The sequence below is a fragment of the Hyperoodon ampullatus genome (genome assembly GCF_949752795.1).
Source record: "Hyperoodon ampullatus genome assembly, chromosome: 14".
In the NCBI taxonomy this organism is placed as follows: Eukaryota; Metazoa; Chordata; class Mammalia; order Artiodactyla; family Ziphiidae; genus Hyperoodon; species Hyperoodon ampullatus.
Window position 1 is genome coordinate 51,400,469 of NC_136927.1, and position 142,417 is coordinate 51,542,885.

Consider the following 142,417-nt stretch of genomic DNA (forward strand, 5'->3'; position numbering starts at 1 on the left):
TTCTTCACATATAAAAATATTTATTACCTAGATTTTTTTTTTTTTACTTAAAACAGCAGGATTTTTTTTACTATTTAAATTTAAAACACAGAACTAAGATGAAACTAGCCATGCTGTTCTGAGTCTTGCTTTTTATTACTTAACATGATGTCTTTCTATAGCACTATGTAAAGATCTACCTCATTCCTTTTTTAAAACCTCATTCTTTTTAAAAATGACAATATCCCAGTATCCAATATTATTGAAAAAAAATTATGTTGTTTGCAGCCTTTTACTGTTATGAATTCTGCTACAGTGATTAGCCTTGTTCTTTATCTTTCAGCGATTGGACAAATATTTTTGCATAATGAATTCTTAGAAGTGGAAGAACTGGAACGTTTATGAGCTTTTTTTTTTTTTTTTTTTTTTTTTTTTTTTTTTTTTTTTGCGGTATGTGGGCCTCTCACTGTTGTGGCCTCTCCCGTTGCAAAGCACAGGCTCCGGACGCGCAGGCCCAGCAGCCATGGCCCACGGGCCCAGCCGCTCCGCGGCATGTGGGATCCTCCCAAACCGGGGCACGAACCCGTGTCCCCTGCATCGGCAGGCGGACTCTCAACCACTGCGCCACCAGGGAAGCCCCGTTTATGAGCTTTTAAATGCATTCATTTAACAGATGTTGATTACCTCTGATATATCAGGCACTATTTGAGATGTCGGGCCTATAGCAGTGAACAAAACACACAAGTCCTCCATGGCTCTGACACATGGTTTGTCAAGTGATGATATAATTTCAGATTTAACTTTTTACTATATGTCAGATTCATTTGAAAATTGAAATGGAGAAATGACTGTTTTTTATAAAAATGTATTTTTTCTATTTACAAAATTATTAAGTGCTCATTATAAAAAGTCTGTTACAGAAATGTGCAATATAGACAGCGAATGTCCTTCATAGCCTTACACTGAGACAGTTTCCAGATGGAGAAAAATAGTACAGAGGAGTATGTGTGTTTGTAAAAATGGTGTGACTTTAAATGTCAATAGATATTGCCAGACTTCCCTCCAAAAATCATAATCTTGTTATGTTCCCACCAGCAGAGACTCATCATTTTTTAAAAATTTTATTTATTTATTTATTTATTTATTATTATTTTTTTTTTTTGCGGTACGTGGGCCTCTCACTGTTGTGGCATGTGGGACCTTCCCGGACCGGGGCACGAACCCATGTCCCCTGCATCGGCAGGCGGACTCTCAACCACTGCGCCACCAGGGAAGCCCCAAATTTTATTTATTTTATTTTATTTTTGGCTGCGTTGGGTCTTCGTTGCTGCACGCAGGCTTTCTCTAGTTGCGGCGAGCGGGGACTCCTCTTCGTTGCGGTGCGCGGGCTTCTCATCGCGGTGGCCTCTCTTGTTGCAGAGCACTGGCTCTAGAGCGCAGGCTTCAGTAGTTGTGGCTCGCGGGCTTAGTTGCTCTGCGGCATGTGGGATCTTCCCGGACCAGGCCTCGAACCCATGTCCCTTGCATCGGCAGGTGGGTTCTTAACCACTGCACCACCAGGGAAGCCCAAGACTCATCATTTTTTAATTCATAATTCTAGGGCCAGTTGCTAACTGCTAATGGCAGAGATGCTTTTTTTTTTTTGGCCGCACCGTGAGCACATGTGACCTTAGTTCCTGGACCAGGGAATCGAACCCTCACCCCCTGCAGGGGAAGCACGGAGTCTCAACCACTGGACCGCCAGGGAAGCCCAGAGATGCTTTTATTTCGGGAAAATTTATGTGAGACTCTGAGCTAAGTTCGTATTAGGTATATATATATATATATATATATATGGCACAGAACAGTGTATTCTTTTCTTAGGTTTTCGGACTTTCTTACTTCCCTCTGGATGAATTCATCATTTAGGAATCTTACTCTGCCTAAATCTGTGTCATACCATTTTAGAGCTCTACATCCTAAAAGTGTTTTTCCTTCCCCAACCTCCTCCCCAAGTGAGGTGTTTACATTAGTTGTGTGCCTGCTGGGATGTGTGTGTGTGAAGGTGGTGGAGGAGTTCCATGGTGCAAACCATGGCTCTTTGCGGACTGGTGGCTCCTGTTGGTTGGGTCCACTGGAGCCAAATTCATCAGCCTGTGTTATGCCTGATGCTCGTTGGCATGGCAACACGCTCGGAGATGTTGTGAACAAAGCAGCTGGGGGACCTGGTCCTTCTTCTGGGTGGCTTGAGGAGAAAGCTGCTGACATAGGGGGCTTACTTGTTTTACTTATAAAGAGGTGATGTGGTGGGGGAACATCTAAGAATTATCCTTTAATTGGAGTGCTGGAGGGTGAGGCATTCTGGTCTGTACGCAGCTGAGAGAATTGGACACGTGCTTCCCTGAAATTAATCTGTTTCAAAGCTAAACTAGAATAAAATGATGAGCCAAACTGTGGTGCCATCAGCCATAGACGGTTTCTCAGAGAACTGGATTCTTTGGGAGATGACCTGTAGTAGGAAAATAGGACCTGTAGTAGGAAAATAGGACGGAAAAAGCTGAGTTTTGTCCCCTGGTTGTAATCACGGAGGAAGATGGACTCTGTAAGGATACTCTGATATGGGGTTGTGTAATCTGCTGCTCGGTGAAAATCAAGAATGATGTTTGGTCATTTTTTTAAAAAATCTCCCCTAGTTTTGTCTTCAGTGCCTTTTCCTGTGGCCCTGTGCACCCTGTTCCTTTTGCCAGAGCAGCCTTTCATATCACTTCTTCCTTTGACGCTTAGGTAAGAGCACCGTGACCGAGATAACTTTGATCCTCATGGCACACACCATCATTGCGCCGGGTAGGCTGGGTTTGTACAAAGGTTGGAGGACTGGGTAGGAACACATGAACTCATGCTCACCTTCCCTGAACCCGATGTGCTGACTCTGTATCTATAGGTCACTTGGGTCAGTTTTCAACACTGAAAACAGGGCTGGCAGTTCTTGAAAACACAGGAGAATGAATCAGCCAGTTGTGCCCGGCTTCTTTCAGAAGTGGGGTTTCAGGTGGGACTGTGGTCTTTTGAAGAAGGGCGTTTGTTGGTTTCAGAGCCTTTGTGGTTAAGAAACCACATGGCATTACCTGGACATGTTGGACACCGTCCCTTATGTAATGTGATTTGCAAACTCTAAAAGGTCATTGAGCAAGACTGTCCCGCCTATCTGAAACCCCCACCAGCAAGGTCTCTGCCACTGCTAGTGACCTCACCATCCCCTGGTCCCCGAAGCTCTAAGGACAAAAGACATTTTCCAGGGCTTCCCTGGTGGCACAGTGGTTGAGAGTCCGCCTGCTGATGCAGGGGACATGGGTTCGTGCCCCGATCCGGGAAGATCCCACATGCCGCGGAGCGGCTGGGCCCGTGAGCCATGGCCACTGAGCCTGCGCGTCCGGAGCCTGTGCTCCGCAACGGGAAAGGCCACAACAGTGAGAGGCCCGCGTACCGCAAAAAAAAAAAAAGAATTTACAGTCACTCTCACTGTCTTACTGTCTTCTGTTTATTTTTCCTTCTTCTCCATCTGCTTCCACCAAGCATATGGAAGTGGCTTATAGTAAAAGGAGTCTCATTCTCCCCATCCCTAATGGCAGTATGGGGGTTGGAGAAGAATGTGGATTCATTGAGAACAGAGAATTCCCCATCATTTCCACGAGTGTCGGCCATAGAATAGTGCCAGGCAGGAAGCAGGCCCTCAGAAATACTAACTGGATGAATGGCGGATGAGTGCTTATGGTTTCTCTCTCCCAAGCGTACTGCCGAGCTTTCTCCTGCATATATTGACTGAGGTGCCAATATTGGGTCTGATCTATGTTTTTTAAGATTATTCTAAGATACAGTATGAACTTTTTGTAGGATTTTAGTTTCCATCTAGGTGTGAAATTTTAAATGTTTCAAGTTCCTCCTGCCATTGATAGTTTATTCAATAATTGTTTTTTGTTTGTTTGTTTGTTTGTTTTGCGGTACGCGGGCCTCTCACTGCTGTGGCCTCTCCCGCTGCGGAGCACCCGCTCCAGACGCGCAGGCTCAGCGGCCATGGCTCACGGGCCCAGCCGCTCTGCGGCATGTGGGATCTTCCCGGACCGGGACACGAACTCATGTCCCCTGCATCGGCAGGCGGACTCTCAACCACTGCGCCACCAGGGAAGCCCAATTATTTTTTAATTGAAGGAGAGAAAAGAACTTGTGTGCTGCCCCTCCATCATAATATTCTATGTCTTTCTGGATATTTCTAGATCAGTTACCTGGATGCCAAAAACATGAATAAATGTATTTATTTAAAAAATTCTAATGAAATGAATAAACGGGATCTAATCTAACCTTTGAGTGTCTCTTGTATGTCAGGTATTTCATATCTCATGTGATGATCATAAGAGTATGGTCAGCAAGGAGACCGAGGCTGAATAAGCCATGTGCTGAGGGTCCCGTGGTGTGTAGGTTGCACATCTGGGGTTTGAACCAAGGTCTGTCTACCTACAAGGCCCATGTTCTTTTCATGGCTCAACTGGGTTTTATTTTAGGTTTGTTGAATTTCAAGGCCCACACCCTCCTCAGCAAAACCAAGAACTGTGGAAAGAACCTAGTAATTGAGAGAAGGCCCCGGGAGGCAGGTAATTGTATCAAAAGATAGTCAAGGGAAGTCATTGTGATGGAGCACAGAATTCATCTCAGACCTTCGTGGAAGGCAAGGAAAGAAGGACAGGATTCACAGCAAACATGATGGAAAAAAGGAAGCGCATCAGTTTATCACAAGAAGCACTTTTCCTTGGGGCTTCATATAACGGTCACTGAGTAAGGCAGGGGGCAGCAGCCTCCGTACTCAGCAGGCGTTTGAAGAGCCCCTCGTGTGTACCAGGCACCCTGTGAGGTGCTGGGACTGCACTGTGTGTGGACAAGATCGACAGGATTAGATAGATGGCTTAGGCCAGGGTGGAGGGAATGTTCTAAAGAACAGAGGAGTGTGACCACAGGTCACCCTTTCTGGAACCCACTGGGGTAAAGGCAGCGAACTTCAGACTCCCTTATAATAGTGTCAGGACAGCTCTTTGGGGGATGGGAGCCAGAGAATAGACCCAGAGTGGTGTATTTTATCAGGCAGGGGTAGAGCGGGGGAATCTGGGAGAGCAAGCGCGGAGAGACCCTTTGCCAGAGGTGGAAGGCAGGCAGTCCACAGTGGAGGCCCCGAGGCTCTCAGCGCATCCTCCATGCTGTGTCCGGCTATTTTGCCGTGAAAGGTGGAAAGCCTGGCTTGGCTTCTTGCCCCTTATCCGGTGACTGCAGGCAGAGCCGGGAGTTCTCAGAAGGCAGCGCTGGTTATGGTTTAGTGCTCCCGGCTGAAGGGCCAGCATTCTGTACCAGCGAGTGGGGAGTGAGAGAGATCCTGGAGCTTTTGTGGATTCAGTCATGCAGCAGGTACATGGTGAGCACTGTGCCATGCCAGGCCTCCTGAGCACGAGGGCTACTGAAATGCATGGCAGCCCCAGCCAGACACCAGCCCAGCAATGCTGTCACCTGATGGTGTAGTCAGGATATTAAACTGCCAGATGAACCCCAGGCCAGGCAGTGAGGTGGCTTCTGTCTACAGCTTGGCCTTGTTCTAAAAAGGTGGTGAAGGACATGCAAATGGATGATTGAGTAGCTCTGACGCCAGTGGGTCTGGGTTTGAATCCTGCTTCTAACGCCTATCAGCTCCCCGACTTTGGACAAGGCACTCTAATCTCTGTGCTGATTACAGCTCCTGTACCTCAGAGCGTTGCTGTAAGGAGGACATTAAGTAGTAGAAAGTCGTAGTGTGAATGCTTCATACCTGGTAACGGCTGTTACCATTAGCATTTATTTAGAAAAAAATAGATACGATGGCAGGTGGGGACCTAGGGATAAGATGGTGTATGGCTACTCAAGGCTGTTTGGATTTGTCCCGAGTTTCCTGATGTCCAGAGCAAAGTGGGGGGGGCACATCAGGGGTGGGAGTGGCTGCTGATGGTATAGAGATTTCCTTTGGGGGGTGGGGGTGATGAAAATGTCCTGGGGTTAGCTAGTGGTGCTACTTGTGCAATGGGTGAACAAACGGAAAACCACTGAATCGTGCACTTTAAAATGGTGAATTTGGGGTGGGGGGGCGTGAATTATATCTCGATTTTTTAAATTTATTTATTTATTTTTGCTGTGTTGGGTCTTCATTTCTGTGCAAGGGCTCTTCTCTAGTTGTGGCAAGCAGGGGCCACTCTTCATTGCGGTGCGCGGGCCTCTCACTATCGTGGCCTCTCTTGTTGCAGAGCACAGGCTCCAGACGCGCAGGCTCAGTAGTTGTGGCTCATGGGCCCAGTCGCTCCGCGGCATGTGGGATCTTCCCAGACCAGGGCTCGAACCTGTGTCCCCTGCATTAGCAGGCAGATTCCCAACCACTGCGCCACCAGGGAAGCCCTCAATTTTTTTTTAAGTAAATATTTATTTATTTTTGGCTGCGTTGGGTCTTCGTTGCTGTGCACGGGCTTTCTCTAGTTGCGGCGAGCGGGGGCTACTCTTTGTTGCAGTGCACAGGCTTCTCATTCGGGTGGCTTCTCTTGTTGCAGAGCACGGGCTCTAGACACGCGGGCTTCAGTAGTTGTGGCACGCAGGCTCAGTAGTTGTGGTTCATGGGCTCTAGAACGCAGGCTCAGTAGTTGTGGCGCACGGGCTCTGTTGCTCTGCGGCACGTGGGATATTCCCGGACCAGGGCTCGAACCTGTGTCCCGTGCCTTGGCAGGCGGATTCTTAACCACTGTGCCCCCAGGGAAGTCCCAATATATCTCAGTTTTTTTAAATCAGGTTTATCGGTCTCAAGTCCTTGAGCAGCTAGACTGTCACTAATTCCGCTACTGAGTCCCCATCACCTCGAGCGAGTTGTACACATCTGCAGCAGACACATTCACTGCTCACAGCGTATTTCTTTCCCCACCCTTCCATCCCTTAGCCCTCTGGAAGTTAACCTCAGCTAACGCCCTGTGAGTGGGAGCGTGGTGTGTCCCCTCTGCCCTGAAGCATTTAAGGTCTGGGACCAACCAGTCTTCTCCCCATCACAGAAGCCCTGCAAGTTACATGTTGAGTTGGTGGCATCACAAGGAAAAAGCTGCTTGAAGCACCAAGTCCCCTTAAGGAGGCCAAGAGCCTCTCAGAGACACCTGGCCTCCACTGGACATCGTGTAACCTTATGCATTACATCACTTGGGGCATAAGGCAGGGCTGGGAGGAAGACACCTTTCCCCGGTGCTGTGGCCTGTGTCCTCATAGCCCCTCCCTCATGCGTGCTGTGTGATGTGGGTCTTTTCTAACCGAAGCCACAGCCGGTGCACTGGGACCCGAGTGTGTCCCCACTGCTGGCTGCAGCCAAGTTCACAGCCCTGTCTGTCAGCGGGAGCATTAAACTCAGCCTCTGGGGGCATGTCAAGTGATTGAGTGTACCTGCCCCAAGTGACAGCGTGGTGTAATGTCAGGCCAGCATTTTGTCTTCCTCCCCTCCTAAGAGAACATGGTCAGGCAATCAAAAACTCTCAGCAGCTCCTGGTTTAGTGCGGTGGCGTAATAATCGTGGACACTTTTACGGACGCCATGAGACAGTCCTGTATCCCCATGGGGTCTGGTTCTTACCGACTCGCTCATGCTGTTCTGTTGTGAACTTCGATAACCCCACTGCCCACATCCTACCATTTAAAAGCATGGTGTGACTCGGCAGGCAGAGATCGCGGAGATGACCTTCAGTTCGTTCTCAGACACACTTGATTGACACCAGCCTTTAACGCATGGCAGTGGCCTAATGTCAAGGCGAAATGCAGGCAGAGCTGGGGATCAAAACAGTGCCATCCAAGGCCCAAGCCTGACGGCAGTCTGGCCTAACCGCATGATAAAAGCTGGCCCCTGGGAAGTGCGTGGCCACGTGTCTATCTGCCGTCCTCCGTCAGCGCCTCCATCACCGTGTGTAGCTGCTGCCCGCAGCAGCCTTGTGTGGCTCCTGTCCTCACCACCCCCGCACCCCCCGCACTCCCCACCCCGCCCCGGCAGAGACTCCGTCTTCACTGAACGGCACCGTCTCCTGCTGGCCAAACCTGGGGTGACAGGCCAGCCTGGGAACCAACCGGGACGATGATGAGCCAGGAGTTGGGCCACCCCCTTGCTCGTCTGCAGGTAGATGATGACTAGAGCTGTGACAGGAAGTGACAGAGAGGGTCTCGTATGGCCCTTAAATCTCCCTCTTTGAGTTGCTGGCTGTGGGACTTCCAGTGATTTTCTGGTTCCTTAGGTCTTCAAGTCCGTGTCTGTAAAAATGGGTGAAATATTTATCTAAACAGGCTAATCATAAGAGTCAGGGAGGGTGGGAGGGAGAGAGACGCAAGAGGGAAGGGATATGGGAACAGATGTATATGTATGACTGATTCACTTTGTTATAAAGCAGAAACTAAAAAAAAAAAAAAAAAAAAAGAGTCAAAAGAAAGTGGTTGTGTAAAGCACCTAGCACGGTGCTCAGCACATGGTGGCCGTGGGGTCGGTGCTGTCCCCGTGCCCGCCCCCCGCTTAGTGAGTAGGCAGCACACGAGGTGCTGATGAGGACTCTGCAGCCTCTCCCTCCTGCAGTGCTCAGTGCTGGGTTTTTGAGAATCATGGTACTTAACTCAGGTGATGAGTAAGACATAACTTGAGCTTCAGGAGCTCATAATCAGGTCAGAGAAGCAGACGGGGAGGTAACTGACTATAACCCGAGGCAGAGGCTACCGGGTGCCGGAGCTGAGTGTCAGCGTGAAGCTGCAGCCAAGGTTTTATGGAGGAAGCAGCATTCGAGTTAACCCGTCAAGATATAGCTTTGATGGCTACGGAAAGAAAGGGAAGAACTTTCTTAGGAGGGAAAACAGTGAAGCAGAAACAGGCAGCAGTGTATGAGGTGTGTCTAGGGGAGCTGATAGGAAGGCCTCACAATAAGGATGCTACTGAATTTTTTTTTTTCACTTTTTTTTTTAAACCAATTTTTGACTTACAGAAAAACTGCAAAAATATTGGATTGGCCAAAAAGTTCGTTCAGTTAGCGAATACATTGTTCAATAAAATTCTTGGCGAAAATGAAAAGTGTGTCTTTTATTTATTTTTTAATTAATTAATTTATTTATTTTTGGTTGCATTGGGTCTTTGTTGCTGTGTGCGGGCTTTCTCTAGTTGCAGCGAAAGGGAGCTACTCTTCGTTGCGGTGCGCGGGCTTCTCATTGCGGTGGCTTCTCTTGTTGCGGAGCACGGGCTCTAGGCGCAAGGGCTTCAGTAGTTGTGGCTCGTGGGCTCAGTAGTTGTGGCTTGTGGGCTCTAGAGCACGCGCTTAGTAGTTGTGGCGCACGGGCTTAGTTGCTCCGCGGCATGTGGGATCTTCCCGGACCAGGGATCGAGCCCGTGTCCCCTGCGTTGGCAGGCGGGTTCTTAACCACTGCACCACCAGGGAAACCTGTGTCTTTTATTTTTACTTAAAACTGAATGAACTTTTTGGCCAACCCCAATAGTTCAGAGTTTTCTTATATTTCTACCCAGCTTTCCCTGAAGCTGGGTTAGCTTGTTAGCATCTTGCAAAATTATAATAAAGTTAGCAAGAACAGGCAATTAAGATTGGTAGAGTATCATTAACTATAAACCAGGGCTCAACAGACTTTTTCTGTAAAGGGTCAGAGATAGTGAGCACTTGAGGCTTTGTGGGGCCAGAAGGTCTCTGTCATGGCTCCCAAGTCTGTTGTTTTAGCAAGAAAGCAGCCATAGGTCATCTGTAAATGAATGAGCATGACTGTGTTCCAGTAAAACTTTGTTTTCAAAAGTAGTCAGCATGCTAGGCTTGGCCTGCAAACCATAGTTTACCAGCCCCTGAACGAAACCCTGCCCCTCATTAGAGTTTCACCAGTCTTTCCTCTCATCTTCTCTCTGCTCCAGGATCCTACCCAGGACCCCACCTGGCACTGAGTTGTCATGCCTCCTGAGTCCCCTCCAGTCTGTATCAGTTCCTTCTTCTTTCATAACCTTGATGCTTTAGGAGAGGGCTGGTCCATCATTTTGTAGAATGCCCCTAACTTTGGGTTTTGTTTTGTTTTGTTTGTTTTAATATCTTTATTGGAGTATAGTTGCTTTACAGTGTTGTATTAGTTTTTGCTGTACAGCAAAGTGAATCAGCTATATGTATACATGTATCCCCATATCCCCTCCCTCTTGAGCCTCCCTCCCACCCTCCCTATCCCACCGCTCTAGGTCGCCACAAAGCATTGAGCTGATCTTCCTGTGCTATGCAGCAGTTTCCCACTAGCCATCCATTTTACATTTGGTAGTCTCCCTTTGGGTTTGACCAGTGCTTTCTTGTGATTGGAGCGAGGTTATGCATTTGTGGCAAGAACACCACAAAACTGGTGGTGTGTCCTTCTCAGTGCCTTGTCTCAGGGATTCATTACAAGTGACGCCTGCCTTGACCTCTTGGTTAGGTTGGTGTCCGCAGGGTTTCTCCACTGCGAAGTTTCTATTTTTCCCTTTGTAGTTAATAAGTATCTTGGAGGAAATACTTTGAGACTATGTAAATCCTGTCCTCCCCACCCTACCCCACCTCAGGACTTTTTGCCCACTGATTTTTTTTTGTTTGTTTTTTTTGGCGGTACGTGGGCCTCTCACTGTTGTGGCCTCTCCCGTTGTGGAGCACAGGCTCCAGATGAGCAGGCTCAGCAACCATGGCTCACGGGCCCAGCCGCTCCGCAGCATGTGGGATCTTCCCGGACCGGGGCACGAACCCGTGTCCCCTGCATCGGCAGGCGGACTCTCAACCACTGCGCCACCAGGGAAGCCCGTGATATCCTTGTTTTTAACTGTTGTGGCTCGTGAATCCAAGCAGCTGAGTTTGATACACGTTCACTGCCACCTCCTTCAAGAACTAGCTCATCTTCCTGGGCTTGAGATAGTGAACAAGCAATGCCTGGCCTCATCCGAACTCTGCGGATATATTTTTTGCCCAAGAAAATTTGGATTTCAACAAGAAGACTATTCTTTTGAATGATAGTGTGGACAGGGAAGTGAGAGTTCAGAGACCGCATCTTGTAACGGAAGCCCAGTGTGACACCCTTGATCGTGCTCTGTATGTGACTACAGATGGTGCCAGCGATAGCCAGGTCCTTTCTGTTTCCCCACCATTCGTCACCCGGAGCCTCTTTCTCTTTCCAAGGAGGCCGAGTTCTACATTAATGTGATTGAAGACCCTCCACAGGGTGCCCGTGGGGCCCTTCACAATAACCGTGTGTCCCTTCAGAGTGATGTCCACGTTTTCTGGAGTGTTAATAGCCTGCTAAAACTGGGCTTCATCCCCGCAGTAGATGCAGCAGAGAAGACATAGCTTTTTTTTGTTTGTTTTTTGGCCACACCACACAGCTTGTGAGATCTTAATTCCCCAACCAGGGATTGAACCCCGGCCCTCGGCAGTGAGAGCACGGAGTCCTAACCACTGGACTGCCAGGGAAGTCCTGACATGGCTTATTTTAACCTGCTTCTGCCCTGAAGAATATTAATGGCAGAGAGAAGTAATCCACCAAAGTTCTTTGAGTGCCTACCATGCATTCTGTGCAGTTTTACCCATATTATCCTCCCAGTAGCCCTTTCAGAGTTATCAGTGATGATGATTCTCCATTTTAGATAGGAAAGCAGCTGAGGGAAGTTGAGTTTTGCCCAAAGTCATAGAACTGTCAGTGGCAGAGCAATTTTGAGCTCGTTTTTATTCTTCTTTAGACCTACGCCCCCATTTTCCCTTTAGGCCCTTCTGGATCCTCTCCCCGCCACCCCATCAGTGCCATTTTGCACCCTCTCCCATCAAGAAGCCATCCTAAGCCAGCCTCTGCCCAACCGTGAGCTGCGCTGGCCAGAATCTGTACTGTTCATTTTGGCAAGGAAGTAACTCTGTGTCTTGTCTCTTTCCATAGAAGGGCAGGGGACATCCCCTGACCTAGTTTGTCTTCGCCTATTTAGCTGGCAGGGTGCTGGGCACGTGACCTACCTGATGAACGTGGGAGAGCCACTCTTGATAGGAGTGGAGTGTTTCTCCTCAAGGCAATTTCACTTTGGACAGTTGTCTTCAAATCAACATCACCATCAATATTTCTAGGATACTTTGTGGAATGCTTCCACAAGCATCATTTGTGCAAAAGCCAAACAGGGATTAAAAGCCCACCTTGTTGGCTAAGGCTCAGTGAGAAGTAATTTGCTAAGGTGGTGGTCAAGCCAGTTCCCAAATTCGGTTCTCTGAACTGCTGCCAAGTCCCACACCCCTTTCACTATGTCCCCCTGCCCCAGTTTTTTCTGTTTTATAATCCAGTGGACTGGAGAGAAATCAAAGAAAAGATGGGGCTATTTGGTTCCCCTCAATGTTATGGTCCCTTCTCTGTGAAACCACTTCTAGTTAGAAAAGTCATGATTTTTAGTTGAAATTCGAATATTACTTTCGGAAAGTGGTCTTGGTTTCCTATGATATGACTGAAAAGTAGAGTCATATTTCCAGAGTCAACAGATGATTAAAAAAAAAAGTAGTTACTCCCTTTCTCTAGGGGATACTAAATGGAGGCATTTGGAAATTTGAAATTTGGTGTAATACTGTCATTGTGAAGGAATAAATAAATAAAGGTATGTAGGTTTTTATTTATTTTGTTTTGTTTTACTTTCCTGTTAAGATGGTTTGGAACAAGGACAGGTTACTCTTCACGCCAGAGCAGACAGGTGAGTTTGGATAGAGGTGCCATCACCTTTCCATTCTGACCGGTGGAAGTTGACAAAGACTGAGCTGACCTTGTCTGCTGATGGTAGAAAAATGCGGACAGAGGAGCACTGGGGTTTGGCAGGGGTTCCAAGTCCTAACCTGTGTGTTTCTAAAGCCTAAAAGAGCTGTTGCTGTGCCTTTTTGAGTCATTTCAGACCTTCCGAGCTCTCTTCTGGTCTGCCCTCTTCCAGGCACCGTCTCCTGTCTCCTCTCAGTAGCTTCTGGGGCCTGTGTCCACCTCCCGACCTTCCATCCCTTTAGTTAGAGGACTTGTATTGCATCAGGTATGATGACCCAGATTAAGTCAAGGTGAGCCCATCAAGAATGGTTGAGGGGCTTCCCTGGTGGCGCAGTGGTTGAGAGTCCGCCTGCCGATGCAGGGGACATGGGTTCGTGCCCCGGTCCGGGAAGATCCCATATGCCGTGGAGCAGCTGGGCCCGTGAGCCATGGCCGCTGGGCCTGCGCGTCCGGAGCCTGTGCTCCATAACGGGAGAGGCCACAGCAGTGAGAGGCCTGCATACCGCAAAAAAAAAAAAAGGAATGGTTGAAAGATGATGAATTGAAACTCAACGTGCTCCTGTTGGCAGGGGTTCGGGGCAGGGCAGTGGGGGAGGGAGGGGTGGTGGTCCTTCCACTGCAGCTCAGCCTGAGGCAGGTCTCTGGACGAGTCCTGTGATGGCTCAGGTTCCCCGAAAGGCAGGATGGGGCAGACTCTGGGAGCTCTAGACGTCAGAACCCAGATGCTTACTTTCCTCTCAGTAAAGGTTGGGTTTCTCCAGAGCTTCTGGGTGTCTCCAGACTATATTTCTCTAAACTCTTAAGGAAATCCAGGAGTTTCTGGGAGTCACCCAGACTGTGCTTTCCCAGGACTCTGGTTCTTTCTTTCTGAGTCACCCACTGCCCTGCCTTGACGGTCTCCCCTCCAGCCATCACACCGAGGCGGGCTCAGGGGACTAAGGAGCAGGTGATGAGTAACTCACAGCAGGAGGAGAGCTGAGAGCTAGAACTAGTGTGTCTCCAGGCTGTGGTCCCCAAGTTGGTGTGTGGTTGTGACCCTGGCCCAGCACCTCCTGCTGCACACCTTTCCCACTTAGTACCACAGAGGGTCTCATTTACCGGGTATGGTTTCCGTGGTGGAGGGGGCCCATCTTTTTTTTTTTTTTAGAACAGGAACCCGTAGGCAGTTTCCTTTTTTTTTTTTTTAATTAATTTATTTATTTATTTATTTTTGGCTGCGTTGGGTCTTCGTTTCTGCGCGAGGGCTCTCTCCAGTCGGGGCAAGCGGGGGCTACTCTTCATTGCGGTGCGCGGGCCCCTCACCGCCGCGGCCCCTCCCGTTGTGGGGTACAGGCTCCAGACGCGCAGGCTCAGTAGTTGGGGATCATGGGCCCAGTTGCTCCGCGGCATGTGGGATCCTCCCAGACCAGGGCTCGAACCCATGTCCCCTGCATTGGCAGGCAGACTCTCAACCACTGCGCCACCAGGGAAGCCCGAGAGGGCCCATCTTGTCCGTACATCCATCTCTCCAGTTTCTTCTCTTTGCCCGTCCTTCTGGGGCACAGGTGTTCTGGCCTCCCTGGAGTGCTTATTGATTCTTATATGTAGGGGGTTTTTTGTTCTTGTTTTTTAAAGAATCGATTTTATTTATTTTTGGTTGTGTTGGGTCTTCGTTGCTGCGCACGGGCTTTCTCTAGTTGTGTTGAGCGGGGGCTACTCTTCATTGCGGTGTGCAGGCTTCTCATTGCAGTGGCTTCTCTTGTTGTGGAGCACAGGCTCTAGGCGTGTGAGCTTCAGTAGTTGTGGAATGTGGGCTCAGTACTTGTGGCTCGCGGGTTCAGTAGTTGTGGCTCGTGGGCTTAGTTGCTCTGTGGTATGTGGGATTTTCCCGGACTGGGGCTCGAACCCGTGTCCCCTGCATTGGCAAGCGGATTCTTAACCACTGCGCCACCAGGGAAGCCCTGCATGTATTTATTTTTAACTTTTTTATTTTGAAATAGTTTCAGATGTACAGAGAAGTTGCAAAAATAGTGCAAAGAATTTTTGAATACTCTTTACACAGATTCCCCAAATATTACCATTTTACCTTATACTCTCTCTCTCTCTGTCTTTTAAAATTGAAGTGTAATTGACCTACAGCTCTATGTTAGTTCCAGGTGCATGACATATTCTATACATTACATAATATTTCTATATATTACAAAATGATCATCATGATAAGTCTAATTACCATCTGTCACCATGCAAAGACATTACAATATTATTGGCTCTGTTCTGCATGCTGTGCATTTCATCCCCATGACTCGTTAATTTTGTAACTGGAAGTTTGTTCCTCTTAATTTCCTTCAGCTATTTCATTCATCCCCCGCCACCCGCCCTCTCCTCTGGCAGCCACCTGTTTGTTCTCTGAATCTGAGTCAATTTCTGTTTTGTTTTTTAGATTCCACATATAAGTGAGATCATATGGTACTTGTTTCTCTGTCTGACTTATTTCACTTGGCACAGTGCCCTCTAAGTCCATCCATGTTGTTGCAGATGGCAAGATTTCATTCTTTCTGATGGCTGAGTAATGTCCATTTTATACATATACTGTCTCTTCTTTATCCATTCATCTATGAATGGGCACTTAGGTTGCTTCTGTATATTGGCTGTTGTAAAAAGTGCTACAGTGAACAGAGGGGTGCATATATTTTTTAAAATTAGTGTTTTTATTTTCTTTGGGAAAATACCCAGTAGTGGGATTGCTGGATCATATGGTAGTCCTATTTTTAGTTTTTTAAGGAACCTCCGTAGTGTTTTCCACAGCGGCAGCAGCAGTTTACATTCCCACCAACAGTGCACGAGGGTTCTCTTTTCTCCACATCCTCGCCAATGCGTGTGTCTCTCTCTTTTTATCATGTCTTTTCCTGACCTTTTTGAGAATAAGTTGTACATATGGACATATGAATTACTCTTAAGTCCTTCATTGTTTCTTTTCTAAAATTCAAGGGCACTTTCTTACATAGCCACAGTATAATAATCAATATCAGGAAATTAACATTGATATACTATGTTGTCTAATCACAGCAGTTATTCAGATTTCCCACTAATGTCTTTTATAGAAAAAAAAAATCTTTTTTTTTTCCTTGGTCGAAGATTGCACTGAACTGTAACCACTCTTCAGTTTCCTTTGATCTGGAGCAGTTCCTCAGTCTTTTTTTATCTTTCATGACCTTGACATTTTTCAAAAAGTTAGGCCAGCTCGTTATAGAATGTCCCTCAGTGTGGATTTGTCTGATGTTTCCACATGATAAGATTCAGATTATATGTTTTTTGGGGAATATCACAGAAATGGTATTTTGTCCTTGTCCCAGTATTGGACTTGGATCCCTTGGTTATGGTGGTGTTAGCCAGGCTCTCCACCAGGAAGTTCTGGTTTTTTTCGGATGGAATCAATAGCTTCTCATCAGACTTTCACCCACAGTTTTTAACACTCATGATTCTTGTCTGAAACAGTTATTACTATGGTGGTTGCCAACTGGTGATTTTCTAAGCCCTTCATCTTTCTGCATTTGTTAGCTCGCATTCTACTCTAAGGAAGAACTTTCCTTTCTCACCGATGTGTTTGTTTATTCATTTATGTATTTATATCAGTATTCACTCTTGCATTATTCTTCTATCCTTTGGGTTATAGTCTGTCGCTGACGGTGTTTATTTTAATGTTCAAGTTGTCCCAGATTTCCCAGTGGGAACCCCCTCATGTAGACTCCTATGTTCTTTAGCCATGTCCTTGTCATTCTTCAAGCCCTTCCTTAGCCTTTGGCACAGCAAGGTGATCCAGGTTCATCCACTACTTTTCCTGCCCTTATTCTCAAGTCAGCCATCTCTCCAAGGAGCCCTAGTTTCTTTGGATGGAGAATGATGTTTAGAAACCAAGATTTGGGTGCTAGATGGCTCCTTGCTCCTAGGGTGTCATTATTTCTAGGCCCTCTCAGCAGACAAAACTAGGAAATACACACAAAACATATGCATTTCTTTGTCCATCTTTATATATTAAGAAACCATTGTGTATACTGATATCTGCAGTTTCAGTCCAGCCCCACAGCGTTCATTCCCCAGTCTCTCTTCCCATATTTGTACCTCCCTCCTTCAGCAGTAAGAAATCCAGCTCCCATGTATTTAATTTCAGAAGTAACACGTGAATACCAACCATCTCCTTATAAAGAACAGGCAAAGCAAAGGTCCCTTTAGACACCCCAGTCATATTCTAGGTATTTCCTAGAGGAAATTATATTAGAAAATATATATTGTATATATCTTCCTGGACCATATTTCTGGAGAAATACCTAATTTTTCTTTTATTTCATTAACGGTTTCCTGATGAAAATATAACTTTCTTTTTTATTTAATATATTTTGTCAGTCTTGCAATGAGAGTACCATTAGCTCCGCGTAACTATTTTTTAACTGTTGTATAGCATTCCATTACTTGGAATGGAAAACATAAGCATCCAGTTTGGGGCTGGTACAAGCAGTGCTGGGCTCAGTGAGAGGCACAGTTCAAGAAGAGAGTCACCAGACCCAAGGATCTGGGCATTTTTTTTTCCCCATAAGAAAACAGCTTTAAAAATATTTTTCTGATTAGGTAAATAGCCATTATTTTAAAAGAAGCAAGTAATACATTAAAAATAAAGTGGGGGGCTTCACTGGTGGAGCAGTGGCTAAGAATCCGCCTGCCAATGCAGGGGGCACAGGTTCAAGCCTTGGTCCGGGAATATCCCACATGCCGCGGAGCAACTAATCCTGTGTGCCCACAACTACTGAACCTGCGCTCTAGAGACTTTGAGCCACAACTACTGAGCCCACGTGCCACAACTACTGAAGCCCACATGCCTAGAGCCCATGCTCTGCAGCAAGAGAAGCCACTGCAATGAGAAGTGTGCACACTGCAATGAAGAGTAGCTCCCGCTCGCCACAAGTAGAGAAAGCCCCACGCACGGCAACGAAGACCCAACACAGCCATAAATAAATAAATAAATAAATAAATAAATAAATAAATAAATTTAAAAAATAATAATAATAAAATAAAAATAAAGTGGGGGGTAAAATTAAAATCTCACCCCTGAGATAATATTTTGGTAAACCTTTCACATATCATCTTATGTATATACATACATAAATATTTTTACATCATTGGGCCATAGTACCTATGCTGTTGTATTGTAGATACTTATTTTGCAGTGTGACTTATATACAGTGTATATACTTATATACAGTACGATCTTTAATGATGAATTCTTACGTAGATAAACTCCCCTGTAACTACCACCACAGATAAGATACTGCACATAGTCCAGCATGCCAGAACCTTCCCTTGTGCCTCTTCCTCCACTTATGACTCTTGACCCAAAGGTAACCACTGTTCTGACCTCTATCACCATAGATTTTTTGCCTTTTCTTGAAGTTCAACTATAAATGGAATCCTACAATAAGGTACTGTCCTATGTTCAGCTTCCCTTGTTCAGCGTTACGTCTGTGAAATTCATCTGTGTTACTGCGTACAATAGTTCATTCTTTTTCATGTCTATGGGTACTTAATACTTCTTCTTGTTTACTTCTTGTCGTTCAAAGAATTTTTCATAGTAGTAACAGCTACATTTATTACAACACATACTCTGTGCTAGGCACTGTTCTAAACCCTTTACAAGTTCAGCTTGTTTAATCCTCACAATAACCCAGTGAAGTGGGTACTACTATTATTATAATAACATGTCCATGACACTTTATCAGGTTGAAGAAGTTCCCTATTATTCCTAGTTTACTGAATTTTTCATCATGAATAGATGTTGAATTTCTCCATCCATTGATGATCAGGTGGGTTTTTTAAAAACCTGTTTATATAGTGAATTACATTGATGTTTGGATATTGAACTAACCTTGTATTCCTGGAGGAAACTCCATTTGATCTTGACATAGTATCCTTTTTACATATTGCTCAATTCGATTGACTAACATTTTAGATTTTTGCATCTGTGTTCACGAAGCACGTCGGTCTGTAGCCTTCTTTTTTGTACTGTCTCTGTCTGGTTTTGGTATCAGAGTAATACACACCTCATAAAAGAGTTGGGAAGTCTTCTATTTCCTGAAAGAATTTGTACAGAATTGGTATAATTTCTTCCTTAAATGTTTGATTTAATTCACCAGTGAAGCTGTGTGCTCCTGGAGTTCACTTTTGGTGAAGGTTTTAACTAGTAATTTGAATTCTTTTAGAGAGCTCTTCAGCTTATCTATTTTTCTCAAATGAGCTCTGACAGTTTGTGTCTAAGAAATTTGTCCATTTCATCTAAGTTATCAAATGTTGACATAAAGTTGTTTGTAATTTCCCATATTACCCTTTTAATGTCTATAGAATCTATTGATGTCCTCTTTTTCATTCCCTATATTGGTGATTTATGTCTTCTTTTCTTCCTGATCATTCTGCCTGAGGTTGATCTATTTGAGAGCAATGTATGTGTCAAGAGTTCTAAGAATTCAAATCTAGTCGAGAATTTAAGGATTTTTTAAATTAATTTTTTTTATTTTTTTAATTTTTGGCTGCATTGGGTCTTAATTGCTGCGCGCGGGCTTTCTCTAGTTGTGGCAAGTGGGGGCTACTCTTTGTTGCGGTGCATGGGCTTCTCATTGCTGTGGCTTCTCTTGTTGCAGATATTGGGCTCTAGGCGTGCAGGCTTCAGTAGTTGTAGCATGCAGGCTCAGTAGTTGTGGCTCGTGGGCTCTAGAGCGCAGGCTCAGTAGTTATGGCTCACGGGTTCTAGAGCGCAGGCTCAGTAGTTGTGGCGCATGGGTTTAGTTGCTCCGCAGCATGTGGGAACTTCCCGGACCAGGGCTTGAACCCATGTCCCCTGCATTGGCAGGCGGATTCCTAACCACTGTGCCACCAGGGAAGCCCTAATTATAATTTTTTAATTTTTAAAATTTATTTTATTTATCTATTTTTGGCTGTGTTGGGTCTTTGTTTTACCATGTTCTCTTTTTGTTTGTTTGTTTCTTTTACGGTACGTGGGCCTCTCACTGTTGTGGCCCCTCCGGCCGCAGAGCACAGGCTCCAGACACGCAGGCCCAGCAGCCATGGCCCACGGGCCTAGCCGCTCCGCGGCATGTGGAATCTTCCCAGACCGGGGCACGAACCCGCGTCCCCTGCATCGGCAGGCGGACTCCCAACCACTGCGCCACCAGGGAAGCCCTTGGGTCTTTGTTGTGGTGCACGTGCTTCTCACTGCGGTGGCTTCTCTTGTTGAGGAGCACAGGCTCTAGAGCGCAGGCTCAGTAGTTGTAACACGCGGGCTCAGTAGTTGTGGCTCGCGGGCTCTAGAGCACAGGCTCAGTAGTTGTGGCACACAGGCTTAGTTGCTCCACGGCAACGTGGGATCTTCCCGGACCAGGGCTCGAACCCGTGTCCCCTGCACTGGCAGGCAGATTCTTAACCACTGCACCACCAGGGAAGTCCTAAAATTTATTTATTTTGGCTGCGCCAGGTCTTAGTTGCGACACGTGGGATCTTCACTGGGGCATGCAGGATCTTTAGTTGCAGCATGCATGCGGGATCTAGTTCCCCGACCAGGGATCGAACCCAGGCCCCTGCATTGGGAGCACAGAGTCTTACCCACTGGACCACCAGGGAAGTCCCCAAAGATTTTTTTTTTTTAAGAGAAAGATTTTTGTTTAAAGATACTTTCCTTAATATTATTTAGGGAAGAAATCAGAATGAACGTCAGTAACAGACACACATTTTAATTCAAACTGCACCCCTCACCAGCTGTGTGACCTCAGGCAAACCAGTCAAACCCACCTGAGTACTCATGTCATCGTTATAAGGAGATAATAGTACTTTCCATGTAGAGTGGCTGAGACATTGACGTATACCCCAAAAGTGCCAGGCCCCATGCCTGCTTACATGGGCACCCGTGCATCTGTTCCTCAGAGTGAGAAGTTGGAGACGACCCTGCCAAAATCATCCCTGTGTGCAGTGTGCCCGCGTTTCCCTGGAGCAGCTATCACTTCTCCCCTCTGTCCCCATGGCACTTTGTAAACAGTGATTTTATAGCATTTCTCACATTTGACTGCAGTGTCTTCTGTGTTTCCTTGACCAGATTGCGCACTGCTGCACAGCCGGGCCATGTTTTTCTCATCTTTTCTCTCTGTTGCCCATATAGATTTAAGTGCTCAAAAATATTTTAATAAGTGCAGAATAGGAAAAGTCATTACATAATGGTACGTCAAACCAGTGGACCATCAGGCAGCCAAAGAAAATATCATTATAAAGGATTCTTTAGCAACGTGAAAAACTGTGTTACAAAGTAGAATATGTTTTATCTGCTTTTTTTAATGAGTGTATGTAGATGCGTGTGTATAACGTATTTATTTATGGAAAAAATGAAAGAAAACTCTAGAGACAAAACAGCTCTCTGGATAGTCAGCTTCTGCCTGACATATCATCCTTTAAGATAACCATTTGAGCGGGGTGAGACTGGGATGGGAGGTGCTGAGTCCCCTGTCGCTAGACGCTGTACAGGCACAAAAGGAATCAGTGGAATCACGGGGCACAAAGGGCTGTTGAGGTGCCTGGTCCAGGAGGCCTGAGGCAGGCATTCCTTCCCTGCCACGGTTTACCAAGTCCTTCCTCTTGCGGCCAGAAGGAGCAGTGAAGTCCCATCACGGAGCAGCACTTGTGTCTGTGCAGAGGGAGTTGGGTTTGAAAAGATGTCATACAGACATGATGGCGGTGTGCTTGGGGGCTGAGACTCATTTACCCCTGAAGATGCTCCTCCTTAAAAGCCGAAAGCCCGGCTCTGTGGGAAGCACGGACTGTTCTTGGGACCAGTTTCTTAATCGGAAGAGTTAGTACTTCCCCCTTTTTTCAGAGTCTGCCGTGTGCCTCCCCGTCTCCCTATTTCCTGAGTCCTTAGAATGTGCCATGGATCACGTGTCACAGCGTCCTTGTCTGCTTTTGCTTTCCATAGCTGGTCTTGTTTAACATGAACTAGAAGCGTGTGTGTGTGTGTGTGTGTGTGTGTGTGTGTGTGTGTGTGTGTGTGTGTGTGTGTGTGTTTTTCAATGCGCTCAGGGAAAGAAAGCTGGTCTTGTTTAACATGAACTAGAAGCGTGTGTGTGTGTGTGTGTGTGTGTGTGTGTGTGTGTGTTTTTCAATGCGCTCAGGGAAAGAAAGCTGGTCTTGTTTAACATGAACTAGAAGCGTGTGTGTGTGTGTGTGTGTGTGTGTGTGTGTGTGTGTGTGTTTTTCAATGCGCTCAGGGAAAGAAGGTCCAGGAATCAGTATTGAAGTATTAACTCAGGTCAGAGACTAGGGGTTTTCCTCCTGGCATCGTCACCAATCAGCCGGTTCAGTTTAATGATTATTAATTTGGCAGGTCTGTGTCCCAGGCCCCTGGGGTGGCAGGCACTCTGTCATTAAGCACAGTTTACCTAGCCTTGTGTTGACACATCTCCAGTGATGGAGGCAGGGGGCCACGCCTCACAACAGCTCATTTTCTTTCTACATATTTTTGTCAGAAGGTTCTTCTTGGAGAGTGTGTGAACCTCTGTCCTCCGTTACTGCACAGGGTAAGCGCTCAGTCCCTCAAGACTGCTCCCCACACCCCGCTTCAGATGCCAGTCACAAGTCCAGGTTGTCACCTGTGCTTCTGACCAATCAGCTGTAAATGTGGATTCCCACAGCCTGCTACTCGGGTTTGATGAATTTGCTAGAGCAGCTCACGGAACTCAGGGAAACATTTACTTATATTTACCAGTTTATTGAAGGATATGACAAAGGATACATATGAACAGCCAGATAAAAAGATACATAGAGTAAGGTCTGGGAGGGTCTAGAACCCAGGAGTTTCTGTCCCTGTAGAGGGAGGGTCATTCTCCCAGCACATGGATGTGCTCACCAACCTGGAAGCTGTCTGAGCCCCACACTTCGGGGGTTTTAGGAAGTCTCCTCATGTCATCATGACCAGTTATTCACTCCATTTCCAGCCCCTCCCCCCTCTCTAGAGAAAGGGGTGGAGGCAGGGACTGAAAATTCCAAGCTTCTGGGGCTTCCCTGGTGGCGCAGTGGTTGGGAGTCTGCCTGCCGATGCGGGGCACATGGGTTCGTGCCCCGGTCCGGGAAGATCCCACATGCCGCGGAGCGGCCGGGCCCGTGAGCCATGGCCGCTGAGCCTGCACGTCCGGAGCCTGTGCTCCGCAACGGGAGAGGCCACAACAGTGAGAGGCCCGCGTACCACGGAAAAAAAAAAATTCCAAGCTTCTATTCATGGCTTGGTCTTTCTGGTAACCAGCCCCTGTGCAAGAGCCCACCCAGAGTTGCATTTGAACAAAAGATGCTCCAAGTGCTCTTATCACTTAGGAAATTACAAGAGTTTTAGGAGCTCTGTACCAGGGACTGGGGGCAGAGACATATGTGTGTGTGTGTGTGTGTGTGTGTGTGTGTGTATACATATATATATGTGTGTATATATATATATATTTTTTCTATTATCTCACAAAACTCCTGTGAAGTCTCTTGTACCCATAAATTGCCTTGTGCTAACTTTTAGTAGGGTTACTAAGTTATACCCTCAGAATGCCCCAGAATACATTGCCTTAGGGGATCTGTGGGTTTGCCCCACTTGGAGTTCAGGTCAGGTGGCCAAGGCCTCAGAGAGGCTGATAGAAACAAGCCCACGTGGCTGTCCACGACCGCCTGCAGTTCCTGTGGGGCTTTGTCAGCTCCATTTGTGCTGAGTGATGCTAGGTCTTCTGCCTGCTTCTTGCCAAGTCATGCTTTCACAGATCCAGCTCCCCTGGCTGCCTTCCTCTTTTACGTCATTGCATCAGACACAGTGCCAGTCATGCGTCTCCACATCCCACCCGTAAGCCCTGTTAAGTGGGGGAAAGGTCATCAGCTGGGGCATTTGGGCATCTGCATAGAATGTTGGCCTGAGGGTGTTCTAGTCTAGGATGCCTTGGTCATAGCTCCATGTCTGCATTGACCCTTTGGGTGTGACCACTGTTCAGGGTTACCACCCTATGACATGGTTCTAATCATGCCACACCCTCGCCCAGTCATCATCTCCAACCAGGGCTCAAAGACCTTAGATACGTGGAGGGCTCCTGGGCGCTTTGCAAACTGGTCTTAATCTGTTTTTAAAGGCCATTCTCTTCCTTAGCAGCCTTTTACCCATACATACACGTGCATCTCATCACACCACTCTGAGTCACACTAGGTTCTTGTAACTACTGCTCTTTTATCAAGCATCTTGGCATGTGCTTCCTCTGTCTGGAACGACTCTTACCTCCTTTTCTTTTTTTGGGGGGGGGCTGCATTGGGTCTTCATTGCAGCATGCGGGATCTTTTCGTTGTGGCTCACGAGCTTCTCTCTAGTTGTGTGTGGGCTCTGTAGTTTGTGGCACGCGGGCTCTCTCGTTGAGGCACGTGAGCCCAGTAGTTGTGGCTCGCAGGCTTAGTTGCCCTGCGGCTTGTGGAATCTTAGTTCCCTGACCAGGGATTGAACCCACGTCCCATGCATTAGAAGGCGGATTCTTTACCACTGGACCACCAGGGAAGTCCCAACTCTTACCTCCTTTACCTGACTGTTGGAACCTGGTCACTTTTCATCACCTGGCTCAGAGGTTGGCCCCTGGGTGACCCTTCTTTGACTCTTTGGACTATCTGAACTTCTTCCTCAGAGCTCCATTTTCCCCTACACCTGGCCTCCCCATGGTGTTGAAACCATTGGGATATGCCTACAAATCACAGCAATGAGTTGGTGCCCTCCATCTCCCACCAGCACAATGGTGGAAGAGGCCTGACAAAAGAGAGAATTTAAATAAGATTTAGAGTGTTATAATACCCAAAATGTTCAGGATACAATTTTAAAAATCACCATACTGAGAACTAGGAAAATCTCAACTTGAGTGAGAAAATACAGCCATACAAGATATAAAGAAGAGCCAAACAGACATCTTAGAACTGAAAAATACTATAACATAAAAAAAGAAAAAAAGAAAAGAAAACCAAAACTCAGTGTATGGCACCATGGCAGAATGGAGATGGCAGAGGGAATCACCAGTGAACTTGAAGACAGAACAATAGAAATTACCCAGTCCGAGTCACAGAGAGAAACTAGACTGATAAAACTGAACAGATCCTCAGGGACTTGTGGGACTAATAACAAAACACATTTATGTCATTGTGGTCCCAGAAGAAGAGAAAGAGGGTGGGGCTGAAAAAGTATTTGGAGAAATAATGGCTGAAGATTTCCTAAATGTACAGATTCAAGAAGCTGAGTGAATCCTAAACAGGATAAACTCAAAGAAAGCCACGCTGGCTTGTCTCGGTTTAGGTGATTGACGAGGTGGACACTGTAGCTAGAGGGGAATGTGTGCCAGCTGCAGTGCTCTCAGCAGGCACTTTCCCCTGAGTATCTCTCAGGCCCTGGAGGATGAGCTGTTAGGCAAGAGCAGGCTTGGTTTCCCTGAGGATTCTCCCTTGTCTTAAAGCCACTGAACCATGGACGAGTTTTGTGACTGAGCGGGCTGTGCTCCCACTGCAGCTGGGGGGTCTGGGCTGCCTGGAGGTGGCAGTGCCTGTTTGCCTGGGCTCTGTGCTTGCTAAAGGGGCCGACTGACTTACTCACTGGCTTCCTTCCCTCCTGTTGCTCCATCCATGGCCAGCTTGCTGTGATGTCAGTGCCAGCTTGGTTGATCAGTCATTTACTGACCAGAAGTTACGTACAGCGAAGGCAAAGCCACAAATACTTCCTGGAGGATGATTTTACGCCCCTGGTGTTGTAAACAGTCCGATGGAGAAAGAGCCCTTCTGTTCTTGCCTCGTTTGCCCTTTCAGAAGCTGGCGAAGCTCCCACCATGCTCTTGGCCTGGGCGACCAGCAATTTGTCCACCCTGCTCTGCAGGGTGTCGGGCAGGCTGCCTGGGGACTGGAGTGACTGCCTTTGACTCAGCATCAGTGGGAACTGGCTAATCAGTGAAATTCAGGAGGAATAGCCCCTGTCTCTCTATCTATCTTATGTATCTATCTATCTATGCCCGTTTCCGAATGTACATTGTCTTTATGATAAAAGTGAAAACTTACGTACAGACCTACTTTGTAATAAAAGATCGAATCAGACCTGCTCTATTTGGGGTGGGCGAGACCTACTTGGCTAGTCTTTTTTTTTTTTTTTTTGCGATACGTGGGCCTCTCACTGTTGGGGCCCCTCCCTTTGCGGAGCAGAGGTTCTGGACGCACAGGCTCAGCAGCCATGGCTCACGGGCCTAGTCGCACCGTGGCATGTGGGATCTTCCCGGACCAGGGCACGAACCCGTGTCCCCTGCATCGGCAGGTGGACTCTCAAGCACTGCGCCACCAAGGAAACCTGGCTAGTCTTTTGATGTACCCCCTTTTTCTGTGCCTAACCTTACAGATGAGGACATGAACGCCTACTGCCAAGTAAAGGATTTGCACAGCTGGAAGCAGAGCTGTGGCAAGAGCCTGGTCTAGTTAAGAACGTACTCTATTTTCTCATGGCCGTTTTGGGGTTTTTTGTTTTTTTGTTTTCTGTTGCTGACAAATGTTGCTTTTGGCCCCATGAGCTCTGTAGTGTTTGGCGTTCCTCCTTTCCACTAAGTGTAAAAGAATGGATGATGAATGGGCAGAAAGATCACACAGGGCTCCCAGAGGCTCCTGGGAGGGCCTGTGGGGACCTCAGACTGTCCCATGGTCACCCTACCACACCTGAAATGGAAGGACACTCACCAAGCAGGCTGGTCAAAATTTTCCCATCAGAATATTTCACACAGCAGAAGAGAGTGATTTTATGTCACAGGGTCTTGTTTCCCAGACTGTACCGAGGTGCCTCCAGGCACCATAGCCGGCGCCCAGAGGTGCTCAGGGAGAGTCCCTGTCTGTCCCCGTTGGTGCAGCTTGGGGTGATTCTCAGTATCAACGTGGGATCGTCTACATTCCTTTGATCTTCTACATTCCTTTTGATACTTTGTGTCTTTGCAAATCTGGGTTTTCAGGGGTTGTTTGGATCCAACTACTCCTGAATGGAACGATTAGGTATTTCTCTTGGCCTAGGGATACCATGAAAATTTTGCGAAATGTCACGGGTTCCATGAGCTGAGAAAGTTTGGGAACCTGTGTCCTGGAGGCTTGCCACACAGGCACACTCCCAGTCCCGAAGTTCTTTTCAATCTGCCGTCTTCACATTAGTGGTTCATGCAAATTTTACATTTTGTGTGTTGTAGTGAATTCACTGACTCCATTCATTCCACGGGGAGTTACAGAGCACGAGATTATGTGCCAAGCACTGTGCCAGGAAAGTGTGACGCCTGGAAGTGACGGTCGAGCCGAGGTCTGAAGACTGAATAGGAAGCAAGTAGAGGGGGAGCATGCGAGGCACATGTAAAGGCCCTGGGGCAGGGATGCGGTGACGCCGGCTGGAGAGATGGGTAGGCGTGTTTGTGTGCACTTCAACGTGACGATGATGGTTTAACAGCTTGTTCTCGGCTTCAGCCCCCATGCACACTGCTCCGATCCTAGTGGGAAGCGTAGGGTGAAGGTTTTTCCTCCCAGGTTGACTTCCTTCTTGCCAGCCTGCCAATCCTTCCTTCCCACCATGTGCCACATGCAGAGGTGCCTCTGACACAGATACATGTGTCCACTCAGTCTCCCCACTTAAATGGGTAGTGAGCACAGCCCTCCCCTGGGAAGCTGGCGCTTCTTTCTAGTTTGCCACTTGGGTGAGCTGCTTACCCCTTGGACCCTCCGACTCCCGGTTGTAGATCACATGCTCTCCAGGGCCCTTTCCACTGCCCTTCTGCAGCTTTTGTCTGTCTGACCTCAGAGTTAAAGCTGCTGGGGACATTCTCAGGTCTGTGGAGACCTCAGGTCTGAGTGCTGGCCGTGTCCAGCATGCTGGTGAGGGCCTGCTGCAGGGGGTCAGTCACATTCCCTGTGCGCAGCGCCGGGTCATCTCTGCAGTGGGTCAGGAATTCGTGGTGTCCTGACTCTGAGCTCAAAGGGAGAGGCCTGGGATGCTGAAGGAAGCAGCAAGCCAGGTGCTCGAGACAGAGGGAGAGGGGAGAAGAGTGAACATAGCCTCACAAACTGCATTGTAATCTCGTGTCTGTGTTGTGCTTTCCAGAATCTAAAACCGCTCCACAATTGTATGCCACGCTTTGCCAGCCCAGCTACTCTAGGATCTGATGCTCATTCATTGAACAGTTCTATTCAGTTGCTATACCTGATGCTCATTATCTGCCCTTGTGGGCTGACCCTGTAGTCAGGGAGATGGCCAGTGGGGAAAACATATAATATAATGTCAGGTAGTGATCAGGGCTGTGAGGGGGGAAGGACAGGGAGAGCCACCAGATACTATAGTGAGGCCAGGTCTCTCTGAGATGGTGACCTCTGAGCGGAGACCTGAATGAAGCGGGGGAGAGAACCCTGCAGGTAACTAGAAGAGAGTCCAGGCAGCCGTATTAACATGTGCAAAGGCCCTGGGGCACGAGCAGGCCCGGAGGCTTGAGGAGTAGTAAGGAGGCCAGCGTGGCCGTGAAGTGTGAGGAAAGGGGAGAGCAGGGAGAATCGGGGCGGGAGTGGTACCCAGGGGCGAGATCAGATGGGACTAATCAACCATGTTAAGGACGTTAGATTTTGTGCTGCGTATGACATGAAGTCATTTGAGGGTTTTGATTAGGGAGGTAACAGAGTCTGACTTACTTTTTCAAAGCCTCCCTCTGGCTACTGAGTGGAGAACGGCCTGTTAGGCGCCTCTCGCAGAGTCGGGCGTGTGGGAAGGCCGCCATGCAGCTCCCCTGGCTCTGCGCGCCGTCGCTTTAGACGCCCCCTCCAGGGCTGTGCTTTCTCTTCTGATTGCTGTGGTCGACTGGTGCGCGTGTCAAGAAACAGTCATTTCGTTTGGTGGGCATCAGTCACCCCTCGGTAAAGTAAGGGGGCCGGGCGGCCTGAGTCAGAAAGGTGGCCGGGCAGGGAGCGGGCGGTCGTTGCTGCGATGTGAGGGGCGCCAGCTGGGGGCTCTCCGGAGTCAGCACATCGGCCCTGCCCGGAACCCCCAGGCTTCCAGCCGGACTCTGAGATCATGTGGGACAGGTCCCCTCCCCTCTGCTTCATGGCAGTAGGCTTGTGGGCCAGATGACAGTGCCACCGCCAGGGTTGGATAGAAAGATGTGACTAACGTCGAATAGATATTCAGTGTGTTTATAAGTTAATGCTTAAATATAAACAGCACTCTCTGGGCACTAGAATTAAGATGGTCCTTTAACGTCAGATATCGCAAAAGGGTAAGCTGAGATGACTCAGGAACTCAGCATGAGGAAAGCCCCTCAGATTAATAACGAAGCCAAGAACCAGGCTTGAGGGCCGTCCTGAACAGCCTGTTCCTGGCAGGTTGCACAGGTCAGCAGGGCTGATGCCCTGCCCTCAGGTGACAGGGTGCTCTGCTGCAGGGCCCACCCTGTGGCTTCCTGGAGGCGGTGACAGCTAAGGGAGGTCAGATGTGAAGTAATCTCCCATTGCCTGAGTTGCCAAGCTGTGACTAAGGCATTCCTGACCGTGGTTACAGTGAGAGCCACCCACTCGGTGACAGGGCACAATGCTGATTCCAGAGCCCAGCCCAGCCTCAGTGATAAGAGGCAGAAATGCACTGCTAGGGTTTTAGGTCCTCTCACCTCGGTCTTTGTTGTCTCATATCTACATACCCGCCAGGTTTCAGTGGTGGAAGGACCAGTTGAGCACCCTTCAAGGGAGCTTAGTAGGTTGGTGTGCTGGGGTCCCAAAGACCACCCTCTGGCTCAGTGATTCACCAGGACTTGCAGAACTCAGAAAAGCTGTTATACTCCCAGTCATGGTTTATTATGGCAGAGGGAAACAGACTGAAATCAGCAAAGGAAAGACTCCATAGGACAGAGTCTAGCAGGAGCCAGGCAGAAGCTTCCAGTTTCCTCTGCCAGTGGAGTCACGCGACAGTGCTTGATTCTCCCAGCAGCCACGTGTGGAAGCCCACTCGAGCCTTGGTGTCCAGGGTTTTTATTGGGGGTCAGTCTTGGAGGCATCGGGCGCCCAAGTGCCTAAGCTCACCTCCTCAGTCTCCAGCACCCCAGAGGCGACAGCAGTATGATGTGATTCAGAGCCCCAGGTGTTCCCCTAAATCACATCATTAGCATAAGCTATGTGCACGACCCAAGGTCTCAGGTATATGGAGACATCTTATCAGGCGGCACATTCCAAGGCCTCAGGGGTTATTTCCTTGGAGCCATCCAAGGGCCAGTCCTGAAGACCTTTGGAATGTGCAGGGTTTGGGGTATCCCGGGCCTGCCACACAGCTGGGGAAAGGGTTTGCTGTGAAGCGGCCCCTCTATCGTGTGGAAGCAGTGCCTCTGCTGTGTCCTTGTGGGGCTGAAGAATGCTGGTACAGGGAGTCTGTGGCCTCCGTTCTCTGTGTTCACAGGGGACCCAGTGTGCACTCAGGTGTGCCCAGGGCTGTGCAGGCACCGTGCAGGCCACGTGCTCTCTTAGTCCTGGTCCAAGGCTGCAGCTGCTGCCCCGAGGCTCTGCTAGTTGCTGCAGCCCTTGGGGCGTGAGCCCCAGACCAAAGCCTTCAGGGGGCTTCCCAGCAGGCCTCAGATGGACCCTGCTGACGTCTGTCGTTCTGTCTCCCAACAGTTTCTCGATCAACATGGGAGACTCCAGTATGGAGGCTGGCGCCACCGCATCTGACACGGTGGCTGAAGACGTGTCCCTTTTCAGCACGACGGACGTGATCATGTTTTCCCTCATTGTGGGTCTCCTGACATACTGGTTCCTATTCAGGAAGAAGAAAGACGAAGTCCCCGAGTTCACCAAGATTCAGACCACGTAAGTGACTCGCTCAGGATCCCTCTAGAGCACATGTCTGCCATCCCAGCAGTGCTTGGGCAGGAGCGAGCCGGCTGAGAGATGCAGGGTCTCTCGTATCGTGTTGGGCTGCGTCTTGGGTTTTGCCTTATTGATGGACTCTGCTTTGCATCCACCCTAATAATCCCTTATGTTTACACTGTGCTTCACAGTGTTCAGGGTCCTTTGATACCTGTTTCTTATTCAGGCTTCACAGGAACCATTCAGAGTAGAAGGCACCTTGCACAGACAGGTAACCTGAGGCTCAGGGCATTAAAGGTCATCAGCGTAGGGCAAGGTGTGGGGAAGGGGCACAGAGCTTCCATGCCCCCTCTGGGATGCCACCCTCCCAGCACCTCCATGTGTTCAGCAACCCCAAAACTCTCCAAACCCCATCCTTTTGGGTTTTTATGAAGGTTTTGTTATGTAGGCATAATTGATTAAATCATTGACCATTGGGGATTAATTCAGCCTCCAGGCCCTCTCCCCTCCCCGGAGGTCAGTAACCCTAAATGAAGGCAGTGACCCTGCCCTCACCGGGCTCTTGTGGGTGACGGTTATGACGTCACCTAGCACTGGTCCTGCCGCAAGGCAGCTGCTTAGTGTTTGTGTCAGAAAGTATCTCGTACCAAGCACTACACTGGGTGCTACAAGTATGCAAAGGTGGCCTTTACATTAAAGAGGCTAAGAAGTCGGGACGTTGAAAGATACTTCTGAAAAATGGTTTGTGAAATACTTTCACGTGCATGATCTAATCAGGGCCTCTGCGACAGCAGTGCCCACTCAGTGGGGGGGGGACGGCCTCATCGCTCATGATGGAGGGAGAGGCCAGGCAGCCGGGACACACAGGCTCTGGGGACTCCAAGAAGGAATTTCCCCTTGGAGGGATCGGGAAGGTGTGCCGCTGGAGGAGGGCCACACCCCGAGGCTTCGAGGGCTTTGTCAGCAGAGGGCCAGAGGGAAGCTGGGAGGCTGGGCAGGTGAGCAGGGTCCAGCCTGTTCCCTCGGGGCTGGACAGGTCCATTCCTGGTGTGGCAAAGTAGTTTTGCTGAAAAGGTATGGCACTCGGGATAAGGGGGCCAGTGTCCAGGGCCCAGTTTACAGTAGCCCTGCGTTTCCTTGTCTGTAGGATGGAGGTGTGTCCCCGCCCCCATCCCCAAGCGAGGCTGAGCCGCGGGAGAGCATGGGGCCGCCAGCCTCCCCGTCCCCAAGATCTCTGGCCTTGCAAGATGGACTTGAAACAAAACTCCTGGACTTGTATCTTGTAGATTCTAATTGTTTCTCTTTGCCAGGATGCTGAAGCGATACTTCCCTCTTCATAATCCTAAAATTTTAATGCTATATGTTTAAATCCGCTTCTCATCCCTTATTATATCATGTTGAATACCCCATGGCCAGGGGTTCTACGTGTATACTGTACAGGGAGACTGTTATAGTGCAGTGGTTAGGTTCTAGGCCCTGACACTGGGTAATGAAGGTTTGACTCCTGACTCTACCATGTATTAGCCATATGACATTTGCCCTTAATATGACATCAATCTTTTGAAGTCCGTGTCCTCAACTGTAAATTGGAGATAATAATAGAACTTACCTTATAGGGTTGTAAAAATTAAAGGGCATAAACCGTCATAGAGCTCTTTGCCCAGGTCCTGGAGCCCTCCAATGGTATGTATTTATGGTGTGCAGGCTTCTCATTGCGGTGGCTTCCCTTGCTGCAGAGTACAGGCTCTTGGGCGTGCAGGCTTTAGTAGCTGTGGCACGTGGGCTCAGTAGTTGTGGCTCACGAGCTTAGTTGCTCCGCGGCACATGGGATCTTCCCGGACCAGGGATCGAACCCGTGCCCCCTGCATTGGCAGGCGGATTCTTAACCACTGCACCACCAGGAAAGTACCTGTTCTTATTATTAATACCATCTCCAGTCTTACAAGAGCCCTCCAAGGACACCATTATTACCCCATTTTGCAGAGGAGGAAACTGAGGAACTAGTGATTGAGGAGTTTGCCCAAGGCCACCTAACTCACAAGTAGCAGAGCTGCCTTTTGAACCCAGATCTACAAACTCTGCACCCCCTGTTTTCCCCGCTTTGCCATGCTGCCTTCCATCTCTTAAGAGGTAGTTAATATCCCTATTTCAAAGATGAGAAAACTGAGACTCAGAGAGGTCACTTAGCTGATACATCTGGGCCACCAGCTAGATGGTGGCCGCCACCTCCTGCTAGAAATCCCACACTGTTGTCCCTGCCCACTTGTACTTTCAGTGAACACAGGTAGTTTTGGCCATGGCACGGTACCTCCCTTACCCCACCAGGTCAGTGGAGGGTGATTAGTGTGGGGACTGTACACACCCAGGGTTGTATCAGGAGTTCTCACCACAACCCCCAGTGGCTTCTAGTTGGTCTTTTAAGGCCTTTTCAGGCCTTCACCACCTGGGATGGTGAGTCCAAACCTTGGGGCATGGATGTTTTTTAAAGACCAAGCCAATGGGAACAATTGTGTCTGAGCAGCAAGCACAGGACACACACCTGCAGCCCCCTGACCCTGGACTTACAGGTGCAGGGGATTCAGAAGGAGTCCCCTGTGTTCACAGGTGAATCTCCCAGGCATGCTGGCCTCTGGGGCCCTCACCACCAGGCCGGATTTGGCTTCAGAACCTCAGGAGCCCAGGGAGTACTTAGAGGGAAGGTCAGTTCTGGAAGGCCTCCTGGGTTTTTTTCATAAACTATTTACTGAAGTACATAACAGGCAGACATAAAAATATACAGATCATAAGCACACAGTTTATTTGTCACAAAACGGGTAGAATCATGTAAGAAGGGACCCCTCTTCCCCCTCCAATCCCACCACCCCCAGGTCACCCACTCTCCTGACTTCTCGTGACATAGACGAGTGTTGTCTGTGTCCTGGGATATGTAGTATTTGGCCATTCTTTCTGCGATTTCTCCATGTCATGTGCAGTCGTAGTTCTCTCGTTCTCATTGTTGCATAGTGTTCTGTTGTGGGAATAAACTGTAATTTATTCATTCCCATCATGATGACCCTTTAGATTGCTTCCAGCCTGGGGCACTGTTACCAACAGTCCTGCAGGGAACATCCTGGTACATGTGGATGTGGTTCCCGTGTGCATGTGGTTCCCATGTGGACGTAGCTCTGTTGGGTATGTGGTGGATGTGGAGTTGGGGGTCAGAGAGATGGCTCATGTGCAGCTCTGCTAGACATAGCCAGTTTTCCAGCATCCAGTCCCACCCCCAGCATGTGGGGTTTCATTTGCTGCCCATCCTCACCAACACTTATTTTCGTCAATTAAAAAATTTTAGCCATTCTAGGGAATTCCCTGGTGGTCCAGTGGTTAGGACCCCATGCTTTCACTGTCAGGGGCCCAGGTTCGATCCCTGGTCAGGGAACTAAGATCGCACAAGCCGTGCAGTGCAGCCAAAAAAAAATTTTTTTAATTAAAATGAAATGAAATAAAATTTTAGCCAATTAATGGGCATGTGGTGGTAATTGTTTTAACTGCATTTCTCTGATGTCCAGTGACCTTTTCATATGTTTATTGGCCACTGAGGTATCTTTTGTGATGGTACATTCAAGACTTGGCCCATTTTTTTCCTGTTGGGCTATTGGCCTTCTTGTTGATTTGTTACAGTTCTTTATATATTCTAGATCTGAGTCCCCTGTTAGATATCTATGTATTGTCAATATCTTTCTGTAAAGTTGCCTTTTTGCTCTCTTCATAGTGTCTTTTTGTGATCAGAAGTTGTTGCCTTAAACTGGCCCAGTTTGTCAACCGTTTGGTTGGCCTTCACGTTTATGGTTAATGCTCTTGTGTTCAGTGTAAGAATTGTTATCTTATGGTCTTGAAGCTTTTCTTTTGTATTTTCTTCTAAAAGCTTCACTCTTGTAGTTCTTATCCTTAGATCTGCCATCCAGCTGAAATTGATTTTGGTATCAGCAAATTGTCAAGGCGCTTCAAAAATCATTTTTTCCTGTGGTTATCCATCCACTTGACCCAGCACCATTTATTGAAAAGGGTTATTCTTTTCTCACTGCACTAAAGCATCCCCGTAGATATAAATCAGGTGACCGTATAGATGGGGGTTGATTTCTAGACTACTTGTTCTGTTGATCTGTTTTCTGTCCTTTCGCCAATACCACATGTTCTGCTTTCTATGATTTTATAGTAACTCTTGACTTGGTAACTGGTAGTCTAGGTCCTCCAGCTTTGGTCTTCTCTTTTAAGATTCTCTTGGCTTTTTTGGGGCCCTGGGCATTTCCATATAACTTTTAGAATCAGCTTGTCAAAGTCCACCAAAACAAACAAAAAAACCTTCTGGGATTTTAGTTGAGATTGGGTGGAATCTATAAATTAATTGGCATCTTCCAGTATTGAGCCTTCTAATCAGTGAACATGATTTTATCCCCCGGGGATGTCTTTTGAATGGTTTATAATAGCAATTAAACACTGGTTAAAGAGGAGCAGTTACAAGTAGCGCGTTCTCTTAATCATAATCATTTTAAAAGTCGCTCTTTCATCTCTCGTCCCACCGGCCCCTCAGCCTTTGCTTAGCTTGTACCTCTAGGCAGAGCACCGGGGCCAGGGCAGCTCCTGATGGAAGGGAGCCCGGGAGGATGGTAGCTCCCAGAGGAGTCTGAAGCTCAGGGAGCCTCTCTCTGCCCCCAAGCGCTTTGTTCGTGCATGTAATGCAACACCCCTCTGGCTGGGTGGGAATTTGTTTCTATTTCTGTCTCCCGTAATGCAGAGGGAGCATCCCATTCCTGTCTGGGTCCCTCGCTCTGTGCAGGGCCTGTCGGAGTGAAGATACTCAGAGAAAGGCCGTTGAATTAGTAAATGCTAAACCAGCACATATGTCTGCCTCTAAGGCAAACTAGCTCACAGTCTGCGTGTGGCTTATGTTAAAATGTTTTTAATTTTTAAATTAGAACATTGAAAACCCAGGCAATTCCACATAAAAGTCACTTATAGCTTCTTCTGGAAAAAAAAAAAACAAAAAAACAGAGGACCTGACCCCACGGAGCCCACCGTGACACCTGCCAGCAGGGGCTGAGGCTGAGTGGGGTCACCCTTCTAGATGGACCCGCACCACAGCCTGTGCCCCCCAGCCAGCCCTAGCTGTCCTCCTCGGCTCTGCTCACAGCCCCCCACCCCCCTGCAGTCTGCTTCACTTGCAGCGCCTGAGTGCTTTAAAGAAAAACAAAGCTTTTTATTATGGAACACTGCAAGCAAACACCAAAGCGTGGAGCATAGGAGAGGGAGCTCATGCACCTGTCACCCAGTTTCAACAACTATCCGCTCCTGGCCAGTCTTGCTTCCTTCTCCTTCCCCACTGTTGCTGGATTATCTTAAAGCAAGCATATAATTTCATAATTAATCCTATAATTCATATGAATTATGAATAAAGAAATCATATGATTTCATAGGAAATTGGAAATATTTCCTATGAAATTATGTGGAAATACGAACTACGAGAATATTTCAGTCCTCTCAAATTCAGGGACTCCCCTTTTTAAACCTAACACAGAGCTATCCTCCCATCCCTGTAAGTTCACAGTACGTCTCAGTATCATTGGAAACTCAGCCTGCATTGTTCATAGCTCCCTGAGTGACTGATCAATTTTTTTAACCTTTTTTTTTTTTTCTTTTTTAAATTCAGGATCTAAACCCACACATTTCAATTGACTACCGAATCTTTTAAGTCTCTCTTTCAGAGGTCAGGTCTATTGAGGTGTAATTTACATGCAGTAAAATTCACCTTTTTAAAGTGTACAGTTTGATGCATCCTGACAGGTGTGTGCAGTTGTGTAACCAGTGGTTGCAGTCAAGATACAGGACACTCCACACCCCAGAAAGCGCCCCCCCTGCCACCCAGGTCCCATTGCAGTCGCCACCCCCCAGCCCCACCTCTGGTAACCACCAATCTGATTTTTGTCCCTGTAGTTTTGCCTTTTCCAGACTGTCATGCAAACGGGGTTATGTCATCACAGCCTCTGGTGCCAGGCTGCTTCCCCTTAACATAATGTCAGGTCTCTCTCAGTCCGTGGGCTTCCTTCCATCCCTGTGATTCCCTCGCGGCATTTTCGTTGAAGAACCCAGATCATTTGTTTCCCAAAGTTTCCCACAGTCTAGAATTTTGCTGCCTGCATCCCACTGGGGGTTGCTTCTGAGAAGCCACAAAAGAGCTCATTTTCCTCCGTGACCTTCGTTTAACGGCCTGCTCTTGCCAGAAAGGCCGGGAAAGCCAGGAGTCAAGGCTACTGGCATCATCTCTATCCATCTTTATCTCCTTTTTCCACACCCAGCTCAGGGCCACTCTTTCTAGAGAGGGGTCCTTGGCTCTGCCGAGCACGACGATAGAAACACCAATGGGTTTTACAAAGAGAAGAGCGCAAGGAAAGGCCCCTGTGGCCGTGGAGGGTGGACAGTGCCCGAAGTGTCCTGCATCCGTGGAAATGGCGAGGCTGTGGGCTCAGGACATTCACGCCACCCTGCAAGCACAGGTGTGGGTTTTCTGATGCCACCTGACCACCAAGGGACCTCTCCTGTCCCTTGATGAGATTGGGGCCGTTTTGCCGTTCTAGCCAGTGCCCGAAATCTTGAACGTGGCCTGTCTGGGAAAGTGATGCAGAGCCGAGTGTCATCGGACCTTCTGGCCTCTCTGGGCATCACCAGGGCACCCGGTGCTAGTGGCTCCCTCTCTGTGGACCAGGCACCAGGGCACAGGGACATGCAGCATCCTCGGGGGCTCACATGCAGTTGGGGCACGTGAGGATGGTACAGTGACGATGCTCGAACAGCCCGGGGCGCCACCGGGGAGGGGGCTATGTCAGGATGTAGGTGTCCCCGGAGCTGAGTCTGGGAGGCTGAGTAGGAAGCTGGGCCAGGGCTGCGTGTGCAGAAGCCCAGGGCAAGGAAAGCAGGGCCTGCTCTGGGAAGGGCGTGTCTTGGTAGGGCCTGGGTGTAAGTTGCCAAGGGAGTCAGGGGTCATGAAGGGAACTGAGATAGAGCAGACGACAGAGGATGGATCTACAGGGCCTTGGGGTTTTATCTGACCCTCGCGGGGAGCCGACGGGAGGGCTGGTGCCAGGGCAGCCCTGAGACCAGCCATTCCTGAATGCAGTTTGGAGTGGATTGGAGGCAGGTCGTCGGGAGGCGTTGGCGCTGACCAGGGCCCACGGTACAGACGGCAAGCAGGGCACGGAGAGCAGCAGTGCCAGTGCCCAGAGAGAGGATGTGTGCTGGGACTTTCTAACACTTTATTATTATTTTTTTTTATTTATTTTTTTTTTTTAAAGAAGATGTTGGGGGTAGGAGTTTATTTATTTATTTATTTATTTATTTATTTATTTATTTTTGCTGTGTTGGGTCTTCGTTTCTGTGCGAGGGCTTTCTCTAGTTGTGGCAAGTGGGGGCCATTCTTCATCGCAGTGCGCGGGCCTCTCACTATCGCGGCCTCTGTTGTTGCGGAGCACAGGCTCCAGACGCGCAGGCTCAGTAGTTGTGGCTCACGGGCCTAGTTGCTCCGCGGCATGTGGGATCCTCCCAGCCCAGGGCTCGAACCCGTGTCCCCTGCATTAGCAGGCAGATTCTCAACCACTGCGCCACCAGGGAAGCCCTAACACTTTAATTCTTGCATCCCTGTTTTACAAGAGGCAAAGCCAATTCGGGGGGAGGTGAGTAACTTACCCAGGTCTGAGGAGGAATAAGCCCCAGAGCAGGACTTCACTCCCCAAGCCGTTGCCCCCACTCCTGCTAGCCCCCCGCCCAGGCCCTGTCGTCATCGCCCTTCCCACCCCACTCTCCTTTCAGGGCCACTTTGTCTGTGACTAGAGCCACGTCATCCCAGTGTCAGAGAATGTGGCTTTTCCTCTGTCCTGGACAGGCTGGGTGACCCTGAGCAGTTTCTTGGGCCTCGGTCTCTGCACAGTAGCACTAGCCCTGCCTGGCACCCAACTGGCCCAAGAGAAGGCAGGCCACCCGGGCCACGGCACGTTGTGGAGTCCCGACAGGCACGGTGGTGAATACGTGTTGAAGGCTGTGTGGGTAGGGGGTCCACCAGGGGAACAGCAGCCCCCTCGAGCCTTGGAGCACCCTAAGTGATGGGGAGGAGGCCCCCTGGGAAGGGCAGTGAAGTGTGAACGGGGCTGCTGTGTCCTGCATCCCGACCGATGGGGTGGCCAGGGGAGGTGCAGCCTTGCTCTGCACAGTGGAAGCAGATGCAAAGCCGCGGGGCCCTGGGCTTTCACAGGCTTGGAGTTGCTGCTTCAGCCCCAAGCCTCACTCCCCTCCGCTGTCAAATGGGGTAGAATCCTTTGCCACTTCACAGGGTGGGGACAATTAAATGAAGTAAAATAAAAAGCACACAGGAGGTGCTCAGTAAGTCCTAGTTCCTATTCCCTTTTGTGTCTTTGACCAGTGGCCTCACACCTGCTTCAAGCTCCCACCCGTCCTCACTGCCTTCCGTTGGTGCTGGTTCCCGTTCTTGGTCCCGTCAGTGGAGAGAGCTGCTGTTTTTTGTTTAAGCTCACAGCGAGACACTTTGTCTTCACCAAAAGGCAGCTCTTCCAAACCATTAGCTTTCTGCCACGAGGCTCCGGGCCATCTCTGCCCCGGTCCAGCTGCCTGCTCAGCTCTCGTCCCCTCTCCCATTGTGCTGCCCTGGGGACCAGAGAACTTGTCGCCACACACTAGGCTCTGGAAGGGAGCCATTCAAAAGCAACTGCCCTGTGTGTTGCCAAGAGCAGGGGAAAGTCTCAGAAGAAATCAGTTCCGCTCTGCAGAAAATTTAAATTTCAGACTAACCCTTCTGAGCCCTGCCTGGGACTGGAAACAAAATGAATCGCGCTGGGCCATCATGGTTCATCTCTGTCCAAGTGACTCAGTGCTTTTGTCCAGCCTCCCTCTCGCTTCCCCACCTGGCGGGCTGCAGTTGACTTCTGAAGCCTGAACCAGAGACACTCCTGTTCCCAATTTGGGAGCAGAGAGCCCTAATTGGAACCATTTGTGCTCCATTCTGGAGTGGCATGGTCTCTGGGCTCCGCGCCTGGGTCGGCTGCGGCCTCTCCTGATGGGCCGTTTGTACTTGGATGCCTTCGAAGGGGGTTCCTCACTTACAAACATCTCAGCAGCGAATGCGGTGCCCACCTTGCTGGGCGTACCCTGCACTGCGTGACAGGAGGCCGAGCTGTGCTGGTTCCTCAGCACGCTCTGCCCCCAGGTGACTGGACCCAGCATCGTAGGCTCTGTTACCCAGAGTTCTTCTGTAGGGAGGGAGGTGGGAACCAGATCTAATTTAATATGATCCTGAAGCACCCCGGCAGCAGGCTCGCTGCGCTCCCTTTATGGGGAAACGGCCCTGCCATAGCAACCTGCACCACTGCCTTCCAGTGTCCAGAGGAGCTTTGTTCTGCCTGCACGACTTACTTTTTTTTTTTTTTTTTTTTTTTAATGGGAAAGAGGGAGGATGTGGCGAGAAAGGGCTCTGATATAAACAGTTACCAAGGAGACCCGAGCCGGGGTTGGAGAGGTTTCCTCCTTCCCTCGGTCCATACAGAAGGAGGAGGGGTGTGTGCTAGACGCAGGGGCTCACGGGAGGTTCCAGCCCAGAGTCCTGGTTCCTCCCTGCTGGAGCCGCCAGACGCAGCAGCTCTCCCAGGCTGCGGGGACCGAGGCAGGCAGGGGCTCACAGGGCTTCCGAGAGGACCAGGGTGTCCGGGAGGATGTTCAGTGTCCGCGGGCCAGTCTGCCCGCTGCCAGCACTGGTAGAGAATGGACAGGGCCCGACTCGCTAGCTGCTGGCTCCCCGCCCGTTTCCAGGAGAGCAGCAAGCTGCCTTTTCCCTTCAGTCCCGAGTTGAGAGTAAGAAACCATGGGGTGCGCACACTCATCTCTGCAGGACGAGCCCATCCTGAGAAGGTCAGTTCCAGACAGTGTCCGGGCAGACGGTATGGATGCCCACAGGCACCCCTACTCAGTGTGGATGGAACTTCTTCCCCGGGCGGGGATGCCTGGAGGCACGAGGACGGCGCTGTGTAGAGCTGACCGCAGACTCGGGGGCAGTCCCGGGGGGCTCACCCAGGCACGGCCACCCTGGCTCCTTTGGTCCTGGTTTGCAGGCTGCACTTCTCTGCTTCCAGAGGAAGGGGTTTAGACCGGAAACCAGAAGGGCCCTCCATCACCCACTCCTCGGCCTGTGAAAGATCGGGTTCCGAGTGCAGATCCCGGCATGAAGCTGTCAGGAGGGGTGAAGCCAGCCGAGGGCGCCCAGGTGTGGACCTGCTCGGGGCCCGGCAGCCGGGCGTCGCGGTGGGCAGCGGCGGAACCCGCCTGGTGTAACCGGTGGGAACGTGGGGAGCTGCCCCGCGCCGGGCAGTGACTAGAGGCACAGACAGTGTCTTCCCCCGCCTCCACGGGTTTCCCTCTTCCCTCATGGGGCTGTGGGCGTGATCCTCCTTTTCCCCGCGGGCCGAAGCTAATGAAGGGACCAGCGCTGCCTTCAGAAGTGCACGCCCTTCTCAGGAGCACCCTTCCCCTGGGGGCGGGGGGCCCTAGCACCTCCTGCCCGCCCTCTGACACCCCCAGTGAGACCTGCGTGGAGGGCCCCCCCCGCCCTTGCTGCCAGCCCGGATCGTCCGCCCTGTGCAGCTGCGTGGGCGCCCCCCAGCCCCCCAGCCCTCCTCCCCAGAGCTCAGCTCCCACCCGCTGCTCGTGTCTCATCCAGCAGCCCCTCGGCTGCCGGCTGCCACGGCTTTCCCTCCTGGGAGCCCTTTTCCTCTCTGAGAATAGAGCCCAGCTCTTCCACGAGGCCTTTCCTGGGTTCTTCGGCCTCAGTGCCTGCTCCCTCAGAAGCCCCGTGGCATGGCGTCCACCCCGTCCATTTGGTCTTCGCACACCTCACCGTGTTGAAATCACAGAGTGACACAGACAGCTTTCTTCTGCCCTCCTTATCCTCGAGAGTTCAACAAGTTCCAGGTGCTAAGCGCGACCCTGGGGTGACTGCAGATGCCGAGATGCAGTGTTTTCCATAGAGGAACCCGAGGCCTCAAGAGGCCCGACTTGTCCGGTCACAGGCCCGTTTGGTGGCAGAACCAGAATTTGAACCAAGTCTCTGCTCCCGGTGTGTGGCCCCTCCCCTTCCTCCGTGATTCTCCTGAGCTCCTTCTCCAGCCTGGCGATGGGCCCTTGGAAGGTGGAGGCTGCCTCATTTAGTCTCATGCCCTCGGCACCGCCCAGCGCACACGTCACCTGGAGATGGAGAAGGGGCAACCGGGCGCTCCCTGGGCGGTGGGGTCCCTCTGGTCCCTTTCTTCAGCAAGGCCCCAAATCTGCTCAGATGTAGCTTCTGTGGAAACCTCTGCCCTTTGAGAAAAGAGAGCTTTTCTACTGACGTCAGACCCTCTCAGGTGGGTAGGGGAGCCTCCAAAGGCCTCCAGGCCGCCTCAGCCAACCTTTTGCCTGGCAGAGACTCAGGACTGACCCCCCGAGAAGCCCATAAAACGTCATGTGCTGAGTGCCGGGCACTGTGCTGTGCAAAGAGGTACACAGATAGCTCCCCCCAGATTGTGAAACCCAGGCCTCAAGTTGAGCAATGAGAATACGCTGAGGCAAGTGCCTGGACGGAGTTCCTGAAGACGTACTGATGACGGTGACAAACAACCTTATGTCTGAGCGGCAAGGAAAGGCGCTCTGGAGAGAAGCTTAGGCCGAGTGTCTTCAGGGATAAGCAGGAGTTGGTGGCAAAGGGTTAGAAGAAGGATGCTCTAGGCCACGGCGCGGTGGGTCCAAGGGCACACGGAACCAGGGAATGGCGGGCTGGTCATTGTGGCCAGAGCACCTGGAAGGTGGAGGGGGGTGGATTCTGAACCGGTGGGCCCCTTTCTCTTACTTAGAATAGCTTCTCTGATGTGGGTCTCTACCCAGGGTGTAGCTCTTCTAGTCATCCTCACCAGAGCCTTCAAAATCAATCCCATCTATAGCCATGCACAGCGTTTCTTAAAATAGCAAGTAATTTGTATCTTCTTAGTACAAAAGCCTTACATTTTCATTGTAGGAAAGAAGAGTGGAGGAGTTGGGAATAGAAATTAGCAAGAAAAAGAAACAAAAAACTCATAATTGCTCAACCTGAGGACAGAACAGCTCTTAACACATCAGCATCTACCCTTCTGTACCTTGCCTTTACACAAAAACAGGATTGTGTCACCTGTGTTACTTTGTAGCCTGCCTTTCCCATTTGACAAGAACGTCAGGTGATGGTCTGTGCTGTTCGGTACAGAGCAGCGTGCGTCACAGGGCACTAGGCTGTTCAGCCTCTCCCCTGTCTTCAGACGTCTGAATGTGTATTTGAATATAAAATGTATTTTTAATTATAAAAGTAACAAAACAAAAATTTGGAAAATTAGGGAAACCCTCTCACCCGTTATCCTAATGCTCCCGTGTCCTCTGTCTAAGATGCTGGTGTGTTTCTCTTCAGGCCACTTTTCTATGAACAATTAATCATGTGCGTTCCACTTCTAAGGACACAGATTCTGCTTTTCCTAGAAGAGGGCAAGTGTGAGGGAAGATGCATTGGTTACCTTGCTGGCTTGTTTCTCACTTGGCTTTGCGTCGTCTAAATTTCTCCTGGAGCGTCCGCTGTGGCCCGTCCACACGTGGAGAACTGGCAACGGTCAAGAAATTGACGAAGAAGAGTTCCATATAAGTGAATATTCCAAAACTCAAGCCTGGCCCCTTTTAGGTGTCAACTGAATGCATTTACTTTGTTTTCATTTTTTTAATTGAGGTGAAATTCACACCCCTTAAAATTCACGGCTTGCACCATTTCACAGTGTTTAATTCAGTGGCTTTTAGTACAGTCATCGTGTTGTACAAGCATACCACTACCTAATTCAAAACCTTTCATCACCCCAAAGGGAAACACTGTCACTCCCCACCCCCTCCCCCCAGCCCCTGGCACCACTAGTCCACCTCCCGTCACTATGGATTTGCCTATTCCGGACATTTCCTATAAATGGAAATTGCATTTCGTTTTGTACCTGCTTTTTTTCTCATGATTTTTCATCAGAAACATTTGTGTAGGTTGCTGGTATTTAACCATCAGTTTAAATTTACATCTGATTTTATGTTTAGTGGGTAATATATTCTCATGACTCAGAATTCAAAGCTACTCAGTGGTGGAATTCACGTCATCGTGCACCTTGCTTCCTTTCCTAATGGTGTGTCTTGGTGAGCACACCGTGTTAGTGCTCAGACAGACAGACAGGGTTGTAGGTTGTGTTGTAGTTCAGTCTGCACACAACTAGAGGGTTAGTGAAGACGCGGCCATTTGCGGCTGAACGCGGGCAGAAGTTGGACATGTGGCCAAGATGCTAGACACAAGACCCCTTTGAAGTGCAGGTTGGAGCTGGGCGTGGGAAGATGGGGCCAGTCCTGAGCACCTCTGCTCATTCGTGCTCCTGCCCTGGCCCTGCTGAGGTTAGGGATGGGCCGGCCCGGGGATGCCAGAATAAATGGGGAGTCGGGGATGGCCTGCTCTGGGTTCCTGTGCAGCTGGGCCCTCGCTGGGTGGGAAAGCCTGGGTGGCCAGCCCCTCGCTGCCTCCCTGCTGCCCCTCATGGGGCTGTTGCACCGAAGGGACCTCGGGACAGAGGAGGGAGGCTGGAGTGGCCAAGCCAGGCACCGGGCCTCACCTCCCCCTGCGGCCTACTGTGATGTTATTTAATGCTAAGACCCTGAAAATAGCATTAGTCCTGCACCTACTAACCTAGTGAAAAACCCAGCGGGGGCTTAGACATGAAACTTCTCATACCCTTATGTTTATGAAATACCTGTCTGAACAGCTTTGCAGGGGCATCCTTAAAAGAAACCTTCAGGGCTTCCCTGGTGGCGCAGTGGTTGAGAGTCCGCCTGCCGATGCAGGGGACACGGGTTCATGCCCTGGTCCGGGAAGATCCCACATGGCGCGGAGCGGCTGGGCCCGTGAGCCATGGCCGCTGAGCCTGCGTGTCCGGAGCCTGTGCTCCGCAACGGGAGAGGCCACAGCAGTGAGAGGCCCGCGTACCGCAAAAAAAAAAAGAAACCTTCACTTACATAAGTTTTTCCACAGACTCCAGGCCTCTAGCCCTGACAGACATTGCTTCATGCTGTTGTGATGAGTGTGTGTGTGTGTGTGTGTGCGTGTGCGCACGCACGCACATGCGCACACGCACGTGCATGCTGGCACTTCACTCTGTTACACTCTACTGTGCACAGGAGGCAGTGGAAAGAGCAAAGAATGTATGTCTCATTCCCCGGGTATGAATGCAGTCTATGGGGCGTGTACCAGAGAGTGAATTGCTGGGCTGTAGAGTCACAGGAGGTACTGCCAAGCCGCGTTCCAAAGTTGCCGTGCCATATCGCCCTCTCCCAGCTGCGTGTAGGAATTCCCATTGCTCCACAACCTCGCCTGTTTGAGATCTTGTCAGTCTTTTCAGTTTTAGCCATTCTTACTGGGTGTATGATAGATCTCACTGTGGTTTTAACTTCCTTTTCTCTGGTATCTAATAACGTCGAGCACCCTTCCCTATGTTCTTTGGCTGTTTAGATGCTCTCTTTAAGAAGGTACCCGTTCAAGCCTTTTGACAATATTTCTGTCGCAGTATGTGTCTTTTCTGATTGATTTGTAGAGATTTCTTATATTCTCAACCCTAGTCCTCATCAGTCCGATACGTGTACATTGCAGACACCTTCTCCCGTGCTGGGGCTTGCCTTTCATTCCCTTGATGGTGTCATTTTAAACAGAAACAACGGTATTTTAGTGTTCAGATTTGTCGCTTGGTTCAGACCGGCCATATTTCAGACATCCTAAATATTTACCATCCAGAGGTAAATCACCTTGCTGTCTTAGGCCTGAGAGTCCCTGGGGAGGCTCACTGGCTTGCTTTAGATGGCTGTGCAGGCCTGGGGCAAGGACAGAGAGAAGGAAAAGGACCAGAAGTGGAGAGGGAGGGGCAGGAGGCCAGAGCTAGGAGGTGGAGAGTGGGCGGGCATGCGGGGCAGTGGTGCTGCTCTCTGGAGGGGATGGGGTCCAGTTCAGGGCTTTAGAAGGTGACAGGGTCACAGAGAGGGGAGCAAGTAAAAGTGGCTCCAGGGCAGGGGAGGACTGGGGGGAGGGGGGCGTGTCTTGGGAATCTCAAGGGACTTGCTGTTCACGTGGGGCCTTGGTGGGGAACAGGGGTCTGTCGGGTGAGGAACTGGAGTGAGGACACTCTGGGCGGAGACAGTGGTGTTGACAGAATTCTAAGGACCATCGTGGAGGGCTGGTGTGTGGAGGGGAGTGGCAGGCGAGGCTGGGACAGGTTCTGAAGGGACTTGTGCACCCTTGGTCCTGTGGGTCATGGGAGCCATGGAAGGTTTCAGAGCGCGGCAGTAGCATGGTCAGAATCTTATTTGGGAAACTCCTGGTTGCCTTGAGGTGGGGACCATTGGCTGTGGATGGTGAGCAGCTGGGGAGTGAGCTTGACCCTTCGTTCTCGTGTTCTCAGGTACCCGGGTGGGTCAGCCCTGGCCCTGTGAGGCTGGATTTGCGAGGTTGGATTTGGACTTACCAGGCCCCGGAGCCTGGGTCCTGCCTCTTCCAGCCCTGGCACTGGACCAGAGGCGGCTGCTGGCAGGGGCACCACGGAGTGGAGCGGGCGGAGCTGGAAATGCCCCTCGCTGCTGCCATGTGCCTCCCGTGCCCAGCAGACACTTTTATTTTTCAGGACCTCCTCTGTCAAAGACAGCAGCTTCGTGGAAAAGATGAAGAAGACGGTGAGTTTTCTCTTTGTGCTCGGCCCTGGTGGGTGTGCGGGGGCATCCAGCAGAAGGCCAGCTTCACTGGACGGGAGGAGAAGCGGGCGGGAAGCCGGCTCAGCTCCCTGTGTGCGTACTTTCTGGGCTAACCAGAGCCTCGAGGCTGCTCTGCTGTTGCTGGGACAGTTTACTCCGCTTTTTGAATGTTTACTTCTTGAACAAACCAAACTGTAAGAACAGACAGACCCTCCCTCTGACTCGGATGCCGCCCCATCTCCTCCCTCCCAGACCAGGCTGTGTCCGTGAGCATATGTAAACCTCACATAGCTGTGATCCTAGCACAGCTACAATTTTATCTGTTTGATTTTTATTTAAGTGTTGAATTTTATGACCAGGTGCTTCATTCACATGGTTAAAATCCAAAACATAAACTATGTAGTGGAAAGCTTCTCTCCTATCCCTGTCACCCATCACTGTCCTTAGTATTTTATAGATCCTTCTAGAGCTTCTTTACGCACATATAATAAAAACAAATACAGACTTTTATACTTTTTAAACACAAAAGGTGGCATATTACATACACTTCTATAGACCTTCATTTTTTTCCCACTTAATGGTATGTCTTGGAGCTCCTTTCACAACAATTCAAAGATACCTCCCGCATTCTTTGTTATAGTTGCGTGATGATTCCATGTGTGGCCACAAGTACTATAATTTAACACTGCCTTGTTGATGGGCGTTTGGAATATTTCTAATCTTTAGCTCTTACAGATAGTGCTGCTGTGACTGTGTAGATCAGTTTGCATATTTGCAAATACAGTAAAATCCCAGAAGTGGAATTTTTGGATCAAAAGATATATGCATTTGTGATAGAAACTGCCAGATTGTGCCCCACCCCCGTAGAGGTCACGCCGCGGGACCGTCACTAGCAGTGTGAGAACACCTGTTCCCCACAGCCTTGCAGACAGTCTACTATCAAAGTTTGGGATTTTGCCAGTTTTCTAGGTTACAAAAAAGATATTTCTGTGGAGTTCTAATTTGCATTTTTCCTATGAATGAGTTTAAGCAAATTTTCATGTTATGCTGGCATTTCTTTTCTCTTTTTTTTTTTTTTTACAGATTCTCTGTTCAAATCTTTTGCCCACTTTTCTGTTGCGATTGATCTTTCTCAAGGAACTCCTTAAACTTATTAGGGTGATTAACCCCTCGTCTGTGATATGAGTTAATATTTTTCCCAGCTAACAGTTTATGTATCATTCGGCTTATTGTGTGTTTGCTTGTTCGTTTTGCCATGTTAAAGTTCCTTCGTCCATTTAACTATTCTGTGACTTCTGGACTTTGAGTCATCATTTGAAAGGCTTCCCCACTCTAAAGAGATAAAGGAATTCTTCCATATTTTTTTCTAGTATTTTTATGATTTTGTTTTCCATATTTAAAATTCAGTCTGTTGGGAATTTATCCTGGTGTAAGATGTAAGGTATGGGTCCAACAATTTTTTACACAGCTCTCTCAATTTCGTGTAATAAAGTCCATCTTTTCCCCACTAGTTTTATCATAAATGTAATTCCCATGGGTATTTGAATGTAGTTCTGTATTTTCCTATTCTGATACTTTGATCTAGCTGTCTGTGTATAAACAATATCATACTGTTTAATTATTATAACATTGTTTGTGTAATTATTATAACTTGTTTTAATATCTGTAGCACTAGGCACTTCCTCCCCCCGCCATCACTCTTATTTTTCAGTTTTCCTGGATGTTACTTCATACATATTCATTTATTTTAGGTAACAGTTTTATTGAGATATAATTCATATTCCATACAGTTCTCCAATTTAAAGTTTACACATCAGTGATTTTTAGTATATTCCCAGTTTTTAAGACATTTTCATCATCCCCAAAAGAAACCCTATGCCCATTAGTAGTCACTCCCCATTCCCCCACCCTGAGCCCTAAGCAACTATTCATCTACTTTTTGTCTCTATAGAGTTGCCTATATGGCAACTGGACATTTCATGTAAGTGGAATCATACAGTATATGGCCTTTTGTGGCATCTTTCACTTAGCCTAACATCTTCAAGGTACATCCATGCTGTAGCATGTGTCAGCACTTCATTCCTTTTTATTGCCAAATGATGTTCCAGTGGATGGATTCGCACTTATTTTTCCACAGGATTTTTAGGATCAAATTGTTGATGAAAAAAGAGCTGTTCAAGTTTTTATTAGGATTGTGTTACATTTCTGTACTGATAGAGGGAGAACTGACATCTTGTACATTGAGTTTTCCTGTGCAAAATCAGAGTGCCTTGGGCTTCCCTGGTGGCGCAGTGGTTGAGAGTCCGCCTGCCGATGCAGGGGACACGGGTTCGTGCCCCGATCCCGGAAGATCCCACATGCCGCGGAGCGGCTGGGCCCGCGAGCCATGGCCGCGGAGCCTGTGTGTCCGGAGCCTGTGCTCTGCAACGGGAGAGGCCACAGCGGTGAGAGGCCCGCGTACAGCAAAAAAAAAAAAAAAAAAAAAAAAAAAAAAAAAATCAGAGTGCCTTACCATCTGGTTGAGTCCTTTATCACTCGGTAGCGTCTCAGATGTTTCTTGTATGGCTTATTTCTAGGTACTTTATATATTTTGATGCTACCATAAATATTTAGCTACTGTTTTATATCCTGTTTTGCTCCCTTGACATCATAAGCATTATGTTAAAATACCTTTTTAAATGATTTGTAGAAAATTCAGGAAATGTAAAAGGTATGAGAACACTTCACAGCAATTGTAGTCCCTCCGTTCTATTTTGTCATTTGTACCTGTCAGGGCTCTGTGTCAGGCCAGAGACCCCTCTAGGCATTTTGGGCACTGGAAGGCTGCCGCAGAAAAACCTCATGTCTACAGAAAGGGACTGGGGAGGTGGCCTGTGCCTTGCTTCCACCTTCCAGATCTTGCAAAGCACATCTAGTTGGCTGGACCTAATTTGCTGCATCCCTGGCTGCAGGGAGTCTGGGGGATGGAGTTCCAGCTTTTCCAGAGCTGCTGCAGTGGGCACAGTAGGAGGAGGGTGGGATGAAGAGCCTGTGAGCCAGTTATGGTACCTTTCCCCATTGTCTAGATTTTTATAAAGCATATGCATTACTTTTGTAAACATCCAGAAAAACTCACCCATGATTCCCCATTTAAAGACTCTTGGTATATTTCACACCATTCTTTTTCCCTGTGCATTTATATGTATAAACACACACATATGTGGAGTGGATATGTAACAAAATGGGATTATGCTATACATAGTCTTTGACCACTTTTTTGTTGTTTTTTTTTTTTACTGAACGTCATTTTTGCATTTTTACACATGTCCTTTAAAAATATGCCCACGGTGTGATTTTGAGCAGCTTGTGTGTGTAGGATTATCTTGATGGCTCCAGCTGAAGTCAGCTCGGTGGCCTCTGACCCCATCCGCTGCAGTGGCTGTGGCAGTGAGATGCTAGCCCCAGAGCGACTTAGAAAGGACCTGAAGGAGGCAGGAAAGAGGGTGCCCTTGAGGGACCTGCCTGCCCCTGTGGTCACCTAGAGCCTCCAGTGAAGCCTGTGGCTCTTGGCCCCTCACTGATCCTGCGTGTCTGGCCATCCCTAGGGCAGGAACATCGTCGTGTTCTACGGCTCCCAGACGGGGACCGCCGAGGAGTTTGCCAACCGCTTGTCCAAGGACGCCCATCGCTACGGGATGCGGGGCATGGCGGCAGACCCGGAGGAGTATGACCTGGTGAGCTCTCGCCGCGCCCTGCCCCCTTCCTCCCATGCAGTGCAGTCCAGGGCATTAAGGAAGTCACGTCTGGATCGTGGAGACGCTTAAAGGGCTGAGTTAGCCAAAGGGACAGACAGGAATAGGGGTCTCTTGTCATCTGTTCCAGCAGCCAGGTGGCCCCAGTTTTAAGGACATTAAGAACACCTGGCCCAGGTGTGCGCATATGCGCTCTCAGCAGTGCTCACGCTCAGCCTTCCAAGCTCTCCACGCTGCAGGCTTTGCAAGTGCTGGACAGGTGCCAGCAGAAGCGACTCGGGCACCTAGTGGATTGGTTGTGGCTTAAAAGATGAAAAGGGTCTCAGCAAGTCAGGAGAGGAACTGTTTCTCATCTCCCCTCAACCCCCACCCGAGAACTGCAGTTCCAGGGGAGCTGGACCGAGGAGTAGGGGGGTCTGGGCTCTAGTGCCGCTCTGCCCCGACTGCCCATGTGACCCTGAGCGAGCACCCACCGAAGGCCTTCCTTGACTCGTCTACAGAGAGGCAGTGAGGGTGTTGTGTGGGCCATCTCCAGGAACCCTTCAGCTGGGCTTTGAAATGAGGCTGTAAACTCGCATGTGTGGGCTTGGGGAGGGCCCAAGAGAGCCCAGGAACTGAGGGAAGGGCCCCCATCTGGAGCTGCAGGATCCCCGCCTTCTCCTGTCAACCATCGTTGGCACGTGGCTCCTCCGGGCCAACACAGGACTGTCTGCAGGACACAGTCCCCACTTCCTGGCCCCAGCTGCACCCAGCCTGCCTCTGAGGGCGGAGGGGACCCGCTCACCTTGCTATCTCTCCTCTATGCGCCGGCTCTTTCGCCAGTCGTGGCTCTCCAAAGGGCAGGAAACTTCCAGCAGTCTGCTTGCCTGTTTCTGAGACAGCCAGGCCAGCGGCCCCAGTTGGACTCAGTGGACAGGGAAGTGGGGAGTGGTCCTTAGGCACCCAGGAGGGGCAGGGCTGGCAGGGAGCAGGCAGTCCTGGGAAGGTGCCCCAGGGAGTTGCCTTCCTGCTTCTCCCCTGAAGGGTCGTTGCCAGACATCGGGGCGGGGGAGGCAGTGTCGGGCTCTTGCTGCTCCAGCACCACGATAAATGAACCTTCCCTTAGACCCGCTCTCTTCTGAGGGCCAGCTGCTTCCCACACGTGCCACTCCATCTCCCAAACCGAACCATCCCCCACCTACTCCACGCCCCTGCCTTTGGTCTTGGGGACAAGCACCACTACCCATCTGTCTTAGGACCTGGGTTTCGAGTTGGTGGACAGTTGGTTAGGAATTAGCGCGAGCCCAGGTCCTCCCGTGCCCCAGGGACTTTGTGGGATGATGAGGTTCTCCGGAGGTGGCCCAGGGCACCATGTTCCAAGTGCCAGCCCGTGGCCTGGAACCCAGCATACTTCTGTCAACACCCCAGGCCCTCACCTGTGCTCTTCTGGGCCTGCTGTTCCCTTTGCTCTTGAAATGCACCCCGTCCACCTGAACACTTGACTCGCCCATCTGCACCCCTGTTGGGAGCAGGCTTAGTCTTGGTTGCTGGGCCTGGCCCTGCCTTTGTCTCCCCAGGGCGACCTGAGCAGCCTGTCAGAGATTGAGAACGCGCTGGCAGTGTTCTGCATGGCCACCTACGGCGAGGGGGACCCCACTGACAATGCCCAGGACTTCTACGACTGGCTCCAGGAGACGGACGTGGACCTCTCTGGGGTCAAGTACGCGGTGAGTCACCCATGTGGGCTTACGCAACCTCCGGAACCCCGTGTCCAAGAGGAACTCCTCCAGTTCTCACCTCGTTTGATCAGCTAGGGCAGGCCCAGGTGCCAGGACAGGGGCTTCGAGCTGAGGGCCTGGTAGGGAGCTCGTGGCAGGGAGTCCCAGGAAGGCCGCTCATGGGGCGACCTTGTCTTCCGCCTGGGCCCGGCCCAAGAGCTCCCCCTCCCATGTCCCAGCCCCACTTTGCTCGGGAACATGTGCTACTGGAGACTGAAGGCAAGAAAAGGGCGGGGGGCTGACCAAGCTTCGCCTGGGCAAGGAGAATCTTGAATGGGCGGGGTGGACCCCCTGCTGCCGCCAGGGTCAAGACCAAGGTGGTTGAGGAGGGGCCTGGACTGCAGGTCAGCAAAACAAAGCCACCTCTGGGGCCTTACAGTGCAAGGTGTCTGGCAGGGACCGCTGACCACTGGCCCCTCATCCACACAGGTGTTTGGCCTTGGGAACAAGACCTATGAGCACTTCAACGCCATGGGCAAGTATGTGGACAAGCGGCTGGAGCAGCTCGGGGCCCAGCGGATCTTTGATCTGGGGCTGGGCGACGACGACGGGAAGTGAGTGACCCCCCTCCAGGGCCCCCGCCTTTGCACGCCCCCCTGGGCTGTTGTGTGTCAGGAGCCACAGGTTAGGGCTGGCCGGGGCACAGGAGGGGAGGGCGGGGCCGTGATGTCAGCGCAACTCTGTGACCCGCCTCACCACAGGGGAGGGAAGGCCATCCCCCCACATCACCAGTCCCCACCTTCTTTGCTCACCCACACCCTCCAGCTCACCCGGCTCAGATGGGGCTTCCCGGGGTTACTACAGGCCCTCTGGACGCTTCCTGACGCCCTGGGTTACATCACTGGGCGGGCTGGTGTGAAATGAACCCTCCAGCTTGGAGGGGTGATGGGACAGAGAGTCCGAGCTCTCCCTGCAGCCCCATCTGGAGCCTGGCTCATCCCCTCTCGTCCCCAGCCTGGAGGAGGACTTCATCACGTGGCGAGAGCAGTTCTGGCCGGCCGTGTGCGAGCACTTAGGGGTGGAAGCCACTGGAGAGGAGTCCAGGTGAGTGTGCGCAGGTGGGCCGGGGCCTCGGGTGCTGCCTGCCGAGGTGGGGGGACTGGCCTGGCGGGTGTGGTGGGGCTGGAGGAGGCTCCGCCAGGGTGTGGGAGGGGTGCAGGCCCAAGCGCTTGGGCTGTGCCTGCAGGTGACGGTCAGGGCGGGCTTCCTGGCCTCCTCAGGGCAGAGCCTCGGGCCTGCTGACGGGCCGCCCCGCCCTCCGAGCGCGAGCTGGTCCCTCCTGCCTCCCACACTCGCGCGTCTCCTTCCTCGTGGGTCACGTCTGGCCCCACAGCCCTCGCTGCACGTCCCATCGCCTCACAGCCTCACTCCCTGCTTGGGACCCGGCCCCCTCCCGGCCCCCGGCCTCACCCTGCGTCTCCCCTTTGCAGCATTCGCCAGTATGAGCTTGTGGTCCACACAGACATAGACGCGGCCAAGGTGTACATGGGCGAAATGGGCCGCCTGAAGAGCTACGAGAACCAGAAACCGTGAGTAGAGAGCGTGGCTGGGGCCGGACAGCTGCCCGTCCCATGCGTCCCCGCAGGGCCTGTCCTCCCAGGCCCTGTCCTGTGGGGCTTCCTTACCCCCACATCCAGGAGTAGGCCTGGGTGAGGGCACCTATGTTTTCACTCCACCGCACAGGAGGGCGTGAGGCCTGGAGCAGAGATGGGAGGCTGCTCTGAGCCCGGGGCCCTGGGGACCCCTCCCCTCCGCTCCCAGCAGTCCCTCCGCCCAGGGCATGGCCTTGAGGGGACTGGCCCTTGCTCAGCTTGTACTTCATTTGCCCTGTAAATATCCTGGGGTGGGGGGTACCCACCAGTCCCTGGACCAGGACGGTGAGTTCAGCTCTGGGTCTGGGTGGAACTTGGGCAAAAGGGCTCGCTTCCTTAAAATCTGCCTCGATGTCTGGACGTTTTGTCCAGAAACACAGTGTTCCTCTCTAGGGCCCCTGGGTGCCACCCAGAATCCTGCTGGAGCCACCCAGGAAACCACCAGGCTAGAACCACCAGGCTTTGAGACCAGCAGCCCTGCTGCAGCTGTAGCCAGAAAGCCCAACATTTCAGTGGCTTCACAGAGTGAAAGCCTCTCTCCTGTTCACATACAGTCCTGGGCCCGTGGGCAGAGGGGGGCTTTGCTCCACAGTCACTCGGAACCCAAGCCCCTTCCACCTTGGGAGCCACCTTCAAGGGCCTGGCCCTCCTTGCGCTCTGCTCACCAACGTGTACAGAGTGTGGAGGGTCCCCCAGGTTTTTAGGGACCAGCCTCAGTTTCCATGTCTGTAAATGGGGACACTGATAACCTAGCTCTACCCCCTTGCGGGATGCCGGGAGCACCGCTGTGGATTAGGCTGGGAAAGCCCATTACCTAATTGGAAAGGTTTCCTCGTGACCCTTGGAGGCCAGCTCTGATGTTTCCTGTGTCCTGTGTGGCCAGAAGTGTCCCTTGGGGTGGGAAGATTCAGACTGAAGGCCTGGCCAGTCACTGAGCTGCTCTCCCCACCCAGCCCCTTCGACGCCAAGAACCCCTTCTTGGCTGTCGTCACCACCAACCGGAAGCTGAACCAGGGAACCGAGCGACACCTCATGCACCTGGAATTAGACATCTCAGACTCCAAAATCAGGTATCAGCTGCTGCCACCCCCCACCCCCTCAAACCTTTCACCCAGGCCTCCTGTTTGGGTGCAGAGCTGTCTTCCACCCTCCTCCTGAGCCTCGCATCTCCCCCAGGTATGAATCTGGGGACCACGTGGCTGTTTACCCAGCCAACGACTCTGCCCTGGTCAACCAGCTCGGCGAGATCCTGGGTGCTGACCTGGACGTTATCATGTCCCTGAACAATCTTGACGGTGAGTCCTGGGATCCAGGCCTCCCTACCTACCTGGGCCTGAGGTGGCTGGTGGGAATGGGCCCCTTGGCAAGGTCCATAGGTTGAACTTCTGCTTAGGCCTAAAGCCTGGTGCCCTAGAAGCCCTCATAACCAAGACCCCAGTTACAGGTTGTAGAACAAACTCAGGGTCGGGGGAAAAGGGAGCTGCAGGGTCTGGCGCTCTCCCTTTTGGGGTTCCCCCATCCCTTCACTGCCATATTCCCTTGAGGGAGTGTGGGTGCCTGGAGACAGAGCCAGCCTGTGTCCTACAGGGAAGAGAGCCACAACTGGCCACTGAAGGCCCTCTCTGGCTCCAGGGTCTCCTCACCTGTGAACCCAGGGATCCGAGTCAACAATCCTGACAGCCCTCCAGGTCCATTCAGGGTGCTCAGAGTGCAGGGGGCACTACCGTGGGGCAGGGCTGCCCGGCCTGTGAATGCCCCCAGTGCCCCCACTGTCCACTGACCTGGGGCCCAGCTCGGCCTGGCCCTGCCCCGCTCACTCTTGTCCTCAGTGACCTGGGCCTGGGCTGCTCCTTCTCAGCAGCTCGAGTCAGCCTTGAGAGGAGCTGCGTGAAAGGGGGCTGATTTATATCAGAATTCGCTGTGCCGGCAGTGGACTCACGGTAGTGCACGCGTGGGCCTTTCTTGCACTGGGGGGCATGTCTCTTGTGCCATCTGAGGCAGGACCTTGCTGGGGGTCAGGAGGGGTGTTGGTGCTCACTCTCCCCCAGGAGACTCTGGGCCCCTGTGAAGAGCCGTTCACTGCCAAGAGCTGCTTGGAGAGAGGGCTGCAGAGGCTCCGAACTAGAGGCAGAAGTGGGGCTGTAGAGGAAGTGCCCACACCTGCCCCTGTAGTGCAAGGCCTGAGCCCTGGTTTCTGGGCTTACACAAGAGGGTGCCTGGGTGCAGGGAACACCTGCTGCTTGATGTGGGTGCTGGGTACACGAGGACTTTCAGTTCATGAAAATCCATCAAGCATTGCACTGTGACTCGTACACTGTACGTCGGTCATACTTCAGTACCAAGTTCAAACCCCTCCCAAAAATAGACCCAAACTCCTAAAGGCTGAGCCGTCCCGGGCCAGGCCCTCTCCTCTCCATGTGGCTCGGCAGCCTCGTGGTTCCACGGGGCTCATTTGTGCACAGGAATAAACACCCCTGCAGTCATGCCTCTAAGAGATGGAGTTGCTCCTGGGTCCAGTCCAGCTCTAGCCTGCTTGTGGGGAGCTGTCAGTAAAGCCAGCCTGTTGACTGTGGTAGTGGAAGGCCCCTGGCAAGGGCTGGCGGGGGGTCTGTGCCAGCAGCTGCCCCTGAGTGTACAGGATGCTGCCCCCAGAGCTTGGCCCTTGGGTGACACATGCACAGACCTCCACGTGTGTCCAAGCATAAAAACTGACCTGGAGGGGGCTCTACTGTCACAGCTGAAGGCCTGGTATTGGCATCGCACAGTCATGAGCCTGGAGTCCCCCGCCACAGTGGACCAGGTCCAGCCCACAGGCAGGCAGGACACACTTGGGGAGCTCCCCCTCTGCAGCCCTCTCTGAGCAGCTCTTGGCAGGGGAAGGGTCCCCGAAAGGGCTGATTCTCCTGGGTGGGGACAGTGACTGCCAGGGCTACCCTGGCAATATCCTGCCTCTGATGAAGACTACCTGTCCAGCGTGAAGCTTGAGGGTGGCCGAAGCCTGAGGCTTTGCCCCCAAAGTCAAGGAAGGACCAGAAAGAGCTGGTCTTGCTTCCAGTGCTCCCTGGGCTGCCTGCTTCCTGAAAGGAGGCCTGAGGCTTTGCCCACCCCGTCCCGTGGCACCCTGCCCATCCCGGGGGGCGGCCACTAACCCCGAACCCTGCCTGCCCTCTCCTTACAGAAGACTCCAATAAGAAGCACCCATTTCCCTGCCCCACCTCCTACCGCACGGCCCTCACCTACTACCTGGATATCACCAACCCGCCCCGCACCAACGTGCTCTACGAGCTGGCCCAGTACGCCTCAGAGCCCTCGGAGCAGGAGCAGCTGCGCAAGATGGTCTCCTCCTCGGGCGAGGGCAAGGTAGGCCTGCCACTCGCACCCCAGCGCCCGCCACCGCCTCAGCCCTGCACCGCAGCTCCCAGCCAGCACCCCCAGGCATTCCCCAAGCTGCCTGGGCCCAACTTAAGCCCTGTGCCCTAGGTCCCCGTGTCTCACCTACATCTGCATCTCCCCAGGAGCTGTACCTGAGCTGGGTGGTGGAGGCTCGAAGGCACATCCTGGCCATCTTGCAGGACTACTCGTCCCTGCGGCCCCCCATCGACCACTTGTGTGAGCTGCTGCCTCGTCTCCAGGCCCGCTACTACTCCATCGCCTCGTCCTCCAAGGTGTGGGCTCCAGGCCTGTCCGCTTATAGGAGACATAGCGTTGGCTCCTTCGAGGGGCCGGGGTCCCTGGGCTACAGCCCCAGCTCTGCCCCCCGTGCCCAGGGCAGTTCACTCGACACTCCTGGGCTGTGTGTCTAGTAGGCTGGACTGTAAGACTGCAAACTGCTCTCCGGCCCCAGTGCTGAGAGCCAGTCAGGAGAGCTGCCAGGAAGGGGCCTTTAAACAGGTTTGGGCGCCGCAAAGGGTGTAAAGAGGCGCTGAGCAGGGACCCCCGCGGCAGGGTGGTTGGCAGGAGGGAGGGGGCCTCCAGCATCGCCACACTCACTCCGACCCTGCCGCCCCGCCAGGTCCACCCCAACTCCGTGCACATCTGTGCGGTGGCTGTGGAGTATGAAACCCAGTCTGGCCGCATTAACAAGGGCGTGGCCACCAGCTGGCTGCGGGCCAAGGAGCCCTCTGGAGAGAACGGTCGCAGGGCCCTGGTGCCCATGTTCGTGCGGAAGTCCCAGTTCCGCCTGCCCTTCAAGGCCACCGTGCCGGTCATCATGGTGGGCCCCGGCACCGGGGTTGCCCCCTTCATAGGCTTCATCCAGGAGCGGGCCTGGCTGAGGCAGCAGGGTGAGTGTACGGGCCCTGGGCGGGCGGGCGGGCAGCGGGGCTGGGACTGGCGTTCCCCATCCCCCTGACTGCTGCTGCCCCAGGCAAGGAGGTGGGGGAGACGCTGCTCTACTACGGCTGCCGCCGCTCTGACGAGGACTACCTGTACCGCGAGGAGCTGGCCCGGTTCCACCAGGACGGCGCCCTCACCCAGCTCAACGTGGCCTTCTCCCGGGAACAGCCCCAGAAGGTGAGGCCCCGGGCAGGCCCCCGCGGGGCGGAGGGCGCTGTGACCAGCCCTCCTCACAGGCGCCCCCCTCCCCACCCCCAGGTCTATGTGCAGCACTTGCTGAAGAGGGACAAGGAGCACCTGTGGAAGCTGATCCACGATGGGGGCGCCCACATCTACGTCTGTGGGTGAGTGAGGGCGGCGGCGGGGCGGGGACAGGGCCTACCTGCCCGTGGGGGGAGGGGGGCCCCTGCCCGGGCCCAGCACCACCTCCTTCCCGCCCCCAGGGACGCTCGGAACATGGCGAGGGACGTGCAGAACACCTTCTACGACATCGTGGCCGAGCAGGGGGCCATGGAGCACACCCAGGCTGTGGACTATGTCAAGAGGCTGATGACCAAGGGCCGCTACTCCCTGGACGTGTGGAGCTAGGAGCCGCCCGGCCCCGCCTTGCTCTGCTCCGCACGCCCTAGACTCCCTCCCCCATGTAATCACTTTCCGCACTCCCTTCTGCCAGTCGCCTAGGTGGGTTCTGCTGGGCCCTGCCACAGGAGGCAGGCCCAGTGACTGACAGAGACTGCTCCAGGCCTGAGACGTACCCTCGGACCCGCCGGCCCCAGGGGGCGTGGCTAAGGGTGACGGGGCTGATGTTCCGTGAACACCTCGGGCCCTCGGTGGCTGAACAGAAGGGGCTCCTCCTCTCAGCTGAGTGGGGCCTGGCCCCTCCCCGTGATTTTCAATGAGTGTAAATAATTTTAAATAACCTCTGGCCCTTGGAATAAAGTTCTGTTTTCAGTATTTGCCTGGTATTGCTTGCATAGATCTGGGGTCTCCACCTGGGTCTCCTTAACTCGGACCCCAGAGAGACCTCAGGAACCCCAAGACCCCATGCTGTGGCGGCACAGAGCCCCCAGACCCCCGTCTTACCAGCAGGAGAACACACACCGAGCCACTCTGAGCCTCTCGCCCTTTATTGAGGCCACTGGCCCCCAGCTCCCGCAGGCGGGGACACAGGCCCGGGTCTTCCTCTCCAGCGCCGCCTTCAGGGCCCACAGAGCCCACAAAACCCAGGGGAGAGCAGACAGACCCTCCCAGACGAGAGGAGCCCCCACCCCCTCAACACACGGGGTTCAGAAGCCCCTTCCAGGCTGGGGGGTGCCACAGAGAGCTGTGCCGGCAGGCAGGGAAGGCCCAGCCTCATTCTTTCTTGCTCCCATGCTGCTGGTTGTGGAACTTCTGGTGTACAACCCGCAGGGTGGTGAAGAAATTGCCGAGGAAGAGGAGGAGGAAGGGGAAGCCACACATGAGCACCTGGGGGAGGAATCGGGGTCAGGAAGGAAGCCAGGCCAGCCCTCCCGGTGTCCTCTCCAGGGGCCCGGCTCACCTGCCACTCCTTGCACTCGGGGTCCCGGGCCAGGTTGAACAACGTCAGTGCGTTAAAAAGCTGCCAGAACTGGGAGGGAGGGCGGTTTTTACACACAGTCCCTGCTCAAATCAGAGCCGGGGACGCACAGCCCGATGGACAGGGACAGAGGTACAACTTACTTGTCCAAAGAAGAGGAAGGGCAGCAGGAAGGTGAGGCCCCGCCACATCCAGGACTGGAAGCCCTCTGCAGGGGCCACAACCAGGACAGAGACAACCCCATCACTCAGGCCCAGGTCAAGAGGAAAGGACTTTGCCCCTCCGGCTCCCCCGTCAGGATTCCAGACGGGCGGCCACGCCCGACTCACCCACAGTGAGGTCCATGGTGTGCCTCTCGCCCAGGGCCCGCAGGCGGTACAGACAGCCGCTCTGGTAGTAATACTGGAGGAACTGCACAAAGCCTGGAGGGTGGGGGGACATCAGGACTGGGCGGGAGTCCCAAGCCCCTTTCCCACCCCTCCTGGGGGGGACCAGTCCCAAGCTCAGCAGGACCTCTGAGACACTCACTCTGGTACATGGAGAAGGACAGGAACTGGTTCCGGAACTTCTGGTACATGAGGCCGTCGGGCCTAAGGCAGAGAGCAGAGGGAGGGGTCGGGGCTCCGGGATGCCACCTCCCCCTGCCCCGGCTCCCCCGGAGACCCTGGGACCAAGATGCCCCACTCACCATGTCAGCATGACTCCTGACAGGAACGTGGACACGTAATGATGGAAAACCCACCAGCCTTTGATCCTGCATCAGGAAGCCACCGTCACTCCTGTCCCCTCAGCCCCCAGGATCAGTGCTCCAGAACAGGAAGTGGGAAGAAACCAGTACCCCAGCCAGTTCCTGCTTCTCAGAGGGCCACGGCGCCCGCCGCCCCCACCCCGCTTTCTAGGGCAGCTCCAGTGTCACTCCCCCCAGCCCCCAGCCCCAGGAGCCGGGCTCCGGCCCTCGCCCACCGGGAGCCGTTGTTGATGAGGATGCTCTCACGGATGGTCAGGGTGCAATAATACCAGACCAGCAGGAAGTTGAAGGCAGCGTCTGTCACCCTAGGGAGGGGTACAGAAGGTTGGTGCCAGAGCCTGGAGAGGGCACAGGGTCCAGCCCCCTGCAGCAGGACACCCACCTGGAGTTGAGGAGGAAGCGGCAGGTGAAGGAGATGAGGATGAGGATGATGGTGAGGTAGAGCTTGAACTTCTCGTACTCGTCTTTGTAGGCAAACCTGGGGAGAAGGGAGGGGTACACACTCATGGGACAGGCTGGGATGCTGGCAGGGCCCACCCACGCCTCTGGACACACTGCTGTGGTGGCATGGGGCCAGCATGGGGGAGCAGCCCCTGAACCCCAAGCTTAGCCAGGGAAGCTGGGGCAGACTGGAAGGGGCCTGGGGCAGGGGACGGGGAGTAGGATTGAGACCCTGCCCACGACAACAAATTACTTAGCCTGCTTGCTCAGGAGTGTCACGTTGACATTGCCCAGAACCAGGCTCAGATACAACCTGGGGGAGGGAACACCAGGTGAGGAGAGGTAGCCTTCAGCCCCAAGTCCACTGCAGCAACCCACACCTGTGACCACACCACCCTCCTCCCAACCCAAAAGGGCCTCCTCGGAAACCCTGGCTATATTCTGACCCCCGAGCGCCCAGCCTCCCACCCACAAGGACCCTCTCCCTCACTGACACTCCCAGGCCCTCCTGACCCTGGTCTCCCTTCCCGAGCCAGCTGAGTCACCAAGCCCTCCTCCACAACACGGAACCACTTTCTTGCCAATCCTTGCATTGCCATCACCCCACCATCTAAGCTTGTCTTGCCCTTCTCTGCCAGAGGAACTCCGTGAGGTGACTGAAAGCTACAGTAGTGTATTAAGCAGCTGTTCCCATATGGGCTCTTGTTCACACTCGAGCCGTATGCACAGGCTCAGAGGGGTTCAGGGACTTGCCTGAGGCAGCGAAGAGATTACGGGGCACAGCGGGGACGGGGACCAGGCTGTCTCTCAGCATCGCCACGGGCTCCCTCTCCCATTCTCAGCAGTGGCCTTGTCCAACCCTCTCCCAAATCCTCCATCCTGTCTCCCTCCGGCCAGGTGACATCTCCCCTGCCTGCCTCCTCACCCTCATCTCTGCACCCCCTCATCCCAGACAACAAGGGCCTACCCCCGCCCTTTCCCACCTCCCCAGGGACTTCCCTCCATTGCTTCTGGGTCTCTCCCTCTGCTGGCCCGCCTCGCAGCAGGTAGATATGCTCAAGTCTTTCCTATGGACAAAGTTACACACACACCCAAACAAAAGCCACTCCTCAACTCTCATGCCAAGTCCTAGTCAGCGGTTTCTAGCTGCCAGTTTCTCCTTCCACGCACAGCCGAGCCTCTGAAGCACGGCCTAAACTTGGCTGTGTCTCCTCAGCTCCTCTGTCATCCCCAATATCAACTTCCAGCCCTACCCTCCTGAGAAGCGGTTCTCTCCAAGGTCACCCTGACTTCCAGGAAACATTTCCCCTTCTGTATTGCATTTGACTGCCTCCCACACTGCCCCTGGCCAACTGATCTGAGGCTACTGGCCAGTCCTTCCTTCCTTGCCTTCTGGGACATGCTCTCTCCCAGTTGTCTTGCTGCCTGCAGTTTCTGCGGGATTGTTTTCCCTAAGCCTAGGCTTCCGCCATGTCCTCTGCTGTGACTGCAGCTGATCTAAGTGCATGACTGACCTGTCACTCTCCCCTGCCCACTGGGCCAGAGGGAAGCTCTGCAGGCTGGCTCCCCCTCTGGTCTCACTGCAACCTCTCACCTCCTACTGAGAGCTATGGCCATGACACCTACTGTTTCCGCCTTCCCATGTCTGCCTGGCTCACTCCTCTTTATCCTTATGACTCAGCTCAGGCATCACCTACTCCAGGAGGCTTTCTCCGACCTCCCAAGTGGTTAGGTACTCCTCACTGTGCTCCCCCCATTCCCTATACTTCCCCCACAAAGCACTCATTGCAGTGAGCTGTCACTGTCACTCAGGCTGTCCCTGAGATAGGACTGTGTCTGACTGGTCAGCCCAGAGTGGGTGCAGGAAACCAAGCAGAGGAAGACGGTGCTTCAGGCCTCCCTCTCAGAAATGGCTGTGAACTGAGCTTGGGGGAGGAATCTCACCCATTCTGCTTGGGCAAGTAGGCCTCCATATCAAAGAAAAGGCCTTGTCGCTCCTTGATCTGGTTTTCCAGCTCCTGTGCAGCTTTCTCGGCCTCTGACGGGAGGGAGGGTTTACATCTGCAGGTGCAGCCACAGAAGCCAGTCAGAACAGGGGACCCGCATGTGTGATATCACACCTGACACCTGCGCAGCAGGAGAGCAAATGCAACCCAGAGAGGGGAGAAGCCACGCCCAGGGACATCTGGGAGTCAGTGCCAGCTCTCTACCCCACCAGGTCAGACACCCACCCCCAGTCCGAGGCCACAGGGTATGGGGGGCTGGGTATGATGAGGTATGGGAGGGCATGGGAGAGTATATGGGGAAAGGTCCTAACTTCTTCAGGACAAGGGCCAGCTCCTGGAGCTGCTTCTTCTGCCGAGTGATGGAGCTGGTACAGTTGTTCTGCAGCTTGGTCAGCTCCTCCAGCTTCAGGCGGTACAGCCGGTGGGTCTCCTGAGAACCAGGTCGGGGTAAGGCTCAGGCTGGCTAGGGGGCTCCCGAGCCAGAGCCTGCTGGGAAGGAGGTGGGGCATGGACTCCTCCAGGGCTCCTTGGGAGGGTCTCAGCAGGAAAGGAGACAGCCAGCTGTGCCAGCCCAGGGAACTCCCTGAGGGTACTCTCTCTCTAAGGCAGGCAAGGAGGCAGGGGTCTCCCTGTAAGCCCAGAAGCCCCCACAGTACCCCTCTCCCAGAAACAGAGTTCTCTGAAGGTTTTCTTAGTCTCAGCCCATCTACTAGTTGTTCCCACCCCTCTCTGGCCTATCCTGAATCTGGATTCTAGGCTCATGAGTCTACCTTCTGGACCAAGCAGGCTACCTAAAGCCATCCCTGGCCCTCTCAGATCCTCCTGCCTAGATAGCCTGCAAGTCCAGGGGAAGATGAGGTTGTCCAAGATGCCTGCTGCTCTGGCACTCCCAGCATCTTCCTCCCAGAGTAAAGGTCATCAGGCTTTAGCCCTTGGACCTCTTGCTATAAGACCATTCCTCTACTCTTCCCCCAACACCTTTGACCCAAGGCTTCCCAGAGCACTTTGCCCCAATGGATGAGTCTTGCAAAGGAACAGCCTAGAGATGGGGCAAGGAGCAGTGTGAGGAAGGTCAGGCAGGGGCTGAGGCCAGGACAGTGGTGACCAGGCTGGGAAGCACTAATGGTAGCAGCTTGGCCAGGCCAGGGGCAGTCAGGCTTCAACGTGGACAGGAAAGGGCTGGAACCAATCCAGGAGAGGCAAAGTCCTGATCAAGTGCCCAGCTGACCTGGGCTCTACCCTGCCTGGGTCTTGTTTCTCATGCCCAGGAGGGGCCACCTCAGCCTACCCCCAGCCACCACACTCTCCTGTCTGCCTTTCCACAGAACAGCACAGTGGCCCATACCAGCCAGACCCAGACGATTCCTCCCTTGGCTTCCCACTGGTCTCAGAAAGATTCCAATCCCTGTCGGCCGGTGAGGTCTCTTGGCAGGGTATGGCCCACCCACCTTTCCCCTCACTCTATGCAGCAGCCACGTGGTCCTGTCTTGGTGGGAGCTGTCCTTCACCCTGGATGGGCCCCGCCCCCATCCAGGGACTTCACCTAAACACCACTTCCCCCGACCTAGACCAGGCTGCCTCCCAGACTGCTCCCCAGCCACACTCAGCCCAGACCACGCGGCCCGAGGGCGGGGAAGGCGCTGCTCGCCGATCCGGCCCGGCCGGCGCCCACGGCGCATTTGCTCAGTAACTGACACAAGACTGGCCCCGGTCAGCTCGGACGCTCCTGGAAGGGGACCGGGTCGGAGTCGGGGCCTCTTTTCGAGGCCTCAAAGGGAGGCCGGAGTTCCGCCTGGGTCAGTGGGGTCACTCCGGGGTCGCGGCGGCCGCGCGGGGAAGAGGTCCCGCTGCCGAACATTCATTTGAGGCCGAGGGGAGGGTCCAACCGGGGACACCAGGAACAGGGGCCTCGCCCCCGTCGGGAGCGACACCAGGGTCCCCGACCCCTGACCCCGAGCTCCCCGCTGCCCGACCCGGGGCTACCCGACCCTTGACCCAGAGCCAGATAGACATGGCTCGGAACCAATGGGGGCCCACATCAGCACTTACCTGGATGCCGTGGAAGTCCTGCTGGAGCTCCTCCCAGTCCCGCAGGCAGTCGCCCAACGGGCCCGGAGGAGGGGGATGCATTGCTGCCGGGCCGTGAGCCGGACGAGCCGAGAGTAGAGGACAGAGCGGCAACCCCGGCGGCCCCGAGGCGCCTCCGCCTCCACCGCCTCCGCCCCCGTCAGCTTCCGGGCTCGAGCCGCCGAGACCACCAATGCGGAAAAGCCTGGAGCGGAGGAGAGCGCTGGCCCCGCCCACTGTCTGAGCCAATCCGGGCCAGGGGCGGGGGCGGGGCCACGTGCTCCGAGGGCCTTACGCCCGGCTGCTCCCAGCTCGGAGGGTGGTGGCAGCCCCCGACTGGGGCATTCCCGCTGGCGCCAACTGTGTGGTGCAGCCAGCAGTGTCCTTGCCTGTCAGGCAGGGAGTAAACCAAGGCCCAGGGAGGTGCCACCTGCCTCAAACACTTTCCCCCTTGGGAAGCTGCTCTTTGGCAGGGAGGGAATTCCAAGCCTCTTATCTCGCTTGGATTTTTACAAGGGCCGCTTTACTGTCTCCCTGTCTCCAAGTTCACCGCCAGTGTCCCTTCCCACCGCCACCAGACTGCCCTGACTAGAACACAAGGCGAATCCCCACCATGTCCCTGCTGAACACCTTCCAATGGCTCTGCCCTTCCTGCCAGGAGGTCCCTAAGCCATCGCTCTGCAGCCATCCCAGGCTCTGTTCCAGTTCAAGTCCCGACTAAAGGCTGCACTGCCTGAAAAGCCCTTACCCCTCTGGCAAAACCCCACTCTTTGAGGGCGTGGGCTCCTGTTGGGGCACGGGGGAGTGCTACTCTAACCCTCTGCAGAGTCCTAGGAGGCAACATGGCGTTCACCTGTATGTCCTTAGCCCTGCCCAGGTGTCAGGGAATGTTTGCTGGATGAACATGGACCGACATGTTAAATTCTCCATCAGTCCCCTTGTCTCCTGACTCCAGGCTCATTCTGTGGGCGCTGCCAGCACTCAGAAGCGCAGTCAGAGGAAAATTCCTTTTGAGACCTGAGGAATTTCTAGAAACCTGGTTGTGAGGGATGGGAGGGTGAGAGTCTCGGTGAACACAGCCAGGCAAAAATGAGTGAGGAGCAAGGAAAGGACATCTGTACAGGTGATGGAGCAGTAGGGAGTGCTGAAATTGGGGATGAGGCAAGGGTATGCCCTTGTGCCAGAAGCCTCTCAAAGCTGTGTAGCCTGCGGCCTGAGCCAAGGCTGAGCTTGGCATCTCTGGGGCTGGGGGATCTCCGCCCACAGGTGGGCACTGTGACATCCCCTGTGGAGCAACACAAGGCTGGAGGAACCCTTGGAGCTCCCACCAGGCAGCCTCCAAAGGGTCCACGTTATGGGGGACATGAGGGGCAGCTGCTCTGGCAGCGAGATGCTCCTCCAGAAGCAGCCTCAGGAGTGCAGTGGGGGTGGGTCCAGGATGCCCCAGGGATGGGGGGTTCTCGCTGAGTCTGAGCACCTCCTGTGCTGGCACAAATGAGGAACCTGGGAAGAACCACTGCAGGAGGCTGACACGAGGCTCCAGGCAGCAAAGGCCTCTCATTCCTGGTTACACACCCTGGCCCACTACCCACAAAAAGCTCCCAAGGCAGGTTCTTCTGGACCCACAGCTGGGCCACAGAGAAAATCAGTAGAGTGGATCCAAGATGTCTGTGACGATGTCTCCAAGGACAACCTTCTCCCACTCTGACAGCTGAGCCACCAAAGCCCGATTTGGACGCATGTTGGTTTTACACTTCTTGACGTAGGCCCAGGACCTCTGTGAACCCAAGGAGAGAACAGCAGACTTCAGGATTGGACCTGGGCCCTTACCACCTTGATCACAGCCAGCTCAAGAGGGACAGGAGGGACAGGAGGCACTTGCCCAGGGGTCAGCAACATAGCTTAAGGGCAGGACAAAGAAACAGCAGCAGTTTGGGGTTAATAGATTAGGGCAAGGAGTTGTAGGAGCTGGCTCTGCCTGGGGCAAGCCCTTCTGCATTCTGAATATAGAGACAGAAATCATTCTTATGTCAGATGGCTCCTGTGAAGGTTGAGAAAACATATGTGAAACCTCCTGTGGACAGGAAAGCACTATGCCCATGCCTGGCACTCAGTGCTGCCTCAACAAAGATTTGCATTGTAAGTGGATAAATGAATGGAAAGGGGAAGAGAACTTCGGCAAATTCTCTGAAGAAGAAAAACTGAAGCTGCCTTCTTTTAGGTGCCCACCCCAAAATGCAGGAAAGGTTATTACATGAAGGTAGGTGACCAGCTGGTCTCCATCTGGATTGAGGATAGAGGAAAAAGGAAAAGGCAAAAGCAGTTCCTCAACAAACTATGGAATAGAAGGAAACTATCTTAACATAATAAAGGTCATACATGAAAAGTAAACACGTAACATCATAATGGTGAAAGACTGAAAGCTTTTCCTCTGAGATCAGGAACAAGGCAAGGACGCCCACTTCCACCACTTCTATTCAACACTGTACTGGAAGTCCTAGACAGAGCAATTAGGAAAAAAAGAAAAGGCATCCAAATTGGAAAGGAAGAAGTAAAATTATTTCTGTTTGCAGATGATATGAACTTAATGATCTTGTATGTTGAAAACCTTAAAGATTAAACACAAAAAAACTGTTAGAATAAATGAATGTAACAAAGTTGCAGGATACAAAATCAGTTGTGTATCTAACTAACAATGAACAATCCAAAAGGAAAATTAAGAAAATTTCATTTACACTAGCATCAAAAGAATAAAATACTTAGGAATAAACTTAACCAAGGAGGTAAAAGACTTGTACCCTGAAAAATGCAAAATGTTGCTGAAAGAAATTAAAGAAGACTAAAATAAATGGAAAGACATCCCAGGTACATGGAATAGAAGATTTAATATTGTTAAGATGCAAATACTACCCAAAGTGATCTAAAGATTTAATGCAATCTCTATCAAAATCCCAACAGCGTTTTTTGCAGAGATAGAAAAATCCATCCTAAAATTCATATTGAATCTCAAGGAACCCTGGAATAGCCAAAACAATTGTGAAAAAAGAGAGACAAAGTTGGGGGTCTCACACTTCGTTATTTCAAAACCTTTTAAGTTATCACAAAACTATGATAAAAGAACATGGTACTGGCATAAAGACGGACATTTAGACCAGTGGAATAGAATAGACAGCCCAGAAATAAATGCTCACATATACAGTAAAATGATTTCAACAATGGTGCCAAAACTATTCAATGGAGAAAGGAGAGTCTTTTCAACAAATGATGTTAGGAATACTGGGTATCCACATGCAAAAGAATGAAACTAGTGTAACCTTACACCATGTACAAAAATTAACTCAAAATGATGGAAGACATAAAGTAAGAGCTAAAATTGTAAAACCCTTGAAAGAAAACATAGGGGGAAAGCTTCATGATATTGGATTTGGCAATTATTTCTTGGATGTGACACCAAAAGCACAGGCAATAAAAGAAAAATAGATTGGTTTATATCAAAATAAAAAACTTCTGTACATCAAAAAAAAACCTTCTATGCATCAAAAGACACAATCAACAGAGTGAAAAGGCAAGACACAGAATAGAAGGAAACATTTGCAAATCATATACCTGTTTTATATTTCAACCTATTTCAAATCTTTTAAGTTATTACAAAACTATGATAAAAGAATGTGGTACTGGCATAAAGATAGACATTTAAGACCAGTGGAATAGAATAGACAGCCCAGAAATAAATGCTCACATATATAGTAAAGTGATTCCAACAAGGGTGCCAAAACTATTCAATGCAGAAAGTGTTAATATGAGGAATATATAAGGAACTTCTAAAACTCAACAACAAAAAACAAACAACCCAACTAATAAAAGGGCAAAAGACTTTGAATAGACATTTCTCCTAAGAAGGTATATGAATGGCCAATAAGCACGCAAAAAGATGCTCAACATCACTAATCATTAGGGAAATGCAAATCAAAACTACAATGCTGGGGCTTCCCTGGTGGTGCAAGTGGTTGAGAGTCCTCCTGCCGATGCAGGGGACATGGGTTCATGCCCCAGTCCGGGAAGATCCCACATGCCGCGGAGCGGCTAGGCCTGTGAGCCATGGCCGCTGAGCCTGCGCATCCGGAGCCTGTGCTCCGCAACGGGAGAGGCCACAACAGTGAAAGGCCCGCGTACCACCAGGGAAAACAAAAAACAAACAAACAAAAAAACTACAATGCTATACTTCCTCAAACTGATTACGATGGTACTATAAAAGGAAAGGAAGAAAGGAAGGAAGGAAGGAAGAAAACAACTGTTGGCAAGGATGTGGAGAAATTAGAACCCTTGTGCACTGTTGATGGAATGTATTAAATGGTACAGCCACTGTGGAAAACAGTATGGAGATCCCCCCAAAAATTAAAATTAGAATTACCATATGACCCAGTAATTCGTCTACTGGGTATATACCCAAAAGAGTTGAAGGCAGGGTCTCAAAGAGATATTTGCACAACCATGTTCACAGCAGCATTATTCATAATGGCTAAAACGTGGAAGCAATCAAGTGTCCATCAATGAATAAATGGATAAGCAAAATGTGGTATATACATACAAGGGAATATTATTAGCCTTAAAAAGGAAGGAAATTTTGACATATGCTACAACATGGTTAAACCTTGAGGACATTATGCTAAGTGTAATAAGCCATTCATGAAAAAACAAATACTTTATGATTCCACTTATATGATGCACTTAGTGTAGTCAAAATTATAAAGACAGAAAGAAGAATGGTGGTTACCATGGCTAGGGGGAGGGGAGAATAAGGAGTTATTGTTTAATAAATATAGAGTTTCAGTTTTACAAGATGAAAAGAGTTATGGGGCTAGGTGGTGGTGATGGCTGCACATTATGAATATATTTAACACTACTGAATTATATTCTTAAAAATGGTTAAGACAGGGGCTTCCCTGGTAGTGCAGTGGTTAAGAATCTGTCTGCCAATGCAGGGGACAAGGGTTCGAGCCCTGGTCCAGGAAGATCCCACATGCCGTGGAGCAACTAAGCCCGTGCACCACAACTACTGAGCCTGCGCTCTAGAGCCCGCGAGCCACAGCTACTGAGCCCTTGTGCCACAACTACTGAAGACCACATGCCTAGAGCCTGTGCTCCGCAACAAGAGAAGTCACCGCAATGAGAAGCCCACGCACTGCAACAAAGAGTAGCCCCCGCTCACCACAACTAGAGAAAGCCCGCATGCACAGCAACAAAGACCCAATGCAGCCAAAAAAATAAATAAATTTATTTTTAAAAAATTATTTCAAAAAATGGTTAAGACAGTAAATTTTATGTTATGTATGTTTTAATGCAATAAAAAAGAGAAAAAAACTACGAGATACAACCTCACACCCATCAGGATGGCTATTATTTAAAAAAAAGAAAATAATAAGTGTTGGTGAGGAAATGGAGAATTTGGAACCTTATGGTACTATGTATGGGAATGTAAAATGGTGCAGCTGCTATGCAAAACAGTGGTTCCTCAACAAAGTAAAAACAGAATTACCATATGATTTAGAAATTCCATTCTGGGTCTATACCCAAAAGAATTGAAAGCAAGTGGCCAGTGGGGCTTGTGTTCATGGGTTTAACAGGACAGTGGTAAACAAACAGCTCTTAACTGGACTATCAGCCCAGGGCTAAGTGCAAAGAAAGCATACAGAAAACACCCTTTTTCCATTCTTCCCCTGAAAGAGATATATTTGTGTACTTTAAAAGTTGCTGCCTGAGGGTCTGGCTTCCAATCAGCCTGAATCTAGGTGCAGACTGAGATCCTTCCCTTTGGAAGGCTGACAAGTCTTGGCACACCCTCAACTACTGGGAACCACTAAGAACAAAGTAGGCTGCTTGAACAATCACAAAGGTGTGAGAGATAACAAAGAGATAGGGAAGGGTTGGACAATATGGTTCATCTCTTACATGAGACCATTCCTTCAACGCTAGGAGAGGTAGCTGTTTTATCTAATGCATAGAAACCAACACAGAGGGTTAAGGAAAATGAAGAAACATAGGAATATGTTCCAAATGAAACAAAAAGAGAAACCCTCACAAGAACACTTTAATGAAATGGAGATAAGTGATTTACCTGACAAAAGTTCAAAATAAGAGTCATAAAGATGCTCACCAAGGTCAGAAGAATGCCTGAACAAAGTGAGAATCTCAACTAAGAGATAGAAAATATAAGAAAGTACAAAATAGAAGTCTCAGAGCATGCAATAACTGAACTGAAAAATACAATAGAAGGATTCAACAGCAGACTAGATGAAGCAGAAGAAAGGGTCAGCAAACTCAAAGACAGTAGAACTCATCCATTCAGAGCAGCAAAGGGAAAGAATAATTAAAAACAGTGAAGATATTGAAAAAGAATATATACATGTATAACTGAATCACTGCTGTACACCTGAAACTAACACAACATTGTTAATCAACTATACTCCAATATAAAAGTTTAAAATTAAATTTAAAAAATCAGTGAAGATAGATTAAGGGACTTAAGGGACATCAAAAGGACCAATATTCACATTATAGAGATCCCAGAGGGGAAGAGAAAGAGGAAGAGACAGAAAACTTATTTGAATAAATAATGGCTGAAAACCTCCTTATCCTGGGGAAGGAAACAAACTTCCAGATTCAGGAAGTCCAGTGAATCCAAACAAGATGAACCCAGAGAAACCCATACCAAGACATTATACTTAAATTGTCAAACTTAAAGACGAGGAAAGAATCTTAAAAGCAACAAGAGAAAAACAACTTGGGAAGCCCCATATGACTGTCAGCAGATTTCTCAGCAGAAACTTTGCAGGTCAGCAGGGAGTGGCATAATATATTCAAAGGGCTGAAAGAAAAAAATTGCCAACCAAAAATTGCTTTACACCTGGCAAAGTTGTCCTCCTTCAAAATTGAAGGAGAGATAGAGAGTTTTCCAGACAAGCAAAAGCTGAAGGAGTTCATCACTACTAGGCCTTGCAAGAAATGTTAAAGGGACTTCTTTAAGCTGAAATAAAAGGGCAGTAATTAGTAACAGGAAAACATATGAAACTATAAATCTCACTGGTAAAGGTAAATATATAGTAAAGTTCAAAATAATCTAATGTAAAAGTGGTGGTTTCATAACTTCAGATGTACAGACACACACAGACTGAAAGTGAAAGGGTGGAAGAAGATATTCTATGCAAATGGAAACCAAAAGAAAGCTAGGTTAGCTATATTTATTCAGACAAAAATAGACTTTAAGACAAAGACTGTAGTAGACACAAAAGTAGGTCACTATAAAGGGGTCAATCCAACAAGAGAATATAACACTTATAAATATTTATGTACCCAATATAGGAGCATCTAAATATACAAAGCAAATATTAATAGTCCTAAAGGGAGAAGTAGACAGCAATATAATAATAGTGGGCTTTAATACCCCACTTTCATCAATGGATAGGTCATTCAGAAAGAAAATCTGTAAGGAAACACTGGACTTAAACTACACATGGACTTAACAGACATTTACAGAACACTCCATCCAAAAGCAGCAGAATACACTTTCTCTCAAGTGTAGATGGAACATTCTCCTGTACACACCATATATTAGACCACAAAACAAGTGTTAATAAATTTAAGTTTAAAATCATATCAAGCGGACTTCCCTGGTGGCACAGTGGCTAAGAATCCACCTGTCAATGCAGAGGACATGGGTTCAAGCCCTGGTCTGGGAAGATCCCGCATGCCACAGAGCAACTAAGCCCGTGTGCCACAACTACTGAGCCTGCGCTCTAGAGCCCACAAGCCACAACTACTGAGCCCACGTGACACAACTACTGAAGCCCGTCCGCCTAGAGCCTGTGCTCTGCAACAAGAGAAGCCACCACAATGAGAAGCCTGCGCACCACGATGAAGAGTAGCCCCTGCTTGCCATAACTAGAGAAAGCCCACGCACAGCAACGAAGACCCAGTGCAGCCATTAATTAATTAATTAAAATGTCAAAAGAAATTTTTTTAATCACATCAAGCATCTCTTCTAATGACAATGGTATGAAATTAGAAATCAATTACAAGAAGAAAACTGAAAAATTCACAAGTATGTGAAAAGTAAAGAACATGCTACTTAACAACCAATGGGTCAAAGAAGAATTCAAACAAGAACTCAAAAAATATCTTGAGACAGATTAAATGGAAATATAACATACCAAAACTTATGAGATGCAACAAAAGCAGTTCTAAAAGGGAAGTTCATAGCAATAAGTGCCTACATTAAAAATAAGAAAGATCTCAAATAAATTACCTAACCTTACACCTCAAGGAACTAGAAAAAGAACAAACTAAGCCTAAAGTGAACAGAAGGAAGGAAATAACAAAGATCAGTGGGGAAATAAATGAATAGAGACTTAAAGACAATAGAAAAGATCAATGAAACTACGAGCTAGTTTTTTGAAAAGTAAAACAAAATAGACAAAGCTTTAGCTACATTCACCAAGAAAAAAAGACAGAGGACTCAAATAAATAATACCAGAAATGAAAAAGGAGACATTAAACTGATACCACAGAAATACAAAAGATAGTAAGAAATCAGACAACCTAGAAGAAATGGATAAATTCCTAGAAATGCACAACTTACCAGGACTTAGCCATGAAGAAATAAGAAAATCTGAACAGACCAGTTACTAGCAAAGAGATGGAATCAGTAATCAAAAACCTCCCAAAAAACAAAAGTCCAGGACCAGATGGCTTCACTGGCAAATTCTACCAAACATTTGAACAAGAATTAATACCAATCCTTCTCAAACTCTTCCAAAAAACAGAAGAGGAGGGAACACTCCCAAATTCATTCTATGAGGCCAGCATTACCCTGACACCAAAACCAGACAAGGACACCACAAGAAAAGAAAATTACAGGCCAATATCACTGATGAACATAAATACAAAATCCTCAACAAAATTTTAGCAAACTGAATTCAACAATACATTAAAAGGATCACACACCATGGTCAAGTGGGATTTGTTCCAGGGATGTATGGATGGTTCAACATCTGCAAAACAATCAATGTCATATATCAAATTAACAAAATGAAAGATAAAAATCATATGATCATCTCAAGAGATGCAGAAAAAGCATATGACAATATTCAACATCGATTTATGATAAAAATTCTCATAAAAATCATATGATCATCTCAAGAGATGCAGAAAAAGCATATGACAATATTCAACATCGATTTATGATAAAAATTCTCAACTAAGTGTGTACAGAGGGAATGTACCTCAACATAATAAAGGCCATATACGACAAGCTGACAGCTAACATCATACTCAACAGTGAAAAGTTGGAAGCTTTTCCTCTAAGATCAGGAACAAGACAAGGATGCCTACTCTCACCACATTTATTCAACATAGTATTTCAAGTCCTAGACAGAGTAAGAAAAAGATATCCAAATCAGAAAGGAAGAAGTAAAACTGTCTCTCTTTACATACAACATATATATAGAAAACCCTAAAGACTTCACAAAAAAACTGTTAGAATAAACAAATTCAGTAAAGTTACAGGATACAAAATCAATATACAAAAATCAGCTGTGTTTCTATACACTGAGAACAAACTATCAGAAATAGAAATTAAGAAAATAATCCCAATTGCATCAAAAAGAGTAAAATACCTAGGAATAAATTTAACCAAGGAGGTGAAAGACTTGTACACTGAAAACTATGACATTGATGAAAGAAATTAAAGAAGACACAAATAAATAGAAAGATACTCCATGCTCATGGATTGGAGGAATATTGTTAGAATGTCCATACTACCTAAAGCAATCTACAGATTGAACACAATCCCTATCAAAATCCCAATGGTATCTTTCAGAGAAATAGAATAAACAATCCTAAAACTTGTATGGAACAACAAGACCCCAAATAGCCAAAGCAAACTTGAGGAAGAAGAACAAAGCTAGAGGCATCATGCTTCCTGATTTCAAACTATATTACAAAGCTATAGTAATCAAAGCAGTATGGTATTGGCATAAAATATATACACATAGATCAATGGAATAGAATAGAGATCCCAGAAATAAGCCCATACATATATGGTCAATTAATTTAGGACAAAGTAGCTAATAATATGCAATGACAAAAGAATGGTCTCTTCAATAAGTAGTGCTGGGAAAACTGGACAGTCACATGCAAAAGAATGAAACTGGTGGGAATCCCCTGGTGGTCCAGTGGTTAGGACTCTGTGCTTCCACTGCCAGGGGCTCAGGTTCAATCCCTGGTTGGGGAACTAAGATCCTGCAAGCCGCACAGTGTGGCCAAAAAACAAAAGAAACTGGACCACTATCTTACACCATACACAAAAATCAACTCAAAATGGATTAAAGCCTCAAATGGAAGACCTGAAATCATAAAACTACTAGAAGAAAACAGAGGTGGTAAACTCCTTGATATCAATCTGGTGGTAACTTTTTGGATTTGACACCAAAAGCAAAGGAAACAAAAGCAAAAATAAACAAGTGGGACTACATCAAACTAAAAGGCTTCTGCACAGCAAAGGAAACCATCAACAAAATGAAAAGGCAATCTAAGAAATGGGAGAAAATATCTGCAAATCATGTAACTGATAATGGGTTAACACCCAAAATATATAAAGAACTCATACAACTCAATAGCAAAAAAAACAAAAAAATCTGATTTTTAAAAGGGCCAAGATTCTGAATAGACATTTTTCCAAAGAAGACATACAGATGGCCAACAGGTACATGGCAACAGCCAAAATGCACCTCCCTTGGAGAGCCCTGAACAAACACTGGTACACAGACTGACAGCACTGGGGGACACACAGATGGTGCTGCTGGCCACAGTCTTGCCCAGCCTGAGTCCCTGGGCCTGCCCTGTGTGCCCAGCCTCAGGTCTCTAACCCAGATCTCGGGTTCCTTCCCTTGGATGTGGTATGCTGGGTAAAGCCCTGGACTTGGGGTTCCCCTCCCTGACCCTTCCCTCCCAAACCCTCCACCCCCAATTAAGGCCCCAAGTTGGTGCTGGAGACCCATTCCTCTGAGGTGCAGCTCTGACCCCACCTCCTGGACCAGGGAATACATACCTTCAGGGTCTGCACATTTTGGTGCATAAGGTAGGCCAAGATGGCTGCACAGCTGCGACTGATGCCCATGGTGGAAAAGACCAGGATGACAGAGCCAAGCTCCAGGTGAACTTCTGCAAATGGAAGGAAAGGTGTGAGGTTGTGCGTGGCCCCCTTCCTTGTGGGTCTGTAAGATGACTGGCCTCAGTGGGTCCAAGAGTAGGTTCAGAACCAGCACACCATGGTCTAGGCAAGTCACATGACATCTCTAGGATACTGTTTCATTGCCTGGCAAATGGGGATCCTCAGACCTAGCTGGCAGTTCAAGAGAATCACGCCTGGGCATTCACCATTATCATGCAAAGGCCTTTTCTGGGCTATGCAGGCTTCCATCCCAGGAAGGTCTGCTACCAGTTGACCTCCCCAGGTGGGGATAAAAAGACTATACCCCAAGGGCACTTGGGTGCTGATAGAGGCAGTGTAGCCTGGATGTGAATCACAACCAGTAAGTACTGGCTGTTGGGCTTGGGCACTCTAACCCACAGTTTCCTCATCTGCAAAATGTGATAACAGTACATTACCTACCTGATAAGATTTTGCACTGTGCTTAGCCCAGTGCCTGGCACACAATTGTCAGCTAACCACACTCAATAACGCCCCTGGGGCTGTCAATCTCACCCAGTGAGGGGTGGGAAGGAAATCTAAGCTGGCATCTTAGGCTGGTTGGTAACCCCCAAGAACTGAAGATAAATATACCAAGTGCAAAATCACAGACTGTCAGAGCTGGAGAATGACTCAGATGATTAAGGCCAACTGCCTCATTGTATGGATAAGGAAACTGAGGCACAGAGAAGTTAAGGGTTGGCTCAGAGCCACCCAGTGAGATGGGGCTGGAGAGGGGGCTTCTTTGGGCCACAGGGCTCTGCCACCCCATGATGGGACCCAGGGCAAGTCTCAGTCTTAGCTCCTAGGCAAGTGATAGTTACAACCTCCCAGAAAAATAAAGGATGTCTGGGCCAAAATGCCATTCTCAGGCTGGGGGCTGTGTTGGTGCTGAGCAGGCCGTCCTGGGGTGGGCTTCTAACCGGACACAACCTTGCTCCCTCCAGGGATCTTGCTCTCCTCAGGATGACTGAAAACTCCACTCTCAGTGAGGCAAGCGGCTGGTGGGCACTGCTGTGTGTGGTAGGAGAACAGAAGGGGCACTGGGCCCACACACTGGGGACCATGAAATTCAGAGATGGAAGGGCTCTGGAGTCTTCCTTCTACCCCACCACACTGACCAGATAGGAGGGCCGGGACAAGTGAGATTCACCTGCAGGTCACCAGAGCCTAGCCCGGAGCAGGGCTTCATGAACATATGCACCCAGGATGGGCCAGCACCCTCATTTCACAACAGGCACAGTGATGCCGAGACTGGAGCTTGGCCAGGCGTGAAAGGGCATAACGATCCAGCCAGGGCCAGAACACAGGGCACTCAATCCAGTCTGGGGATCTCATTTGGCCCCACTGCTCCCAAGGTAAACGCGTGGCTGCCCATATTGCCAAGGACCCCCCTGGAGGCAGGCTTGTCCCGGGGCTTGGCCACACCTGGCTGGGCATGTGCTGGGCCCTGCCCTTTTTCCCCTGAGTGCCGGGAGTGGCAGTCAGCAATAGGCATGTGGATGAGGTACCACAGCCCCTCTGCTCCCTGGGCACAGACCAGTTGCTGCCTGGTTAAAGAATGCTCCTTACCAATGAAGTGACAGAGGTGGCGTAAAAAGGGTGTAATGTTGGCTTCCAGGGAATCTTCTATCTGGATGTGCAGAAGCTTGTCGGCGTCACCTACAAAACTAAACGGAAGAAAAGCACAGGTAATCAGGCAAACTCACACAGAGCCCTACTGTGGCATCTTTCACCCACAGCAATGGGATCATAGGGGTAGGAGGCTGAACTAGCATCAGGGAGATGTGGGCAAATAAATGAACCCCTCTCAAAAAAAACAGCACCTACCTCATAGGGGTGTTGTGTAGATTAAGTCAATTAATCTATGTAAAGCATTCAGCAACCTGCTTGGCACATGGTAGTGCCCAAAAAATGTGACATTGTTATTATTAAACAAACCTGATGCTTTCTTAGAATACAGTGAAGATAGTGAGGGTGGAAAGGAATATGTAATGAATCTGCTGATGAAAATAAATGCAGACCCTACTCCAGTGTATGCTGATTTCTAAAAGCCCTTTCAATTCTGTCAATGCATGCCACTAGGAATCTTATATAAATAAATTATACTAATATAAAAAAAACAAAAAAACAGTGGTTTTTCTACTTACAACGGCCCTGTCTCCATGGAGACGTTGACATGTGCTTTGATTTTCAAATCCTTCTGAATTTTAGGGTCGCAGGCTTGCCTGAAATTTCCCAGGTAGATCCTGCCTGGCATTATCTCAACAGGGTACGGTTGGAAAGCATCCAGTTCCTGAGGTGGAGAAGGAGAAAGGCTGCTATGATAATAATCCCCAGAGAAGTTGTTGTTTTTGTTTCATCTCTTGAAATGTGGCTCAGCAAACAAGCTTAGAAAGACAAACTGGGACAGTGAATGAGACTAACCCATTGTTCATTGTGGCACTATTTATAATAGCCAAAACATGGAAGCAACCTAAATGTCCATCGACAGAGGAACGGATAAAGAAGACGTGGTACATATAACACATGGAATATTACTCAGCCATAAAAAAGAATGAAATAATGCCCTTTGCAGCAACATGGATGGACATAGAGATTATCATACTAAGTGAAGTAAGTCAGACAGAGAAAGACAAATATTATATGCTATCACTTATATGTGGAATCTAAAAAGGTGATACAAATGAACTTATTTACAAAACGGAAACAGACTCACAGACATAGAAAACAGACTTCTGGTTACCAAAAGGGAAAGGTAGAGGGGGAAGGATAAATTAGGAGGTTGGGATTAACATATACACACTACTATATATAAAATAGATAATCAACAAGGACCTACTGAATAGCACAGAGAACTCTGCTCAGTATTCTGTAATAACCTATATGGGAAAAGAATCTGAAAAAGAATGGATATATGTATATGAATATCTGAACCACTTTGCTGTGCACCTGAGACTAACACAGCATTGTAAATCAGCTATATCCCAATATAAAATAAAAATTAAATTAAAAACAGGGACTTCCCTGGTGGTCCAGTGGTAAAGAATCCACCTTCCAATGCAGGGGACACGGGCTCGATCCCTGGTCAGGGAACTAAGATCCCACGTGCTGCGGAGCAACTAAGCCCAAGCACCACAACTACTGAGCTCACGCACCTCAACAAGAGAGCCTGTGTGCCACAAACTACAGAGCTTATGCGCTCTGGAACACGCACACCACAACTACAGAGCCCACAAGCCCTGGAGCCTGCACACCACAACTAGAGAGAAGCCCGCGTGCTGCAACGAACAGCCCACGCCCCAACGAAAAGACCCCTCATGCCTCAACAAAGATCCCACGTGCCGCAACTAAGACCCGACACAGACAAAAATAAATAAGTAAATTAATTAATAATAAATAAAGCTTTTTTAAAAAATTAAAAACAAAACTACCCTTTGATCCAGTAATCCAACTTTTGGTATATATCTGAAGGAAATGAAATCACCATCTTGAAGACATATCTGCACGTGCCCCCCCGCCCCAGGATCATTTGAGCATTATTCAAAAAGACATAGAAATGACCTAAGTGGCCATCAATGGTGAATGGATAAAGGAAATATAGCATATATATACAATGGAATATGGTTCAGCCATAAAGAAGAAGGAAATCCTGTCATTTGTGACAACATGAATGGACCTTGAGGCCATTGTGCTAAGAGAATAAGTCAGAAAAAAACAAATACTGCATGATCTCACTCATATGTAGAATCTAAAAAAGTGAAAGTTGGGACTTCCCTGACAGTCCAGTGGTTCAGACTCCACACTCTCAATTCAGGGGCACAGGTTCTATCCCTGGTCAGGGAACTAAGATTCCACATGCCACACAGAGTGGCCAAAAAAAATAATAATAATAATAAAATAAAATAAAAATAAAAAAGCGAAACTCATGGAAACAAAGAGTAGAGTGATGGTTGTCAAGGGCTGTGGGGGTGAGGGAAATGGGGAGATGTTGGTCACGGTTATAAACTTCCAGATATAAGGCAAATAAGTTCTGGGGATCTAACGTACAGCATGGTGACTACAGTTAACAACGCAGAGCTTCCCTGGTGGCGCAGTGGTTAAGAATCCGCCTGCCAACGCAAGGGACACAGGTTCGAGCCCTGGTCCAGGAAGATCCCACATGCTGTGGAGCAACTAAGCCCTTGCACCACAACTCCTGAGCCTGCGCTCTAGAGCCCGCAAACCACAACTGTGGAAGCCCACACGCCTAGAGCCCATGCTCTGCAACATGAGAAGCCACTGTGATGAGAAGCCCACGCACCACAACAAAGAGTAGCCCCCGCTTGCCTCAACTAGAGAAAGCCCACGCACAGCAACGAAAACCCAACACAGCCACAAATAAATAAATTTATTTATTTATTTAAAAAAAAAATACAGGGCTTCCCTGGTAGTGCAGTGGTTGAGAATCTGCCTGCTAATGCAGGGGACACGGGTTTGAGCCCTGGTCTGGGAGGATCCCACATGCCGCGGAGCAACTGGGCCCGTGAGCCACAATGACTGAGCCTGCGCGTCTGGAGCCTGTGCTCCGCAACAAGAGAGGCCGCGACAGTGAGAGGCCCGCGCACCGCGATGAAGTGTGGCCCCCGCTTGCCACAACTAGAGAAAGCCCTCGCACAGAAACGAAGACCCAACACAGCAAAACTAAATAAATAAATTAATGAAAAAAAATACAGTATTATGTACTTGAAAGTTGCTAAGAAAGTACATCTTAAATGTTCTCATCTCACACACACACACAAAAAATGGTAATTATGTGAGGTGACGGATGTGTTAATCTTATGGTAATCATTCTGCATATATGTGTATCAAGTCATCTTGTTGTAAACCTTAAATTTACACGATGTTATATGTCAATTATATATCAAAGCCAGAGGGAAAATTACAAAATTTGATCGTTTCCAAGGAAAGATTATTAGAGCACCAATCAGGTGTTTAGAAACAATTATCATCAAATAATAAGACTAATCTTATAAACAAGTTGGAAAACAGCCAGAAAAGCATGCCAGTCTAAGACTGTTCTCAAAGCATGCCTCCAGGAAACTGAGAACTAATGAAAATTCCCCTAACGGTTTCTTGGGTTACCTATTACAGTTCAGATGTCTGTAATAAAACAGTGGCTACATATTTGTTGTTGTCATGGATTGAAAACTTACCTGTTACATTTAGTAAAATAAAACCTAGGCATAACCCCAAAAGAAAAAAAAAAGAAATCCACTAACATTGTATGAACTGATGTTTCTAATATGATCTGTTTAGAGACCCCTTTGTTCCCATCAGTTTTCCATGGGAAATACTAACCTATATAATTTCAAAGGTCAAACCAGCTCTAAAATGCCTCTGGCTCCAAGTCTCACTCAGAACCAACACCTAAAGTACCTCAAGCTATTTTGCTGTCCACTTGAGCCTTTCAGAGCCTTCTGGCTTCAGCACATCTCCCCTCACCGTGAACCTACCACAAGCCCACATTCCTCCCAAACTGTTAGCCTCAAAAGCCTTTATCAATGAGCAGACACCACGCTGAGCCAAACCTCAAGTTTGTGAGACACACGGCCCTTCTACATGCAGGCAGGCCCACTACTTGCAGATGTGACCCAAAGCACTGCCCAGGGTTCAGGGTGACCCCGCCCAGGACGTTCAGCTTGCCGGGGGCCAAATGAAATCCTCGTGGTTTCATTCGAAAAATCTCACACAATACCCACCACAAATCTGTCAACTCTTCCTGATGCTTTCGAACCAGCTTCCTTTCCTGTGGTTGTAACAGCTGTGGGGGAGAGGGTGTGGGACGGATAAAACATGCTTTGCTGTTAATTCTAGAGGACACGATTTTGACAACCACATCGACAAATGTAAAAGAAACTGGTGTCACAAATTAACATGCCCAAACCGAGCCCACTGCCTTCCCCCGACACTGCCACCGCCTCCTCCCGTGTCCCCTTCTCAATGAGCCACACCACTGGCCACCTGTCACCCACACCTGAACTGTGGCATTATTCTAGACTCCTCCCTCTCCCATGCCCCCCGCCCCATGTCTAACCAAAGCCGTTTCCTAAGTATTTCTTGAACCTGTCCTCTCCTCTTCATCCCTGCCTCCTAGCAGGTCTCCCCAGACCCACTCTGCCCGCATTGGTCTGGGCTCTGCTCTGCGATCAGAGTTGATCCTTCTAAAGGGCAATCTAACCAGGTGCCCCTCCCCGGACTTAAAACCACTCGGTGGCTCACCAGCATCTCTCTCTAGTGTTGTCTTCACACGTGCCCTAGCCACAGAACCCCTTTGCTCAAAGTGAAATCTTATTTAAGGGGTGCCACATATAAAACGGGAAATTAGAACTCACTGTGTCTAAAGGAGAGGGGCAGTCTCAGAGCCCAAATTCTGTGCCTCCATCTCCTCTCGCAGGAGTTCCTTGGGGAGCAGTAGGGACACTCCTGCTTTACACTGTGTCAGAACACGTAACAGGAAGGGAGTGGGGCTTTCACTTTTGCCCCTGAATTAATAACAAAGGTCCCAAAGTAGGGAGTGGCAAATACTTGGAACGTACATTCTAAAGAGGGCCACAAACAAGCAGAGTAGAACTCACCCATCCAGGCCCTGCTAGATAACCACCAGCCACCACCCTACCCCTCTTCCCAATCTACTTAAGAAGACTGGGGGCAAGGACAAGTCTCAGGTGTATACACGTCAAAACTGACCAAACTGTACATTTTAAATAGGTGCAGTTCATCCTATGCCAATTCCACCTTCCTAAAGCTTTAAAAGAAAAACAAAGAAGGTGAGGTATCAGCATGTGACGTCTGCAGATCAGAAAGACTCCCTCCCATCACTGCCAAGCCAATAAGGGTGCTCATCCAGGAGCGAGGAGGAGTGCCTGGCAGGACGGGGAGGCTGGCTGTACACCTGTTGAGCTGAACATCATAGCTCAGTGGAAGAAGGAGAAGAAGGCCTTTGGAGAACTTGACATATATACCCTGCATTTGGGAACAGGTATGACCCCAGACACAGGTCCCTACCTTTTCACACAGGCTGACTGGAGCAGTCAAGCCAGCAAGGCAAGAAGGGGCCTCCTTCCCTACTGTCACACTCCCCTGTGGCTCATTCTGGGATTCAGCTGAAAGAATATGGACGTGGTGGGAGGTCATGAGCTACCAAGGGAAGGGAAGGGCATTGGGGGTACTCCTGTCAGGAATTCTCAGCTGGCTCTCTCTGAAGGATGCTCAGTAACAGACGGGGCCCCCTGAAAACAGCCCCAAGAAAACCAGCAACAAAGGCCAGTAGCAGCACACAGAACCCGGCTGGGGCAGAATGAGGAGGCACTTCCCCACCACTGACAAACAGCTAGTCACCCAAGACAGGGCCCACACTGGACCCCCAGCACCAAAGGGACCAGACCCAGAAGAGGGGACGTAAGGAGATGTCCATAAAGCTATCCCACACCCCTCCCCACTCCCAGCCCTCAGCCCCCAGCAAATGGAAGGCTGCCCAGCTCTGGAAGATGAGAAGAGAGGAGATTTGAGATGAGATTGGAATGTTAAACTAGCCTAGATTGTACTGGACTGTTTTTATGCCCTTTTCAAAAAATTACTTCAAAAACACATAAAAGTAGAGAGAATAATATGACAAACCTTGGATCTATCACCCTTCTGCAAGCATTATCAACTAATGGCCCGTTTTGTTTCATCTATACCCCTGACTTCCCAACCCTCCCCAGATTATTTTGAAGGAAATTCCAGACATATCATTTTAATTATAAATATTTCATTATGTATCTCTAAAAGATAGGGACTCATATTTTTAAAAACATAGCCATAATAATGTCATCACAACCTAAAGAAATATATAACAATAATTCCTTACTATCATCAAATTCCAGTTCATAGGCACATTTCCCCTGCTGTTTTATAATATGACTAGAATGAAATTTTCCATAACCGAAAGCGGCCAGAAGGTATGGAATCTGCCCGTGATGCTGCAAAGGGCAAGAATGAGAGCACAGCTGAAGGCAATTGCTGAAAAGAATGAAACCTCTGCAGGTTCACATTCCATTACATTCAGACCCTTCAAGAAACCAGATACTATAAAATGCCCCCAGGGACCAGTCCCTGCCTGCCTATCATTGCCACCCAGTGCTTGCCTTACCCTCACCCCATTCCCTTCTGGTTTGGCTCCAGGAAGTAAGTGCTCCTCTGGGCTCCAGACATCTGGTACATCCCTTGGCCACACCTTATTACAACCCGTCTCCCCATTTTTACTGTATCCTCTGGACCCAGCCAGGGTTTGTGAGGCCAGACGGCTAAGGATGGTGAGGCAGCCTCGAATCATGGTGGCCCTGCCTGCCCGTGTGACTTTGACCACGACCCACCATCCAGAACACCCTGCCCCGGATTCCTGCCCTCTGAACCAACCTCATTAATTAAACACCGCCCTGGATTTTGCCTGAACCTGGCGATTGTAAATTCATCAGACTGGACTGGACCTCCTGGCTGCCCCAGGTTCATTCCCAAGACATCTTTGACATCTCTTCCATCTTTTCCATGTCATCTGTCTCCTTCTCCTCTTTCTCCAACCCTGCTCCCTGCCCCTCGGTCCCCAGGGGAAGGCCATGCTCCCATCCAAGCCTGCCTGTGCTTAGCACCCTGCCTTACCTGCGGCATCCAGATGATCTTCTGTGTCCGGAAGAAGTGGTACATGGCCGAGAAGCTCTCGTAGCCTCCTCTCAGGATATGGATGGGGTGGCGGGCGAGGTGAGTCAGGGTTCTGCCACACTCAACGGCAGCTCCAAGCACAATTCCTAAGAGTAGAGACCAAAGAGATCAATGTCCCCGTGTGCTCACCATTTGCATAAAGGCCCAGTGGATAGGCACTCCATTCTGAAAAGCAATTGTCTAGAAAGCTGAAGCAAATATAAATAGAGATGAATGTTACAATTACAATTTAAAAAGCAATTCACCACCAAGTAAGCTGATCTTTTTCTGTAAACTCCGAGATTTCATTTTTTTTTCATATGGTCGCAAGGAAGGATGATTCAGCATGAGGGTAATGTGTATGTATATATACAATATCACGTATTATATACCATACAATTCAGCTATTTAAAATATATAAATTAATGTTTTTTATTATATTCACAGTTGTGTAACCATCACTGCAGTCAATTTAAGAACATTTTAATCACCCCCAAAAGAAACCATGTACCAGTTAGAGGGTTTCATTCCTCATTTCCCTCCAAACATCCAGCTCTAGGCAACCATTAATCTAATTTCTATGGATTGACCTATTCTGGACATTTCATAGAAATTGAATTATACAATATGTGGCGTTTTGTGTCTGGTTTCTTTCACTGGGCATAACGTTTTCAAAGTTCATCTATGTTGCAGCAAGTGTCAGCACTCCATCCTTTTTCATAGCTGAATAATATTCCACTGCGTGGCTCTCCACCTTTTGTTTATCCATTCATCTATTGATGAATATTTGGATGTTTCCATTTTGTGGCTATTATGAATAAGGCTGCTATGAACATCCATGTGCAAGGTTTTGTGTGCACATGTTTAATTTCTCTTGGTATATACTGTGGACAAAGAATGTTGCTTGCCATATCAGTAAACAAAGGATGCTGTGGCCATCAAGCCATCAGCCACTGCAGCTGCCCCCGACTGTGCAATTTGCCACGAGCGGGCAAATTACATGTGTGTGGTTTTTGGGTTTCGTTGTTCTGTGGTTGTGATTTCTTACCAAGTGAGGATGGGGGCTCCATAGCACTAAAGTGAGGTCAGGTATAGACTGTAGAGGGTGTTGTCTTTTTTTTTTTTTTTTTTTGCGGTACACAGGCCTCTCACTGTTGTGGCCTCTCCCGTTGCGGAGCACAGGCTCCAGACGCACAGGCTCAGCAGCCATGACTCACGGGCCCAGCCACTCCGCGGCACGTGGGATCTTCCCGGACCGGGGCACGAGCCCGTGTCCCCTGCATCGGCAGGCGGACTCTCAACCACTGCACCACCAGGAAAGCCAGGGTTTTGTCTTTACTGACCAACATTTCCTAGGATTTCAGCGTCCAGCCGACAACCCTAGAATTGCAGACTGGAGCCCAACAGGGTGAGCTTAGGGAAGAGGGGACAATTTCCTGGCTAAGGACCTCCTGAGCAGACTGGTTTTATTAAAGGTGGAAACCGAGCGCCACCCAGTGACCGCTGGTGTGAATGCCCAACCCATGGAACTCCGCCCATATATATTAGTCACTGAGCCACAAGCAGCAGCAAGGGGTGGTCAGCCCAAAGCAGGGGCTGAATGGAGAATGCAGTGGAGCCTCAGTGAAGCAGATTAGAACTGACCACGTTCCAGCGTGTGGCTGGAGTGACTGCACTGTTCTCCAGCATCACTACCCCGGCCTTAGGAGACCAGACAGAGCCAAACTGCCCAGGTTTGAATCCTGGCCCCATCACTTACTAGGTGTGGTGGTTTAAAAACTCTCTCCACAGGGCTTCCCTGGTGGCGCAGTGGTTGAGAGTCTGCCTGCCGATGTAGGGGACACAGGTTCATGCCCCGGTCTGGGAAGATCCCACATGCCGCGGAGCGGCTGGGCCCGTGAGCCATGGCCGCTGGGCCTGCGCGTCCAGAGCCTGTGCTCCGCAACGGGAGAGGCCACAACAGTGAGAGGCCCGCGTACTGCAAAAAAAAAAAAAAAAAAAAAAAACTCTCTCCACAAACCTAGAAAAATGGTACAGATGAACCGGTTTGCAGGGCAGAAGTTGAGACACAGATGTAGAGAACAAACATATGGACACCAAGGGGGGAAAGCCGTGGGGGGGGTGGGGATGGTGGTGTGATGAATCGGGCGATTGGAATTGACATCTATACACTGATGTGTATAAAACTGATGACTAATAAGAACATGCTGTATAAAAAAATAAAATAAAATTCAAAACAAATTTTTTTTTAAAACTAATACTAAACTTTCTTTGGGTTATTTGTATGGAAATATGTTAATATAAACGTTTCAGACATTACATGAAATTCCTAAAAATCTTATATATTCTGGTATAATGTTATAAGTCATAATTCTAGTTATTATTTTAAAATGTATGTCTCAGAAATAACTAAATTTCCTTGTTAATTGCATTATTATGAACTTTCATCAAATCTTTAACCGTGGTCATTTTTAAGTCTTTTGTCATTTACAGACAGTTCTGGGTGTACTCTGATGCTTTTGCAAAAATGTTCCTATAAAAGGGTTTCATCTTCAAGGAATTCATGGAAAAGACTCTGACAAGTACAGGTTTCTGGTAACTGACTATACTGCTGAACTGAATGAATAAGCATTTTCAGAACTCTAATGGAAAACTGATGAATTCATAAAAGTGCTAACAAAAGATCAAGATAAAAAAATTAATTACATGGGACTGAGTGAACTGATGAGGATGATTATAATTTTTGTGAGTTTCCGTTTGAATAAAAAAAAAACTCTCTCCACAAGTTCTTTCAAATGCCTCCCTTTAAAAGGTTGAGTTTAGGGACTTCCCTGGTGGTGCTCCCAATGCAGGGGGCCCAGGTTTGATGCCTGGTCAGGGAACTAGATCCCACATGCATGCTGCAACTAAAGAGTTCGCATGCCACAACTAAGGAGCCTGCCTGCCACAACTAAGATGGTGCAACCAAATAAATAAATAATATTTTTTAAAAAAGGTTGAGTTTTAATTCCCCTCTCCTTGAGGGTAGGCTGTACTCAGTGACTTGCTTCTAATGAATAGAATGTGGCAAGAGTGACTGTTTAAGTCCCAAGACTAGGTCATAAAGGGTACATGGCTGTCGCTTTCTCTCCCTCTTTCTTGGATCACACGCTCTGGGGTATACCGGCTGCCCTGTCGTGAGGCCAACTAAGCAGCCCCATGCAGAGGTCCATGCAGTGAGGAACTGAGGACTCCTAGCTATTCCCATGTGAGTGACTCATCTCAGACGCACATTATCCTGGCCTGGCCAAACCTTCACATGACAGCAGTTCTGGCTGACGTCATGACTACAACCCTAGGACAGGCTAGAACCTCCCAGCTAAGCTACTCCTGAATTCCACAGAAACGAATAGATAATTAATGTTTATGGTATTAAACTACAGAGTTTTGGGGTAATTTATTACACAGCAATAGATATCCATGGTCCCACACCTGGGGAATGAGTTACTTCACCTTCCTGGACCCCAATTTCCTCATCAATAAAGTAGGGATGTTACCTATTAGGGCATAATTCTCCATGGTCTTTCATGTTTCTACATATCCTCTGAACAAAGGCACTGGCTTTTCAAGGATATGTGTATAACAAACAGCCTTGGATGATAGAGACAGTTTCTGCCTCCAGAGCCAAGGGCGGGCAGGCTTTCTGCCCATTTGTTAAAAAAGATTCAGGCCCCCTAAGCTCAGAGTTCTCCATAATACCACCCACTACATTCTGGCTACTTTTATTGCTCTGAGAAATAAAGCCCTTTGTCTCCGACCCAGGAGCCTCATGTCTTTTGCCAGCATCCATGAAACCACGGCAGGCTCATCTGTCATCTTGCAAAGGAAGGAAAAATCCCAGACCCTTCCCAGTTCCTGACACTGCCATCCTCATCGGGCTGCTCTGCAGATTGCATGAGGTGACCCAGGCAGAACTCATGGCATGTGACAAAAGTGCTCAATAACTTAACTCATATTCTTGCTGCTATTGTAAAAACCCACCTTGATCGCCTTCATCAGTGTTGTCATCATCGTCACCTTTTAGGACTTCCTTCAGGGAGCTGGTGTTGTTATCATACACCACACAGTATTCCACACACTCCAGATCCACAGACTCCGGGATAAGATACTCACCTGCCCTCTAAAGAAACAACAAAAGAAGGCTATTGGCGGGTGGGTCCAGCTGAACCCATATTCCCTGTACGCCAGCACTGGGAGGAGCTGGAGGTAGGACAGTGTCCACCTCCCTGACTACACACAGGCACGGGAGCACTGACAGTGGACCAGAGAGTCTGCTAAACTCCAAGGACCTGCCACACCCATATTCCCTCCGGGGGGGAAGCTGACCACAGCTGACTGGGCCAGAGATAACTGCCTGGCCAAAGAACAGTGGTCTATGAACCAGCCCACAGCCCATTAGGTGCCCTGGCATGCGTGCTATGAGAGCACTCGTGGCCACCTTAACTAATGACATTCTCTGTCTGGGGGAGAGTGTTGGCGTTGGGGACCAAATCCAAAATCTGCCATGAAGAGGGCAGTAAGCAGAAGGCTTGAATGGACAGAAGTCATAAGCAAGCAGGTATAATGAGGAAGACTGTAAGCTCAAATGGAAGCTCTGTGAGAGCAGGAACTTTTGTCCCTTTATAGCCACTGATGTATCCTGAGTTTCCAGAACAATGCCTGGCACACAGTAGGCCATAAATATGGTTAAAGGAAGGAATGGGCAAACAGCAGCAATGAGGTCGTGAGGAGGCGCTGGGGACTGGCTGAGTCATCATTATGCTGGACCACAAGGGCAGGAACTCCTTCTGCCAAGGAGGTGATGACCTCTCCCAGTACCAGAACTGCCCAGGACTCCAAAGGGTGTCCCAGAGCTCGGGAAGGCCCAGCTGGTAGCAGCAGAGACGTGAGTCTTCACTTGTTCGCAATGCTTCCTGAAAGCCCCCACTACTCAGGGGACCCTGAGCCTGGCTCTGTCCCATGTGACCTGAGCTGTCGTAGAGGCCCTGACAGAGGACATTCAGGTGGGATAGGATGAGTGTGCATCTACTGTACTTCAAGGCAGAGCAGTAAGGCCACTGGAAGTACAGACCCGGGACGTTCTCCAGGATTCTAAGGAGAGAAATCATATTCGTCTAACAGAATTGGGAGACAGATGGTGCTCAGAGGATGAGCAGGATTTAGACAGGTGATAATGAGGGGGTGGAAGGCTCTGGGTATGGAGAAGAGCATGAGCAAAAGGGGAAAGGTGAGAACAGCCCCTAGAGGCTCGAGCAGGTGGGAGCACAGGAGAGTTGTGGCCGAACATCCATTTTTACTTAATAAACATTCGTTGAGGACTCACTTTGCACTTACACTGTGCTAGGTTCTGAAATACGGAGATACAAAAAAAAAAGAAAAAAACAAAAAGGGAAATGCCTGAGTTGGCCTGGAGGACTCAGAAGGGTCTCATGGGACAGGAGGCATTTGAGATGAGACTGTGAGGGCAAGTGGAAATTTGCCAGATGGACAAGGACTGGGAGAGCATTCCAGGCTGAAGGAACATATACCCGTCATTCATTTTTTAATTAATAGGTCCCAAGCACCTACCAGATGCCAGGGGCCAGATTGAGCACCCGGGATACAATGATGAACAAAGCATACACGTCCCTGGGTCACAGAGAGCAGTGTGTCCAAGGGACCACACATATTGTCATTTCCTAGATTGTAAGAGATCATTGGTTGTAAGATGCACCACCAATTTCATAACATTTGCAATCAGGAGTGTACACAGAAGGAGAGGTGTGTTGGCACATAACGCTACTTCAGGCAGGGCGGGGAGCAAGTGGTCCTGGGAAGAACTGAACCAGTGATCTAAAGCCCAGACCTCCCTCTTGGGCCCTCTTGCTCTCTGTGTCCCCTGCACACTGGGTTCACCTTCTCAGACCACTTTGTCCTGAAGCCTGAGTCACGACCACCAGCGATGCTCAGACTCCCATCCTCCAAACTCCACCACCAGAGTAGAAGGAGCAGCCTTCCCTAATGCCAATTCTGATTTGCTATTTTCTTCCCAGGCCAATCACCGTGGCCAGGGTCTGGATCCTATTCTAGGGAGCACCACTAGACCCCCCATGATTTAAGCAGAGAGGAGGAGTTCCCCTCAAAACAGTGGAGGTGCCAGGCAGAAAAACAACAGATGTTGGCCACATTCATTTTGGGGGGAAAAGACTTTGTCACTTTAAGGTGCAAATCAATTGTAGGATATATTCCAACCTCAGAAGTGTTAAAGTACAAGGACAAATGAGCATCTTAGAACCCAGGAAACATGGCAGGACAAGGTTGTGGAGGTGTCAGGGGAGAGTGGAAGCATGACAGATGAGGCTGGAGAGGGAGGTGGAACCAGATCCAGTGTGTGAACACCAACTTGGGGGCTGTGTGTCCTGCTCATGCTGGGGTTCCCTTCTGGCCTTCAGGCCTGTAACCTCAGATATACAACAGCTATACAAGAACAGAGTAGGCCAGAAAGTAGGGGAGGGGAGGTGTGAGGTGTCAGCCTGGTTGAGGGGCTGAGGCAGAGGGAACGCCTCTTTTCCAGAGCTGGGGTTACTGCCAGAATCAAAGGAACACACAGATTTGAGAGGTGAGTTGGAAGCTGAAAGCCATACAGGATGAAGGGACTCTAAATCAGCTGCAAAACACCAAGGAAGGCCTGAAATGGAGATGAAGAGCTACAGTATGGAGCCGGAAAACTGAAAATCCAGAGAGGAAAAAAGCAGATAATGACACACTAGGGCGGGGAAAGGGAGGTGTTAGGAGCAAGCTTATCCCAGAAAAATACTTGAGGCAGGGCACAGGCTCCCTGGCAAGTTGTGTGGGAAAGGGCCAGAGGTGGAGTGCACAGCAGCACAGTGGCAGTGGGAACAGGGAGAAGGGGGAAATATTGCCAGACAGAAGTTTGGAAGTAAAATTGACAGGATGGCTAACTGCATGTGGACAGCTGAAGCTATAAGCTTGGATGAAATCTCTGAAGAAAGTATACTGACCAACAGATATACAAGAACAGAGTAGTGGTTTCTTCAGGCGGCAGCAGGAGAAAATGAAGCTGCACCAAAGAGGTAGAGAAGAAACCAGGGAAGCAAGGGAGAACCTGGAAATCAAGGGCAGAGAATGTGGTCAGGATGGGAGGGGTCAAGGTGGAGTCCAAGTGAAGGCTGCCAGGCTCAGCAGTGACCAGAGAGAGAAGACTCCCCATGGGGCTGGAGGGAAGGGCTTCACTGCAGGAGCGAGGCCGGTGACTGCCTGCAGGGCCCAGTCATTATAAAAGCTGGACCAGGAATAGGAAGACAGGATGGAAATGGAAGGGAGGGGAGGGAAGGGACTTCCATCTCTGGGTTATACTAACTATTTCTATGGCTTGTTGTCTGTTGCCCGAGTAGAAGAGATGCTCCATGAGGCAGGGAGAATGAATTAAGGGCATCTTGTATTCTGTTGTATCCCCAGGGTCTGGAACATTGCCTGGCAAGTCACGGAATTAAAGCAACATTTGCTTAATGAAGCTGTTGACCGTGGGGGGCAGTGGGGAGACCTTAAGGAGTGTGAAACAGTGTAGGAGACCCTCATGGTGGACACATAAGGGCAGTGCTGTCTCTGCTGCCCACAGTGTCCAGTAGTAGGTGTTGCCTCCTGGACCTCGGACACAATCTCCCATTCTCCCCACCCCCCTGTAAGGTAGCCCCAGATTCTGACTCTGCCCATATACCTTCTTCACGAGATGGGCTGTAATCACATGGCTTTCATCATACTCCCGTTTGGAACGCACATCTGGAAAGGAAAAGTATTTAACTAATAACTGCCCTTGCAAAGGAACACATGACTAAACTAGAGCACTTACATCAGCATTAACTGTTTGGCAGTTAGGGAACAGTTGTCGTGAATTTAAAATTCAAAGCGTGTAGTTGTCCTATTCTAGGCTGCCCACATAACTCCCCTGCCCCCTCATATCCACACCCATACCCCCGTAAGGAACAGTGAGACTCCGCATCTATGATTTAGGGGGAGTTCTCTCTGAGGTCGAAAAAAGCAGGGAGGGGAGAAATCAAAGTCAGGGTAGCCTCATACTAAATGTCCCATGGAATTTTAGACCCAAATTCAGACTCTAGAACCTAGGAGTTGAGGTTCTAATGCCCCTGTGAGGACAGAAGTTGTGGTATTGATGTCCTCTAAGTTGGGAGGAACATGGAACATAAATCCTAAAAGAACCGTTATGCATAAATCTTAAAAAGGACTGTTATCCAAAATACACCAAGGATTCTTAAAATACGACAAGAAAACAATCAACTCAATTTTAAAATGGGCAAAAGGTATGGGGCTTCCCTGGTGGCACAGTGGTTGAGAGTCTGCCTGCTGATGCAGGGGACATGGGTTCGTGCCCCGGTTCAGGAAGATCCCACATGCCGCGGAGCGGCTGGGCCCGTGAGCCATGGCAGCTGAGCCTGCGCATCCGGAGCCTGTGCTCCGCAACGGGAGAGGCCACAGCAGTGAGAGGCCCGCGTACCGCAAAAAAAAAAAAAAAAAAAAAAAAAGGGCAAAAGGTATGAACAGACACACCATACCGAAGATAAATGGCAAATAAGCATATGGAAAGATGCTCCACATCATATGTCATCAAGGAAATGCAAATTGAAACACAAGATACCACTACATTCCTATCAGAATGGCAAAAATTCAAAACACAGAACACCAAATGCTGGTGAGGATGCAGAGCAACAGGGACTGTCATTTGTTGCCGGTGGAGATGTAAAATGGTACAGCCATTTTGGAAGACAGTTTGGCAGTTTTTAATAAAACCAAACATTCTCTTAACAGCAATTGTGCTCCTTGGTATTCACTCAAATGAGTGGAAAATGTATGACCACAGATGCTTATAGTAGCTTTTTCATAACTGCCAAAACTTGAGAGCAGCCAATATGTCCTTAAGTAGGTGATGGATAAATAAACTGTGGTACATCCAAACAATGGAATATTAATGAAACTGAAAAGAAAAGAGCTATCAAATCATGAAAAGATATGGAGGAAAGTTAAATGCATATATGTGACAGAAGCCAATCTGAAAAGGCTTCATTTCACACTGTCCAATTCCAACTATATGACATTCTAGAAAAGGCAAAACTGTAAAGATCAGTGGCTGCCAGGGGTTAGTGACAGAGAGGAATGGACAGGCAGGACATACAGGATTTTTAGGTCAGGAGAACTATTCTGTGTGATATTATAATGATGGACATATGTCATTATATATTTGTCAAAACCCACAGAATGTATCAATACATCAACCCTAATGTAAACTGTGGGCTTTAGGGGATAATGATGTGTCAACGTAGGTTCATGAACTATAACAACTATACCATTCTGGTTTGGGATGCTGATAGGTGAGGAGGCTGTACCTGTGGGGTGTGGGGGGAGTCAGGGGTTATATAGGAACTCTCTGTACTTTCTGTTCAATTTTGCTGTGAACCTAAAACTTCTCTAAAAAACGTCTATTTTTTTAAAAGACATAAGCAAGCACTAACCACAAAAGAAACACTGATAAACCTAATCCTATTAAAATTAAAAACTTCTCTTTTCATTAAAATACAACATTGAGGGGACTTCCCTGGTGGCACAGTGGTTAAGAATTTGCCTGCCAATGCAGGGGACACAGGTTCAATCCCTGGTCCAGGAAGATCAACTAAGCCCATCCGCCACAACTACTGAGCCTGCACTCTAGAGCCTGCGAGCCCCAACTACTGAGCCCACGTGCCACAACTACTGAAGCCCACGCGCCTAGAGCCATACTCCTCAACAAGAGAAGCCACCGCAATGAGAAGCCGGCACACCGCAACGAAGAGCAGCCCCCGCTTGCCGCAACTAGAGAAAGCCCGCACGCAGCAACGAAGACCCAATGCAGCCAAAAAATAAATAAATAATTTAAAAATACAACATTAAGAAAACAAAAGGGCAAGCCAGAGACTGAGAGAAAATATCCCTAATACAAATAACTAAGAAAATCTCGTATCCAGAATTTATAAAGAACTTACAAAAATTCAGGCATCTGAAGATGTCTTTATCTGAAGATACCTGTATTATGAGACACATTTAGAAAGAGCTCAAGACCACATCCCTAGGCTGACTCCAGCCCAGTAAAGTGCCTGCCTGAGGAAACTCAAGGCTTCCAAAGGACTTACTGTTTATCCCAGCCAACACCTGAAGATAGGCCCCTGTCTCCCAGGCCCTGTGGAGGGTAAGAACCTAACTCGGATAAGCACCAGTTAGCAAACCCCCCTGGGTTTCACATGGTCCAACTCCCATCCCCTTTTTGTAGTTTTTCGCTTCCCTGACTGAGTTCCACTCATCTCCCTCCCTACTCCCTCACTCTCCCTTTAAAAGGCCCAGTTGCCTCTGTGCAAATTGAGGCGGAGTTCCATTCACACTGGACTCTTCCCTATGGCAATAGTATACTACAGATTAAACTCTGTGTTCACCACTCTGACTAGTGTCTGGCTTTGTTTATCTTTAACATGATTTAACAACAAAAATGAACAAACTACAGTATAGCTACATACAACAACATAAGCGAATCTTAATCATATAATTTTGAGCAAAGGAAGTCAGAGACATGGTCTATATGGCTTAAAAACAAGTGAAACTGAGTATAGTATATTATAAGCTTGTTTCACTCATAAATATAGATGCGAAAATCTGAAATGAATAGGAAGCTAAACCTAACAGTGTTCACAAAAAAATAATATAACATGATCTAGTAGGAACTCTGTCATACTAGAAAATCATACTAGAAAATCTTTAAGATATTAAAGAAGGCACTTCCCTGGTGGTGCAGTAGTTAAGAATCCGCCTGCCAAAAAGTTAAAAAAAAAAAAAAAAAAGAATTTGCCTGCCAATACAGGGGACACGGGTTCAAGCCCTGGTCCAGGAAGATCCCACATGCCGTGGAGCAACTAAGCCTGTGTGTCACAACTACCGAGCCTGAGCTCTAGAGCTCACGAGCCACAACTACTGAGCCTGTGTGCCACAACTACTGAAGCCCACGCGCCTAGAGCCCATGCTCTGCAACAAGAGAAGCCACCGCGATGAGAAGCTCACGCACCACAATGAAGAGTAGCCCCCGCTCTCCGCAACTAGAGAAAGCCTGCGTGTAGCAACAAAGACCCAAAGCAGCCAAACATAGATAAATTTTTTAAGATATTAAAGGAGAAAAACTATGTTCATTTTAACAAATGAAGAAAATTTTCAATTCATGTCATACAAAAATTCTTAGTACATTAGGTATATATGGTAACTTCCTTAATGTGATAGGTAAATTACTCAGTACCTACAGTAAACATCATAGTGATTGATAAAGTGAGAAACAAGACAAAATGCTCACTATTACTGTAACAGAGAAGAACAAACCTGACTCCATACTGGATCTATTCCTTTATCTCTAACCTTTGTGCTCTGTTGCCTGTGCTCAGTCATGCTGGCTCTACACCTTTGTAAAGGAATGTTGCCTATAGCATGAAATATATATAATAGGCCCTTCTCAAGGTTCTGACTCCCAGGCTTGACCTTTAAAAGGTATAACATTTGTCTTGTTGGAGGTTTACAGGAACATTGTGACCAGACCTATGTGGACAGCTGCAAGAAGAAAAGATTATTACATACCCTCTGGAGTCTGGCCAGCACCAAGAAGTTTGCAATAACCAGCCACATGCCCTCCCCTTTTAGTATAAAAGGGGCCTGAATTCTAACTCAAGTAGGATGGTTCTTTGGGACACTAGTCCACTATCTTCTCAGTCTGCTGGCTTTCCAAATAAAGTCACTATTCCTTGCCCCAACAACTCATCTCTTGATTTATTGGCCTGTGGTGCAGTAAGCAGTACGAGCTTGGACTTGGTATCATCACTGTTCCTTTTTTTTTTTTTAAACATCTTTATTGGAGTATAATTGCTTTACAATGGTGCGTTAGTGTCTGCTTTATAACACACTGTTCCTTTTTAACACTGTACTGGAGGGCAAAGGGTATAGCAATGTAGTGAGACTTAAGAATTGAAACAGAAGAAATAAAACTTTTGTTATGTTTTACATAAAATCCAAGAGAATCACAAACAATTAGAATTAGTAGGAGAGTACATCAAGGTTGCTAGATACAATATATTTTAAAAATCAATAATGGTCTGAAAGTGGAGAAAAAAAGAAAATGTTTTAAAAGAGAAAAAGGCTTGTAGTAATGTCTCAATGATCCAAGTGTCTACCAAAACTTGCAAATCAGCAACAGAGACTAAAGAGATGGATGTGCATACCAGCAATGATTCAGAAATCCTGTAAAACCAAGAAAAGTTACAAGAAAATAGAAGCTGAAGCCCATTCCATAAATGACCCTGTGAATGATGAAAAACCTATGACAAAAAGGAAAAAGAAAAGGTTTCTACCAAAATAGGGTGACAGCAAAGTGGAGGAGAATAAAAAGAAAAGTACCTGCATGAGAAAAAAAAGTAAAATGATAACTCTGGAAAGTAAATCAAGTTAAAAAAGCAGCAAGACTGCTCAGAAGGGGCCTGCTCGGGTGAAAACAACTCCTTCTACAGATCTTCTTCTTTACATGGGGCCAATTCCCAAAAATGTCTCCTTTCCAAAAAGATAACAAAAAGGAAAAGTCCAACATGCAGAGTGAATCTAAAGTAAAATGCAGCATCTCTAGGAAAGTGCAGGCGCACAGAATCTCTTACCACCATCACCACTGCAGCCAAAGGAAAACTTAAAAGAGGAGGAATCAAAAGACCAAAAATTACTCTCCAAAGGAAAGAAAACAGGCTCCCCTTCAGAAAATAGCAGCAGAAGGTGCAGATAAGAGTCTTGCTGGTTTTGCTGCCAGTATAAAGGAATCTACTGGTACTTCATCCTCTGAATAAAACCTGAATTTCACCCAGAGGGTGAAATTTCAGATAGTTAACATCAGGCTGATGTTATGCACTGTAAAGTGGAAAATGATCAGAACACAACAGAGAAACTCCCTGGTAAGAACTCAGCAGGTGGAGAACCAATTTCACCACTGCTTCTTCTCCCACCAATAGAAAAATGTGGAGTAGTGTCTAGAACTGCCCTGGCATCACCTCCTGTTACCATGTCAATAGATGAGCCTCAGGATACTGGTGAAGATGCATGCATCCACAGTCATGATGGAAGTGACCTAAGTGACAACATGTCAGAGGGTAGTGATGATTCTGGACTGCTCAGGGCTCAGCCAGTTCCACAAGAAACTAGTAGAAGAAATGCAAAGGAGGTCTTGGCAGTCTAAGGGACTGAAGGAGATTTTGTTTGTATCTTCTATACTCCTTTTTTTAGAAAAGAAAAAGATCACAGCAAACCTTTCAATCATCATTTGGTTAGTGTACACGTCCTTGAAAAAGCAGCTAAAGGGAGAAGTAATTAAACTTTGGACAAGGCTTTAGTTCCTAGTTTGTATATCTATTACATTTTATATTCATTCACAGTAATAGACAATCTTTTATTTTGAAAATTGCTTTGATAGTTTCCGATGTTGATTTTTAAGTGGTACTCTTTTCCTTAGGACTTTATGTATACCTATTAATTGTTGTATAAATTTTAGCAAATCCAAGGGAGTTAGCATGCTAAACCAGCAGACATCTAATCTGTTAGCTCATGCGTTTAACTGAAATGAGAAGGCCAAGATGGCATTTTATTGCCTTGTGCAGCTACAACTTGTTTTTCCCATGTCTATCTTTTCCTGTTTCACCTTAACTTATTCTCAGTTCCTTGTTTAGCTCTATAAAAATTGGCATACTTAATAGCAAATTATTTTGCCTGCTTTATATGATTTTAGCACTTAAAAAATTTTTTAGAGATGATAAGACATTTAAATGGAAGTAAACGTAAACCAAAATGTGAGAAATGGAGACCTGATTGAAACAAAAAGGTGTTTATTTGGGCTTTGTTAGGACTGCAGCCCAAGAGACACCGATTCAAGAAGCACTTGAATTGTGTTCCGCCAGATTACAAAATGGGGGAGGCTTACAAAGGGCAAAAAAACTTCACAAGGCTACATACATTGTTTGTCAAGAATTAGGATTGGAGTTGGCAAGAGGTAAGGGTGCTTGTTAAGCAAGGATTAGTTGGGGATTGAGATGATTACATAGTTTCAGTGCGGGAAGAGGGGGCTCAGACTTTGAGACTACAAGGTTGAAGCTAGCAGCTGCTAGCAGATACTGTTTTGAAAATGGCTGGTGGTATCTGTGAGTTTTAAACGGTTCAGAAAATTCAAGCTCTCAGTGATGTAGGAACATGTCTAAAACCACATCCACAGTGGCCACCCAGATCCATTTTGGATGCCTGAACTCCATTTTCACTTTTAAATGATCTTAAATATGTCAAAAAGTTTCTCCAACAACTGACATTGTATCAGTCCAGGCATTTATTTCCTGAGTTTTGATCAATATTTCTTACTTGGGTACGTTAATCACCATAAAAACAGTGATTCTGATCCATTTTTGCTGTTGTTGCTGTTGCTGCTGCTATAATGGCTTAAGATGTTGCACATTGTCATAGTTTTAACCTATGTAGTTTTTTCTAGAAATAACAAGTGTTGAACAGTAACACTTTATACCTATATACACGTTTACTCTGGTCTCTTTGGAGGAATGCTTTTAGTCTTATTTGCAAAAGGTCATTTTTCTTTGCTGCAATTATCTTTTGCAGAATATTAGTGTGTGCAAGTTTGAGCAATGAAACACGAAATCTGCACGTTCAATCCATTGAATTGATTTTCACATCTTTTCTCTATGCCAGAGTCTGTATTTTGTATGCTACTTATTTTGAATGGATGTAGTAAATTCACAGCTCTCAGCTTTTATTTTGCAATAACTCAACCCCTACGCTCTATAGTGAAAGGATTTTCATCTCAAATACCAGCCATCAGTAATTTCCTTTTTTTTGTTTGTTTCTTTTTGGCCTGTTTTGGTGCAGCTACTTCCTAAATGACAGTGTTAAGTCATATATTTGAGAAAAACGGTTGGTGTCTATATGGCTACTCAACTGAATAAAGAACTCTAAGTGATATTTGGAAAGTGCAAGCCTGGAATGAGGAGACATGATTAATCCTTCAAACTATACAGAATCTCACTTGTATAATAGCTAACTATGGCTTCAGAATTTCACAACAAACTCAGGATAAGAGAGACAGTATGACTGCTGGCAGACCAGCTGCAACTTCCTATGAACACAATGAAAAAGACTAGTGAAACTCAAGGACATTGTAGATTAAAAATCCACACTTTCCCAGGGATCTCCACAAACCAGTACATGTCCTGGTTGTCCCACTGAGACAGGCTGGAACCTGGGACCCTTTGCTGCAGTACTTGCACCTGGACAAAAGTCTCCGCCAGCAATAAATACAAAGAAACTATAAGGGACTAAAAATAACTACATGCATGCCCAGTGGGGAAAATTATGAACAACAAGATGCAAAAAGACCAAAAACCCAACTGCCACTTCTGAGGAGCTGAGAGCAAAACCAGGGTGCTACACATGTACCCTGCACACAACACTACCAAGGGGGCGGGCAGACCACCTTATTATTATAATTCAAATACATACTCTCTTACTGACAGAGTTGACACAAAGCAGAATTATAAACCAAATATAGAAGATTGGCTCAAGATGGCAGAGCAGAAGGATGTGCTCTCACTCCCTCTTGCAAGAGCAACGGAATCACAACTAGCTGCTGAACAATCATCAATAGGAAGACACTGGAACTCACCAGAAAAGATACCCCCATCCAAAGACAAAGGAGAAGCCACAATGAGATGGCAGGAGGGGTGCAATCACAATAAAATCAAATCCCATAACTGCCGGGTGGGTGACTCACAAACTGGAGAACACTTATACCACAGAAGTCCACCCACTGGAGTGAAGGTTCTGAGCCCCACACCAGGCTTCCCAACCTGGGGGTCCAGCAATGGGAGGAGGAATTCCTAGACAGTCAGACTTTGAAGGCTAGTGGGATTTGATCGCAGGACTTTGACAGGAATGGGGGAAACAGAGACTCCACTCTTGGAGGGCACACACAAAGTAATGTGTGCATCGGGACCCAGGGGAAGGAGCAGTGACTCCACAGAAGACTGAACCAGACCTACCTGCTAGTGCTGGAGGGTCTCCTGCAGAGGCGGGGGGTGGCTGTGGCTCACCATGAGGACAAGGACACTGGCAGCAGAAGTTCTGGGAAGTACTCCATGGCATGAGCCCTCCCAGACGCTGTCATTAGCCCCACCAAAGAGCCCAGGTAGGCTCCAGTGTTGGGTCGCCTCAGGCCAAACAACAAACAGGGAGGGAACCCAGCCCCACCCATCAGCAGACAATCAGATTAAAGTTTTGCTGAGCTCTGCCCACCAGAGCAACACCCAGCTCTACCCACCACCAGTTCCTCCCATCAGGACCTTACACAAGCCTCTTAGATAGCCTCATCCACCAGAGGGCAGACAGCAGAAGCAAGAAGAACTACAATCCTGCAGCCTGTGGAACAAAAACCACATTCACAGAAAGACAGACAAGATGAAAAGGCAGAGGGCTATGTACCAGATGAAGGAACAAGATAAAACCCCAGAAAAACAACTAAATGAATTGGAGATAGGCAAGCTTCCAGAAAAAGAATTCAGAATAATGATAGTGAAGATGATCCAGGACCTCGGAAAAAGAACGGAGGCAAAGATCGAAAAGATGCAAGAAATGTTTAACAAAGACCTACAAGAATTAAAGAACAAACAAACAGAGATGAACAATACTGAACAATAACTGAAATGAAAACTACACTAGAAGGAATCAATAGCAGAATAACTGAGGCAGAAGAACAGATAAGTGACCTGGAAGACATAATGGTGGAATTCACTGCCATGGAACAAAATAAAGAAAAAAAGAATGAAAAGAAATGAAGACAACCTAAGAGACCTCTGAGACAACATTAAATGCAACAACATTCGCATTATAGAGATCCCAGAAGGAGAAGAGAGGGAGAAAGGACCCAAGAAAATATTTGAAGAGATTATAGTTGAAAACTTCCCAAGCATGGGAAAGGAAATAGCCACCCAAGTCCTGGAAGCACAGAGAGTCCCAGGCAGGAGAATCCCAAGGAGAAACACGCCAAGACACACAGTAATCAAATTGACAAAAATTAAAGACAATGAAAAATTACTGAAAGCAACAAGGGAAAAATGACAAATAACATACAAGGGAACTCCCATAAGGTTAACAGCTGATTTCTCAACAGAAACTCTACAAGCCAGAAGGGAGTGGCATGACATATTTAAAGTGATGAAAGGGAAGAAACTACAACCAAGATTACTCTACCTAGCAAGGCTATCATTCAGATTCGATGGAGAAATCAAAAGCTTTACAGACAAGCAAAAGCTAAGAGAATTCAGCACCACCAAACCAGCTCTACAACAAATGCTAAAGGAACTTCTCTAAGTGGGAAACACAAGAGAAGAAAAGGACCTACAAAAATGAACCCATAACAATTAAGAAAATGGTAATAGGAACATACATATTGATAATTACCTTAAACGTGAATGGATTAAATGCTCCAATCAAAAGACACAGGCTTCATGAATGGATACAAAAACAAGACCCATATATATGCTGTCTACAAGAGACCCACTTCAGACCTAGGGACACATACAGACTGAAAGTGAGGGAAGCGAAAAAGATATTCCATGCAAATGGAAATCGAAAGAAAGCTGGAGTAGCAATACTCATATCAGATAAAATAGACTTTAAAGAATGTAACAAGAGACAAGGAAGGACACTACATAATGATCAAGGGATCAATCCAAGAAGAAGACATAACAATTATAAATATATATGCACCCAACATAGGAGCACCTCAATACAAAAAGCAACTGCTAACAGCTATAAAAGAAGAAATCGACAGAAACACAATAATAGTGGGGGACTTTAACACCTCACTTACACCAAGGGACAGATCATCCAGACAGAAAATTAATAAGGAAACACAAGCTTTAAATGACACAATAGACCAGATAGAGTTAATTGATATTTATAGGACATTCCATCCAAAAAACAGCAGATTACACTTTCTTCTCAAGTGCACACAGAACATTCTCCAGCATAGACCACGTCTTGGGTCACAAATCAAGCCTCAGTAAATTTAAGAAAATTGAAATGATATCAAGCATCTTTTCTGACCACAACACTATGAGATTAGAAATGAATTACAGGGGGAAAAAAACGTAAAAAACACAAACACATGGAGGCTAAACAATACATTACTAAATAACCAAGAGATCACTGAAGAAATCGAAGAGGAAATCAAAAAATACCTAGAGACAAATGACAATGAAAACACAACGATCCAAAACCTATGCGATGCAGCAAAAGCAGTAATAAGAGGGAAGTTTATAGCAATACAAGCCTACCTCAAGAAATAAGAAAAATCTCAAATAAACAATCTAACCTTAAACCTAAAGGAACTAGAGAAAGAAGAACAAACAAAACCCAAAGTTAGTAGAAGGAAAGAAATCACAAATATCAGAGCAGAAATAAATGAAATAGAAACAAAGAAAACAATAGCAAAGATCAATAAAACTAAAACCTGGTTCTTTGAGAAGATGCACAAAATTGATAAACCTTTAGCCAGACTCATCAAGAAAAAGAGGGAGAGGACTCAAATCAATAAAATTACAAATGAGAACGGGGTTACAACAGACATCGCAGAAATACAAAGCATCCTAAGAGACTACTACCACAAGCAACTCTATGCCAATAAAATGGACAACCTGGAAGAAATGGGCAAATTCTTAGAAAGGTATAACCTTCCAAGACTGAATCAGGAAGAAATAGAAAATATGAACAGACCAATCACAAGTGGTGAAATTGAAACTGTGATTAAAAATCTTCCAACAAACAAAAGTCCAGGACCAGATGGCTTCACAGGTGAATTCTATCAAACATTTAGAGAAGAACTAACATCCATCCTTCTCAAAGTCTTCCCAAAAACTGCAGAGGAAGGAACACTCCCAAACTCATTCTATGAGGCCACCAGCACCCTGATACTAAAACCAGACAAAGATACTACAAAAACAGAAAATTACAGACCAATATCACTGATGAATATAGATGCAAAAATCCTCAACAAAAAACTAGCAAACAGAATCCAAAAACACATTAAAAGGATCATACACCATGATCAAGTGGGATTTATCCCAGGGATGCAAGGATTCCTCAATATATGCAAATCAATCAATGTGATACACCACATTAACAAATTGAAGAATAAAAACCATATGATCATCTCAATAGATGCAGAAAAAGCTTTTGACAAAATTCAACACCCATTTATGATAAAAACTCTCCAGAAAGTGGGCATAGAGGGAACCTACCTCAACTTAATAAAGGCTATATACAACAAACCCACAGCAAACATCATTTTCAATGGTGAAAAACTGAAAGCATTTCCTCTAAGATCAGGAACAAGACAAGGATGTCCACTCTCGCCACTATTATTCAACATAGTTTTGGAAGTCCCAGCCACGGCAATCAGAGAAGAAAAAGAAATAAAAGGAATACAAATCAGAAAAGAAGAAGTAAACTGTCACTGTTTGCAGATGACATGATACTATACATAGAGAATCCTAAAGATGCCACCAGAAAACTACTAGAGCTAATCAATGAATTTGGTAAAGTGGCAGGATACAAAATTAATGCACAGAAATCTCTTGCATTCCTATACACTAATGATGAAAAATCTGAAAGAGAAATTAAGGAAACACGCCCATTTACCACTGCAACAAAAAGAATAAAGTACCTAGGAATAAACTTACCTAGGGAAACAAAAGACCTGTATGCAGAAAACCATAAAACACTGATGAAAGAAATTAAAGATGATACCAACAGATGGAGAGATATATCATGTTCTTGGATTGGAAGAATCAATACTGTGAAAATGACCATACTACCCAAAGCAATCTACAGATTCAATGCAATCCCTATCAAATTACCAATGGCATTTTTTACAGAACTAGAAAAAAAAATCTTAAAATTTGTATGGAGATACAAAAGACCCCGAATAGCCAAAGCAGTCTTGAGAGGAAAAAAAGGAGCTGGAGGAATCAGACTCCCTGACTTCAGACCATACTACAAAGCTACAGTAATCAAGACAGTATGGGACTGGCACAAAAACAGAAATATAGATCAATGGAACAGGATAGAAAGCCCAGAGATAAACCCACGCACCTGTGGTCAACTAATCTATGACAAAGGAGGCAAGGATATACAATGGAGAAAAGACAGTCTCTTCAATAAGTGGTGCTCGGAAAACTGGACAGCTACGTGTAAAAGAATGAAATTAGAACACTCCCTAACACCATACACAAAAATAAACTCAAAATGGATTAGAGACCTAAACGTAAGACCAGACACTATAAAACTCTTAGAGGAAAACATAGGAAGAACACTCTTTGACATAAATCACAGCAAGATCTTTTTTGATCCACCTCCTAGAGTAATGGAAATAAAAACAAAAATAAACAAATGGGACCTAATGAAACTTAAAAGCTTTTGCAAAGCAAAGGAAACTACAAATAAGACTAAAAGACAACCCTCAGGGGCTTCCCTGGTGGCGCAGTGGTTGAGCATCCAACTGCCTATGCAGGGGACACGGGTTCATGCCCTGGTCCGGGAAGATCCCACATGCCGTGGAGCGGCTGGGCCCGTGAGCCATGGCCGCTGAGCCTGAGCGTCCGGAGCCTGTGCTTCACAACGGGAAGAGGCCACAACAGTGAGAGGCCCGCGTATCACACACACACACACAAAAAAGACAACCCTCAGAATGGGAGAAAATATTTGCAAAAGAATCAACAGACAAAAGATTCATCTCCAAAATATATAAACAGCTCATGCAGCTCAATATTAAAAAAACAAACAACCCAATCCAAAAATGGGCAGAAGACTTAAATAGACATTTCTCCAAAGAAGACATACAGATGGCCAAGAAGCACATGAAAAGCTGCTCAACATCACTAATTATTAGAGAAATGCAAATCAAAACTACAATGAGGTATCACCTCACACCATTTAGAATGGGCATCATCAGAAAATCTACAAACAATAAATGCTAGAGAGGGTGTGGAGAAAAGGGAATCCTCTTGCACTGTTGGTGGGAATGTAAATTGATACAGCCACCATGGAGAACAGCATGGAGGTTCCTTAAAAAACTAAAAATAGAATTACCATATGACCCAGCAATCCCACTACTGGGCATATACCCAGAGAAAACCATAATTCAAAAAGACACATGCACCCCAATATTCACTGCAGCACTATTTACAATAACTAGGTCATGGAAGCAAACTAAATGCCCATCGACAGACGAATGGATAAAGAAGATGTGGTACATATGTACAATGGAATATTACTCAGCCATAAAAAGGAACGAAATTGGGTCATTTGTAGAGATGTGGATGGATCTAGAGACTGTCATACAGAGTTAAGTAAGTCAGAAAGAGAAAAACAAATATTGTATGTTAACGCATATATGTGGAACCTAGAAAAACGGTATAGATGAACCGGTTTGCAGGGCAGAAATAGAGACACAGATGTAGAGAACAAATGTATGGACACCAAGGGGGGAAAGTGGCGGGGTGTGTGTGTGTGTGTGTGTGTGATGAATTGGGAGATTGGGATTGACATGTATACACTGATGTGTATAAAATGTATAACTAATAAGAACCTGCTGTATAAAAAAATAAATAAAATTAACTTAAAAAAATAAAATAAAAATACGCAAATTTAGTATGGGCACTGAGGCTTTTCCCTTATCTGTAGCCTCCCCAGTCTGTTACCCTGAAAGGGCCTTTCCCACACCTAATTAACCAATAGCTGCTCTCAGGAAAGGATCTCATCCACCACTCCTTGGGAATATAACTCTTAAGAATTCAGTGTATCACTTATTGTCTTGAAAAATGATAATAATTTTCTTGAAATTCATGACCTGGATATCTATTCATTCTCAGAGGGAATTATCATGTGTTTACTAAAATATAAATGTTTTAGGCTAAAAATAAAAAAGCCCTGAACCTGATAGATTCACTGGTGAATTCTACCCAACATTTAAAGAAGAATTAATATCAATCCTTCTCAAACTTTTCCCAAAAGACTGAAGAGAAGGGAACACTTCCTCACTCATCGTATGAGGCCAGCATGACCCTGATACCAAAGTCAGACAAAGACACAGCAAGAAAAATACAGATCATATTCCTTATAAACACTGATGCAAAAATCCTCAACAAAATGCTAGCAAACCAAATTCAGCAGGATTATACACCATGATCAAGTGGAATTTATTCCTGGAAGGCAAGAATGGCTCAACATTCAAAAATCAATTTAATTTACCACTTCAAATGAATGAAGGAGGAAGAAAAACTACATGATTATCTCAATCAATGCAGAAAAAATATGAAAAATTCAACACCCTTTCAAGATAAAAACACTTGACAAACTAGGAATAGAAGGAAGTTACCTGAACATAATAAAAAAAAACATATATGAAAGACCCACAGCAAACATTATACTCAATGGTGAAAGACTGAAAGCTTTTCTTTAAGGAACAAGAGAAGGATGCCCACTTTCACTACTTTTATTCAACGGAGTGGTGGAAGTCCTAGACAGAGCAATTAAGCAAGAAAAAGAAACAAAGGGCATCTAAATTGGAAAGGAAGAAGTAAAATCATCTAAGTTCACAGAAGATATGATCTTATATGCAAAAAAATCCTAAAGATTCCACACACAAAAACCCTGTTAGAACTAATAAATGAATTCAGCATAGCTTCAGGAGAGAAAACCAACACAGAAAAATCAGTTGTACAGTTGACCCTTGAACAACATGAGTTTGAACTGCATGGGTCCACTTACACGCAGATATTTTTCAATAATAAATACTACAGTGTTAAATGGTCCATGGTTGGTTGAATCCACAAATGCAGAAGAACCACAGACACGGAGAGCTGACTATAAGTGATACACAGGTTATTCCCCACATTGTTCAAGGGTCAATTGTATTTCTGTATACTATCAATGAACAATCTGAAAAGGAAATTAACAATTCCATTTTCAATAGCATTAAAAATAATAATATACTTGGGAATAAAATTTAACCAAGGACTTGAAAGATTTGTACTCTGAAAACTACAAAATGTTGCTGAAAGAAATTAGAGGCAAAAAAAAAATTCTGTGTTCACAAACTGGGAGACTTAATATCGTTAAGATGTCAATACTACTCAAAGCAATCTACAGATTCAATGCCATCCCATCAATATTCCAATGATGTTTTTTGCAGAAACAGAAAAATCTATTCAAAATTCATGTGGACTCCCTAGGGACCATGAACAAGACAGTCTTTTCAACAAATGATGCTGGGAAAACTGGATATCCACATGCAAAAGAATGAAATTTGGATGCTTATCTAAACATCACATTCAAAAATCAACTCAAAATGGATCAAGGACCTAAATGTAAGGCCTAAAAGTATAAACACTGTAGAAGAAAACATAAGGCAAAAGCTTCATGACACTGGATTTGGCAACAATTTCCTGGATATGACAAGCAACAAAAGAAGAGATAGACAAATTGAACTTCGTGAAAAATTTTAAAGGTTGCATATCAAAAGCCAATATCAACAGAGTAAAAAGGTAACCCACGGAAGGGGAGAAATTATTTACAAGTCATACATCTTGTAAGGAATTAATACCGAGAATATATAGAGAACTCCTAAAACTCAAAAGCAACAACCCAATTCAAAAATGGGCAAAGAACATGAATAGTAATTTCTCCAAAGAAGATATACAAATGGCCAATAAGCACATGAAAAGATGCTCAACATCACTAATCATTAGGGAAATGCAAATCAAAACTACAATGAGATACCACCTCACACCCATTAGGATGGTTACTAAAAAAAAAAAAAAAAAAAAAAAAAAAACCCCAGAAAAATAACAATGTTGACAAGGATTTCGAAAAACTGGAACCCTTGTACACTACTGGTACAAATGTAAAATCGTACAGCTGCTACAGAAAACACAATGGTGGTTCCTCAAAAAATTAAAAATAGAGTTACCACATGATCCAGCAATTCCACTTCTGGGTATATACTGAAAATAACTGAAAGCAGGGTCTCAGAGAGATATTTTGTACATCCATGTTCATAGCAGCATTATTCACAACAGCTAAAAGGTGGAAGCAGCCCAAGTGTCCATCGATGGATGAATGGATAAGCAAAATGTGGTATATACATACAATGGAATATTATTCAGCCTTAAAAATAAAGGAAATCCTGACACATACTACAAAACATGGATGAATCTGGAGGACATTATGCTAAGTGAAATAAGCCAGTCACAAAAAGACAAATACTGTATGATTACACTTATATGAGGCACCTGGAGTAGTCAAAATCAGAGACATAAAGTAGAATGGTGGTTACCAGGGATGCAGGGAGGAGGGAATGGGGAGTTATTGTTTAACGGGTATAGGGTTTCAGTTTTACAAGATGAAAAGAGTTATGGAGATGATGGTGATGATGTATCACTGAACTGGACATTTAAAAGTGGTTAAGATGGTAAATTTTATGTGTATTTTAATCACGATGTTTTTAATTGTGGGGAAAAACATCATAATACCAGTTCATGCCAATCAGAGAGCAAAAAATTTAAAGGGTGACAAAACCAGGTATTGGTAGGTATGTTTCTTACACTGCTGATTGGAGTATAAAATTGATACAATGTCTTCGGAGGGCAATTTGACAGTAATGTAGTGAAGGTGAATGTGCAACTTGGTACTTCCATTTCTGGGAATATATCCTGAAAAAGTTCTTGCACATGAATAGGGAGAGAGATACAAACTGTTCACTGCAGCACTGTTCATAATAGCAACACAATGCAAGCAACACATCACACATCACAGTCAATTAGGAATGGATATATATTGCAACCACCAGTTAAAATAAACTGGATCTTCATATACAGAAATGAAGGAAACAGGGGGCTTCCCTGGTGGCGCAGTGGTTGGGAGTCCGCCTGCCGATGCAGGGGACACGGGTTCGTGCCCCAGTCCGGGAGGATCCCGCATGCCGCGGAGCGGCTGGGCCCGTGAGCCATGGCCGCTGAGCCTGCGCGTCCGGAGCCTGTGCTCCGCAACGGGAGAGGCCGCAACAGTGAGAGGCCCGCGTACCGCAAAAAAAAAAAAAAAAAAAAGAAATGAAGGAAACAGATGAACCAGTTTGCAGGGCAGAAACTGAGACACAGATGTAGAGAACAAATGTATGGACACCAAGAGGGGAAAGCAGCGGTGGCGGTGGGGGGGTGGTATGACGAATTGGGAGATTGGGATTGACATGTATACACTGATGTGTATAAAATGGATAACTAATAAGAACCTGCTGTATAAAAAAAAATATAAAATTAAATTTTAAAAAAAGTAAGTTGCAGAATCACTGTACATTATGGTACTGTTTATGTAAATGTTTGAACCATACATTACTTTGGGATGCCTGCCTATGTCGTAAACGTGTAAAAATACAGAAGCAGTCATCTTCTGGGAGGGAAAGGAAGAGGATCAGGATGGAGTACAAAAGAGGGGTACATTTGTGTAACTTTTTATTATGTTAAATCTGAATGGTGGGTACATAAGTGCTTATGTGTATTACTATGAGTTTGTTAGATGTTTAAAATATTTCACTAAAAACAATAGTAAGAGGACTCAAACATGAGTCTTCCGGGAACTTTTCTTCTAGATTTATTTAATCTGGCAATATTCCAAGTCATGTTACAGTTAATAGTAGCATTTTGAGTTATGCCTAATTAGTTTAATAGTTTTCTAAAGTAATTTACTCTTCAAAGTTTGTTAATTCATGAAAAATAATCTTTGAAGGACACTGCTCACAACATTTTTTAAAGTACTTACCTAATAAACAGAGATAGTTGGGTTCAGTTAATCTGGATAGTTTTGTGACCTGATTCAAGATGTTGTAAAGCTCTGTTGGTTCACACAAAACCAAACCAGTCATCCTACAGGGAAGAATCAATCATGTAAAAGCTTAGTGCATCTTTCTATTTTAGATGAATGACCACAAAGTAAGATCATTAAACTCTTTCTTAACATGCCTTCAAACAAAGGTGAAAATAATCATGAACGTGATCAGGGAAAATTCCAAAATTTATAGTGAAATGTGTGTAGGGGAGATAAACATTGCACACGACATATCTGAACCATATAAATACAAAGCAGGCTGTAAATTAGTCACCAATTCACTTTTTCTTTCAGTAAATAATTACTGAGCCCTTACCACATGCCAGGCACTGGAAATAACTGTGGTAAACTAGACCTACCCTCATGAAGGTTACAGTCTAGCATGGAACGCAGACATTGGACCAAAAAAATACATTGTAAGTAGGAAAAGCGTTATAAAAGAGTCAACATCCAGCGTCATGAGATGTACTAATAGGAGGGCCTCACCTAGCTGGGATCAGAGAAGGGCTGTCTGAGATGTGATTGCTAAGCTGAGACAGGAGGTTAGGCAAGAGCTAGGCAGGTGGAGAGAGAGGATGGAGGAAGTAGGAACTGAGAACAGGAGGGAACGTAGTATCTGAGAGATTTCAAAAGGAGCCTGGTGTAGCAACAGTGGGAAGAGAGTAATGAGTGAAGACCCTGGGGGGGCCGACGCAGGTGCCCTTGTGAGGGGCCTTTAGGGTTATGATGAAGATCCTGATGGTCTGTGGAAGGAGGAGGATGGCTCACTTGTACTGACAGAACTGCCCAGCCAGCCTGGGCTCTGGCTCCTAATTACAGGGCTGCTCTTGGGACACTGGTTCCTTGGCACAACTGTCTCTGGTGCCCCATGGACACTGAGGGGGAAGGCTGGGCCTGTGCAGCAGCTTTCTGCAGGGAGGCTACCTTTTAGTTGGGGTGGGGGCAGCCAGAAGACCTCTGAAGACCACTCAAGTCCGGGGGTAATCCTGCTCAAAACAGTTCGGGTCCACTTCAGAATTACCAGAACAATGCTCCCCAGAAAGACTAACCCCTTGACTTGGGCCCTGGATCCTTCTCACTTCCTCAAAGACTTCAGCTCTCAGCCTCCCCTCCAGCATCATCAGTTTCACCCTCCATACAGGTCATTCCTAGTGGCACACAAACACCCTCTGTACCAGTCTCTGTTCTCCTTTACAGCCAAGGCTTCTCAAAAGGGTGGTGTTGGGCTTCCCTGGTGGCACAGTGGTTCAGAGTCCGCCTGCCGATGCAGGGGACACAGGTTCGTGCCCCGGTCCGGGAAGATCCCACATGCCACGGAGCAGCTAGACCCGTGAGCCATGGCCGCTGAGCCTGTGCATCCGGAGCCTGTGCTCCGCAACGGGAGAGGCCACAACAGTGAGAGGCCCGCGTACTGCAAAAAAAAAAAAAAAAAAAAAAAAAAAAAAGAATCCGCCTGCCAATGCAGGGGACACAGGTTCGAGCCCTGGTGCAGGAAGATCCCACATGCCACGGAGCAGCTAAACCCACACGCCACAACTACTGAGCCCGCATGCCACAACTACTGAAGCCCGCACGCCTAGAGCCCGTGCTCTGCAACAAGCGAAGCCACTGCAGTGAGAAGCCCGCACACCACAGCGAAGAGCAGCCCCCACTCGCCACAACTAGAGAAAAGCCCGCCTGCAGCAATGAAGACCCAACACAGCCAAAAATAAATAAATTTATTAAAAAAAAAAAAAAGAGCTGCCTCACCTACTGGTAAACTTCAGGAGGGTAAGTACAGTCCTGAACCTAATGGCACACTTCTGAGAGAAGACGCATCCCTGTGCGCTGTGATGAGGAGGGCCACTAGCCCAGGTGGGTGGAGGGCTGGACGCAGCTAACAGCCCTTTCAGCACTACTCCAAATTCTGAAAGGTGTAAGATGTTCTTGGCTCCACCATTTGGGCCCTAAGAATATTTTGATGTTGAGCTTTTATATAGAACCATTAAACAAATGTCAATGAGGTTTTGCAAAAACTATTTTTCTTAGATGAATTCCACTAAGCCACTTTAATCCCTTAATTGATTTTCTATATTTCACAATTAACCAATTCCAATTTTTTTCACTTTCAATTTTGTTTAGCCAAAATAATTTCTCCCAAGATCAAGTCTTGTTTCCCTGTGAATTTTGCAATAAATATCTGATTCCTTAATCAGATTCTTATTGTATCGGATTTTACCGAGTATGGTTTCTGCCACTGTGAGTTTCATTTGTAATGATTATTTCTACCAAGTCTCATTTCCTAGTGATCTATTCAAAACAGTGGAGCCACGATGGCAAGTTTAAGACATTCCCCCTTTGGGCTCTTTTAGCACAGCACAGCTCTTAAGAGACTTTCAGGGCATTTAGTGCAATAGCTCTTGCAAGGGTGATGGGGCAGGCAGGTGGGAAGGGAGGTCAAAGGGAGCACCTCCTGGGGATCTGGCTTAATAGGGTGAGAGGATACCAATCTTCCTATAAACTGACCCATCTGGGAAGTACACACAGATTTTTGGGTGGCGAGGAGCCACCTACTGTCAGGAGAGCAGGGTGCCAGCACAGGCCCCGTCTCTGCACACTGGACACCCACCAGCAGGAAGGTTCTTCACCCTCCCTGTAATGACCTAGCCTGAACTTCAACCTAGGGGGCTTGTGTGGGGCTCTCTCTCCGGGTCCAGACACAGCTGGGCTGGGGAGCTCAGCTCCAGTAAAAGACCGTGTCTATCTTTGAGAAGGGATGTTTCATGAGGGGTCATCATAGCCTGAGACTAAGGGGAAACTGGCCAGATCCAGGATTTCCTGCCTCCTTATGCCCAACCAATTCCATTCTGACCGATGGCGTCACTGTCAGAGGCTGGGCCTGACCCCATCCTTCTCACAGGCATTCCAGGGTACTGAGAGCTTGGTCTAGTGCTCAGGCCCAGACAGTCCAGGTGGACACAATTGATGGGCATTTGCTTCTCGTAGAAAAGAGGCATCACTCAACGCTCCTGGAGAAGTCAGACCGTAAGCTTTACTCTGGGTTCCTGGCTAAGGCTGAGCAGGGACCAGAGGACTGCACAGATATGAATCAGGGTCCACAGCCAACCCCACTATGCCCTGGTTCTGTGTGGGAAACTGAGGCTGTGCCAGGATGACCTGGGCTTAAATACAGTGACAGGCATCAATGCTCTCACCTGTAAACTGAGGCAATAATACACACTGGAAAGGTTGTAGGAATGTTATGTTGAAATTAACAAACATAAATTGCCCAGAATTGGGCCCAGCACAGAGCAGGATCTTAGGAAACAAATTCCTTTACTCCTACTTTCTCTCTCTTTTCAGTTTCATCTAGGAGCCTCCGGATGTCCAGTAGACAGAAAGCACCATTCAGAGAAATCTCAGGCCAAAGACCAGAGCGGGAGCTGGCCAAGTTTGTAAGTGGGGGATCCAGTGATGCTGCCTAAGGGTCAGGCTCCTAAGGGATCTGGTATAGTCTTTCCTCAATTCCAACCAGACACCTTCCTTGTGGCCTGAACCCTGACAAAGCTAGAGGACACCATCACAGGCTGCAGCACCCCAGAGCTGTGGAGGCTGCAGAAGTGGTCCTGAAACTATTTCTCAGCTCAGAGAAGCTCCAGGTCCTGTGGCTAGTGAGCACCAGTATTTCCAGAGGCCCAGACTCAGCCACCGCCTCCCTGTCCCTTGTCTATCTTGCCTTCATTCCCATCGCCCCAAACCTAGGCCCACTACACACCCAAGAGGTACCCTAGTGGTCCTGGGAGGGTGACAGGCCTACCCATGCAGCAATTCACATGTCAAAGGTAGCGGCTGGCAAGCTGCTACACAAAGGCTGTGTGGCCACCAGGTCTGGTCTCACCTCCTCCAACTCTGTCTCCAGCACTTGTTTCTCCTCTGCTCAACTGGGCTAGTGCCCCAGCTTCTGCACCTGACATGGGTTCTTGGACATGGCCAACCTCTGGACTCAGCTTTGTTCTCACTCCCCTGACCTCTGGCTGGCCTGGAGGACTGCAGGCTTTGCTCCCAACTCAGATCTGCCACCATTGGCGACTCTCAGCTCTTAGGAGCTCCTTGCCAGCAGCTTCTTGCTGCCTCTGCGTCACCAGTCCACCATCTCCTAGTTGCTCTGCCGGCACGTATCTTGGAAAGCCACACCCTTTGACTTCCAGCTGGGCCACAACTGAAAGTTAAGCTATATATCTAAACAGTTCTGTTTTAAAATTTTATGTCCCCATTTGCCGATATTCTAGAGACCCTAGAGGAAAATAAAGAAAACTCTCATGCAGGTGGGATGATTACCACCTTTCTAATTCTTCCTTTTATCTCCAGGGATCTGAAAGGAAAGATTTGAAATACTGCGCTTTGAGGTACGATTTTAGGGTTGAAGAGAAGGTAGGTTAGCATAGAATATGTGCACCTAAGAGCAAAAATCTGACAGCTCGACTGTGGCCTCAGCCTATTGTAAGGAACAAAATGGTCAGTATAGGCGCACGTGTGCAGCTTGTGTGGGGCTGTGGCAAGGAGGACATCGATGTATTTCTATACTGTGTATAAAAACATGCAATGAAGAACTAGTGAAATTAATCTATGGTGATAGAAGTCAGGAAGTAGCTGTCTGGGGAATGGGGCATAAGGGAACTTTCTGGAATAATGAAAATGCTTCTATAGCTTGTTTTGGGTGGTGGTTAGAAGACTGCAAACTGTCAAAACTATCCAACTGCACACTGAAGATCTGTATACTGTACTGTATGTAAACTATATGGCAATAATTGTTTTTAATCCCCTGTATAGAACCATCTGTTTGTGTTCAAGGATACAAATGTGTGGGTGTGTGGCCCACCTGTACATCCGTGAACTTGGTGTGGGGTCTGGGCTGTGAGAAGCCACGTGAGCTTGGGCACACAGAAAGGACACACTGCAGACTTTCAGCTGGGCCCCCAGAGCTGCCAATGAATCCTTTTCTCACCGTTCCTGATTTTCCCAGCTTTTCCCCAATGGCTACAACTGTTATCCAAACCTCCTCACCATGCAGCAACTTCTCTCACTTTCTAGGTCTTGCCTGGGAAGGTTAAGGCCACAGGATGCAAACTGCCCTACCTCACCAACTGCCCGCTGGGTGCCCTTCAAGCTTCTTCCCAAAATCAAAGGGATAAGTGTCCTCTGACCTCATCTTTTCCCACCTAATCCTTTTCTCTCTTGACTTCTAGCATCTCAAAGCTCTTCACCTCTATTATAGCCTCTTTCTCCCTGATTTCAAATATTCACAAGTCTCAGCTTTCTTGAAGCAGTTCACGAAACCAGAAAGAAAACCCCTAGGATAGCTTGGCCTGTGCCCTCTGAAGCTTGTGCAGGCATAGAGGCTGGTGGTGGGCCCCTGCCTGGAAAAATCGGAGGCTGGTTAGCTGCTAGCAAAGAGCAGCAGCTGCATTTGAAACAGGCTACACCCCCAGAATTTGCTGGGGTGAAGGATACCTATGTGTCTCTTGTAGACCAGATGTGGGCCAGGCAGGAGAGAGGGCCAACTAGAAGCAATCTTAAAGGGACTTTGCCCAAGAAGGCCACTTGGACAGACAATGGACTCATCTCAGGTACTGGAGGATTCCAGAAAACAGGGGTTGAGGGAGCAACTGGAAACAGCAAGGCTGAGGTGTAACCACCCAGGTCAAGGGAACTGCAGGTAAGAGAGACCCACAAAAGCACCCCATGGAAGTGTCAGCCACAAACTCCCATCAAGCTCAGAGAATTCTTACTAATGCCAAATGGACCTTTCCTGCCCCTATCTTTATTCTCACAACCCCCCTCCACCAACAATGATGGGCCTGAAGCCTCAGTCTTCAGGGATGAGTAGTGAGGAAGTAAGATGGAGAAATGGAGAAGTCAACCACTCTCCACTCCCAAGGTGGGAGCCTGAAGCAAGCTCAAGAGGGGAAGGGGAGAAGCTCTAACATTGAATTAAAGTTCAGAGTTTTGACTATTAACGTGAACTGGACATTTAGGCTATTCCAACAAGTCTGTCCTGGTGGCTAGATGTAATCCAAGGGCAAGCAAAGATTTAAAGGAAGAATGGGGATGAAGACAATACAGCCATTTTCTGACTGCACTAGGCTTCCTGAGTGAGGCTGTGCATGTTAGCTGTAACAGTTACACTTGCAAAGCAGGGCATGGTGCCTGGCACAAAGTCAATGCTTGACACAGTAGCTGCTAAGAGTGTTATGAACCATTTTGCGATTTAAAGGGAAGCAACTAGGAGCTGAATGTGAGGATGTTTTTCTAACAGTCAAGTGGCTGGGATGGCCCGAGTAGAGGACTTGGGAGGTAGTGATTCCCTGCCGTGGAGATGCTGACAGGGGCTGACTGACTTGACAGGGGGGTGGGGAGGAGTTCCAGCCCCAGATGTGGGAGTGAGCACACGAGAATGTGACTCTAGTTTCTCTCCCCTGCCCTCAGCTCTCCCCTCTATAGGGATGACTTCAGCCCTGGCCTCTCAGGGGTTTCAATCCCATATTTCCTCTTGGAGTAATTCCCCAAGTGTCCACTGATATTTCTATATGGACAACTCACCATCACTTCCAATGTAGCCCATCTAAAACAGAGCTCTTTACTTTTTCTCCAGCCAGCTCTCCTTCCACACACCCCCTGAATTCCGTTTTTGTACATACACACTTCTCTCAGGCTGGTTTCCCACATCACTTCCATTTGTTTTTTAAACCCAGATGGGCACAAACGCTTATCAATTCTTCCCTCTCCCTCATTTGGCCCCACTTCACCATGTCTAAAACCATCACTCAGATATTTATCATCTCATTAGATAGCCTCCTGAACAATCTCCCTGCCCTGCATTTTTCCCTTGGAATCTTTAACATGCCAAAGTCAGTCTAATCTTCCTCAAACACAGTTCTGGTGGCAGCACAAAAGGCTTTGATAAACACCTGCTTCCTGAAGAATAAAATACAAACTTCTCAGCTAACATTCGGTTAAGTCCTGCACAATCTGGGTTTTCCAGCCTCGTATCTAAAACCACTCAACTATCCCAAAATTCAGAAACCCACTCTCAGCCTGGTCAGGTGCTGGACAATAAAGAGATGAAAGAACCTGACTGTAAGATGCTTTCAGTTCTAGTGGTAAGATAGAGGGGTAAATAATTAGAGAGAACACAGTGAGTGATAAGATAAAGAACACTGTTTGTCCTCATGTCCCCTCTCCAACAGAAATTATCTGTTCACTGGCCCTTCCTCCAGGTTTTTCTTTGGGCTCTTTCCCCTTTCTTTCTCATCTGGACACTTCCCATTGTTAAACCCCCAACTCCTAGTGCCCCCCCTTTGGGAGGTCCAAAGCCCAGGCAAAGATCTCTCCTTCCTGTGGAGGTGAATGGTCCCAATGAGAAACTCCTGCTCTTCCTTTACGTCTCAGCTTAGATGTTTCATCCTCCAAAGTCCTCTCTCACATGGCCCCCACCTCCACCCCAAATCTGGGGCAGATGGACCTCCTTTGTGTTCCCACAGCCCCTCGTAATTCTCCTAGTGTTAGCCATATCATGCTGCTTGCAGTTTACCTGTCTCCCCACTAGACTCTGAGCTCCCGGAAGGCAGAAAATGTCTGGATCTCGTTCATAGTTGAACACCCAGCTCCAAGATTGGACTGGCACATCTTAGCAGCTCAATAAACAAGTGGAAAGGAGGGAGGAAAGAGTAAGCCAGTCACCATGCACTCCCTCCTACGGATAGGTTCTTCAGCACCTGTGCTAACTGTTCACCACTGGTTCCCTGACCACTGTTCCCAGGGAGGCGGTCACTGGTCCCCCCACTGGGTTTGTACTCTCCTCTAAGGTTAACAACCTGCAACACACCTACCTGTCCCACTTGACCCTGAATTTTTTGTGGGCAAGGAATTCTCTGTATGCCCAGAAAACAACAGTAGGGCAAATGAAGCTTATAAGGATACTAATAAACTTAAATACGCTTCTTTTGAGTAGAAATCGTATCTTTACTTTCTTTCTGGTAGACTCTGAACGAATCCACTTAACTGAGCTCAGCCATGGCTTCTTGGTCCCTAAAGCAGAAACAGTGTGGCCGGGTTCACAGCACGGCTGGGCAGACCTGAGGGGCAGGGACTGGGTGACTTCGCAGGTTATCTCCTGTGTACCTGTTTCCTCATCTGTAACGCGGGACTGCTTTCCTGTAAACTCGTAGAACAGTGTCTCGCGCCACGTCAGTGCTCAGGGTCGGCCATTCTTGGTAGGGGTGTCTCTAAAGCTTTGTAAACTCTACTAGAAGGTCCTGGGCACCAGGAAGGACGACGACACTGGCGGGTGGACAGGTGTGCGATGGTGGGGGGGGGTGCACGGGAGTGAATGATTAGAGGAGCCTTCATCCTCCACCCCAACCGCAGGATTCTCAACCTCCCCTCTCCCCTTTCCTTTCCAGAGCTTTCCAAAGCTCGGAGCCCCTCGCGCCTCCAGAGACAGGATGGGTGGGTTGGGCTGAGCTCGGGGGGCTCGGGCCGCACCCATTCTGTCGGGCCTGCGGCGCGACCTCAGCCGGCCTCCCTGTCAGAGCCTCTGTTTCGGGCCCCCACCTGCAAAATCGCTCCTCTAAGGCTCTTCCAGCCTAAAGCCTGTCTTCTTCCACCTCTCGGGTGCGGACTCTCCCTCCCACTCCGACCGCGTCTCCCCCACAGGCCGCACGGAGCCCGACCGCACTACCACCCACGCCAGAACTGTGCACGGCGAGCGTCCCTCCGGCGGCCTCCGCGACAGCCCGGATGTGGCCGAGATACCGCGAGATCTGCGAGGTGGGGCGCCGGAAGCCAAGCCACTCTCGCGAGGCCAGGCGGAACAGAGCCGGGAGGTCCGGTGCATCGTGGAGGTCGTTGGAGTCAGTGTCCTGCTGCCAGCTCCTTCGCAGTCCGCGCCCCGCCCGTCTCAGCCATGCTCTCCGCCCTCGCCCGGCCTGCCAGCGCCGCTCTCCGCCGCAGCTTCAGCACCTCGGCCCAGGTAGGTCCTGCAAGGGGCTGCCTGCAGGTGGAGGCTCCCCGACCTAGGCCACGTGTGTTACTGGCTCGCGAGCAAGCTTGACCCCCGGGCCACCCGGTGCCGGTCCTCGGCTGTGGCGTCCTGGGCCGGCCCTGATACCGGGCAGGAGGTGCGGGGGAGAAAGCCCAGGAGTCGGGGGTGGGGAAGTAGTCCAGCTCCAGGACCGGGGCGCTTCTCCGAGCCTCCCAGTTCGCCTCCCGGCCCCCCAGAGGGTCTGCTCTTGACCTGTGCTCCTTCAAGGTGGAGAAGCCAGGGCTCTAGGGCTGAAAGTAACTTATTTTCCATAGTATTTTGAGAGACTAACCTCGTTCTTGCAGCGTCCGTACAAGCACTGTGAATTTTTAACTCCATAGTGCAGACAGGCAGAGATACCGAGGGCAGAGCGTTGGTCCAAGGTTACACAGTGTTTTGGCCAGAGGATTAAAATTCAGCTCTCCTGACCGCTGTGAGTGACTTTTTTGGATCATCAAGCCTTTCCTCTAAGAACCTGAAGACTCTGCTTCCTCTTAAGGACCTTTTGAAGGCTCCTTCCTGCGGTGGGCGGACTGGGCCTGCCTCCCGGGTGTTGTTAACTGCGTGGCTTGGCCTGGGACTACTTAAGCCTAAGCTATTTTTAGCCGTCTTCTTCTAGGGCAGCGATTCTCAAACTCTGGTGTGTCAGAATCACCTGAAAGCTGGTAAAGATCAGAGGCCGAGGCTCATTGAAGGAAGGTAGGACCTGGGCCTCCGTGTTTTTTACCAAGTTCCCCAAGTGATTCTAATACAACCAAAGTTAGAATCCAGGAGATGCCCACATTGCCTCTTAAAGTACCACACCCCAAAAGGGAGGTGATTATTAAATGGGGTTCCACATTTCTTACTTAGCTTTTGTTCTTCAGATCAGTTTCCTGTGCATTCAGTTCATTCGAAAAATAAATATACGAATGAGTACATTTGAGTATCCGTGTTGCCCAGAACTGTGCTGGGTGCTGCAGGTGATACCAGGATGAGTGAGAAGTGGCACTTAAGCCAACAGTGGGTAAACAAACATAGGACAGGTGGAGGTGATGAAGACTGATGCTGAGGAGTGGGGGAAGGGGGATTAACTGCAGGTGAGACAGTGGGATTTGCTGATAATGATTTCATGAGGTGTATGGAGAGAAAGAGGAACATGGAGAAAACCAAGGCTTTGGGTTTTGGAGTTAAGGTTTGCTGAGGTGGGAAATACTGCTAGAAGAGAGTGATTGTAGGGGGGTGGGTATCAGGAGCTCAGATTTGGATATGTTGAGTTTAAAATGCCTATTGGACATAAAGGTGGAGTTGTTGAAGTATATAAGTGTATGAGTCAGAAAGATGGGCTTGAGCCAGGTGGTACAGTGGCCTAGGGAGACTTCAACCTCAGTGTATTTATGTCTTTCCGTATGTACTAATGTATTAATATGTATGACACAAAAAACAGAAATTTTAAAACCATAACAGATTTAAAAAAGCAAACTTATAAGTGAAGGAAGTGTTACTATATATCCATTTTCAAAGCCCCGTTGCTAAACAGTGTGCTGTTGACAACCACTCCTCAACGTGGAAAAAGATATGGAGTTTGGAAACAGCTTGTTTACAAAGAGACCATGAGCTAACCTGCAATACCAAAGATTCTCATCTCACTGTAAAGATATCACCACTTACAAGCTATGTTTTTATAAATATTAACTAAGTTGATGAAACCTTATAATATACAAACAATAACATCACCTCATCACACTGAAAGCAATCCCCTCTTCCCTCTCTCTGTGTTGTGTTCATCTTCTGTGTCACATGGGACTGATTCACTTAAGGACCCTAGTTGAGAGCACCAGGTCAGTCTGTTTCTTGGTAGAGTTTAATTCTTCACCTGATTGATGAAAATAAAGACACAGCCTTGACATTGACATCCTGCACACCAAGGGAACTGTCTTATGCTCCCCACATTGGAGCCCTGGTCAGCCTTGGGAGCCAGGCTGAATAATCTGGGCCTGAGGAACTTGAGAAGATTTTTACTCAAGGAAATGATTAAAACTTTGAATTTTTGGAAGGGTGGTTTAGAGGTGGAGCTGAGGACCTAAGTTAGATAATGGAATCGGGATGGAAATCAGGAGCAGATTGGGAAGATGTTTGAGATGCCAAGTCCTTTCGTGTCCTAACTGGGTGTCTCCAATAAGGGAAGAAGCAGAAGATAGCTCTAAAGTTTTGAATTTGGGTGAACACAGATGCCACTTGGGAACAGGGATGGAAGAGGTGGTAAGGACAAATTTATTTACACAGTTGGGTTTGTGGGACCAGTGGTATGCCTAACAGAACTGGGAATGTGGAGTTGGAATTTGGGAGTCCCTAGGATTCGGGACAGGATGTGGGAGTGATAATTGAAGGTCTGGAGGTGGGTGAGATTGCCAGACCTCAGGTTCTGGGTTGGTCCAGCTAGTTTTCTGTGAAGTCAAGGGTCCACCTTTAAAGCACCAACTTAAAAACAAACAAATGAAACATGAATTCCAATCTTAGATGTAATATATGCTTTTTAGAGTTTCAGTTTCCTCGAGCAGATTACACTGTGTGGTTGTTTTCGTTTCGGCTTGAGTTTTGGTTTGATTTTTGTTTTTGATAACGGAAGCCGTTATTACTAGCATCCATTGCTGTGGAACACAGCGTGCAGTGATAATGTAAAGACCCAGGGTACACGGCTGCCCCAGAGGACCGCATGCCGTGCTTTGAGTTCTTGTGGCTGCTCTTCTCTTGGTTTGTCTTCTTCCCTGGCAGCTCCCTGCCCGCTTGCCAGGATAGGCTCCCCTTCTTATTTGTGAGTTTAGGTTAGAAACAGCCTCACTCGCAGTGGTTAAGAATCTGCCTGCCAATGCAGGGGACACGGGTTCGAGCCCTGGTTCAGGAAGGTCCCACATGCCGCAGAGCAACTAAGCCTGTGCACCACAGCTACTGAGCCTGCGTTCTAGAGCCCGTGAGCCACAACTGCTGAGCCCACGTGTCACAACTACTGAAGCCCGTGCGCCTAGAGCCCGTGCTCCGCAACAAGAGAAGCCACCGCAATGAGAAGCCTGCACACCGCAACTAGAGAAAGCCCATGCGCAGCAACAAAGACCCAATTCGGCCCAAAATAAATAAATTTATAAAAAATAAAATTGCACATTGAAGGAAAGGCTTCTGCTACCAGTCCAGGTGGCGATTGAGTGAAGTTTGCTCCCCTTTCGGAGGGTACAGGAGCATGCCCCTGACTGTCACAGCATCTAGAGACATGAGTTCTCCCCTATTTTCCTGAGGCAAACCTCTGAACTTCAGAAGGAAAGGGGGCCTTTGGAATGGTAGGAATATGATTGCATCTTCATTTGGTACTGCTGCAATAAAAGAGACCCAGTGCAGTACTCTGCAGTTTACCATGTGGATCCTTTTCATGCTGATTCCATCTTCACAGTCCTCTCTCTGTGCCTCTTTCTAGAACAATGCTAAAGTAGCCGTGCTGGGGGCTTCTGGAGGAATCGGGCAGCCGCTTTCACTTCTCCTGAAGAACAGCCCCTTGGTGAGCCGCCTGACCCTCTACGATATTGCTCATACACCCGGAGTGGCTGCCGATCTGAGCCACATAGAGACCAGACCGACAGTAAAAGGTATTGAGCACGCCGACCCTGGAGAACTTTCATCTCTCCTCCCCCGTCGGCCAGGATTCAGGTTTAGAGTGAGATTCTTAAGTGAAACTAGGTGTTCAGAGACTTGGGGTTTCCATGTTCATTTTAGAATTAAATTTTATAAATTATTGCACCTTTTTTGACTTGAGTCTACAAAAATTTAAATAGTGTCTTTGAGAATAACAACGGTGGTCTCACCTTCCCATTTTTAATTTTTTATAATTTAACAAGTAATATGAGGATGGGGAAGAGGCAGCCTCCTGCAGGGGCATGGGGGCAGTGAGAAATGCTGCCAGGTGCTCCCCACCCTGCGCCGTCCCTCCACCCCAGGGTTTCCTTTGCCAGCTTCTTCAAAGCATGGCCACCTTAGGAAAATCCAAGGGAAATCTAGGTATGTCATCCAAGAAGTCACTCATAATTACATATAATTATATATATCCTGCTTATTTTACCTTCACATTATAGCAGCATTTTTCCATGTCACCAAATTCTTGGTAAAATCATTTTTAAAGGTGCACTATAATTTATCACTTATTTATTATTATACCCACACTGTTGTCCATTGGGCTGTTTCCTGTTTTGCTCTACTGTAAACAGCTAGGCTGTGTAAACATCTTTATCTTTACATCTTGTTTCTTAGAATCCTTAAAAAAAAGAATCCTAAAAGTAGAATGAGTAGGTATGACTATTTTAAAGCTTTTAGTATAAAGTATCAGATTGCTGTGCAGAAAACTTGTACTGCTTTCTGTCTCTGCTGTCAGTGTGAGACTGTTTGATGGTGTTTGCATGTATCTTCATTTGGTGTAGACAGCACAGGAGATTGACTGTCAGATCATTTGTTCGTGTGCCTTCCGTGGTCCCTCTGAATTAGTTTGCTCATTTTCTTTTGGGCTGTATATTTGAGTTTCCAAAAGCTCCCACAATAAGGGAGAAGTCAAATCAAAGCAGATTTTGGCCGATTTCCCTGAGATCTTTGAAAGTGGACCTTTTTTTCCTTAGATGATAGGAGTAAATAGAATGGATGCTAATATCTAGTCCCTGTTTATCAGCACAGGGATTTTCTCTCCTGGCCTCCACTGCGCCTTCTGATCTGACTCCGAGACAGAGCTTTTGTTAGGATAACCATGACGTGGAATAAGCAGCTCTTGCTGGGAACCAAGAAGGACTTAGAAGTGCTGGCGAGTGGGTTGGATAAGGAAAAGCAGCCGACTTGACTGATTCTGTGGGAAAGTGGATGGTTACTCTGTTCCGAATCAGGGCTTGGCCAGTGAGGCTGGAGGAAAGTGGAGTGAAAGAGACTGTTCTGCCAGCCGGTGTCATCAGGCCCACAGTGGTAGTTCTCCAGAAGAGGAACCCCTTCACGGGCGGGCTTTCCAGCCTGTCCTGAGGCCTGTGGCCGGCCTTGGACTCAGGTGGGCCCGTCCTACCCGGGCTCTGTCCCCACAGACGTGCTGGCCTCTCCAAGTCGGAAGTGGTGAAATTGCTCATGTGGGTGTTTTTTTCCAGGCTACCTCGGACCTGAGCAGCTGCCAGACTGCCTGAAGGGCTGCGACGTGGTGGTGATTCCAGCGGGAGTCCCAAGGAAACCAGGTGTGTGTCGAACTCCTTGCCTAGCATCTCCCCACAAGTCAGCTGAGGATGTGGTTTTCCATGAAAAATGGATCTGGTCAGATCTCTCTGCTGCAGAAAAAATTCCAAAGGCTCCCCCATGCCTGTGGGGTACAGATGAAGCCCTCCACTTGTCACTGGGTCGCCTCGCCCAGGTCATTGTGTTCTGTGTGCACTTTTTTTTTGCATGCAACGCCCTTTCCTCCACCTGCCTCCACCTTGGAAGCTGTACTGATCCTTGGTGATCCTCCTCGGGTATAACCCCCCTCATTCCCCTCCCCACGCTCCACCCTCACAGACCTCTATCTTGGTACTTGTCACACTGGGCCGTTTTCCCTACAAGATGGATTTACTTGAAACAGGGACCCTGTCTCACTCATGTTTGAATTTCCCATAACAACAAACACACACAACGTGGTACATGTTTATAAATTCGTCCTGTGCTTTATGAACACCTTGAATTGGATCGTTCTCAGGCATGACCCGGGATGACCTGTTCAACACCAATGCCACAATTGTGGCCACCCTGACTGCTGCCTGTGCCCAGCACTGTCCTGAGGCCATGATCTGCATTATTGCAAATCCGGTGAGTGCCGGCTGATGCCGCATGAAAGTCCACAGTTAGCAAAAGTGTGCTTCTGTGCTTAGAGGGGGAATAATCAGGTTCATGTGCTGAAATGCATAAAGTGGATGAGCTAATAAAAAGCCCTTAAATTTATTTCCTAAGGATTCCTTCTGGCGTAGACCAAGTGAGTTTTAACCTGGTTTTCCCATCGACCGTGTGCCTTTGGGCAGATGGCTTCCCCTCTCGGTATCTTAGTTTATCCACCTGGAAAATAAACCCATTCCTGAGGCTGCTTCAGCCGTGATTGTGGTAGCCTGTTAACTCCTTTTCCTGTGTTCTACTTGGGGTTTGCAATTACTGCTTCCTGGCGCCCCCTCCCTCCTCACACTCACACGTGATCCCGTACGCAGCCCCCCAGGCCCTGCTTGCTGGTTTTTGCAGGAAGCTAGTTCTTTGGTTCAGAAACTCTGGGTGCTGTGTCCCTCCTGAGAAGTCAGCTGTGGCTCCCACGCCCGCCCTGGCAGGGCCTCAGGTTGCATTTGACAGCAGCCCTTCCGTTCCTCCCTGTTGGTTGATCTGGACTCTGGTCTCCCGAGTATAAGAAGGATCTGGGTGAAAGTGCAGTGACACTGATGTTGACTCAGGAACGTGCCGCTGATAAACACGCAGAGCTTGTGCCCGTGGCTTCTGAGAAGAGGATCCTGCCCTTTCCAACCAGCTCACCTTTCCTCGGGGGCAACTGGTCAGAAGTTCTTGGGGGGCTGATTAACCGGTGCCTAATATAAATCTCTCTATTTTTGTCTTGTTTTTATTCTTTCTATGTACCAGGTAATGTGTTAAGCACTGGCCATGTATTAAGTCACTTAATCTTCACAACAGCCTCATGAGGTAGTTGTCTCCCGTTTTAAGAAACTGAGTTCTAAGGAGTTGAGATAACTTGGCCGGGGTTACGACACAGAGTGACAGAGCTGGGACTGAACTTGTAGCTTGTAGCTTCTTGCTAGGCTGTCTTTTTTTCTTTTTAAAAGGCCATTTGGGCTAAGTCCCAGCTGGAGCAGAAGGTGCCTTGTGGAGCCTTCATCACATTTTTAAGTTGATAGTTGAAGGGTCACGTGCATGTTTGAACTTTGGGCTCGGAGGCCACCAAGGGGGAGAGTGCCTTCCTCAGTGAATGGTTCCTTCTTTCTCATGGCGGGGGAAAGAAGCAGTCTTTTAGGGGGCCTTCCATCGTGAAGGTCGCTTATCAGGGCAATTTAATGTGACAGCTTAGGGCTTGTTAATGGTCTGACGAGAAGATTTTTCCTTCTGTCGCATGGCTCTGCTCTCAGAACGCCGGCAAATTGTTCCCCTCTCTCTTGGATTTACTAGGTTAACTCCACCATCCCAATCACAGCAGAAGTTTTCAAGAAACACGGAGTATACAACCCCAATAAAATATTTGGGGTGACAACCCTGGACATTGTCCGAGCCAACACTTTTGTTGCAGAGCTGAAGGTAAGAGCTGCATCGGGCATCTTTCAAGTTACCTTTCTGAACCTCTCTGGCTGTTCTTGGCTCATTTATGGGCATGGAGGACACCGGGGCCCTTACAGGTCACATGTAACTGGAGGGTTTAAATGTCCTTATAGCTCGCCTCCTTGGTGGGAAGCAGCTTGCGTGTTCTCTTGGGGAACGCAGACAGCAGGCCTCTGCAGGCTGAAACCGGCCAAGCTCGCTCTTCTCCCTACTGTATCAACAGTTCGGCTTTCCCTGGGTTTCTCACTGGCTAGACTGGGTTGTGTTCTTCGTGTGTTCATCGGCTCGGCTCTGAAAACTGGTCCTAACAGGTTTTACCCGCTCATCATTAGGCAAATGATAAAATCAGCCAACATGAAGAACTTGGGAAAGTCCCTGAAATCATGTCAGAATTCTTGTCCCTGGTCTGTGTTCTGACTCCCTTCCTGGGTGCCTGCAGTGACTTACCTCGGTTCTGCTCCTGCTGGCTGCCTGCTTCTTCCTGAGCCGCCAGGCTTGTCCCGAGGGGGACTTGGCACCGGCGCCAGGTCTGGAGTCCTTGGTACCTTTCACAACTCACTGTCTAGTCTGTTGGGTTATGGACCCAGCAGAACCACTTCCTCTGGCCCAAATAAGTGTCCCTCCTGAGCTTCAGGCCATTTTTCGTGAACTTATGGAGGAGGGAGTCCTCCCAAGTCGGGAATAATTGTCGTGCACACAGCTTAGTGAGAAGGGCGCACACAGGACCGTTGACCTTCCTCTTCCTCCCCTGCGCCCAGCACTTCTCTTCTGGGCTGTGGACGGTACGGTGCCCCGCTGTGATTCACGCTCTGGCATGTTCCTCAGGCTCTGCTCTCCGAGTGGGGTCGGATCCCTGAGATGTGGCCCCGGGGCCTGGGAGCTCTGTGAGTGAAGCGGAAAGAGACACTGTAATTCCAGAGACAACTGAATCACCATTTCAGCGCACGTGTGTTTAGACCGTGGTTGTCTTTGAGTCAGGAAAAGCTTTGCGGAGCGGGTCTCGGTGAAGCCGAGTCTGAACGCACCCAGGCCGGGAGGGGGCGGTTTCAGCTTCCCGAGGCACACACCCCCGGTTCCTGGAAGCAGCAGTGCTCGTTCTCGTAGGGCTCCCGTGGTGCTGCCAGCTCCAGGGGGAAGCACACATTTCCCCTGGGCCCCTAATCCTGCTGCAACAGTAGATACCTGTGGCTATTTGAATTAATCATAATTAAGTTAGAAACTGTGGTCCTCTGTTGCACCAGCCACACTTGAGATGCTCCAAAGCCCCACGTGGCTGCTGTGTTCCCACAGAGAGTTCTGTTAGACCATGGAGGCTTGGCCTCAAAGCTTTCCCATGTGCGGTGGGGAAGCATGTCTCCACCCTGGCCGGAGAATCTAATGCTGGATGCGTCAGTTAAGGAATGCGCCCTTTATCTCAGGCTGCCTGGCATTCTTAAAAGTTCCTGAATTGCACGGAGAATGAAAAGCTGCCCTTAACCTCGCAGCCTGTGGCTCCCCCATCGGCCGTCTCTACCCCCGCCTTCCACTGGGCTTGCCCTTGCACTTCCTGCTCTGCTGTGGTACATGCTCTGTGAACCCCCAGGTCTTTGTTCTTTCTGCTCCTTTTGCCTAGAATACGCTTCCCCTTGGTGGAGTCCTGCTCCTTCCCAGATGAAGTTAGGTCTGCCCCAGGAGGCCTTCTCTCAGGTGCCTTCCAGAGCCACCCTGTGGCTGGCTTCACCCATTGCATTGGAGCGTCTGTTTGTATCTGTCTCATTTTGGACAATGAGCTTCTCAAAAGCAGGGGCCCTTTCTGTTCGTGCCTGTGTCCCTGGTGACCGGCGTGGTGCCCTGGCCTGTAGACACTGCCGCGCATGTCCATTAACTGTGCTGCTGGGTCTGCCCACCCTTGTGGCTGGGCTCCCTGACCTAGGCAAGGCTGGTTCCTAACTTACGGTGTCTCTCTTCAACAGCTGCAGCATTTGGGGAAGGTGGCAGCATTTTGGGACTGCTCACCCCCTCCCGTTACTCCCACCAGCTTCTTTTTTTGACTGTGTTAAGAAATACCTGGTTCGCAGATTCTTGGGGGCATCGTGCCTCCGGTTTAACAAATGAATCAGCCGTCCCAGCAAGCCCCACTTAATGAACCTTGGCGTTGTGACCCCTTTCAACTTGGTTTCCTTCTTTCTGTTCCAATCACTGTTTGAGTTGACAGACTTCTCACCCCTGGGTGTTCTGGAATCTTGCTCTGATACGAGGTATTTGTTCTCTGTAACAAAGTATAGGCACATAAGTCTGAGCTAATGCATGGGGATGACATCAGGTGTGGGAAAGAGGATTGTCATCCTCTGATTCCAAGAAGCTATCGGACTGATGGGGACCAATTGGGACCCTTCAAGAAGGCAGTTTTCAGCACATTGTGAAGGGAAAGCCTCGGAGTGACCTCACCAGACACCGAGTTACTCACTGCATGTGTTGAAACTGCAGGGGGCGCCTAGTGGGACATGTGAGCACGGCTGGAGTCAGGCGGCCTCTACCTGGTTTCCAAGTTCTGTGGATTTTTCTGGTATTGGTGCTTTAGGTGCATATGACATGTTTTACCCTCAAAGTGCTTGTTAAATTTAATCAAGCTTTGCACTTCTGGTGATCAGGGTTTGGACCCGGCTCGCGTCAACGTTCCTGTCATTGGCGGCCATGCTGGGAAGACCATCATCCCCCTGATCTCTCAGGTGTGTGTGTCACCCTGCCCAGAAGCCTCAAGACCACGAGCACAGTTCAGAGGTTCACTTTGGGGCCCTCGGATCAGGCTGATGCGGATCTCACCGTCTGTTGTTACTTTGAAGAGATTCCTGCTGTGGGGCTGTGGTCAGCGTCCACAGCTGTGGGAGTGAGTGTGGTCAGAAGGTGTTCAAAACGGCCAGCTCCTACACAGTGAAAACTGCTGGTGGAGACATCACTGCCTTCCTGATTAGGTCAGAGCAGGCAAAACTGCTTTGTTTAAAAATGAGGAGAGACAAGGTAAACACCACTGAGAATAAGATAAATCACCTCATAACCTCAGGAGAAAATACTGAGGAAGTACCTTTTAAATCTAAGTTGATGGACATCCTACAAAGCGAGCATTCAGTACCCTTGACAGATGTCCTGAAAGCCAGGGGAGGACTGAGGAAGCAGTCAAAGGCGAGATCCCTGGGTGCTGTTGGGTCCTGGGTAGGACCCTGAACAGAAGGGACGGTAGTGGAACAGTCGGTGACCGTTGAGTAAGGTCTGTGGTTTAGTTAATTTCCTGTTCTTTATAATTGCACTGTGGTTATGTAAAGTGTTATCAGGGTAAGCCGGGTGAGGAAAATCTTTCTGCTATTTTTACAACGTTTCTCTAAGTCTAAAATTAGTCCAAAATAGAGAAAGTTTTTTTAAAATGAGTAGAGAACTCACTACACCTCCCAACAAAGTCGGCTTTTTCTTTTTAAAAAAAAAAGGTCTTGATTTCCCAAGTGGCAGCGATGCCGGGGCCCGCCGGTCGTGGGGCTGGGAGGTGACCGGAGCCTGGCCCTGCTCACATGATCCCTGTGACTTCCACTTGCAGTGCACCCCCAAGGTGGACATCCCCCAGGACCAGCTGACCACCCTCATCGGGCGGATCCAGGAGGCCGGCACGGAGGTGGTCAAGGCTAAGGCCGGAGCAGGTAGGCGCTCAGGCAGCCCCAGGCTTTTAGAGGCAGAGCCGAAGACTCATGAGGGCCCAGCAAGGAGCGGGTCCTTTTCTAAGTTTCACGTCCATCTGCTTGATAAGCAGGCCCCCAGTCAGAGGGCAGCGCAACTTGCTGGGGGGCGTGGAGTAGGGTTTGAGGTCAGCAGAGCTGATTCCATGCCATCTGCGGGTCTGTCGCTTCAAGGGATGCTGACCTAAATTCCTGATGAGACTGGAAAGCTGGAGGTTATGCAGATGGGGTTTTAGCTGGCGGGGATGCTCACCTGGATCTTACGTCGCAGCGCTAGCTTGGCTGACCTGCCTTTGTCCTCCTAGGCTCTGCCACCCTATCCATGGCGTATGCTGGAGCCCGGTTTGTCTTCTCCGTCGTGGATGCGATGAACGGAAAGGAAGGAGTTGTCGAATGTTCCTTCGTTAAGTCGCAAGAAACGGACTGTCCGTACTTCTCCACACCATTGCTGCTGGGGGTATGTATCTTGGAGGCCAGGTCTTGGCCGGAAGGAGGAGCATTTTCTGTAGCTGAGACTCAGCAGCCGTACTCCGTGCGTTTGCTCCATGGTTCAGATTTCCTTGTGCAGTAACTGCATCTCACCGCCTGGCCTGTGCTTGGATTTTTGAGGGTAGAAGCATCACAGAATCAGGAGCGGGCAGAAACCTCAGTCTGGGGGGCTGACAGGAATCTCACGGCTCCAGCAGCCGGTCAGCAGCGGCTGCCTGGGTGTGTTTCCCAATTAGACCCTCGTTGTGTCCCGAGGCGGCCCACGTACAGCCCTCACAGAAGAGGCTTCCCCGCACCAGGCTGTGCTTGTTCGTCCTCATTCTGACCTCGGGGCCTGCCGAGGCGTGCGCACTTGTTAGACCTTCCAATTCAGGCGTTCCCTGGGTCCTCCTCGTCTCACTGGTTTTCCTTCTTGAAATGCACTGGGACAGGGCCCTTCTAGTCACCTTGCTGGCTTCAGTCAGGCTGGTTTGGGGCAGCTCTCTGGTCTGCTTGACTCCTACCGAGTCTTCAGTGAGCAGGTTTCCACGTCTTAGCTGTGGGCACCCGCTGGAATCAGGCAAATGTGTGCTCGCCTTCCTCTCATGCCCAGAAAGAAGCCCTTCCCACAGACACCCTGGTGTCCAATATCCCTGAGACCAACACTGGTCTCCAGAACTACCTGTGGTTAGCTCCAGAGCCAGCTGAGCGCAGGTGTGTGCAGCATGGTGGGGCCTGTAGGAGAGGCCCTCAGGGCTGATGGTCCTGGTCAGGGAGGCTCCGAGGAGGCAGCCTGGACGCCAGCCTGCTATTTTCCTAACGTCTGACGTGTATCTCCTTAATTACGTTGGATTCAGGTGTCTATTAAAGTGTTTCTTCAGTCCTTTACCAACTTGGGAAAAAAACTAGATCCCAAAAGTACACTCTGTGTCAGGGAGAATAACTCGGGCGCTTCTAATTATTGAGTTCTTTGTGTGCCAAGCAACCCACATGTGTCCTCACAGCCTCCTGTGGGGTCAATAAGGAAACACACTTGGCTTGTGTGTGACAGGTGCACACACAGCGAGTGCCAGAGCCCAGCTCCCAGCCCAGGGCTGAATGACAGAAGCTGAGCTCCTGGCACGGCTCACACCCGTCCGGCCCCGCCCTGCCCCGTCCGGCCCCGTCCCCGGGGTGTGCGACTCCCTCAGCAGGCTGCCCAGAAGCCACTGGTTAGACGGGCGAGGCAGGGCTGATGAAGTTACAAGCGGGATTTTCTGTAACAAACCCATTCGTGGAAACTTTCTTGTAAAATCTTACCACCTCCCCTCTCTCCTTCAGAAAAAGGGCATCGAGAAGAATCTAGGCATTGGCAAAATCTCCCCTTTCGAAGAGAAGATGATCGCCGAGGCCATTCCTGAGCTGAAAGCCTCCATCAAGAAAGGAGAGGAGTTTGTAAAGAACATGAAGTGAGAAGGCGGGTAACGAGCAGGCCGTCTCCGTAACTTATTAAGGCGTCGTGTCGCTGTAAAGCCACTTCAGACACCGTGGTCTTCTCAGTTTGCTTTGATGATGGGTATTGTATTAGCGAACTACCCCTTCCAAATCTCGGGTCAGTCTGTCGGTGCATCAATAAAAGCAGGCTTTGATTTTCTTTTTCAAGGTCTCCAATTAAATACTGTGCTTTCAGAACCCCATTGGAGCTGACTGCAGAGTGTGTGTCTGGCGTCTCTTCCATCACGAATCAGAACTAGGTGTTATTTAAAGAGTAGACTGAAACATCATGGTCTCATCAGTAGCTTCAAGTCTGTAATCTTCATCAGTAAGTGCTCCCCCAACCCTGCTCTTTGCACCATCGTGTCCCTCAGGTGTGTGAGCTGAAGGAAGGGCCAGCTTGGGTCTGATTCCTCGGTGTCCTCTCGCCTGTGCGGGTGGCAGCTCAGTGGCCGACGCTGGGCCGCTGTCTTCTGTCGCAGGTTCTTTCTGCATGGTTTTTCTGGGCAAGCAGACAGCACCACTGGCTGGACTTCGTCCTCTTCTGATCGAGCCCTGATATTCAGGGGCAATGACTAGCCAAAGCCAGTGAGGAGGGCTGGGCAGGGGCAGGAACAACCAGACCAAAACACCAGCTGCAGCCACAGGGCTGATGACACGGGGGAGGTGGCTTCGTGTCTTTATCAGTGGCCAGAAGGGACTTTGTTGCATTAGCTGGGCTTAGGATACATGTGGGGAATTAAAGGGAGACCTGATTCCCTTCGGGTACAGTTTGCTCCCCAGAAGCCGTGGCCTCTGAAGTGGAAACTGAGAGCTCAATACCTGAGAACTTTCTGAGAACAGAAAGGTGAAAGGGCAGGTGGTGATCGAGCTACTCCCAGTAGACAGAGACCCATTTATCTGCAGGGTTTTTTTTAAAACTAAAACTGAAGTGTATTTTATCAAGTATGACATCATCGTGTTCTTAGATAAGTGATAATGTTCATTGTTTAAAACCTAAAATGTAGCCAAATAATACAGGAAATTATCTCCTATAATAGTATTTGTGCACCTAATTTTGCATATTTCAAAAGTTGAGATAAAGCTTCTTGTGCCATTTTGCAACCTGTCCTTCTGGTTATTACTGTGTAACACACACAATTTAGTTGCTCTTAAGCCAGTATTTTATTACGTCTCACGATTCTGTGGTTGGCAGGGTTCCGCTGGAAGGTTCTGCTCCTCCAGGTATGGGAGGCTGGCCAGTCAGGTGCGTTCAAGATGATGGCTCCGGCGCATGGCTGCTGTTGAGGGGATGGTGGGACAGCTGGGCTCCACGAGGCCCCTACAGCAGGGTGCGCAGATTTCTTACTTGATGGCCTGGGGTTCCCAAAAGTGCAAAAGCAGAAGCTCCCAGGCGTTAAAGCTTAGGCTCAGAACTGGCACAGCATCACGGTTGCCAGATCCTCGTGGCTAAAGCGAGTCACCAGGCAAGCCCAGGTCCATGGTGGGAGGAGCGTCAAACGTCCTTTGGGAGCCAACTCTGGAGATTCTCTACCACACGTGCACAACTCGTTTACTTTAAGTGTAACCGTGTCTTCCCATATCGCTTGTTTAACAGCTGGATGATCCTTAGGGTGAATGTACTATAAAATGTATTCCACTGTTGGATCATTAGGTGGTTTAGGTTTTCACTACTATGAAGACCATGACTCGGTGCTGTTGGACTAATGCCTCCTGGAGGTTCTGTACGTGAGGCACCGTGCCAGCTCTGGGGTGCATTTGCTGCTTCCTGGCGTCCTTGTCACAACCCTGACAGGCAGGACTAGTGCGATGACTCCGCAAGTGGTCTTGGTTTAGGGTAGTCAGGTCAGTGCCAGTCTCCATACACCAGCGGTTACCACACATAAGGCCCGTCCAAGGGGTTTGCTTAAAATGCAGCCCCCTCCTACACTGTTAGTGGGAATGTAAACTGGTGCAGCCACTGTGGAAAACAGTATGGAGGTTCCTCAGAAAACTAAAAATAGAATTACCATAGGATCCAGCAACCCCTCTCCTGGTTTATATCCAGACAAAACTATAGTTTCAAAAGATACATGCACCCCTGTGTTCATAGCAGCACTGTTCACAATAGCCAAGACATGGAAACAACCTAAATGTCCATCCACAGAGGAATGGATAAAGAAGATGTGGTACATATATACAATGGAATACTACTCAGCCATAAAAAAGAACAAAATAATGCCATCTGCAGCAGCATGGATGGACCTAGAGATTATCATACTAAGTGAAGTAAGAGAAGGATAAATACCGTATGATATCACTTATATGTGGAATCTAAAATATGACACAAATGAACCTACCCATGAAACAGAATCACAGAACAGACTGGTGGTTGCCAAGGGGGAGGGGTTGGGGGAGGGATGGAGTGGGAGGTTGAAGTTAGCAGATGGAAGCTTTTATGTATAGAATGGATTAACAACAAGGTCCTACTGTATAGCAAGAGAACTATATTCAATGTCTTATGATAAACCATAATGGAAAATAATATTTTTTAAAAAGTATACATATGGGGCTTCCCTGGTGGTGCAGTGGTTGAGAGTCTGCCTGCCGATGCAGGGGACACGAGTTCGTGCCCCGGTCCAGGAAGATCCCACATGCCGCGGAGCAGCTGGGCCCGTAAGCCATGGCCGCTGAGCCTGCGCGTCCGGAGCCTGTGCTCCGCAACGGGAGAGGCCACAGCAGTGAGAGGCCCGTGTACCACAAAAAAAAAAAGTATACATATGTATAACTGAATCACTTTGCTGTACAGCAGTAACTAACACATTGTAAATCAATTGTACTCCAATTTAAAAAAGAAATTTTTTAAATGCAGGTTCCTGTGCCCACCCCTCAGAAGTTCTGATCTAGCAGTCTTGAGAGGAAGGACCAAGAACCTATAATATTCCAGATCCCTCAGATTATGCTGAGGGGGATGGGGTAGTCAGTGACCGACCGCACTTTGGACACTGGCTGCCCCAGAGCTCTTTTCACTATTGAAGCCTCCTGCCTTTCAGGGCTTACAGATAAGTCAGGGATGAGAGAATCAAAAATGCAGATCAAGTACCACAGGACTCAGAAGAGGACTAGGTTACTTCTGGACATCTTGGCAGAGGCCAGGATCAGAGAAGACTGCCCCATCAAGATAGCCAGGAGGGAAGAGGAGGAGAGGGCATTTGAGCTGGCCCTGGAGCAGGGGTAGGATTCCAGCAGGCCGGGAGGGCAGGGTGGTCACGGCAAGCAGGCAGCTGCAGCAGGATCAGGCTAGGCTTAGGAGAAGGGGCTCGAGAGGGTTTGAGGAATGGCCAGTGTTCACACGATGAAGGGAGTGAGGCCATTTGGGCTGGGAGGGTGGGGCTCTTGCATGCAGGCTGCAGAGCTCAGACCTTGTCCTGTGGGTGGTGGGAACAGGGAGGGTAAAGGCACTGAGCAGGCTGGTGACACGATCCTAGGAGGGGGCTTGTTAACATACAGATTGTGGCCCAGGAGGCTGGGGAGGGATCCAGGTGATGTCCCTGCTGCTGGCCACACTTAAGTAGGAAAGATGTGGCAGCAGGGACTGCTCAGGATCCTTTGACAGCAGAAGGGACAAGGGCCTGAAGCGGGGTGGCAGTGAGTGGGAAGGGAAGGATGACGGGGACATGGAGAAAACACCAGCATCTCCCAGCCCCATCTCTACCACCCAGAAGTCCATCAGCCCACTGGCAGCGTGGGTTAAACTAACCACACCCCCACTTTCAAGCTCCAATTATACACCTCCCAGTCTGTGAACTGGCTGTCATCCCTACCTTCCGGTGGCCTCCTGACACATGACTCCTGTCTGCCTCAGCAAGGAACAAAAACCCGGGGACTGAGTGGATGGTGTTAATGACCTTGATGAGCTGGCTGAGCCTTTGCCGGGGGAAGCCAAGAACCAGGGCCAACTTTTCCTGGCGGCCCCTGGAAACCCTTATCGACTAAATCATCCCCCAAGTGTGCAAGCTGTGTCCCCCTGTCCAGGCCGTGAGCACTTTTCCCTCACATTTGCTGAGCACTCACTACTTCCCAGGCCTCCTAGTAGAGGCAGAATAATGGCCCCCAGAAATGTCCATTTCCTTATCCCTGAAACATATCCCTGTGAATATGTTACCTTCCAAGGGACTTTGTAGATACGATGAAGTTAAAGATTTTAAGATGGGGAGATTCTCCTGGATTATCTGGGTGGGTCTAATGTAATCACAATGGTCCTCCTAAGAGGGAGGCAGGAAGAGCGGAATCAAAGTCAGAATCAAAGCAGTGGATGTGATGACAGAGGTGGTCAGAGTGAGAGAGATCTGAAGATGCTACGTTTCAAGCCTTGAAGAGGGAGGGAGGGAGGGCCCACAAGCCAAGGAGTGTAGGCAGCCTCCAGAAAGGCAGGCAAGGAAATACTCTCCCCTAGAGCCTCCAGAAGGAAAGCAGCCCTGCTGACACCTTGATTGTAGAAAGTCTGACCTCCAGAACTGTTAGATAATAAATGTGTGTTGTTTTAAGCCACTAAGCTTGTAGTCATTTGTTACAGCAGCCATGGGAAACTGGTAACCCTCCTAGGCATTTTGCACACATATTCCCTTTTATCCTCATCACAGTCCTCTAAGGTGGCTACGTTAGCAAGAGAAGTGATGCCCAGAGAGGTTGAGTAACTTTCCAAGGTCACACAGCAGGTAAAGGGAGCTGGGATTTGAACCTAGGCATTCTGGCTGCAGAGCTTCCCCTGCCCCAGTCAGCAAGGTGCCTGCAGCCTTGGGGAGGGCAGGGCTGTCTGAATGTGGGGCGGTTCTGTGCCATGAAACCAGACCCTTGGATTTCTTGGGTTCTTGGCTCACCATGCTCTGATGTTTTATGTGCTTTGGGAGTTGGGGGGTTGCCCCGTGTGCCCCCCACTGCGAGACAGGATCTTGGGGGCACTCCACAGAGGATGGGGGGAACATTGACCCCAGATCGGGAGCCTGAATGGAGGGGACCAGCCATTTACAAAGGAGCTGGTGTGCCCTCAGGAAGTCACAGACCCTGCCACTGCCCAGCTGCTCTCAAGGCCTGACGGAGAAGCCCCGCCCTGCTCCCACCCTGTGTGTCTGTCTGTGGGTGGGGGGAGGGGCTGTCAGGTCATGCAGAGCCTTCTCCCAACTTTAGAGCCATTTCACATTCTCCCAGCTGGCAACCCAGCCCAGTGAGACAGCTCTGGTAGGAAGTCTTGGCAAGTCCCTCCTTCCTTCTCTCTGTCCCCTCCCCTCCTTCCTAAGAGCTGGCCTGGTCCCTCTTAGGAGAGGCCACAGCCAGGCTGCCTCACCCCCTGACCTGAGCCCTCCATCACTCCGTGAAGACGGCCCCCTGCTCCTTAAGCCACCAGCCCAGCTCAACTACAAACCCCACCTCCGTTGCCTAAAAATAACTCCTCCCCGCCCTGCTCTCTCCCTCCCAGGCTCCTGCTGATGCTAATATTCTCCCAGCCAGGCTGAGAGCCTCTTGCCAGGCAGACGCAGGCCAGTAATTAGGTTAACTCCCTTCCTGCCAGAGATGGAGGTCGGCTGGTTGCGGCTGGGGAAGGGGTGATTGGGAATGCTTCTTTCACGGGTTGGGGTGATTCTGCGTGATGTGTGTGTATGTGTGGGCTGTGTGTGTATGTGGGGTGTACGTTTTGGGTGACTGTAAGCTCTGAAAGCGGTGACCGGTGCCAGATGTACCTGGTCTGGGCTCAGGGAAAAGCTCTGGCTCAGGAAAGGGGTGGGGGGCAATGGGACCCTCAAGCGCCTCCCACTGAGCGCTTGGAGCGGACCAGGCAGTGCCAGTTTGCATCACAGAGCATCTTGTCCTCGCCTGGAACCTTTCACATCTCACAGCTGTTACAAACGGGAAAGCAGGGAGGGGCTGCCCAGGAGCACCCCCCATTCTCCCCCTCCCGATGCGAGCTCAGTGCAGCTTTAGCTGCCTTTACTGGACAGCTACTCTGTCCCAGGCACCTCCTGGGCACGGGTACGTGTAGGATAATTAACAGACTGAGGCTCGAGTCAGGTGACCAGCTGTTGGAGGGGGGACTGTCCCAGCAGCTGTGGGAGAGGCTGAAGGAGGAGGCCACTGCCCAGGCCAGGCCTCTCCCAGGAGCCCTGACCTGACTTAGGATGTTTATTGTGACGAGTGTCTCAATGTCGGAAACCAGCTCATCAAGCCTGCCACACCCTGGGCAGCAAGACTCAGACAAGGCTGAGTACAAACAGGAACTGACTTCAAGAATGAGTTAAGGGCCTCCCTGGTGGCGCAGTGGTTGAGAGTCCGCCTGCCGATGCAGGGGATACGGGTTCGTGCCCCGGTCTGGGAGGATCCCATATGCCGCGGAGCGGCTGGGCCCGTGAGCCATGGCTGCTGAGCCTGCGCATCCGGAGCCTGTGCTCCGCAACGGGAGAGGCCACAACAGTGAGAGGCCCGCGTACCACAAAAAAAAAAAAAAAAAAAAAAAAAAAAAAAAAAAAGAATGAGTTAAACAGCAGCACAGAAGGTGCTCAGAGGAGCAGAAATGTGGAGATAGGACAGGAATTGCGGACGTTTCAGTGACACCGTGTTACAAATTTGACTCCACGCTTCCCAGTGCGACAGAACCTTCCAGAAGGAGTCCAACAGGGCTGGAGTAGTCTAGAAGGACAGCCTGGGAGGTGAGGCTGCTGAGGGCCAACAAGGGGTCACCTCACTCCAGACCCCAGACCTCCTCCCCATCCCCAAGCCCCCAAGGCTGTGGAGCCTTGAGCAAATTACTTAACCTCTCTGGGCCTCGGCTTCCTCACTAGTAAAATTATGCCCCTTCCCAGGCTTGCTGAGAGGATTTAGTGTCTAAAATCCACAGCAAGGACTTCCCTGGTGGTCCAGGGGTTGGGACTCCGCCCTTCCACAGCAGGGGGCACAGGTTCGATCCCTGGTCAGGGAAATAAGATTCCGCATGCCGTGCGGTGTGGCCAAAATTTTTTTTTAATTAAAAAAAATAAATAAAGTCTACAGCACACAGTAGGCACTCAATAAATACTGACCATCCTTGCCATGTTCCTCACTTGGAGGTCAGGGCCCTGCTGGGGCTCCAGGTCTGAGGGTGAGGGCTACTGGGAGGAGGGCTCTGGCCAGAGATAAGGAAGCCGGGGTCCTGGGGACAGCCCCAGGCAGAGCACATGCGCAGGGCCCTCCCACCCCGCAGGGCTGGGCCAGCCTGGGCTTTGTCTTGAGCTGGCCTCAGCTCAGGAAGCAAATTTAGCCTGCTGGGGTCCCCGGAGGGATCATTAAACACGGCCAGGGGAGAGAAAGAGGGAGGCTTTTTGGTAGTGTGCAATTAAATGCATCACATTTATACCAATCTCTGCGTGTGTGTACACACACAGCTGCAGGCCTTTCCCAAGTAGCCTGCTCTTTCACCGTCCCTGCCTGACAGCCTGTCCCAGGCCAGCTGCCCTTTCCCCAGAGCAGTCGGAGTGGGCAGGCCCAGGTTGGTCCAGTCTAGGACCCTGGAGTTCCCCAGCTGCTGCCACCTGGCTCTGCCTTCCAGCCCTGGCCCCAGCTCACTCTGGCTGCCACTCCAGCTGGGGTGGGGCTGGGGGGGCTTCTCTTGGGCCACTGGACAGTCAGGAAAGTGACCATGAAAGAGATGGTGCCCAGGTTAAGACCGCCTAAAGAGACCCTCAGTTGATCCCCTCCTGCCTCTGGGTGTCTTGGGGGTCAGGTTCAGTGTGGGTGCATGCCTCCTACAAGCCGTCTCTAGCCATCTCTGTCCCAGGGTCTGATGTGTTGGTGGGCGTATTTATGCACGGACACACATGTGTGGGGCCCATGTTGATGCGGGAGTGTGTGTGTGCTGTGTGTGTCTGAGGTTTGGGTTGTCCAGGTGTAGAGATATAACAATGTTCCTGAGTGTGTGTGTGTATGAGTGGATATGACATGTGTATGGGGCTGTGTATGGGACTTAGTGTATGGTGGGTTCAGGTGACTGGGATCACTTCTGCTGGCAGACGAATGTTGGAGATGAAACTGGGTCACAGCCTCCAAGACAGCCTCAGGTGCCATCTCTGCAGCTGCATCCCTTCCCCGCCCTCCCTGTCCTGATTGGAATGCATGGACCCAGGTGTGGCGCTCAAGGCCTTTAAGAAGGGCTCACTGCACACTCCTTGGGGATGGGGGTTCCCAGGACAGGGGACCTGCCCATTGGGACAACCTGGATTCTTCCTGGACCTGGATGCAGTAGGTGCCCAGTGTAGGATGGAGAGACAATGGGTGTTGGGTAAGGGTCTATGATGACCTGCCAAGAAAAGAAGGGAGGTGTACATCCCAGGCTACAGTGATGGGTGCAGGGGCAGGGCTGCCCTCTGCCCACCTGCACCCCTCCTGTCCCTCTGCTGACATTCCCCTGTCTTCTTTTACTCTTTTTGTCTCCTCACCCTAACCCTCCCTTCTCCTGGGCATTTAAAATTTTTTATTAAAATACAATAATACATAAAGTATGGAAATCATACATATACAGCTCAATGAATTTTCACAAACTGAACACAGCCATGGACCAGCATCCAGATCAAGAAACAACATTACCAGCCCTCCTATACCCCTTCTAGTCGCGCCCTCCCCAAGGACAAACACTATCCTGACTTCTAATACTATAGTTTTGTCTAAGTAGTCACTTTTATTCCCAATACCTGCCTGAGTCCCTCCCCCAACCCCAGAGCAACATTAACTCCTCCCTGAATGGGAGAGGTGAGAAGAAAGCTGTGAGGTCACACTGTCTATCCCCACCACCAGCAGGCAAAGGTTGGAGCACCTACTGGCCCTTGTCACAGATGCCTGTCGAGGGTCTCCACAGCCCCTGCCTAAGTGTTTTAGGGATGAGTTCCATAGCTTGGCAATGAATAATTATCTTCTGTGAGTGTGTCACTTAAGGAAACGCTAGCTGCTATAACAAATAAATTCTAAAATTTCAGTAGCTTATCGCTACTTATTATTTCTCATTCTCTAACAGTCTTAGGCTGATGTTCCTGGTCAGCAGGCAGCTCTCTTCCTCATGATGATACAGGGACTCAGGCTCCTTCCATCTTGTGGCTCCCTCTCCCCTCCCCAGGGCCTTGGAGTCCTGTACAACCTGCCAGCAAATGGGAGAAGAGAGGGGAGAGAGGAAAGAGAGCGCACACCTGCTTCTTAGGTGCCTCTTCCAGGAAAATGGCACTTCTGCCTGCACATCATTGGTGACAATTGGTCACATAGTCTATCTGTATGCAGGGAATGCTGGGAGATGTAGTCCCTGGATGGGCATTCACATCCCATTGACAACTTGGTGGGCATCTCTGTCACAGTGGGCCTCATGGGGAGGCAGAGCCCAGAGAGGCAACAATCTCTTTGCTCCTGCCCTGACCTTGCCTGGTGGATGGAGTTCACTGACTCAGTGCCTCATTCACGGATCCATTTGAATGACTTCTCATTCATTCACTCATTTGCAAATTTATTCACTAAGTTGTTCACTCACTCATCTATTCCCCAGGCCCTTGACACACATTGTATCCACCCATCTGTTCACACACATATCTACACCTCCTGTACGCCTGTAAGACCCCAAGGGGCAAA

At 48.7% G+C, this 142,417-nt stretch overlaps 4 protein-coding genes across 7 annotated transcripts; 2 read left to right on the plus strand and 2 right to left on the minus strand.

The window, feature by feature from the left end:
* Window positions 1-30,492: 30,492 nt before the first annotated feature.
* Window positions 30,493-58,874, plus strand: POR (cytochrome p450 oxidoreductase; the record flags this gene model as incomplete). Its single annotated transcript, XM_079718670.1, has 15 exons — window positions 30,493-30,671; window positions 46,439-46,487; window positions 50,090-50,218; window positions 51,793-51,942; window positions 52,423-52,547; window positions 52,948-53,037; window positions 53,424-53,522; window positions 54,539-54,655; window positions 54,762-54,880; window positions 56,764-56,945; window positions 57,101-57,250; window positions 57,598-57,868; window positions 57,952-58,097; window positions 58,179-58,264; window positions 58,364-58,874. The coding sequence occupies 15 exons, from the start codon at window positions 30,493-30,495 to the stop codon at window positions 58,506-58,508; spliced, it is 2,037 nt and encodes a 678-aa protein (XP_079574796.1). The 3' UTR covers window positions 58,509-58,874.
* Window positions 58,875-59,029: 155 nt separating this feature from the next.
* Window positions 59,030-64,879, minus strand: TMEM120A (transmembrane protein 120A). 2 transcript variants are annotated; one of them, XM_079718781.1, is made up of 12 exons: window positions 64,723-64,879; window positions 62,985-63,103; window positions 62,612-62,728; window positions 60,921-60,980; window positions 60,609-60,704; window positions 60,442-60,531; window positions 60,167-60,232; window positions 60,007-60,068; window positions 59,808-59,900; window positions 59,622-59,686; window positions 59,461-59,529; window positions 59,030-59,312 (listed from the first exon to the last, which is right to left on the minus strand). In XM_079718781.1, the coding sequence occupies exons 1-12, from the start codon at window positions 64,801-64,803 to the stop codon at window positions 59,274-59,276; spliced, it is 957 nt and encodes a 318-aa protein (XP_079574907.1). In that variant the 5' UTR covers window positions 64,804-64,879; the 3' UTR covers window positions 59,030-59,273. The 2 variants fall into 2 exon arrangements, with proteins under 2 accessions (XP_079574907.1, XP_079574906.1); XM_079718780.1 differs by having other exon boundaries at window positions 59,030-59,387; window positions 64,723-64,867.
* A 1,506-nt stretch (window positions 64,880-66,385) lies between these two features.
* Window positions 66,386-110,819, minus strand: STYXL1 (serine/threonine/tyrosine interacting like 1; the record flags this gene model as incomplete). 2 transcript variants are annotated; one of them, XM_079718895.1, is made up of 8 exons in its annotated part: window positions 66,386-66,517; window positions 75,845-75,957; window positions 77,558-77,655; window positions 78,136-78,281; window positions 84,665-84,810; window positions 88,724-88,862; window positions 92,460-92,521; window positions 110,717-110,819. In XM_079718895.1, the coding sequence occupies 8 exons, from the start codon at window positions 110,817-110,819 to the stop codon at window positions 66,386-66,388; spliced, it is 939 nt and encodes a 312-aa protein (XP_079575021.1). The 2 variants fall into 2 exon arrangements, with proteins under 2 accessions (XP_079575021.1, XP_079575022.1); XM_079718896.1 differs by lacking the exons at window positions 84,665-84,810; window positions 88,724-88,862.
* An 8,823-nt stretch (window positions 110,820-119,642) lies between these two features.
* On the plus strand, window positions 119,643-132,967 carry MDH2 (malate dehydrogenase 2). Of its 2 annotated transcripts, XM_079719194.1 has the most exons (9): window positions 119,643-119,792; window positions 123,289-123,457; window positions 124,982-125,065; window positions 125,560-125,669; window positions 127,017-127,142; window positions 129,794-129,871; window positions 130,729-130,828; window positions 131,170-131,321; window positions 132,653-132,967. In XM_079719194.1, exons 1-9 carry the CDS (start codon window positions 119,727-119,729, stop codon window positions 132,782-132,784), a joined length of 1,017 nt encoding a protein of 338 aa, XP_079575320.1. In that variant the 5' UTR covers window positions 119,643-119,726; the 3' UTR covers window positions 132,785-132,967. The 2 variants fall into 2 exon arrangements, with proteins under 2 accessions (XP_079575320.1, XP_079575321.1); XM_079719195.1 differs by lacking the exon at window positions 129,794-129,871.
* Window positions 132,968-142,417: the final 9,450 nt, after the last annotated feature.

Coding starts and splice junctions, on each gene's coding strand:
- TMEM120A (XM_079718780.1), bottom strand. CDS start 64,803: ATGCATCCCCCTCCTCCGGGCCCGTTGGGCGACTGCCTGCGGGACTGG. Junction 63,104..64,722: donor AGGACTTCCACGGCATCCAG/GTAAGTGCTGAT, acceptor CCTGGTTCTCAG/GAGACCCACCGGCTGTACCG. Junction 59,530..59,621: donor CCTTCCTCTTCTTTGGACAA/GTAAGTTGTACC, acceptor CCTCCCTCCCAG/TTCTGGCAGCTTTTTAACGC.
- MDH2 (XM_079719194.1), top strand. CDS start 119,727: ATGCTCTCCGCCCTCGCCCGGCCTGCCAGCGCCGCTCTCCGCCGCAGC. Junction 129,872..130,728: donor TCATCCCCCTGATCTCTCAG/GTGTGTGTGTCA, acceptor TTCCACTTGCAG/TGCACCCCCAAGGTGGACAT. Junction 131,322..132,652: donor CCACACCATTGCTGCTGGGG/GTATGTATCTTG, acceptor TCTCTCCTTCAG/AAAAAGGGCATCGAGAAGAA.